The following is a 144,179-nucleotide window of genomic DNA, read 5'->3' on the forward strand; positions in this document are numbered from 1 at the left end:
AGTGGTCTGATGAATAGGTAATGAGGTGTTGCCTTAATTGTTCATACTTTCATTATTAGTAATTATATGTACATCAATAAGAAATGAATCATTCAACCCCTACATACACTATTGACTAAAATAAACACCTTGGTTGACAAAAAAATCTACCACTATATTCCCTTCCATTAGGATGTGGGTGATGCAGCACTCCTAAAAAGTTTGGAAATTAGAAAAGTAATAAAATATTATACCATAGATTGTCCAACTAGGACAACATGGTTCCCTTTATGAAAATTGATAGCATTCAACAAATCTCCCTCAATCCAAACTCTCCTACACCCCTCGAACACAAGTACTTCACAAGTTTCATACCAATGTAGGGAACTCTCACTTCAATAAAGTTATCATTTTTATTTTTCCATTAAAAATTTTTAACACATCAAACTTAGAAACTATGCAAACATATTTATCACATTTAATTTTCGTGTTTAAAATATAATTGTGCATTAATTACTATCATCTAATGTCTCATCTAGTTATCTAAATATTGTTACATATAATTTGAGTTGAGTAGAAAGATTTTCAATAGAATACACTTCTTATATCAGTGTATTTATTCATTTATTTTATAAAAATTATTTTAAAAAATCTTATTAGATTAATTTTGTCAATAAGATATTTATTATTGATAAATTATTTTAATTCAATTTTTTTTTTAAGTAATTAAATTCACACGCATTCTAAAATTCATTAAATTTATAAAATGTGTCGATATACAATGTAATTCAAACATAGCAAGTCTATAGTTTGATGTTCATATAATATTTAATCAAGAATTTATTAATATTTGATAATTTAAAGTTGTTAGAGTAATAAAGTATTTTCTCATTAATTAAATCATATTGATTTAATTACTAAGCCATTTATTATCTCTAGTTTACTTAAGCTAAACTTTGGGCATATAATAATTAATTCTTTTATTAATTATTATCATGCAACCTAGGTTAGTTACTTGTTAGGGTCTTGATCTTTTTTTATAAGGATTGATCTCTTTGTAATTTATTTTTGATAATAACAATCTCTCTTTTTGCTCATCAAGAATGTCTCGTCTATGGATCTAGGAATTCCAGCCTCCATAGCTTTTGTTTCTCTCTTTCTATGACAAGTATTTGCATGCAAGTGATTCTTAGGAGATGTGGGGTTGATCTTTTATCAACTTCAACATGGTATAAGAGCTCCAAATCTTCATGCCCCTATTCTATTTATGAGAGGTTTGGCTTGGCTTTTAGATCTGTGCTTTTTCTTTTAGAGGGTTTCATTTTTTAGAGCTATTTTATATTGAATCTGGGGGGCACTAATTTTCAGATCACTTTGAGACCAAACAGACATCACTGTTGAGCTCAAAATGCCCAAAATCCCCTATTTTCATATTAAATTTGTCCAATTTGGACACAATTGGAATTTGAGGCAAAACAATATTGCTTCCAGATCAGGCACATTTTTTGAGGTGGTGATTTTTGTTTTTTGCACGTAGATCAAGATTTTTTGACACAAAATTAAGATTTTTGGTACTAAAATTAAAATATTTTGGTGTGCAAATTAAGATTTTTAGCATGCATATCAAAAATTTTGGTATGCAAATCGAGACAGTTTTGGTATAAAACAAGCACTCTTCTTGAGGTAATTTTTGGTACTAGTGGACACATTTTCAAGATATTTGGCACAGATCCCAAGGTAATTTATTTTTTCCCTTCCAATGATTTTTTTGACCTGCCTATGTTTTTTGGCCATAACTTACTCATTCGGACTTTATTTTTTGCAAACAAAATATCGTTGAAAAGTTGGTTCTCAGCTTGTTCTAATGGTGCAATTTATTTGGAGTTTTGATCTTGTTTAGTTGTCAGTTTATGTAGTCAAAGTTAGAGAATCTATTTTACAATTTGAGAGACATATCTTAAGACATTCTATATACTATCAATAATTTATCAAATAGAAATAAACCAATTCAAACTTAGTGAATATAACTTTTTTGATAAACAAAATTTTAAAAAAATCAACATAAACTAATTTTTTTAATACCATTTCCATTGTTGGTGTCAAGGATAATGTTCATTTCAAACAAGAAACGAACATGAAGAGAAACAATAACTAGATGCAAATTGGAAATAATTGGGATAAAATGTAAGTTTTCAACATTTAGTATGAATACTAATTAGAAGATCAAATTGTTTTTTTTGGAGGATTCCAATAAACATAGTTTTTGTTGACAAGTTTTCTATTGTGGTCTAGAATTCTTAATAGTATCTAAGAGGGGTTGAAGTTGAGATGTTCTTCATGGGGTCTTTGATTTAGGATATGCTAAAGATCAAGGAAAAACTGACTAAATAGGGGTGCTTTTGGATTTGTGAAAGGACACAAAATCTTTGTTTGGGTTTGATTCTTGGGGTTGTTACTCTCCACTCCTTTTTATGTATCCACACTTATTGTCCCTTTGTGATAGGTTGGTTACAAATGGTTTATGCAAGGTGGTTTTCTATTTTTGTAATATCTCTTATTCTAAAATATACTATATACAATATCTACTTGTATCCAAGATAACTTCAAAAATCTTTGCATGTACAGTTCAATGAGATACACTCTACAGGTGTTCCCCTAAAAAGAAATGAATCAAATTTATCACTCATAATTTCAACACTATTGGGCAATTTTCCATCATTTGTATCATAAAGATGCCAATTGCAATGGTTTGGCGAACTCTTATTGATTATGTTTCTATTTCAATTTTAAAATATTTAATAATTTTTTTTGATAAATTATCATAAAGGTGTCTTAGTAAGTAATAATCACTTATCCATATCGATAAAAAAATAGATATTATATTTGAATAAGATGTTGTCAAATTTTAAAAGCTTGATAAAATATTAGGTGGTAAGTATTCACACAAGTTACTATAAGAATTTTTGGAATAACTGCACAACTAGATCAATTTTATGTTGTATTGAACTTTATTTCCAACATCAACCTTTATATTAAATATTTTTATTTGTGTCATAGCACATAGTCTATGTTCTTGAAACTTTTTTGTCAATCATTTTGTCTAATTGAGTGATTGTGATTTAGAGTCTAAGTGATTTTAAATTATTCCAACACACATTAACAAAACATAATAAAAAATAGATGTTATATAATGCATAATACAAATAAAGTTTGTCTTCAATCTTTCATATATAACTCTTATTAGCAAATAGCTCAAACAAAACCTAGGTATCTTGGGTATAGTTCCTTAAATTCTACGAAGACATACTAAGAACCTCTATAATACACAAAGAACAAGGCATCTTAAGCCAAATTTTATAAATTTGAGATAAAACATATTTTGATATATTTGTTTCATAAGGCTAGGTTGTCAATTTCATATCAGATGAATAATATGAAGAGAAAAAAGAGATAGAAAGGTGAAAAGATTGATAGCAATAAAAAATAGAGGGAAAAATTAGAAGAGAGTGTGTATATAAGGGAGATAAATATGAAGTCAAAGGCAATGAAGAAGGCAGTGGGAGGGAGAGAAATAGTAAGAGGAGAGAGGAGAGTAGAGAGCAAGGATATAAGAGATAGGATGATACAGATATATGAGGTTATAGATACTATGCATAGATTAGATCAAAGAGAAATTAAGAAAATATACTATAGATAGTGAGAGGTGAATGGTTAAGAGATGAGTAAGACAAGATAGAGATAGGGAGGGGGAAAGGAGTGTATGCATGTATAAGAAAGATATACAAGAAGGAATAGAGAGGTAGATAGAGAGAGTATGAATTATAAAGAGACATATGGATATAAAAATAGAGGTAGATAATTTTTCACAAATATATCACAATATAATCATTTGACATATGTTTTACTATTGGTATAATCACTTTGCCTATATACCTATGGAATCATTCAAAGTTGAGATTTAAAACTCAAGTATTGATCTTATTGATTCTAGGTCATTATTTGTCATGATTTTTGCTATTTCTATCAATGAAAGTATTCATCACACAAAATAGTGTGGTCTAGAGTGGGGGTTGAATTATTGATTTCAATAGATGGGCTTTCTATTTCATATAGGAAATAATAGTTAGTGGGATACATAATTATAATGAGAGATAAGGAGAGAGTGAGGGATTGCCTAGTGAGTAAAATGAATAATATAAAGAAAAAGAGAGGTAGAGAGGTGGGAATATTGATAGGAATAAAAATATATAGGAAAACATAGGGAGAGACAGTGTGTAGATTGATGGATCAAAATTCAATATCAAAGTGGAGGATGACTATAAAGGGAGAGATAAATAGGAGGGTAGTGGGAGGGATTGAATTAGGAAGAGGAGATGAGGGATGTAAAGAGAAAGAATGATAAAGATATATGAGGTGATAGATGGATATTGAATAGATAGATAGATAGAGTAGATCAAAGAGAGATAGAGGACTTAGGCTGTAGATACAAAGGAGCTAAAGCTAAATAGAGGTAAGATGGAATAGGGATGTAGAGAGAGAAAGGACTATCTATGTGCATGAATAAGAAAGCTATAAATGTGGAGGTAGAGAAGTAGACATTGAGAGTTTATGAATAACTATTCAAGAATGTCATCAAAAGTATAAAATGCTATCGGCTTAACCCTTGCACTATTCAAAGGAGAAAGTGATAGTAATAATTTTTGTCTCTCTCTCTCTCTCTCTCTCTCTCTCTCTCTCTCTCTCTCTCTCTCTCTCTCTCTCTATATATATATATATATATATATATATATATATATATATATATATATATATATATATATATATATATATATATCATTATTAGTAATCTATCATATAAAAATTCCATTTTTTAGTTTAAACAAAAAACAAAAAACTTAGAAAAGTAATAAGAATCAGCTAACCATTAAACAATAAAATTCTTCTAAAATTCACAATAACAACCCAAATTGTTTTTTAATATGAGATGACATGTAATATAATTTTTTAAACCTAAACCTCTATTTCAAAATTAGAGATTCTTTCCCACAAAAATATTATCATAGATGAAAATGAATGAATTTGTTATATTTAGTCGATAGGCTTCTCCTATGAGGTTTCTTGCAACCAGAAGTTGTCTCACATTGATAACAGCTGATGGAAAATAGCTAAAATAAAATGGTTTTTAAATCATAGATGTCCCATGTGAAACCCTAACATTTATTCTCTTATGTATTGTAATGCATAATATAAAAGTGAAATGGTGCAATTACTGCCATTCAATTTCAAACCCACTTTGGATTTGAAAGCCCCTTTCATACACCATCTATATTTAATGAGATTTGGTATTGATTTTGATGCAGGAGCATCTTGTATGGGAAAATTATTGGGATAATTTTATTTTTTTTTAAAAAAAATTGAAAAAAAAAAATTGAAAAAAATAAAAATTGAAAAAAATAAAAATTGAAAAGGAAAGAGAAAGTGACGAAAATTAGAGGAGAAATAAATTTAAAAAATAAAAAGGGGATTTCTATTTTCGAGGTGCATAGGTGGCATAATAGAAAAAAAAAATTTTTAAAAATGGTTGTCATTCCATTTATCGAGGTGTGTGGGAAGAATTCTAGAAAGTTATGAATGTTGTAGAAAGTTGTGGATATTGTAAAAGGTTGTGGAAGTTGTAGAAGGTTGTGGAGGAATTCTAGAAGCTTGTGGATAAGTCATGCATGGGGTGGTAAGTGCCTATTTAAGCAAGGAATATGAGCATTTCTAATCAAGCTCAAGGGGAAGCTTGAGGAGTAGAAGCTCAAGGAGTAGCTTGAGAAGTGGAAGCTCAAGGAGTAGCTTGAGAAGTGGAAGCTTGGAAAGCTTGGAAAGTTTTAAGGTGTGAAAGAGAAGGAGGAAGTGAAGAGTGAGTTTTCCTGAGTCTATGGACAGAGCGCCGAATGTGAGGCAGTTTATAGCAGGATTATGGTGGAGTTGTGAGTGTGTAGACAAAGCGTCGAATGTGAGGCAGTTTACACTTGGATCTTGGATAGAGTTTGTGAGAAGAGCTAGTGGTTGCAGTTTAGAAACAAAGAGGTTGCTTGGTGGCTTGTGAGCACAAGTTGAGATCTCGAAGGTTTCTACCAAAGTGTGGATCTAGACTAGCTGGGGTTTGGATTGGATCTTGAGAGATCTTGCCAAAAATGTTATTGTAATTGCTAAGGATTTTCAAGTTTAATAAAATTGCTTGGGAAGTATTTTGTTATCTCTTTGTCTTCATATTGTTGCATTTGTGAGTTGGTAAGGGTAGTGTGGCACTTTGTTAGTGGTATCAGAGCATATCTTCATCAGTGGTATCAGAGCGTACCTCTATCAAGTGGTATCAGAGCAGTACCTTCATCAACTAGTATCAGAGCAGGAGTTCCTGAGTGTACAAGTAGATCGTCGAGGAGTGAGGTAGTTTGTACCAGGACCTTGGTTGGGAAAAGTTTATCAAAGCTGGTGGATTGCAGATCCGTTGTCCTAGACTTGTGATGTGGTTCCTAATTGTTCGTGCGAGGTGGCAGGTTGCGATTTGACTGGCAAACAATTTGGTTGTCACAAGGAGCGTGGGAAGGATTTTTTGCAGAGGCTTTATGAAGATCTTGGGAGATGGCTCCAAGAGGATTGGACCCTAAGATGATTGCGAAAAACCATGATATAGTGAAGAGGAATTTTTCTAAGATGATTTCTCGATTGGATGCTAGATTGGCTAATCAAGCTAAGAAGGTTAAGGTGGAAGAGGATGGTTTTGCTGATCAGTTTGTGGAGCCTGATGCAGAACCTGCAGAGAAACTAGAGGTTGTTGCTGAAGATATTCCTAACTTTATTGATGTTGGAATGGAGATTGGTTCTCATGATCAGTTGGTTGAGTCTGACATGGAGATTGTGGAGCACTCGATCGTGGATGATCCAGTTGTTGGTGGTGACTTGTATCTTGCAAAGCATCTTGTTGTGAGCAATGAGGTTGCTGGTGTTAAGAGTTTGGAATGTGTTGATGGAGATCTACATGTGGTTGCTAATGTGGAGTTTGTTATTGCTGGTATGAATTCACTAGTTCCTGATGTGGATAAGAGTTTTCTATTGAAGCATTATGTTTAGTTTGTTCCTGGGAATGAGCATGTTGATTGGATGGTTGAGATGTTAGTGTGGAGGATTTGCATGGTGGTTTTGTTGTCCCTATTGAGGCGGAAGCCTTTGGTGAAGATGAAGATGGTGGTAGATCTTTCTTTTGGCGTCAAAGTGTGGGACACACTTTTCTATCTACCAGGGGAGTCTGATGCAGGAGCATCTTGCATGGGAAAATTATTGGGATAATTTTTTTTTTTTAAAAAAATTGAAAAAAAAAAAATTGTGGAGGAGAGAGAAAGTGACAAAAATTAGAGGAGAAATTAAAAAATAAAATAAAAAGGGGATTTCTATTTTCGAGGTGCATAGGTGGCATAATAGAAAAAAAAAAAAAAATAAATGGTTGTCATTCCATTTATCGAGGTGTGTGGGAAGAATTCTAGAAAGTTATGAATATTGTAGAAAGTTGTGGATATTGTAGAAGGTTGTGGAAGTTGTAGAAGGTTGTGGAGGAATTCTAGAAGCTTGTGGATAAGTCATGCATGGGGTGGTAAGTGCCTATTTAAGTAAGGCATATGAGCATTTCTAATCAAGAACAAGGGGAAGCTTAAGGAGTAGAAGCTCAAGGAGTAGCTTGAGACGTGGAAGCTCAAGGAGTAGCTTGAGAAGTGGAAGCTTGGAAAGCTTGGAAAGTTTCAAGGTGTGAAAGAGAAGGAGGAAGTGAAGAGTGAGTTTTCCTGAGTCTGTGGACAGAGCGCGGAATGTGAGGCAGTTTATAGCAGGATTATGGTGGAGTTGTGAGTGTGTAGACAGAGCGTCGAATGTGAGGCAGTTTACACTTGGATCTTGGATAGAGTTTGTGAGAAGAGCTAGTGGCTGTGGTTTAGAAACAAGGAGGTTGCTTGGTGGCTTGTGAGCACAAGTTGAGATCTCGAAGGTTTCTACCAAAGTGTGGATCTGGACTAGCTTGGGTTTGGATTGGATCTTGAGAGATCTTGCCAAAAATGTTATTGTAATTGCTAAGGATTTTCAAGTTTAATAAAATTGCTTGGGAAGTATTTTGTTATCTCTTTGTCTTCATATTGTTGCATTTGTGAGTTGGTAAGGGTAGTGTGGCCCTTTTTTAGTGGTATCAGAGCGTATCTTCATCAAGTGGTATCAGAGTGTACCTCTATCAGATTTGGCATGTAAGTTGGACTACAACTTGCAAAAGTTTAATTGTGCCATATCTTATTAATGACATGAAGATCAAATCCATCTATTCAAATAATATATGTCATGGTGTAGAAAATACACCTCCCCTCCTTTCATTTTCTTTTATTCAATATCATTTAGAAATCATGGATTTTGTGTTGCTAGAAAGAGTTTTTTATGCCATGGCAAGGCAATTGAAATAGAGCGTATGACAAATGAGTTTTTGGACTTCTTATTCATCAAGAATACAAACTTCCGTTATGAGAAAGGGTTGCTTTATATCATTGTTTTCCCTTCTATGGATCACGTACAGAGGGAAATCGATGGATTTGCAAAGGATCACTACATCTAAATGACTATCCTTGATGTCAGATGTCATGCCACCAACAATATTTGTTAATGATGTACATATTAGCCAAGAAAGGATCAAAGATGATGAAGAGGAAGAGGAGTAGAACAATGTTGATTTTCTTTATCTTTCTCATGGCTTGGTCCTTGTTCTAGGTCCATCTAGAGGCTCTTGCACAACCATTTCATCTCTTCCATACTCATCTGTAGGCTCTTGCATAAGAAACCCTTCCCATGAATATCATGATGTTCCTCCTCTACCCTCAACATCAATTTATGGTCAGCCAATGCATTATCCATATAGTTGCTTATGCTCCTATCTCTCCAATAAGATAAAAGTGAGAAAAATAGATGTGAATCACAACTAGTACATGAAATGGTTGGGCTTATATGTGACATTTCTCTACCTACAAATGGCTCAATATCTTTTTTTGTGCAAGACTAGTAGACATGTATGTCAAAATACATGATATAAAGTGTAGGAAATGCAATGCAAGTTTAAGTGCTATGACCACTTAAAATTCAATCACTTAATCCACTTTTATGTTATCTAATCTACTTGCATTCAAGATTCATAAATCAAGAAAGTAACAATACCATAAAACTATATTTGGTAACCCAAAAACCCTCCAAATAGAAGGTAAAACTAGTGTGGGGATGACACCCACAATGCTTCACTACTACAATAATAAAGTTGGCCTATTAAGGCTTACAATTGATCATTTGTAGTGATCTACTTAGTCAAGAGTAGTAAGGATTGCTAGGTCCACCTTGCGAAAGCATTTATACAATATAATCAAGTATATATACACCTATTAGGTTGAATTAGTGATTTGATCTCTAATATGCAACTGTGATTGTTGATGAAGATCCTTTGAATTAAAATGTTCACCTAACTATGATAGATGAGTCTTTATCTTTCCTAATGTTGCTTGTAGCCTTCTAAATATTCTACTCTTCCATATTCGCTGTAGACAATGTTCTTCAACTCATAGTGTTACTTCTATATGTTATTTGGATTAAAAAATACCTTATATCCATCATAGGTCAGCTACAACATAAATAGTTCCAAACATAATTACCAAGTCAAATTAGTGTTGTAACATGGGTCCAATGCCTTACTTGGGTGATACTAAAGACATTCAGGCAACATTGTCACCTTGGCTAACTCTAGCACTTAGTTGATACTGGATGCTTAGTTTATATTGATCACTTGGTAGACACTGATGACTTGGTTCACACTACTATGCTAGCTTGATTATCATCTTGGAACAAGAATAGTTTGCTAACTCAGTTCACGTTGGAGCTGAATAGATAATGTCAACTTAGTTTACACTACAACTTATGGGAACTATATAATCGGTTGACATAGCTTCATTCATACTAGGTTAACAATGTTAGCTTGATTTATTCATGAGCTTGATTAACATTATTGTCTAATATCTCGGTCACTACTAACATCCGATAATGACAAAGTGTTTTGGCACTAATTGACAATATATCTTGCTATTAGATTAACAATCTCCCCCTTTGGCATTAGCAACGAAAGCCCTTATCATGCTCAAAATCTAAAATCAAAATTCCTTCAATCAAACTCCCCCTTTGAGTATTCTTTGTTCTATAGCTCAATTTGCATTGAAGACTCTGCAACTCAATTTGAACTGAAAACTCTATTTTTGATTTTTTAAAATTGTTTTTGTATAACTTCTTTTTACATATCTTTCTTCTGTACAAATTTCCTTTATTCTATACATACTTTCCCTCTTTATATGCATATACTTTTCCCCTTCACAGACTTTCCCCCTTGTTTTTGTTATAAATGCCAAAAATTTACAAGGTTATGCCAAAATGAGAAAATCATGATGTACCTTCAAAATCAAAGACATAGTATTATCGCAGTTATCCTGAACCACCTTTAGAATGTGTAGATCAATCTGAAGCTCTATTGATAACTCCAACATGTGATCTGCCACTAAAAGGTTTGTGTCCTTAACTAGTCTGTTTGTATGACCTATTCTTTTTTGCATAATGTCCTTGTGGAGAAGCATCATACTCTATATATCTACTAGGGTTGTCCTTATTATGGATTATTCTCTTAGTAGCTTTGCCTAGAGATCTATCAAAAATCTAGATTTTGCAAAATGATTTGAACTAGAACTTAGGTTGAGTGTTAATTGACTGGCACTAGCCTTCATGTCCATATCAATCTTGACCAATTTATCTTTTATTTCCTTGGTAAAATTTGTTGTATCACTCAACTGTACAAACAAAGATACAAAATTATTCGCAACATTTTCTAATGCAGAAATAAAAGTAGACAATTCTACCTGATCTATGGCTATTTTCTATGCTACATTCTCTAGCACTTTATTCTCAAACTTCCTTTTAACTTTCTCAAGGAGTTTGTCCTGCCCATCTATATTCTCATTGAATCTATGTACAATATCAATCAATTGATCAATTACAGGGGATTTTTCATTTACCTCTATAGATAGAGTGTCCATAAATATTTCTTTGATGTCCTCTTTCTTTTATCTCTTTCTACCCTTAGCATCTTTTGTTTGGCCCTTTTCTTCCACAATTCTCCCAAAATATCTATTTGCTTAGCAAATAGATTGGATTGATCCCAATTTGGGATTACAATCTCTTCATCTAGATCTATGTCATCAACTATCTTCCCTTTGCCTTTGCTATTAATAGTTGATGAAGATGGGCTATTTTTGCCTTTGTCAACCGAGTCCTTCTCCTGATGTAGCTCGGTTAGGTCTAAGGAGTAACTCGATTAGGACTAAAAACTTAGTTAGGCCTAAAGAGTGACTCCATTAGAACTAAGAACTTGGTTAAGTCTAAAACTTTCCTTTGTCCAAGTGCATCTGATATGTTGATTTGGACTATCTTGTTTGGATGACTGGAATTGATGTAGAATATGAATTTGTTCACAACTCTAGTGAACTCCTTACATGTTTATGCGTAGATGATTGAGTTACCCAATTCATTGCCTTGGATGTCAATAACCTCACTGCTTTCACTTGAATTTTTTAGAGATTTCCTCACCCATTGCTACTTCATTTGAGACCTGATCTCATCATCCTTTGCTTTCTTTTCGTCTTCAACTTTAGCTATATTCATGTAGTTTTTGCTAGATGACCAAGTTCCTTGCATACATAGCATATTTTGGTAGGATTCCTCTTTCTAAAGAAAGTCTTCATGTAGTTAGCTCCAAAGTGTCCATACTCTCCACATAGATAACATTTGCACCAACTATTGTAATCCCAACCAAAGATTTCTTTAGCAAGTTGTTCAGTAGGATTCCAATTCTTGCTTCTGCACTCCAAGGATTTGTGACCTTGTTTGTTGCATGTGAAACATTTTCCTTCAAACTTAGTTTTCTATGTGCATTCATTAGCTCCATGACATTTTTTGTTATAATTGTAACATTTACCATCAAACTTTCACTTTTCATTACTCCAACATTTGTTTGATGTATGCCTTGAATTTTCACAATGATTTCATGTAGGTCTTTTATTGTTTTGAGCTCCTTGTTGAGATGATTCTCCTTGTTCATTATATCCCAATCCTTCTTTACCTTTGTGTCTATTCCGAGATAGCTCTGCTAATTGATCCATGTTATCTTGTGATCTCGTCATTCTTTCATTGCTTTCTTTTTCTTCTCTAAGATCATTTATGAGTCTTTCATTTTCTGGTCTTAGATTGATGACTTCTTGATTTGTATTATTCAACTAATTTACCATATCTACCTAATGTAGTAAAAGCTATTGGATTTTATTGTCTTTTTCTTCTAACTCTATTTTGAGTAATCTTTTGTCTTCTTCTGACATATTTTTATCATTTTCAGCTTGGTTCTTTTGTTCCATGACTTCACATATCTTGACTGAATGAATCTCTTATTCTCTTTTCAATTTTTTGATTTCTTCTTGTAGAATAAGGTTCCTTCCAAGTAGATCTTCTATAGTTGCATCTGCTTCATCTAAACTTCTCTCTCTACAAATGTCTTCAATTCTTTCTTCCATGTATAGATTTTCATTCATTTGTGCTACTAACTCTTTTTTTCTTTTTAGGGATTGAGATTCTTCAGTTTCTTGATTTGTTCCATGGCCACATGTAGATCCAACTTTTTATTTTCAATGGCTCTCTAGCTTGTTTACCTCCATTATCTCTAATCCTTACTCTCATGCTGCTAAACTTTTGATGAGAGAACATTGATGTAATATCAATTGTTGGAAATGTAATGCAAGCTAGGTGATTGGGCGGTGAGGGGGTGATTAGGAACTACTTAAACTTCAATCACTTAATCCACTTTGTTATGTTATTTAATCTACTTACATGCAATAAACATAAAGCAAGAAAGTAACAACACCATAACATTGTATTTGGTAACCCAGAAATCCTCCAAATAGAAGGTAAAACTGAGGTGGGGATGACACCCACAATGCTTCACTATTGCAGTAATAAAGTTGGTCTATTAAGGCTTGCAATTGATCACTTATAGTAATCTACTTGCTTAAGATTAATGAGGATTGCTAGATCCACCTTGTGAAAGGATTTATACAATATAATTAAGTATGTACTCTATTAGGAGTTTCTACAAAGGACTATTAGGTCCACCTTGTTAAAGGATTTAGGACTGATGCACTTGTTAGGATGAATCAGTGATTTGATCTTTGATATGCAACTATGATTATTGATGAAGATCTTTTGAAGTAAACTAATCACTTGACTGTGATATATGAGTCTCTATCTTTCATAATGTTGCTTGTAGCCTTCTAAATATTCTTCTCTTCCATATTCCCTAGTAGGCAATGCTCTCAAACTCATAGTATTACTTCTATATGTTATTTGGATAAATGAAATACCTTATATCCATTCAAATTATGTATCATCATAAGTTAGCTACAACATAAATAGCTCCAAAAATAATTACCAAGTTAGCTTAGTGCTATAACACGAGTTTGATGGCTTGCTCAGGTTAGACTGAAGACACTCGAGCAACACTATCACCTTGGCTAACTCTGACACTCGATTGATACTGGAAGCTTGGTTCATACTGATCACTCAGTAGACACCGCTGACTTGGCTTACACTGCTTTGCCAAGTTGATTATCATCTTGGAACAAGAAAACTTTGTTGACTCAGTTCACATAAGAGCTCGATAGATATTGTCAACTTGATTGACACTACAACTAAGTGGGAACTGTCAACTCAGTTGACACTACAACTTAGTTGACACAACTTCATTCATACTAGGTTAACATTGTTAGCTTGATTCATTCATGAGCTTGGTTAACATTGTTGTTTGGTATCTTAGTCACTACTGACTGCCCATAATGACTAAGCATTTTGGCACTAATTGAAAATATGTCTTACCATTAATTAACAATAAATAAAGCTTAAAATACATGACTATATTTTTTTATTATAAAATTAAAGAATCATTCAAAGTGCATTACACTTCCTATAAAACAACACAAAGAGCACTAGAGATAGAACAACCTTAGAGTGGGAGCTACAAAAAAACAACTTTATGTGAAAGAAGCTAGAGATGCATGTGACGATGGAGAATGTGCCCACCTTCCAAGCTATTATTACAATTGGTACCCATTTCCTTGTTTGTGCTAGAATTAGCTAGGAAATCTACAATATGGTTAGGGATTATGCTAAAGTGATAGGAATAATATCTTCAATCTCATGCTAGATCGACATGATTTGAGCAACAATCTAATGTAGCTTCCATCGATCAATAGAAAAGCTTCTTATACAATTAAAGGCATCAACAAGAATTTGGGAGTTAGATTCAATAATGAGTTTATGGTATCCCTGGCACAACACCCACAAAGAAATCGAGAGAATAGAAAAAACCTTAGTCTCATTGTTTGTAGCTTTGCCCAAGTCCAACAAAACTCAATATAAAATAATCCTAGCGTTGTCCCTACAAACAAGACTAAAACCATAATCCCCAAGGTTATTGGTGGTAGTACCATTAGTGCCAATTTATATTCAACCAAGAGGAGTGCACTTGTGATTTCTATGATTCTTTGAGAATTATCATGTTTATCCTTCTTTCTACCATTACCAAGAGAGGGAGGATTGGAATGAGCCAAACCAATTTATGTGATCTTGCTTTTAGATGGTGTCCGAGACAACATCGGATGAAGATCTCATGTAAGATTCTATTATTTTTCTCAAGCCAAGTTTTCCACATATGAAATTCAGGCCTAACCTCCATCCAATATACATAGCTTTGGAATTATAGCTTAATGCCCAACTCTTTCTTGGTACTACGAACCATCCATTTACAAGAGAAACATTATATATTTGTAGCATCTTTTCTCTCTTTTACACGTGTGTTCTGGGGAGAGAGGGAACATCAATTCTAATAGTTGTGGCTTGCTTCCAAAACCATAGTCTAAACATGGCATGCATATTATGCATTGACCAAAATAATTGATACCTATACATTATTTTCTTTTTGCACTTTTATTATGTGTCAATGGTTTCATCCAAGTTGCACTATAATTTTCATATGAAGTACTGGACCATCAAAAATAGTATACCTTACAACAAAATGAAAAACTAAGAACCGAATCAACAGTTGCACTTGGTCTATTGTGCCCACTATTTCAATGACATATGCTAACCTTACTTTAGCTATTCACAATTTTAGTGACTACCTATAGGAATTCATAATATATTAAATTTATATTTAGATGCTCTTTTTTTGTTTCATAGGTTACTTGAAAATGGTGCCTACGAGATATAAGATAAAGTTTTGTGTCAAGACTTTAATAGTTTAATATTTTGGATTCTCTTTAAGGTAAACAATTATTATAAGGGGAGGTCAATATTGGTTACAAATTCTTAGTTTAGAACTCTGTGCAAACACAAACATGATATTTAGTTATTCTAAATTTGACATTTAAATAGAGTAATTCATAGTTAATTATAATTGATAATTTTAAAATTAAGATTATATTAGTATAGAATATCTATAATCATTGCTATTTTACATATTTTATGCTATCATATTTTTTTCATTGTTAGTAATTTTTATTAAAAAAATTATATTATAGTTTCTTAAATAATTATAAAATCAAGGTAGATTATAAATGTTTATCCTACTTAAGAAAGAATCTTGTAAAGAATAATACTCTATTTTCATAAGCATTATGTATTATAACTTTGTGAACACATTATCCTTTTCCAAGTTATATATTATAAGGAACAACACTATAATAGTTCTAAAAAATATAAAATTAAACTAGTTAAATCTTATAGTTTTATAGAAATATAATTATAGTTCAACTTGTTAATTTTTTTTTGACAAAATGAATTAATAAAAAAATTATTTCTTTCAAATTAAAATATATTCTACTATATATATATATATATATATATATATATATATATATATATATATATATATATATATATATATATATATATATATATATATATACAATGCTATTATCATCAAGGATAATTAATAATGACTCTCTATTTACTGTACCATCTTCCCCTTTGATACACTTGTACTTTATTGGGACATATAGGCTATCTCAATATCACACAACTGATCTACATTAACATGCATATAAATCTTATCAATAATCCTTTACTCTTATCCACAAAATTCTCATGCTTTAATATTGTTCCAATCTCATGTTCTATTTGGAATGAATGCAAGTTACAAATAATAAAGAAATGAAATATAGTATCTTTATCATCATGCTCATTGTTACATGCTAAGTGTGCTTGACTTGAAGTAATACTGGATGGGTGACCTCATGGGAAATTTTGGATTCCATTCATTCTAGTGATAGATGGGTTCTCATGAGTCACTACTCATGAAACATGGGGCAACGAGTTTGACTGAAAAGCTACTTAGTTGAATATTGATAAGAATATCATAATTTGACTTGTGATGGAAAAATTGTGCTACTTATCGATTGATGAAGTTAAGTGATTTTCTAATGAATGGTTAATAAGAAACAACAAGTTTGTTAAAAGTTTTACAAATATGGTTGTAAGAAAAGTGGACTTAACCTTGGAGGAAACAAAATAGTTAACAAGAATACATTTTCTTATACATTTGAATGCTAATTTTTTTTAATGTTAATTTGCAAAAATATAAATTTTAATAAAGATTTATCTTATGCAATAATACATATTTTAAGATCTTCAATAATTAAGTCGATAGGCTTCTCCTACGGAGCTAACACTCTAGAATAGATTAACAATTTATCTCTCTCATGGCTTAATAAATGTCTTTAGAATCATAGGCGACCAGATTCGTCTCACCCAACCTTTAAAAGAATTAGAAAATATTTTGCGGCCCCCATTCTCGACGAGATAAAAAATGTGGAAAGATGAGGCGGTGACTGATGTGGGAAGGTTGTTGATTTTACCTATGCTACAAAGAGTTCAACATCGTAGAGTAGATGCTAACCATACGAGCGGCCAAAAACCATTCAGTCAAACAACGGAACAATTTAGAGTTTCGTCAGCTTTCGTCACTGAACTGTGCGAGACAATGTTCATTTAAAATTAGTGAATTACTCACATCTACTGGCATACTATCTTGCCTAATCTCTTCAAAACAAGGGCAATCTCTATAAAAACCCTCGTACAAAAACAATTTAATCTCTTGGCGCTTGTATGCAAATGTGAAGAACATAAAATACCTCCTATTGCTTGCAAAATTAGAGCCTGAGCTTTTAAATCAACAATTATGTTGGAACCGCCATGAATCCCAATGTCTTTTGCCAACAGTAAGAATGTTAAAACAGTCCAGGGGTTTCGACGTGGCTGAAGATGGATGTGGAGGGCATCGAGTTCGATCTGGTGCCAAGCCTGAACCATTGTGAAGATGTCATTGGCTAGTATAATATCATGGTATACATTTTGAAATGATATATCGATTCATCTTTTTTGTATAAAACTTGTGATACTTTTGTACCCAATCTGATTCGATGCCAAGGATTCCACAGATTCCAAGTGTGGATCCCCTTTTACCTGTATATCTATAAGAGATCAGGGAACAAATCTCAACTATCTGGTGTCCAACTTCCATTATCTGGAGGTGTTTGTTGAAGCTAAGAACAATGGGAAGGCCTTATTCAAACGTGGAGAGGCAAAATCATACGTTGAGCAGATTGTATACATATGATACAAGAGAGTAAAAATTACATTCAAATAATTGTGATATAATCTTTTGATGCATTTTACTATTTGATCTTAATAAATGTTTTAAACCATTTATATAGTAAAAAATATATAATTTATGTATAATAAGACTCTATGAAGTTAGGTTTATTATTTATCTTTGTATATGTGGACACAAACTTCTAATCTTAGCTAAAAAAGAAAAATTAAATTAAAAGAACTAAAATTTAAATTCTATCAATATTAATATGTTTTAGTTTTTATTCTTGATATATTATTTGAAGTATTAAATTAGTTTTAATTATTAAGTTTATATTTTACTAAACATCAATATTATAACTGATATATTAATCATAACTTTTGGGTGCATATTTAATTAATATTTTAGTTCTAATAATTCAGAAAAGAAAAACCCACCAACATTCTATGAAGTGAGGAAGGAGAATAATTAAAAAGCAATAGGAGGGAAAAGAGAAAAGGAGGAGAAGAAAGAGGAGGAAGAAGGGAAGGAGAAGTAAAAGTATAGGAATAAAAATAGGAAGGAGGAGAAGGAGATGGAGAGGAAGATGTAAAGGAGACATGTCATTTTTACTTATTGGTAAGTAAAAATGATGTCGCAATCTAGATTATAAAAATATGTTATAACATAACATTAATGAATATTTGATAACACAAAGAGTTTCAAATATGGAATTGAAATGTAAATATCAAAAGTATACATTTGTCAAATTCTAATAAAAATAAGAAATCCTAAAAGAAGACTAAGTTGCAAGTTGTTAGAGATAAATAAGAAATTGGGAAAGTTATAGGGAGAGGGGTAAGACAAAGAAAGAGGATGGGAGAAATATGTATTCTGTATGAGAGAGAAGGAGGATGTGTATGAATAGATAGAGAGTGAGCTAGCATGTATAACTTGTATAGGAAAGAGTATAAGTAGGGAGATATAAGAGGATGAGAGGGAAAGCCAAACAATGAGAAAATTACTTAGTTGACCTTCCATATCTCTAAAGGGTGTGATTGTTACTGAGGTTTTTCAAATCATAGGCCCTTTGTTGTTTTTTCACATTTCGTTGTTTCTATTAAACATATTATTAAACACATAATTATATTTAGATTTAAGTCAAAAGCATAATTTTCATGCTTGTGGTTTGTATATAGTGATTTACATTTTTATCTTGGGAAAGTAATATAGGTACTTAAGGAAGAAAGAGCAGAGAGAATAGAGGTCCTCTGTGCAAAGTGTTAGAAGCAAAGTGTTAATTTGCCACGTTATGATCCGTGTGGGCAAGGCTATCTAGATGACCATCCTACCATGTTGTGTGTCCATGACCAAGCCTCGATAGTTCCACTTTGAGAGTTGGTGCATGCTAATTTAGGGTCTAACAGGAATGCATGTACAAGCATATATTTATCCATCTAAATATAGTTCAATCCCAGACTACAAGAGAAGCTTTTAAGTCGAGAAATAAATGGAAATTTGTTTAGAGGGCTATATCATACGGTGCATATTTTCGTTGGTTAATCTTAGATAAATTCAGGCATAAGATCTGAGATATATCAAGTTTGAGTTATGAAATAGCTTTAAAGTTTAAATTAAAAATTGTGTCTTCATAAGAACATTCTAAGTAGGCTTTTAATTTTCTAATGAAAATGGTACTTAAATGGTTACTAGATGTTAAAAGTTCACTACAACTCAATCTTTTTAAAAACATGTGTATAGTAATGAATAACAATATATTGTTTTAGCATCTAACATAAAGCTTCCAATTGATTGGTAATGTCAACATGCTTCAAAGATTAAAATTAATTCATAAATGGTATAAATCTTCCAAGAATAATGAACTATTGTGTTTGAATACTAACTTTACTTTATGCAAAATTAGGTATTAAAGTTGAAAAAATTTTGACGATGATTAACAATTTAGATAGTAAGTGTGTAGCACAAAAATGACTCTATTAATTTTGTCATATTTAAAAAAACAATAGATTAAAATTAGGCACATGTTTCCTCTAACAAATTGTGTTTTGATATATATAATTTTCTTTTTTCTATAAAAATAATTTTGTCATTTTTAATTTATTAAATATTATGAATTAAAATATTAAAAATTTTAAATTCATTCAATTTGATTTGATTTATAATTTATCAATTTCATTTTAAACTTTTGTTAAATTTCTTAAACAAGAAACATGTCTATATTTCCTAATATACTAAAACTTAATTTTATAGTTATAATTTTAGAAACACTTTTATTTCTTCTAATAAATTTTATTCTACCAAGTGGTTTCCATATATACATTTTTCTTTTTTCTATTAGTTTGATTTCCACTATAATTTAAAAAAATAAATAAATGTGAACAATAATACTATAGAATGATAATGTAGTTTAGTTATAAACATTGTTTTATTATTTTATTATTATTCATAGTTTCACATTAAAGGTTCAAGAAGAAAAATATATAGATTTCTACAATATTTGTAAAATTAGGTATAGGTATAGATTTCCTCTATCAAAATGTATAGGTTTCTTCCATATATAGGTTTTCATTTTTCTTATGTAAACAAGGACGCATAGCGTCAAGTTCCTGCCGAAAGCTTATAAGATCAAAGTATTAAACTATTAAAAATGTATGCAATATAGCTAGGTACTGTAGTTCTTCTTCTTCTTGCTAAAGTAGCTTATCCAGATCTTGCTTCCACTGTTGCCTTTACAAAAAAAGATCCAAATTCTTATGTTTGTGCCCTTTCAATAGTAGGGGATAGACAGATTCTGACCCAATCTTACGGAGAGGAGGGCGTCCATCTTATATATTATATATTTTAAAAAACCAGTCATCTTAGTAGAATGTCAATTGATTTCTTATTACTTATGTATGTTTAGCTTTAGTCTTATATAATTCAAGTATTTAGATTCTCCTTTAAGCAAAATTAAATTGTAATTTACAATGTTCAATTTGCAACTTTTACAAAAGAATTTTATTCTAAGACTTATATGTTTATATTACTATTTTATGACTTTTATTAAACGTTATTTTTAATTTTTGTAATTAACAAATATAAAGATAGAAAAAAAAGATATAAAACTTTATTCCGTTATTTGTTAAACTAATTCACATTATAAAACTAGATTTTCCAAATATTTACATTGTAGAAAAGTCTAAAGTTAAGGAGAAATATCTTTTAATTTAATTTTTCAAGAAAACATATGTCAAAACATGAAGAAGATATTCTTACATATTGTCAAACTTATTTATTTCATTTCAGCAAGTTGTCTTATCATATTAATGGTAGCAAAGATATTCTTACATATTGTCAAACTTATTTATTTCATTTGAGTGAGTTGTCTATCATATTAATGGTAGTCATAAAGTGTCAACAAAAAAAAATTAAAAAGTGAAAAAATAAAAGCTAACTCATGACTATAGCAAGGATTCAACCAATAAGATTAGAAATAAATATTTTTTTGCAAATTAGTAAAATATCAATATATTTTAAAACTATATAAAATTAAAAGTGTTTGAAAAATAAAAGAATATGATTGGATACTTTAATTGGAAAGTAGCATTTCACCGAATGCTATAGTATCCTGCCTTCGGCAGGAACTAACAATAATAATATAGAGAGATCGTGTAGTTTACTATAAGTATTTATTATTATTATTTTCTTTGCCACTCTTATTGTACTTCCCATATTTTATTCAATTTCTCTGAAAACTATATTTGTTTCCACTAATGACAAGTAAATATTATTCAATAGTTAAAATACTTCTAAATTTTTGTTAATTAATTATTAATTATTTATGTTAATAAAATTATATGATTGGTTGAATAGCTTTTGTGTTATAGGAGCCCTTTTCTCGAGGTTCTCCATATTTCAATTTATTCCAATTTATTCGGCTAAACTTAAATATAAGACTCAATCAAAATTTTGAATGAATTAATACATTTGAGTCTACCCACATAAGAATATTTGCATACATACCAATTTTTTTTTAAAAAAAATGTAAAAATTATTTGCATATATCCCAATCAAAATTTATACAAATTATGTAGATTAAATACAATTTATTTATGGAAAATCTTTATGTTTCTATACACAAGTTTTAGTCTTTTAGATTTTTCACTTTAATTTAATGTAAAAATGAGCAAATTTAAAAAATACATTGCTTCAATTAATGTTAGTTTATAATTATATCAATAAATATTTATTTTATTGACAATAATTACATTTCATTAACTATAAGTACAATTAACTACTGGCACTACTGGCACTTGTTTCATTTTATTTAACATATATCAATTCCATTTTATACCTTTCATTTTATTTAACATATATCAATTCCATTTTATACCTTTGTTATCTTATCTTGTACTTATTAGAGTAATTGAAAGTTATCTTTTTTCTATTAGAATAGTTGTGCCATTTTTTATTTACTAATTATTAAACATTACAGTTTTGAAAATTATAATCCATAATTGAAAGATTTTTATAATCATGAGTAAGTTTAGTTTGTTCGGTTTATATACTCAATTATTTTGTACATTATTTTATTATATTTTGATTTTATTCCGTGTTATTGTAATAAAAACTTTAATTTTTCCATCATTTTGTTGCATTACATATTTCTTATGTCATACAGTGCACTTCTTTTTTTTGACACTACAAGTGAAAAATGTAAATTAAAATACTTTTATTATGTAATTATTTAAACCCAAACAAATGTAAAAACACATATGCCTTTTTTCTTCAAGATTATATTATTTTCTATCTATTCTTGTTTGAAAAAATGTTACTTTTGTACTTACTTTCTTGTAGGTTTCATTTGTCTTTACATATACAACATTTTCTAATATGTTAAAATTAATTGTAATAATACAATTGACCTTTATAATATTAAACTTGTACACTTTATATATATATATTAATGATAATTTGAAATCTTTTAATTTTACAATCTTTTGATTTTTCCTTCTCTAATAAAACCTATAAAGGATATCCCAAGTGTATTAAGCTTCATCTAAGCTTTCCGGCTTGTTTCTGGACGGAGGTTTGCACAGTTTCCTTTGTTGACGGAAACAACCTATGTTTCAGGTCACACCTTACGTATGAAAAATTTGAAACTATATTACAAAACAGGACAACACAGGAAGAACGATCTCCTTAAGGGCACTTAAGGTGATCTCAACACTTTCTTGGCGTCCAATCAAAACGTACCCATTTCATTGAATTCAGTGTGAAGCATGCGTATGTAGAATTTGACCCGTATAAATTCATTTCGAGGACTTCCAAATACCGTACTTCCTCCATCAGATCTCTGGTGTCTGCATCTTCCCAAAGTTCACTTTCATGGTTTGGGGCAGATTCCCCTCTGATGTTGAAATCAACATAATCAACTGTAACCTTTTTGGCACAATCTCTGAGTGAATGTGCATTTGTAGGACCAAGAATTGTCTTAAAGTTTCCCGAGAATCTCTTTTTTGACAAGGGAAAAGGGCTCGGATTGGTTCATCTTTCCTAGAGGTACAATAATTTCCACATTTCTACCATTTTGGTTTTTTTTTTATAGGAGATTTTTGGTTGTTATTTATTGCAGTTTGGGGAAGTCCTGAAAGTCTGCTACGAAGAGTATTTGGGTGCCTCTGATGCTGTGAAGGTCTGTCTGCAAAGATTTTCAGGTCAATTTTCTATTTCAATTACCTAATCTGTCGTTTTTCTCTTGCATCTATTTGTTGTCAGAAAACTTGTTATTCCCTCTGAATTATGTATGCATTAGCTGTGGAGGTAATTATAATTTTATTTAGGCCTACATCAGTGCGACGAATATGTGGTTGTGAGTGTTTTTATGAATGCGTCTCAGTTGCATGTCTTGGACCATATATGGTTATTATTATTTAGACCTGTATACAAGGAAGGAAAATGTGGGCGTACTATATTTTAGGAATCCAGCTCATTTATTGCTGTTGGATGACCGGGGTAGTGGTGCATCTGGCTCCGCGGTACCTTTTTTTATTAGCTTCTAATGTGGGTATGTGGGTTTTAGCAGTTTTGTAAGGTTGCTCAAGGAGCGGACATACTTGTAGAGTATGCAGCCGGGGGAATAGCATGAATTATGCTAACAATCTACACAGAAGAAGAAAAAACTTTCATCCTAAAAAACAAGAATGGAAAAAATAAATTAGAATGGATCATGGATCATGAGAGGCAGTTGCGAAGGGCTGTCGTGTAAAACGACGCTGTCTGCTATTCAATTTTTTGGTTAAACAGAATGAAGCATTGTTCTTCCCGCTGATGTGGGAGTTGAATACTTTTCGAGTAGACCGGGCTGTGCTGATCAACAATGACTTCCTTAGAGCATGCCCGCCATCTTAGCAGGGAATTCTGCCAGAAATTATTGTTTTTGGAAGGATATAGGCTCTTTGAATCTTATGACTAGCTCAGATATTATCTTTTCTAGCTTTTGTAGTGCAAAATTTTCCATGTAACCTTGTTGTTCACGGTATGTAGCGTTCACGCTATTTTGTCCAGCATTATAGGCATTTGTTCTTAAAAAATGAACAGGAGAATTTTGAAACTTTATTATAATAGACATTCTTTTATATCTTTTGGAATTTTTCTAGTTATATGTCATTTAGAATAGCAGGTCGACTCTCCAAATAATTGAAGTAATGAATTACTGTTAGCCCGCATGTTTCCTAGGAAAGTCTCCTTTTAGGTCTATAGACGGACTTTGCCAGCTGGAGAAGTTTCTAGCAAGGTTATAGGACATAAGAAAGTTTTGCAGATTGCCCTGCGTTAGAGGGCTCCAAGGTTAGATAAAGGGAAAAGACAACTGATACGACTTACACAGCCATATTGGCTGATATTTCAAAGATCACATGGGAGTTGCTTGTGTGCATGACCCTAGATGCGCTGAAGGGAATGATAGGCAGCAGCAAAGCTAATCCATGTCATTGTATAAGCAATGCATCCATTTATGCTCTAAAACATCAAGAAGCAACTTATGCTGGGTGACATATATGAGTCCAATCTGATGGTAGTTGACTCAAAGAGCTGTGGCTTGGATAAAACTTCCTGACTGTCTACTTTTTTTGCTTTCTGTTGTTCCATAGATAAGATAGTTATGCTGGTCATGAAAAAAAAAAAATAGCTTATTGAGTTTTTGCTTATTATTAATCTCTTTACTTCGTGTTGAGTTGTTTGGCTGGGATAGGAACTTACACACGAGCTCAATTTGAATATGCCGCAAGTAGTTTGAGATATTCTATTTTACATTTCACTTTTAATAAAATATGAATCTTTTATTTAGCCAATTAAGTCTAATAAAGTGTAGTTAAGGTTTTCGAATATCAGATTTTCGGCTAAATAGTATATAAAGACAGGCTCAAGATAGAAGAAACATATACAGTGATAAAATACTGTGCAGCTGAGTTACGAACAGTTTGTAGTAGTTTCCTTCTTAGTCTTTCTAAGAGAATGAAAAGCCAATTTGAATTATGTAATTATCTATGTATTTTTAGGCTTTTGTTGTTTTAAAGTTCAACTTCTGTGTGATTGATGCAATGTTAAAGTATTATTTTTGTTATATAACATTAGTTTTGTATCTGCACTTTCATTGTATGAGAATTGGCTGTTGAAAAGATTTCTGAGTAGTTTTTTAGGGGAATGAATGAATGAAAGATTTTTAATGACGTCCACGAGGCCATAAGCCTAAGGGACCGCATAGAACTCCTAGTCAATTTGGTGTGATTTCTCCAACCTGTCTCTTTTGTTGTGAATCTGCATAAGTAAAATGACCCCCTTGAGGAGTCTTGGTCCTTCGAAAAGGTCTTTTATGCTGTTTACTTTTAACGTTTCTTTGTGTTGGCTGCGAATGTCTTCGTATGTCATACAATCCTTCAAATAATGCCACTCTGTTTCCACAACACCCTCGTTGCAAAATCTACAAATTCTGTCCTCCCATTCTTTCTTAGGGACCTTCCATCTACCAGTTTCAAATCTCAAACGATGTGAACCAGATCTCAATTGAGCGATTAGGATTCTTGCCTTTCCTTTGATCTCTGCTCCTAAATATTCTTTGTTGTCATGTTCACATGTGGGGTTAAATTCTTTGACATAATAGGCTTTTTTTCTACCTAACTGATTTGCCCACATGGCAGATCTGAATTTTCCTGCCACCCACTTTTTTATTTTAGAATTGTTTTTCGGGCATTCTTGGTAGTCAATGTTCCATTTATTGAACCATTTATCGTTTTGTTTCTTCCATGTCTTCTTTCAACGAGTCAGTTCTTTGTCAACCACCCTACTAGGCCAGTGATGTGCATCCATTTTATTCACCTTCTTTAGATAGCTCAGCAATCTAACAATTGCCGAGTCCTCCATCGGGAACATGCCCGCCTCCGCTAAAATAATCTCATATGGGACTGTGGATTTGATTATGAGATTAGTTGTAATGAAGTATTTCTGAATCCTTTCAATTTGTCACCACTTATGATTTGATACACTGCTCCTCCATACCTCGCTGCCATATAAAATAACTGGTATCACAAGCGACCCATAGGGGGTTTTCTTAGTCTTCTAGTCCCATAACTTTTCTGTCCTATGCCTGTTTTGAAGAAGATAAGATGCCTTCCATCCCCCTCGTATCCTTTTTGATCTGCATGTTTCCCAACTGAGCCGGTAATGAAAATCTATCCCCAAGTATTTGTATTCTTCTACAATTTCTAGTGTTTTGTCATTAAATATGAAAGTGCATTGTTGTTTTCTCTTCCTCAAGGAGAAGACCATGATCTTGGTCTTTGAATTGTTGACCTCCATCCCAACCTTAGTGCAAATGGTTTCTAAGTTCTTCAAATGTTCTCTCAGCCCTTGTGCTGTTTTAGCAATGAGAATGAGGTCATCAGCATATAAAAGCAATCTGATCACATAATCAGCCAGTTGAATTCCCTCTCCATTGGTTTATTTTAGCCACTCTTCTAACTTGTCAATATAGAGGCCAAACAATGTAGGTGACAACGGGCATCCTTGTTTGACCCCTATGTCACTGCCAAAGCATTCTGACATGCCCTCTTTGGTTCTGATTTTTGCTTTAACCTGTTCATAAAGCTTATAAACAACAGCTCTATATTCTGTTGGAACCTCTAATTCTTCCATCCTATTCCATAACTTATCCCTAGGGACAGTGTCGAAAGCCTTCTTAAAGTCAACAAAGCAGCAAAAAGCCTCGTTCCCTTGCTTATCCCACTTTTTTTCTATGAGGAATCTTAGGGTAATGCAGTGATCAATGGTGGAGTGTTTTGGTTTGAAACCTACCTGTCCCATAGCTCTTTTCCCTTCTTTTTTTGCCCATCCACTGATTCTCTGTTCTACCATACTCCCGTAGAGTTTGCTTAGTAGTGGGTTTATCATGATGGTGCGGTAGTTGGAGGGGTTGTTGACATTCCCGCTCTTATGGAGAGGAATAACAATACTGGTGGTCCAGTCCGTGGGCAAGCAGCCTTGCATGACCATGTTAAAAATGTTCTTGATGTGTGGAGTCAATAGATCTGTCCCCCACTTTAGAAATTCAGCTTGCAGCCCATCAATATCTTGAGCTTTTCCACTTGCTAATCTCTTTATCCCTAGAGTAATGTCTTCATCTGAAAAAAGTTCATCCGAAGGGATGCATGTGATTTTCTAAAGGAAAGTCATGATTGGTTTTGGAGGAAACTTGTGGGGATGCATGTGATTTTCAAGATGTAAGAACTCACTTATAGCAAGAACCCAAGATTAGGCCAATGAATAACATAAGAGCAAGAGAGAAACAAGTTGTATGTTTCCTATTGGCATTCTTGCAATCTGATTTTTTGCTATTATAAGAAATTATATAATTTTAAATTAAGAAAAAAGCTAATAAATGCAAGCATAAAATTGTGAAATTAATATACGAAAAATGACAACAAAGAGTTATTGTTTCTTTCCTAAAAAAAATCTAGAAAAAAAACTAAAAAAAAATTCATCAAAATCTTAATAGAAAAAATTCATTAGAATCTTTAAAAAAATCATTAAAAGACTAAAGAATAGGGTTAAATGCTTACCTTAGATGCTTGAATCTCTTTTGTGGAAGCTATTTGACACTCACAAATGATCCCCTTTGAAAAAAAACCACCCGCCTTTTGAAATGCCAATAAAGGGCCTTTTGGGGTCACTCTTCTTAATGTGAAGTCACTTTTGTGACTTTTTTGTGTGGATGTACTGGGTTGCACCTAAATGCAAATAGGATGTGCACCATTTATTGTGGATGCACAACTTGCGCACCCAAAATACATCCACAGTGTGTGGTACATCCTATGCACATTTGAGTGCACTGATGCATGCACATCCGCGCGGAATGTTCAATTGAAGGTTCAACATGGATTTTTTAGGCTAAGGTAGACCATTTTTATCTCTCTCTGTCGCATTAGAAAGTACAAAATTTACTCTCCAAATTCTTTTGTGCGTTCCCAAGTCCCCCCACCACCACCTTTGCGCTAGCATCTCACCACCAGGGGTTTCTACAAGCAAAAGTTGCAGCTGCAGCAATTGTGATAAAAAGAGGGTTTACTGGCCACTATAAAGGTCATTGTCACACACACACACACACACACACACACACACACACACACACACACACACACACCATATGCTTATTTATGAATGTATGTACATGATTTTGTACTTGTTTAGTATCATGCTACTTACTTTAATTGTCTTTATGATATTTTTGATATTCGTGTTGCAATTTTGCTATGTTCAAGTATTTGGTATTATAATTTATTAGTTCTTATACTATTATACGTCATTTCATAACTATCATTTCAAGTACTATATGTATTGTTGTGATGTGGAGCGTAATCAGACTCAGCGGCTTATTCGGCATGGTTTCCCTCCAAATTATTTCTACAAGACAGGGTCAAGGGGCAGCGCCCCTGCAGGGTCCTGGAGCAGCGCCCCAGGTGCGCTCCCTGTCTCAATACAGGGTGGGGTCGAGGGGCGGAGTACATTGCTGCTACAGAGGCAGCCGAGGAGATGATATGGCTTCAATTCTTCCTAGAAGAATTGGGACACCCTCAGAAGGATAATTATTTGTTTACAGATAGTTAGAGTGCCATTCATCTTGTAAAGAATTCAGCTCTGCATTTAAAGACAAAACACATATAGTTGCGGCACCATTTTATTCGGTCAGTTTTGGATGATGGATAGTTAAAGTTGGAGAAGATATATTTAAATGACAATCCAACAGATATGTTTACGAAGGTAGTGACAAGGGAGAAGCTGAACTCCTCTTCAACTTCGGTTGGTCTTCTCAACTAAACAGAATAAAAAAACAACAAAGTCCAGGGTGGTTTGATATTCTAGTGGGAGCTACCAGTTAAGTAGTGCTATGACCAGTCTCCAAGTGGGAGGTTATTGTTGTGGAGCCTGATTAGTCTCCAAGTGGGAGATTGTTGTGATGTGGAGCCTAATTAGACTCAGAGGTTTATTTGGTGCGGTTTCCCTCTAGATTATTTCTATGGGGGTTTGGGGGCAGCGCCCCCAAGATGGGGTCAAGGGGCAATGCCCTTGCATGGTCTTGCCCCAGGTGCGCTCCCTGTCGCAGTATAGGATGGGGTCGAGGGGCAAGGCCCTCGCGGGGGTTTTCGAAGGCAGTGCTCCCCAAGCCAAAAATGCCCGTATATTGTAAAAGGCGCCCGCTACTATTTTTCTATTATTCTAGCCCTAAATTTGTAAGCGGCAAAAAACTTGTATAAAAAAAGCTTAGGGTTAGGGATTTTCATAATGTGTGATGCGAAAATTGGTTCTTGCGATGGTATTGAGCTGTAAGGGATTATAGATTGTAATCATTGGACAATAATAATATTGGACTTGCTGTTGGTGGACATAGCCGAGGGATTGAGTGAACCACATTAAATCTTGGTATCTTGTGTTCTCTTATGTGCGATCTATTATTTTCTGATATTGGTTATATTTGCATGTAACTGTTATTTTTGTCTGAGGTTAATCCTAACATGTATAGTGTATTACAACACCCCCAACTCGTTGCCCTCCCCCCACTGGCCCTCCATCGTCCCCTAATTTGAAGCCTTTTTTCTTGAAAACCTATCACAAAGTCCTGACGTCCCAACTTTCCCCAATGCCCCTGTTACACTATTTATTTGTAGGTTTACAATAATGTTCATTTCATAATTGTTAAGGAAGTTAGCAGTTGAGTGTAGAATCGTTTGACTTCAACTTATATATACATATGTATGTATGTATTCTAACATTTATAGTGCAGTATTGAAATTTGTTTTATCAGTTAATACTACGTGGCACTATCTATTAATACTATGTGGCACTATTAATTCAGGTGACCAACACTAGATAATATTATGGTCACTACCGATTATATATGTATCGGCAGACCATTAAATAAGTTGAAGCACCATCTTTGATTCTATATCGGGTGGTGTCTTATGCATATCGGGGTTAATAAGTTAGTTGTATATGACACTAGTTATCATTAACTTAATGAACCGGTATGAATGTTGAGACATGAATGTATAGAGTCATGACTCTACTACGTTATATATATATATATATATATATATATATAATCTCCGTTCTGCAGAGCATATCAGTTACAACTGGCAATACTGATCTGAGAGAAGGTTATTACAGTCTACAACAAGTATATTAAGTTTGTCAACAGGAAAACACCAATCCAATATATTTTAGAATACATATCAAATACTTAGATAAGTCTACACCAAACACGATCCACTAAACTATACATAGTATTAGAGCCTAATTGGTAGAGAGACTATCAAAGGTACTGCAAATATGTCAAATAATGTGAGAGTAGAGGACAGACTCGAAGGTGTTGTAAATTTCTTTTCATGGAAAATTCGGATTACCACAATTCTTGAAGAACTAGAATTAGAATCATTCATTGAATTTGATAATCCAATTCTTGAAGATGAAACTGAAAAAGTCACTTGGAGAAGGCGAAACAATAAAGCCAAGAAAATCATAATAGTTTCCGTAAAGGATCACGTTCTTCCTTCCATTTCAAATCTAAAGAAAGCCTTTTAAGTATTCACTACAATAAAAAATGAATTTGAAATGAACAACTCAAGTAGATTGATCACTCTGAAGAATCAATTGATGAATACTAAAATGAATAAGGGAGAATCAATCTCATCTTATTTTGGAATGATCTCTGAAATTAAGAATCACTTAAATTCCATCTGAAACAAAGTAGAAGATCAAGAACTCTCTATATTAGCACTCAGAGGACTACCACTATCATGGGAAGCATTTATTCAAGTTGTCAGTAGACCTTCAATCCCTTCTTTTGACCAACTAAAAACTAACTGTACATCAGAAGAGTCAAGATTAATCTTTAGAGGTATTGTATCAAATCAAGAGGGTGAAAATCAAGCTCTTTTCTCAGCTCCCTATCATCAAGGAAAGAGAAGAAAATTTAAAGGAAAGAAACATGACTATAAGAAAAAGCATAATAAGGTCAACAATACTAATCACTCTAAAGTTAAATGCTTGAAATGTGAGAAATTCGAACATATCTTCAGCAAATGTCTTGAAAGGGAAAGAATTTTAGCCTCATTAGCCGAAAGTAAGAAAGATGAAAGTCTAGTTTTCTACTTTGCTTTGTCAAGTGAGATAAATTCTAATGAAAGTGTGTGGATAATAGATAGTGGCGCTTCTTGACATATAACAAGATTTAGAGACAAATTTGAAACTCTTGAAAATTACAGAGATGAAGGAGTTACTATTGGAGACGACAACACTCATCCAGTCAGAGGCATTGGGACCTGTTCTATTCAATTAAGGACTGGAGTTACACTAAAGTTGAAAGATGTTCTATTTGTACTTGGAATAAAAAGAAACCTAGTTTCAATCTTTGGATTAACGGATGAAGGTTTTCAAGTTACTTTCAACAAAAACAAAGTCTTGTACTAGCCTAAAAACACAAGTCTTAAAAATGCTATCACTATCGAGACTAGAGATGGGACCTTATATAAACTATGTAATATTCAAAACCAAGCTCTTAATCATGAAATAACAAATTCTAATGAAATATGGCATAGGAGACTTGGACATATTGGTTTCAGTTCACTACCTAAGATAGGCAAAATCACCTCTAGAATTCCTAACTTAAATTCTACCCATACAAGTATATGTAAAGGTTGTGCTCTAGGAAAGAACATTAAAAAACCTTTCCCTACTAGTGAACAAAAGTCTAAAATAATTTTGGAACTAATTCATTCTGATCTATGTGGGCCCATGCCAACTCTCTCCTTAGGAGGTTACTCTTACTACATAATCTTCATCGATGATTACTCTAGGAAGACTTGGATTTTCTTTCTAAAAGTTAAGGAATCAAATGAAGTGTTATCAAAATTCAAAGAATTCAAAGAATTGGTAGAAAATCAAGTGTCAAAGAAAACTAAGACTCTAAGATCTGACAATGGGGGACAATATACTTCTGAAAATTTCAAAGCTTTTTGTACATTTGTTGGGATTAAGAGGGAGTATACAGTACCTTATAATCCTCAACAAAATGGTGTAGCAGAAAGAAAAAATAGAACTATTGTTGAGGCAACTAAAGCTATGCTTCATGATTAAAACTTATATTTTTCATTCTGGGCAGAAGCTGGTAATGCTGTTGTATACATTCAAAACAGATGTCCACACTCTATCCTAGAAAATATAACACTTGAAGAAGTCTTCACTGGGAATAAACCTAACTTAAGTCATCTCAGGATCTTTGGTTGTCCTGTATATATACATATACCTAAAGAAGGAAGAACTAAGTTAGAACCTTCAGGAAAGAAAGGAATTTTTGTTGGGTACAGTAAAAACTCAAAAAGGATACAGAGTCTATGTTCTTGGACAAAGATCAATAGAAATAAGTAGAGATTTCATATTTGAGGAAAACACTGCTCTAAAACTATCCATAAGCACAAATGATGAGCCTTCAACAGACTTAGATAAAAGTCCACAATCTGAAATTCAGAGGGAGAATATATCAGAAGAAATGAGTTTAGTACTAGATACAAAAAATAGAAACATCTTTAATACCAAAAAGAGACCATTGTGGGCAAGGAAAATGGTTGAAGAAAATAATATTGAACCAAATGAAATTACTAAGGAAGTCAAGAAAACCATAAACAAATCATGTTATACTGCACTAGTAACTGAGCTCACTAAATCTGAACCTACATCTATTGAAGAAGCTCTAACTTGTCAAACATGGAAAGATGCTATGGTTGAAGAATATCAATCAATACTTCAAAATGATGTCTGGGACATTGTACCTAGACCTCAAGCCAAATCTGTTGTTTCTTCTAAATGGTTATATAAAATCAAATATGTAGCGGATGAGAGCATTGAGAAACATATAGTGAGGTTTGTTGCCCGAGGTTTTTCATACAAAGTAAGTATTGATTATGAAGAAACTTTTGCCCTTGTTGCTCGTTTTACTTCAATCAGAACAATTCTTGCCTTAGTAGCAGCAAAAGGATGGAAGGTGCATCAAATGAATGTGAAAACTACATTCTTAAATGGAGTCATAAATGAAGAAGTTTATATTGAACAACCTGAAGGTTTCGTGATAAAAAATGAAAATCTTTATGTATGTAAACTAAAGAAAGCATTGTATGGCCTGAAACAAGCCCCTCGAGCTTGGTATGAAAGAATTGACAATTATCTCATCAAATTAGGATACTCTAAAAATGAAGCTGATCCTAACATCTATTTCAAGTTATCTAATGGAGACATGATTAGATTGGTTCTTTATGTTGATGATCTCTTAATAATAGGTGAAGATCATTTGATTGCTAAATGCAAACAAGACCTTGCTGCTGAATTTGACATGAAATACTTTGGTTTACTACATTATTTTTTGGGCCTAGAAGTATGTCAAAAGGAGGATTACATATTCTTAAACCAAGGAAAATATACTTAGGATATTTTGAAGAGATTTGGGATGATGGACAGCAAGCCACTTTCAATTCCAATGGAAACTAATATACACAAGCTAAAAGAGGAAGCATCACATTCAAAATCTATTGATCCTACCCTCTACAGACAAATTATTGGATCTCCCATGTTTTTGGTTAACACTAGACCTGACATCTGCTACACTACGAATGTTCTGAGTCACTTTATGTGTGAACCTAAGAAAATACATATGATGGCAGCTAAACATGTTTTGAGATATCTACGTGGCACTATTGGTCTTGGACTAAAGTACAGAAATGTTGAAATCAAACTTGAAGGCTACACAGATTCTGATTGGGCTGGTTGTTCCTTAAATCAAAAGAGTACCACCAAATGTAGCTCCAGTCTTGGATCAGCAATGGTGTCATAGTTTAGTAGAAAACAACCTACAGTTGCCTTGAGTTCTACTAAAGCAGAATATATGGCAGCTTCCATGGGAGCACGTGAAGTAGTTTGGTTAAGGAAGCTATTATTTAGATTATTTGGGAAGAAATTAGATTCCACTGTGATCCATTGTGACAATCGGAGTTGCATCAAACTTTCAGCAAATCCAGTGTTCCACAATTGGTCAAAGCACATTGAGACTCCTTACCACTACATTAAAGACATGGTTGACAGGAATGTGATTGAGCTGATTTATGTAAACACAAATGATTAAAATGCTGACATTTTCACTAAAACTCTTGCAAGAGTGAAAATAGAGTATTTTAGATCTAAACTTGGTATGACAAATATGTAATTACATTTTTTGTAAATTTTATTCATGAATATTATATTAAATTATTGTTTGCAAACTTGTTAAATGAAAGATGATGATCTTTCATATTCTTTATTAAAGGTCTCTATTATAATAAGGTGACGATCTTACCAATAGATGATCAATCTTAAATACCAAAAGTATTGAAAGTTAGTGGTGTCATTGTTATATGTCGGATTCTGCTGGATACATTGATATCCATCATGATCATAGGTCGGGTTTTGTCTAGACATCATGAAAATTATTGGTGTCATTGTTATAAGCCGGATTCTGCCGGACACATTGATATCCATCATGATTATAGGCTGGATTTTGGCTGGACATCATGAAAATTATTGGTGTCATTGTTATATGTCGGATTCTGCCGAACACATTGATATCCATCATGATTATAGGCCGGATTTTGTTCGGACATCATGAAAATTATTGCTGTCATTGTTATATGCCGGATTTTGCCGGACACATTGATAGCCATCATGATTATAGGCCGAATTTTGTCCGGACATCATGAAAATTATTGGTGTCATTGTTATATGCTAGATTCTGCCGGACACATTGATATCCATCATGTTTATAGGCTGGATTTTGTCCGGACATCATGAAAATAATTTATTATGGTTATTCAGACCAGTTTTTTACTGGATATCATATTTCATCTGATATAATCAAGTCTACTCAATTGCATACAGAAGTTTCAATCCCTTATTGCTAAAGAGGGAGGGTTAAGGAAGTTAGTAGTTGAGTGTTGACTCGTCTGACTTAAACATTTATAGTGCAGTATTGAAATCTGTTTTATCTGTTAATACTACGTGGCACTATCTGTTAATACTACATGGCAGTATTAATTCAGGCAACCAACACTAGATAATATTATGGTCACTACCGATTATATAAGTATCAGCAGACCATTAAATAAGTTGAAGCACCATCTTTGATTCTATATCGGGTGGTTTCTTATGCATATTGGGATTAATATGTTAGTTGTATATGACACCGTTTATCATTAACTTAATGAACCAGTATGAATGTTGAGAGATGAACGTATAGAGTCATGACTCTATTATGTCATGTATCAATATCTATATATATATATATATATATATTAGTATAATTTCCATTCTGCAGATCGTATCAATTACAACTGGCAATACTGATCTGAGAGAAGGTTATTACAGTCTACAGCAAGTATATTAAGGTTGTCAACAGGAAGACCAGTCCAATATATTTCAGAATACATATCAAATACTTTGATAAGTCTACACCAAACATGATCCACTAAACTCTACAATAATATGATGACTGCAATTTGCATTTCTCAGTGTAAAGGCATGTTAGAGTTTAGTTCAACATCAATGTTTTAGCTATGCAGCAACTGTACAAGTTTTGTGGCAACATTTGGCTATATTTCCAAGCTCACTGGTTATAGGGATGTTAATGATATGAACCACAACAAAGTCCACTGCATATTTCTCACTGCTTTTTTTTTGCGATGTTCCCTTGCACATGCTACTAGGATACACATTTCATCTAGCATTGAGTTTTGCACTGCAGCGTGACCAAGACAAACCACTCCAAAGGCTGCAACTCACTATTTAAACAGTGGTCAATACAATATGAAGGAAGTTAGCATTAATCTTGGCTCTGAGTTATTTATTGTTCCAGTTTGCATATAAATTAGTGAGTTCAGAAGCAGAATAGGAGATTTGTATTTTATTATCATGCAAGAATTCTGTACCTTGCCCATAGTTGTGTCCATGCAATTTTGAAGGCCAAGGCCTCATGTTGTAAGTTGTAATTTATGGCTGTGAATCAATATATTCTATTTTTGTTCTTCAATATATCAGACATGTTTTGTTGATGGTGTTTCTATATTTGGCTGTATGTTTGAACTTTGAACAACTCATAATTGGACTCTTTGCCTATTCTTGCATTAGTTGGCTCAGATCGGAATATTCAATGTGGTTGCATTGGTGACACTGTCATTGGGAATAATTTTTCATATAGGAATAGATAGGTTGCTGATGATGATGGGCTTTTAAGATCTTAAGCCCATTCTCCTCTTCTCTACAAGCAATCTAACTTGGGTTCTATAACAAACACTAACCCTAGCCTTTTGATTTAAATTTAATAGTTTATATTTCTGGTGTGAGTAGTTCTTTTCTTATCCTTATTTGATTTGGTCACATGAGAAACTTACATGGTTGAATAAATCCTTTTCTGGGCTCCTTAATTGCTCTGTTGGGTATTGGTGCAACAAAATTATAGATGCCCTATAAGTGCTTAAATGGTTTTGTAAGGTTTGACAGACTTTAGTGCATTCATATTGTTAAAAGAAAGATGCCTTTCGTTTTGGTCGATTGGTTAAACATGTTTGTTTGGCTTAAATGGTGAAATACTAAAACCACTTTTTTCTGTATTCTAGTTTCTCCAGTTTGGCTCTGTTTGGGTTATTGGCATTCTTTTGAGGGTCTGGGGAGTATTGTCAATAATTTAACCACTGACCTGTACATACTAATATGTATAGCCTGATTACATATATTGCAGTGTAATATCTTGTGACTAGAACCTTCTGCACGAATATGGCCGTGCGAGCAATTAAGTTTAAGCATAGAAACGAATGATTTTTTCTCTAATAATATTGTTAATCATTATTCTGACTTTGAAAATGATTATGCTGTCTTTGCTTTCTAATCATTCTTTAATACGCCTGATAGTTTCCTCATTTTCATTGAATTGTAGGAACTGAAAGGAAACAATCTTCTGTCAAAAATGAGACAGCAGCATGGTCCTAACTACTCGCGAAGGTCACATGGAGTTAAGCTACTGCGATATCATATGCATGACTGGATTATGATCATGGGTCTCTTGGTTTTTGAAATCATTCTGAATGTTATACATCCATTTTACCGCTTTGTTGGGAAAGATATGATGACAGATCTTAGGTATCCTTTGAAAAGCAATACTGTTCCTCTTTGGTCTGTCCCGGTATGCATTCAGATACCGAATCTTGAGTCAATTTTTTTTTAAGATTCCCTTTCCAAATGATCCAATTCCTTTTTATAATTTCAAATGCATATGGACTTACAAGCTGAGTGAAATGTTTACAACTTTACATAGAAAATGATGTTTTAATTAATATGCATTTAATGCTCTTTTCTATCTTTAAATAATATGTATGAGGTTGTCTAATGATTTCCTGACCAAAGGAGAATTCTCTAATACAATGAACAGGTATATGCAGTGTTACTACCAATTCTCATCTTTTTCATATACTATATTCGCAAGCAAAATCTTAATGATTTTCACCACGCAGTATTGGGTAATGTTTCTATTACGTATATGTTCCTTTTCTTTGTAAACTTGACAGGTATTAATTGCTATTAATTTTAAAGCTTCTTTAGTTATCTTTTGCTATGGTTTAAGATGTAGGAGTTGTCAGAGGCTCTTTATGAATAAATTAAATGTTTAAATTTGTTCAGGTCTGCTCTTTTCTATATTCATAACTGGAGTCCTTACTGACTCCATAAAAGACGCAGTTGGTCGACCTCGACCTGATTTCTTCTGGCGTTGCTTTCCTGATGGAATTGAAGTAAGAAGCCTTATAAATCTGTCTCCCTCAATTTATTATACAATTTGCAAAGATGATTAGCACCATGCTGCATCAGATCCTTTGATTGTTTTCTTGAATTGATTATGCAAACTTACCTTTGATTGGGGCTTATGTCAGAAATATGACAACGTTACAACTAATGTGATTTGCCATGGCGATCCAGCAGTCATAAAGGAAGGACATAAGAGCTTTCCTAGTGGACATACATCATGTAAGTAGGGAGTGCTATACTTCTCACACTTTGCCTACCCCAGATCTCATTCACAGGAATGAGTACAAATCCACATTCTTTGAGTTTATAAACACTCAAGTGTACCTTAAATTCTTAAACATCAAATCAATTGATTATTGCTGAGATGGCTCATTTGCTATTTTTGAGAATTTTTTAAAAATGGTTTTTATAAAGATATTGCATTTTTTTTTGGAGAATTCAATTCATTTTAGAATTTAGAAATTAATATTCTAGCTATTATTTGTTCTGTGTGCTTGCCTATAAATGTACATTGTAAGGCATTCGCTTGCTGTCTTGTTTTGAATGTATATGACTTAATTCTCATGATGGTTCATGTACAGTCAGGAAATGTTTGTGAAATGATACTAGTTCAATTTTATAACCAAATGATTTGAACAAGGCTTTTGGATTTGCCTGCTTCCTTCCATTAAAAGACTCGTTGTTTGAGACTTACAAATTTTAAGCTTGTTTATTTTTGTACCATTCACCTGTTATAATGGTTACACATTTAGGTACAAGGTTTTGATTCTATTTCAGAAATATGGCATTTTGTTTTATTATTATTTGCTCACTATATTTACACTCCTCTAGCTCCTGTTCTTTACACTGCAAAAAATTATGCTTGTCACTAATTGAGGTTTTAACTTTTGACTAATGTTCTGTTTCAGCCAGTAAGGAAACTGATAAATGCAATGCCTTTATTACTAACTGCTGTTAAAGAAGTTTTCCAATTACAAATATGCTCAATCCATGAATTAGAAAAATATTTTCCAAAACCTAGATGTATAATCTTATTATTTTTATTCAACCATTAAGCTCATAGGCTGTGATCCAAGTTTCAGGTCTGATTCAATTTATAGCAGCAAATACATAGGCTGTCTAATGCCCAGAAATACAGGAACAGAAAGTATATGAAATCGACACATCAAATCAAGCCTGTGGATGGCATATTATAACAACTAACAATTTTCTCACATACCCGGAAACTGATTTTGGCTACAAGTGTGAAACAATATCTGGACCAGAAAACTAGGGTTTCAATAATGACTCCAATTCTCTAAAATCTTCACTACTTACTACAACAATTAATATCCTAGGTTGCATGGGTACGTGTACCCACACCCCTGGAATGCATACCCATGCACCCAAGTGGGAAAAGATGTACCCCAAGTACTGGGTACTCAGTGGAGAGTGTCATAGCTAGGAACCTTGATTAAGATTTCTCATTTTTGTTTCGGTTTTTTTATGTATCAACTTGTTTATCAAGCTTAATTCAATATGTAATCAGTTTGAAACTTTGATACAATTCTGATTAACAGTTAATTTTTATCATTGTTCGTGCAAAAGTTTATCATTTGCAATAAGTCATTGTCATATGATTTATGATCTTCTTGTTCTTAATTAAATTCTGCCTTCTCTGTTATGTATCTAAACGTTTATCATTTATTATAATTTATTATTACAAACATATTACAAATCTGAAACTGGAAACAACACATTACATCCGCAAACTTTATTGTTGTTCTTGTTTTGAAAAACTGTTGTCATGACTCATATTCTCAGATTTTTTATAAATATTAAATTATAGTAAAAAAAAGTTTGATGCAGCCAAGTAACCCCCATCCCCTATTTTGAAAAATACCCATACCCGTACCAGTACCAATACCAGTACCCTAAGTAACCAGGTACCCCCGTCCCCATGCAATCTTGCTGAGTGGATATATCTGTCTTTGTTGAACTTAGACATTGCCAATCATGTCAAGAAGCTGTCCAAACTCTAGGTGCTTAGCTCTCAAATTCACATGCCCCTCCTCAGGGTGGTACGACCAGCCAAGGAGAATATACAACCAGCATTGTTGGTGGAAATCCTTCGTCCTTGTAGTATTCATAATAAATCCTTCTTCAATATTAACTGAAAATGAAAAAATACAAATTGAAATCTATACAAAAAAAACCCCAGCATAGGTCTTGAGTGAAACCACCTGCAAATCCATCAGGAAAGATCTTTAACTTTTGCAGTGGATGTCCTTTGTGAAGGTTATTGTCGTCACAAAGCCCTTGGGAGAAGTCCACCCAACCAACAATTTCTGTTCATCAATCCCTTAAAACATCAAATCTCAAAATTAGCGCCAAAATCTTCTCTCCAATTCCTATGTCTAGCTTGGGAACTAAATGTTCCTTCCTGATGTGTCCCACATTGGACACCCCATTTTCAAGAAAACATTACATTACCTCTAAAATAGCTTCTTATTTCTCTTTAGTGTTCATTTAAGTCATGTTTCAATATTTTAATAATGCTAAGTTAAATATTTTTTTGAACTTGATAACAATAGCATTAATAAAATAAAATAATAAACTCTGATTGAAATTATCATCGAATCAACGTTAAATGCAAATACTGACTATACCAAAGTGAAACCGGCGCAAACTGACCAAGTGGGTGCCATGGCACTTACTAACATAGCAAAACATGTCAAATGCCCCAAAATGCTCCAAAAGTGTCAATAGGAATCTCCTGACGTTTTGAGCTCAAAAAAACCCCTAGAAATGTCAAGGAGATTGGACTGTAGAGTCTCCAAGATCTGAGGAGTTGCCTTACTAGACTATATTTGTGTATGGGAACTCAAGGAATAGGCTAACAATCACTAATCACCAACTGCTTAGCTAGGGGACATAAGAGCCATATGGATCATGGATTATGTAATTCACCACCTTCTGTCTCAATCTTTATTACTTCTGAAATTGCCTTGTTTTGTGAAATATGTAGGGGGAAATCCAAGATTCACCTCCCAATGTAGGCCCGATTAAACACAAAAGGAAGGGTGAATTAGTTGGACTTACTTCTCCCTTGCCTCCACCTTAAGAGAGTTTTAGGCAAGTAGATATGCAAATATAAATCTTAATTCAAGAAAATGAAATGTGTATTGAAATGGAGAAGGAAGGAAAACTCACCTTGCGAAATACAAATCTGTAAATGGGCTGTCAAACGATCTCTTAAATTGCTGATCCGTGGAATTTGGATTGAAAATGACGAGATCTACAAAACCCAGAAATCGTGTGACTGTTTGGCACAATCAACTTTTGTTAGTAGGGACAACTTTAGGCAGCAGGGAAGAAATATAACCTTGATCAGTAGTGTCTGATCTCGAAACAAATTTCAGATCTCTGAAGATTGACGAAAAGGGTATCCATTTCTGCAACCTGTTCTTCCTTCCAATATTTGCAAGCTGCAAAATAAAGGGTTCTTGTTTGTTGTTGTTGAGGGAGGGGGTTGCCTCAGTCAAACCCCAATTTAAGAATTATCCTTGAAATGAGATAGAAAATAGAGAATGGTAGCATGTAGTGGAAGTAGATCCAACATGAAGTAATGTAAATCCATGAAATCCATGAATATGCTCTTGAGCATAGTTGGCATAATCGCCGAATAATCGGCGTATTTCTACTAATCGTCGAGTTTTTTCCAAATTTAATCGCAAGAAAAAATTGCCAAGTTTTTGTGAAAAAATCGCCGACTAATCGCTGAGTTTTTGCAAAAAATCGGCGAGTTTTTCAGAAAAACTCTTTTTAAATTTTTTTTTTTGTTTTTTCTTAAATTTAAATTTTAAAATTTTTTTTTTGTTAAAAACAAAAGGCAAAAAGCCTATATATATTATGTAAGATAGAGAGTTACAGTGTGCTAGTAGAGCTAGGAAGAGGAAAACGTGATTGTAATGATGTTTTTACTTCTAGTTTGATACAAATTATTTACTATTATGCTTCCCGCCATCAGCGTTCAGCATGAGAATGTGATTTTGTAACCACTATGCATTTATATATATCTAAACTCCTGCTTCTTTCTTTTTTGTTCTCTATAATGAACTCATTAGATGCATCTTCTCATTGAAATTTGCAAAAAAATGTATTTTGAATTAAATTTTAGCGGTTTTTTTAGGTTCCCGAGTTTTTTTTTTAAATGGCCGAGTTTTTCCTGATTAAACTTTTGGGGGGCTCGGCGAGTTTTCCAACTATGCTCTTGAGTATAAAAATGTGCTTGAAATTTGTCGTAGGAATGAATGTAGATGTTGGAGAGACATATAAATAAGATGCAATGAAGGATCTTGAATGTATGAAGGGAGATTTTGAATGTTGAAAATTCTATATCTTGTATAAACTCCTTCAATTGCTTGAATGCTTGAATCCTTGATCTTCAATGGAGAACTTGCTTGAATGCCTTGAATTCTCGAAGAGTGCTTGAGGGCTTGAGAATTTGAGAGCTTGAGCATGCAAATAATGGGATGCTTGGATGCTTGTGGATACAAAATAAGGCAAATGGATGGGTTTATAAAGAGTTCAAAATAAACTTTCTCCCACAAATTGACTGTAGTTAGAAGTTTGCATCCTGGATAACCCCAGTCTTGGGACTTGAGAAGGGGGACCCAAAATAGGTCCCAAAAAGGGATGCACTGTGTCCCTGATTGGACCAACAGGGATGCACTGCTTCCTTGATTGTGCTGGGACACACTGTCTAACCCTCAAGATTCCCTCCAGGTCCCAAAATAGGTCTTGATCTTGGGAAATTAGATACAGTTTTTTTATAAAAGTCTGTTACGGTGCGAAAAATAGATTCCAAGTGATTAGATGTAGGCAAGGGAGGACCCAAGTGGATAGATCCTACCTCGAGTTTTATGCCATGAGATGGGAATACCAAGGAGGATCATTAAATCCTACCTTGATTCTATCTAGGAGGGATGAGAAGAGATCGAATCACATTAAATGGGTGCTAAACCATCATTAAATTGAGGTGTTTCCAATTTAAGACGGTACATGAAGCAGTTCCACTTTCTATGCCATTGAAAGAAACATCTAAGTGCTTGCTTCTTGTTTGGTTAAAAACTATCATCATTATGTCTTGTTCCCTATCTATAAAAAACCTTAATTTTGTGAAGAGTATATTTAGTGGAGAGTATAGGATCTTATTTGGAAGCTATCTATGCTGATTTTATGCTTTCTTAGAAGAGCATGAAAGGGATTAAGTGCATAATTGAATAACCTCCGTGTTATTGGGGTGTCAAAAATGTGATACATCTTAGTCAATACATGTGATGCAATGTCTCTTCTTGGAATATTCTTGATTTCTGCCCTAAAGCAACAATTCTAATGTAAGACGAGAATTACAATATATTGATAAGTATTATTTTTTCAAAACTGAAGATATTTCATTATAATATTCAACATATAATTCAAAGAGTAATTCAGAAGATGAAACTTATCTTTATTTTCTGCATTAACTCTTTTTCAGTCTTGGCAAAGCTCAATAAAACTCAGATCCATTAATCTTAGCATCATTAATTTTAGGATCAATGAATCATGGTATATTTATCATATTAAATCATATATTGAATCATAGAAATACTTCTAAATGGCCATATTAAAGTGGGTCCTTGTCAGTATTGCCGAGAGTATGTAAGGGGGGTCATCCTCCTTGATCAAGCCCATGAGCATGGAAGGTGGGCCACATCCATTCCACCTCTTGGCCCACAAACATGGAAGGCTGGCTGTTCATTTCATCCAAGGTGGTGTATTTGATAACAGCATGAGAAAGTGGCAAGAGATCATCATTGCTCCTCTCATGGATTCGGAAGTGGGGCCGGTCTTCCTATTTAAAAGACACGAATCCAAAACTGATTGCTCAAGGAGTTTTCTAGAGCATTGCTGATTACTTGATTTTTCTTTATCTTCGTTTCTTGAAGGATTGATAAGTGGATGCTTAAATGATACCTAATGAATTGCTTCTTTAATGATTAATATTCAAACAATTTAATGAATAACTGATGCTTGGATAGTTGGGGTTTGAATGATTGATATTAGTAATTAGACTGATTGAATATATGGAAGAATTGATTGTTGATTTGTTTGCTTGATTCTTTGTTCTGAAAATATAATTGAATGATTTGATATTTGATTTAATAAACGCTGAATTTGTATAGTGATGATTGATTGCTGTTTTGATGTATCAATGAGTGAATTCTGAATTCTCAGAATGATATCTTCTTTATACTGCAACGGTGAAAGGGTCACCACCTTTTGTCAGAGCATTGCTGCCTTTTGAGAATAGTAAATTATTTTCTAAGTTGATCTCTCTTGCATTTCTTTATCAATTAAACTTTTTATATCTTCCAATGTGAGGGAGAAGTCAATACCTCTTTATCACACCCTTTGCAAGAGTCACAACCTTCCACAATTACCTCCTTTTGAAAGGGTACAACCTTCATAATTTCTGCTGTTGCAATAGTTGCTTCCTTGTTTTCTTCCCATTCCTTTCTATTAATCCTTCCTTGATTTATATGCTCCATTCTTTCCTTCCTCCATATCCCGTTTCAAGAGAACTTTCTGCCTACTATATCTCATGTTTGAGGGAGTCAAAAATCTTTATTTCATGCCTTTTGATAATGTTAAAGTTGTAGCTTCAGTTGGATAAATTCGATCTGAGATACATTATTGTTATTGGTAAATCATCATTTTCTATATATGCGTATTCATGTAATAATAATTTAAAAAAAAAAAAAAAAATATATATATATATATATATATACACACACACACACACACACACACATATATATTATACTAATTTATTATTATGAAATATATGTATTAAATGATGATTAAACCTTGGAGATATGTCTCTTCATGTCTCCTCTCATATTTATATGAGATCCAAATCTGCATTTGGAACATATCAATCACAATGGTCATATTATTACATTTACAAAAAAGATCCATGTTACTTAACATGGTATCAGAGCAGACTGCAAATGTAAGAAAAATTAGGAAGATATTCGAAACATTTCGACAAAAAGCCTCCACCATAATTAACAATTTCGAGAGATGATTGCAGCACAATTAAAAATTGTTGATTTTTGAATCGCTACAGCAGGCATCTATGTTTTTGTAAACCTGCAAAAAATGAAAAACTCATCTAAATATTGCCAGTCATCACGTGCATAACAGATTGGATACTATAAACATAAAATTTGATCACCAAACGATGATATTCAACAATGTTTTTTGTAAATAGAGGTAAATCCTTGATAAATGGCAACGAAGGCATGAGAATCAAGTCTTTGCATGACTATTGAAGGGCAAAGTTTGCAGCATACAAGAGGCGGTGGAATATCACGAATTGATGAGTCAACGAAATGATTTAGTTTTGAGAAGCATTCATTCTACACCCTGTTCAAAGACTGGATAGAGAGCGAGTTGTGTGTTTGGGGTTGGAAAAGCGATCAATGTTGTTGGTTCTACAATACTTTTGTGTTCGAAAACCTGGCTTACTTATCGTTAATAATGACAACCTCTCAAGTTTCGACCGGGTGTTTTGAGAAGAATGAGTTGTTTTATTTAAAAAACAGAGGTATATTGATGCTGTGATAAACATAAACATCATTACGCGGGCATTGATATGGAAAGAAAAACAACCGAACCAAATGATAGTATTGTTCATGTGGATTACTTATATGGAGCCTCCACACGCGTTACCGAAGGAGATAAGATGTGAATTAATAGAAAAAGAATCTGAAATAACAACCAGTTACGTGTTCAATCTACACGATATTGCTGGCCGATAGTTAGTGGGAGATTGGGGGTAACAGAGTAAGACTTTTACGGGCAAACACAATAGATACAGTCCAGAAGGACGGTTAATAGACAGAGAATAGTTCTCGATCAAAAGTAATTGAACCCCACCATAGTGGCAATATATATATATATATATATATATATATATATATATACATATATATATATATATGTATATATATATATATATATATATATATATATATATATATATATGTATATATATATATATATATATATATATATATGTATATATATATATATATATATATATATATATATATACATATACATATATAAGTACTCTAGATTGTAGTGGTTTGATCAGCCTAAGAGAAGATAACTGGTGAACGATAGATAACTAGACGCATGTAGAGAATACAAGTATATACAAAAGAATACTCCAATTCATAAATTTGACTTAGAAATATTGAGGAAAATGAGGGTATATTTGTGTTATCATTAAAGGTGGCATTATAAATTTGGTATTGGGAGGTCCATGTGAATACCATCAACTAGGCGGTACAATCTGACTCTGTTTGCTAAAGTGTTGCGACCCCCAATGACATTGAATTTATAAAGGTAATCATATAGTGATGTCAGTTTCGAAAGGTAAGCGAGTTTTTCCATTATAATTACCTACATTTTAAAATGAAAAAGGAGCTAAGTCCTCATAAAATCAATATTTAATATTGATTAAAGAGTACTTTTCAATATTATTACAAATAATTCTTACAATAGAGTTAACCCTAAGATATTGATACAATTGAATGATTATTAGGAATAGAGGAATTTTTCATATGATAAAGAATAAGTCTTGTTTGTTTTATATTATTATAAATGAAAAATTATGTTTTGCATCTAAAAGAGATGCTATCTTTGAAGGATATTAAGTAGAATTTAGTATGAGAAGATAATGGTAAGTTATACTGAAAGATATAGATATACAAATAATGAGATAAGTATTTTGCTATATCTAGAGTATTGTCCTTATTACTTTTGTTGTCAATCTCTTATTTGAAATTCTTTATATATATTGTAAGAGTTATTTGCCTTGATCTTTTCCTTCGAGAATGTTCGTGTAGAAAAAAGAGGGAGTGACATTTCATTAGAGGCAACCTTGAAAGAGAGGGAGCAAATAGAGGATATGATTCAGTCAACCTTCTGTGATCTAGGTCATATTGATTCAAAGGGAGTAAACTATGTTGAGATAAACTATGTTGAGATGGAGTCTTCAGTGATCAATAAATTGTAGCAATCAAGACGATTGTGATTCATGAATATACCTCGTGACTGTGTGATTTTAATGAGTCTGCCCCCTGATATATGATGATGTTCTTATGTGATGCATAATATAGGATTAATCAAAAGATCTAACAAATACCTTTGCATGAACAAAGGAAATTTGAGTTGTGAGACATTAATGAAGCAAATAAGAATTCATTTGAACCATCTACGAGTGTCTCTTTGATGAATGAAACTCGACGTATGAGTTGTAGATTCATTCATGTGGCACAATCATACTCAATCAAGATATTGGCGTATTGTGGATGAGTTTGAGAAAATGGAAGGAAATGTTTGCTTCTACTGTTTAGCTAAATGAATGTTTAGACCTTCAATGGATAAAAGGAGCAAGTTGGAACTTAGAAAGGAGTTGTCATTTGATACAAAATTGTTCAATAATATAAGAATGAGTGGAAATTTTACATTGTGGGGGGAATAATAGTCAATGTTCCATTCCGACTTGAACCTTATTTAGAGGGGAGATGTTCCATTCTCAAATAATCTAAAAAGACAGTTTTTGAATCTTCATGTGCAGGTAATTATTCTTATCTTTTACATTTATCTACTCTTTGTAGTCTCTCTCTTATTTGTAATTCTATGCATACTATAAGGGTTATTTGTCTTGATCTTTTCCTTTATGTTTGGGGATATTCTTACATGAAAAGAAGGTTGGTACTTTACATATGCTACCTTGCAGACTCAATCCAATGATAGTAGCTCAAAACAACCTGATGATCAAGATAGATAAAATGAGGCTCTTGAAGCAAACATCCTTGATGATTGAGATTATGAGATTCTTCTACATTAAGAGGGAGTATGACACTTTTTCCAAAGCAATACTCCAATTTTTGTAATAATTAGGTAGTATTCAAGTTTGTGAAGAGTTGAGTGTATCATGCTTGAACCAAACACACCAAGATTCACCATCACTATATTCAACAATTGGTGGACTGTGAAAGCTTTTCTCTTCATTTCTACACTCTCCAAACCAATTTGTTAATTCAATGAAAAAACATTTTGGTCTTATTTTTTCAAAATTTAGGACAAGCTTGGTGTTCTTAGTGGTTTAGTTTAACATAATAATAAATTGTATAGGCAAACTTGATTGTAATAAGCATTTTTAGCTAGTTTGTTGTAACTTTTATCAATTTTTAGTATGTAACTACTTTCAACATTAGCATACGATCACTAATATGATGTGATGCCTTTAACTTGAGAGAGGACACTATTTCCTCTTGATCTCATTCTTTAGATTTTGGAAGGATGCTTTTTGTGTGCTTCAATTGCAAACAATGAGGTTCATTGTAATGAACTGTGTTTAAAAGCAAAGGACTTGTTAGATGTCAAGTTGAAGTAAACAACAAATTGGTTACTATAGAGACTAGTGGTGAAGAATGTGGTTTCATAACATACATGATTGTAGCATTGTAAATTGCATTCCTATGCTCTTGCTTACCTAGGCCCTATTTTAGCTTGTCCACCCTTTTGCATTAATTTCTGGCAACCCAACTCAATTTTGTATTTTATTGTTAGTTTCTTTCTAGACAAGACCTATGGTCCCAAATTGGGACCATAATGGATGGAATAGGGGGACCAAGTTACCCCATTGCCCAATATTTGAACCCAAATTGAAGTCACTTAATGGTAATTTGATTTTAGTGGGGATTTCAAGCTCGTGTTGTCTTTTTTCAAGTATTGCGTCCCAAAATGGCTAGGAGAGATGTATAAGCAAGGTTAACCCCCTCATTTTTGTTAATGATCTATATCTTTGGTTGAATTAGTCCAATCAATGAAATCAAATGCATGTGATATATTGGTCTAAAATGAAAAATTGATATCTATCATTCTTTTGTATTTTGATCAAAATAAATGTTAAACATATTACATGATTAATAATGATTAAGTTAAACACGCGTGTATATATGTAAATATAATAATGTTCACACACACACACACACACACACATATATATAAATATGTATATATGTATGTATATTGGTCAACTTAATAACTATTAATCATGTGATGTGTCGATATTGAGTATTTACTAATCAAAATTGAGTATATACATTGCTGTGTGTATCAATTATATGTAATTGATAGTGATTATCGATCTTTACATCTTCATCAAGGGTCCGTTTGGTTCCTCGAAGATGATAGGAATTGGCTTTTTCAAAATCTGGATTTGAAAATTTTTGCGTTTGTTTCAAAATTGGCAAAATGGAATTAGCATACTGGACTTCCAATTTTGCCTCAAAACTAGGTTTTACAACTTCCTACTAGCAAGTAGGAATTGAAAATCAAAACCTAGTTATGATTTTTAAGGAGTGTAAAAACAATAGATTCGACTACTTTTTGAAATTTTCTTTCAACTCCAAGCTTACGCATAAAAATGTGTCTTCACACGCATCTTCTGAGTGAAACAAATGGTTCAAGTAAAACCCCAAAAATCGGAATGAAGATTTACAAAACCTTGATTTGGTTAAACCAAGGTTTGTAGAGATCTCGATTTTTACAATTCCATGAACCAAATGGACCCTAAAAGTATTGACTTGCATTATGGTCATCGACCTGGCATTCATCGTCGATAATAATTGTTGACTATTCATTAAACATTACAGAAACAATAAGATCATGTTATGAATCAATATCAATGTTAAAGCATAGATTGTATGTGGGACACACGTTATGTAGAGACATTTCGCATCTTCAATAAAAGTATCGACTTGCATCATGGTCATCGATTTGGCATTCACCATCGATAATAATTGTTGACCCTTCATTAAACATTACAACAACAATAAGATTGTGTTATGAATCGGTATCAATATTAATGCACACACTGTATATGGGTCATGTCTTATGTAGAGACATGTCCCTAATTCATGTAGGGACATGCCTCTATAGGAGCCATGTCTCCTCATATATATATATATTGATCAGCGGTGTATCTTGGAACATACATAAAACAAATAGTGTAATTACAAGATACAACAACAAGATAAATCATACCTCCTCAAGTTGGCACAAAATTATCATGCTTACTTAGAGAAATCTGTTCTCTCATCATAGTTCTGCAATATTGTATTGATACCAGTATTGCAATCTTTGTTAACAAAAAATAAATCATGTTGAGCCATCATTCTAGTTACACTCAATATACAATTGAAATAAGTTTCCTACAATCTAAATCTGATTAAAACTTAACATGGTATTAGAGCCAACCTACGAAAGATATATAACATATTCATAAGAGGTCATCTAAATTGGCTTTATAGTTCATTAAATATACAATTTAGTGAACGGTGTCAGAATTGAAGATTGACTTGAAGGAGCAACAAGCTTCGTGTCTTGGAAATTTAGAATAATGCTTGCCCTAAAAGAACACAATTAAGAATAATTTCTGGAAAAATAAACTTCTATACGCAGTGAAGATAGTAAGAAACATCAATGGATGAAAAACAGTAACAAAGCCATGAAGATATTAGTTGATGCTGTAAATGATCATATAGTTCCAATAATATAAAAATTAGATATTGTACACTACATTTTTACAACCTTAGAAAATATGTATAAGATAAACAATACAAGTAGAGTTCTTACCTTGAAATAACTCAATCATGTCAAGGTGAACAAGGGAGAAACTACTACCTTATACTTCATGAGAATAACAGAGTTAAGAGATCAATTATCCACTATCAGCCACACAATTGACGATAAGGAATAAACAATGCTGGCTCTCACCAAACTTCCTACAGCTTGGGAATCATTTATACAAGGAATAAATGCTTGATTTGAACTTCCTAAGTTCAATCTAATGAAAATCAATTGCATTCAAGAAGAGTCGAGGCTTATTACTAGAGGAATTGGGTTAAACTCTCAAAATGGAGATATTGAAGTTCTAAACTCCCATGCTCATAAGAAAGAGAAGAAAGGCAACTTCAAGAGGAAGAAAGGAAAGGATTCAAGTGGAAAGCACTCATTCAAGAGAAAGAGGGACTCATTTAAAGTACAATGCTTTAGATGTGACAAATTTGGTCATCTTGCAATGAAGTGTCCACATAGGTCTAAACCTCAAGCTTCCATAGCTGAAGTTAATAGAGTTAGCTCGGATAAGGACTCTGAAAGACGTGTTTTATTTAGCCCTTTCAACTCAAGTAACTACCAGCCTAAATACTTGGGTCATACACAGTGGAACATCTTGTCACATAACATGATTCAGAGAACACTTGGATAGTTTTGTGGAAGATTCAAATGAGAAGTCACCATTGGGGATGATTCTAACTATCTTGCAAAAGGAATCAGAATTTGCACTACACAATTAGAATCAGGCATCTCTCTCCGACTGACAAACGTATTATTTCTACCAAGTATCAAATGTAATCTGGTATCCATTTCAGACCTTGAAGACAAAGGATATTGGATTACCTTCATGGATGGTGAAGTTCTAGCTTGGCCCGAGAATTCAAACATTAAGAAAGCTCACACTATAGGGGGTTCAACACAAATGTTTATACAAACATTGCAATTCTCCTTTTGAAGCATTAATTCAGGAATTCTCCAGTACATGTGAGAATTGACATAGAAGATTAGGGCATCTTCACTTTTGTGTTCTACCTTCGATGGAGAAAATGGTAACAAGTTTACCTAAACTTAAACAAGAACATGAAGGAACTCACAAAGGGTGTGCTTTGGGAAAGAACACCAAAGGCTTCTTTCATAGTAGTGAAAATAGATCTAAAGATGTAGTAGAACTTGTTCATTCAGATTTATGTGGACCAATGATAGTAACCTCGTTAGGAGGTTTTGGGTAATATGTTATTGTAGATGACTTTTTTAGGAAAATGTAGATACATGTTTTTGAAATGTAAAGAGTTTGATGAAGTCATTATGAGGTTTAAGGAATTCAAGGCTCTAGTAGAAATTTGTTAGGTGAAAGAATCAAAATTCTAAGATTAGATAATGGGGGAAATACATCTCTGATAACTTCAAAGCCTTCTATAATAATGTGGGATTAAGAGGGAGCTTACTCTTCCTTACAACCCTTAACAAAATGGGGTAGCAAAAAGGAACAATAGGACAATCATAGAAGCAGCTAAAGCCACGTTGTGTGACCAAAATCTTAATACCTCTCTTTGGGTTGAAGCTGTGTGTGTAAGATGCAGTGACTTGCAAAACAACACTTCAATAGAACATTACATCATTAGGGTTAGTACAGCAAAATCAATCAAGAAATAACATAAAATCTCTAATTGCCCTATTGCTTTTTATCTAAGGAAGAGTAAATATGATCTTAATTGCCCTCAAGATTAAGATCCTAATCAGGGAAAATGCACTTCTAGAATGAGAGATTCATAATAAATGAGCTAATTCAATGCTATGATTCATTGATTCCATTATTGAAATTGAAATGTTATCTAATTATGAAGCAATTAAGCAAATGCGCAAAATTGAGCTAACAATTCAACAATATAACAATGCATCTAAGAATGAAGGGCCATTTGAGCTTCAAATCCATTCCATTCGTAGAAATGCGGATCAAATGAGTGGTTAAGATTCAAAGTTAATGAGTGATTGAGATTCAATGTGGAGTGATTCATGTGATGTATGCTCATTGGTCCAGTTAACTTCTTGTCTCCTTGCCCCCTTTGTGATATGTATCTTAGAGGAATTTATTAATTCTCTTTATTTAATTAACTTAGCCAAGTGTATTTAATCTTTTGGTGTAATTTAATTGGCTAAGTAATTAATGTTTGCTTTTGGATTAATTGATGAGAATTGATTATTTGATTAATGAATAAGTGATGATTTTTGATGAATTATGTCAGTAATTGAATCAACATAATTGAAGTTGATTCTGATGAATTATGCCAGTAATAAGGTCAACATAACATCAATTGATTTGAATGAATTATGTCAGTATTAGGGTCGACATAATTGAAAGGATATCTTGATTTTATAGCAAATAAGGTTCCTAGTTGATCAATCCATTTTAGGGTGATTACAAAAGCTGCTAGTACTGCTGTCTATAATCAAAATATATGTCTTCACTTACATTTGGATAACAGAACCCCTGAAGAAGCATTCACAAAAGTAAAACTTGATATGAGCCACTTGAGAATCTTTGGTTGGTAACGTTTACTTTCGTGTACCCAAAGAAAAAAGATCCAAATTAGAACTCTCAGGGAAAAGGGAATATTTGTTGGCTATATTGAAACATCTAAAGCCTATAGGATTTACATCCCTGGATGAAAATTAAATGAACTAAGCAAATTTGTAACCTTTGAAGAAAATGGTGCATTCAAAAGATCCAAAGACACTCATGAAATGAACATCAAAGATCAAGAATATCCTCAAAATATGGAAGAAGATCACACTTATGAGATTCAAAGGGAGACACTTGAATAGATGGAAGACAATAATCAAAATGAACTTGTGGACTCTATTGATAAAAGCCTAGAAACACTACGGTAAATTGCAAAAGATCTCTATGGGCAAGAAAGATGATTCAAGAGGCTGAAAGTTATGTAGCTCCAAAAGAAACCTTTAGGGAAAGCAAAAAACTCATAGATACTCCATCTATGTCGCCCTTATGAGTGAAATTATCAATTCATAACCTTCTAATGTCAAGAAAGATCTTAAACATCAAGTTTGGAAAGATGCTATAATAAAAGAATCTAAATCTATTCTTAAGAACTATGTTTGGGACATTGTACCTAGACCAAAATATAAATCAATGGTTATATCTAAATGGCTCCTCAAAATCAAACATGATGCAGACTAAAGTTTTGAAAAATATAAAGCAAGATTTATTGCCATAGTTTTTTCTCAAAAAGAAGGAATTGATAATGAAGAATCTTTTGCTCTAGTTGCTCGATATAACTTCGTCAAGGTTGTGATTGCTATTGCTACATCAAAGGGATGGAAGATTCATCAAATGGATGTGAAGACTACTTTTCTTAATGGTATAATAGAAGAGGAAGTCTACTTGGTGCAACCTGAAGGACTTATGATCCATGATAATGGTTGCCATCTTGCAAATTAACGAAGGCTCTATATGGTCTTAAACATGCTCCTCAAGCTTGGTATGAAAGGATAGACAACCATCTTTCAAGATTAGGGTTCTCCAAAAATAGTGTAGATTTGAACCTTCAAGGTAATAATGGTGACATGTTGATTCTCATGCTTTATGTTGATGAATTACTAATTACGAGAGGAGACCACTTCATCACCAAGTGTAAACAAGATCTAGCATTTGAATTTGACATGAAGGACTTGGGTCTTCTACACTGTTTTCTTGGTTTAGAAGCATGGCATCAAGATGATGGTATTAACCTAAATCAAGGAAAATACACTATTGATATTTTGAAAAGGTTCAGAATGATGGATTGCAAACCAATGTCTACATCCATGGAGACAAATTTATAGAAGTTAAAAGTAGTATTAGTTAACTCAAAACTAACAAATTTCACTCTCTACCAATAGATGATCGGGGCCTTGATGTACTTTGTTAACTCCAGACTAGACATTTATTATGCAACACCTAGTTAGTTCATATGTAAATAAAGACAATTACACCTAGTTGCAGTAAAACACATTCTGAGATATCTGTGTGGCATTATTGGATATGGCTTAAGATATGATAATAATGACTTAAATCTACATGGATATGACTAAGATTGGCCAGGAAGCATAGTTGATCGTAAAAGCACCTCAAGATGTTGCTTTAGTTTAGGGTTAGCCATGATCTCTTGGTTTAGTAGGAAACAATCTTTAGTAACACAAAGTTCCACAGAAGTCAAATATATTGCAGTATCTATGGGAGCCCTAGAAGTCGTATGGTTAAGAAAACTTCTTGTAGTATTGTTTGGACAATCCTTGCCCCCCACTCTGATTCACTGTGATAACCAAAGTTGTATAAAGTTTTCATTAAATCCAGTATTCCATGACAGATGAAAGCATATTGAAATTCCTTGCCATTATGTTAGAGACACAGAGAGAAATGCTATCTAGTTGAGTTACATTACCACAGATGAACAAAAAACAAACTTTCTCACCAAGCTTCTCTTAGAACAAAGGTGGCCTTAGAGGTAAGCTTGGTATGATAAAAATGTAATATTATTTAAAATTGAGTTACAACAATATTAATATACTCTAAAGCTAGTTAATTTGTAAGGTCTTTTGTCATGTGTGTAATTCATGACTCAGTGGGCCTCTTAGTGAACATCAGTGAAAGTTGACAACGGTTCAATAATGAACACTTGTATTTTGATTGTTATTTTAAGGTAACAAAGTTACAATAACCAAATCTTACTATCATGATGGATATCACATGAATTGATATTCATGGATATATCATGATAATTGATATCTCTTATGTTAATTGAGTGGTGAATATAGTGAGAATTGATATTTATGGATAACCACAATGAGCTATTTTACTGAGATATTTTGTGGTGGATATTATGTAATGTAATATTCGTGGATATGCCATGAGTAGATATCCTTATGGTAGGCATCATAAGGCATGATGTTGGTGAACATACCATAATGGATATTGTGAGTATGGTGAATATCACATGACATGATATTCGTGGACATGTCATTACTTCCGACACTGTAAAGTAACATTATTTATGGTGGATATAATGAGACCTGATATCTATGGATAAGTCATAACTCTTGATATCATATTCAAATGATATTTCTGAAACTCTTGAGTGAATCCATTATATTTACATTTGGATAGTAATCATCTTTTCTAGCTAAGATGGAGTGATAATGATTGTAGCTTCGCTCAGATTAGTCCAGTCGATAAAATCAAATGCGTAGGTGAGCTATTGGTCTTGATAAATTGATATCTATCATTCTTCTATATTCTGATCAATATAAGTGTTAAAAATATTACATGATTAAAAATTATAAAGTTAAACACTCGTGTATGTATGTATTTATATATATATATATTTATTTATAATAAAGTTCACATGTATATATATATATATATATATATATGTCTATTGCTCAACTTAATAACTATTAGTCACTTGATGTGTTGATATTAAGTATTGATATATCAAAATTGAGTATATACATTGTTATGTGTATTAATTATATGTAATCGATAGTGATTATCGATCTGTGCATCTTCATTAAAATTATCGACCTGCATTATGGCCATTGACTTGGTATTCACTGTAGATAATAATTGTTGACTGTTCATTAAACATAACAACAATAAGATTGTGTTATGAATTAGTGTCAATGTTAAAGCACAAATTGTATATGGGACATGTCTCACGTAGAGACGTGTCCCTACGTGAACTATCTTCATGTAGGGACATGCCTCTATGAGAGGCGTGTTTCCTTATAACAATTTATATATTGATTAGTGACATCACGAAACGTACAAGAAAACAAATAGTGCAATTACAAGGTACAACGACAAGATAAATTATACCTCCCCAAGTTAGCAGAAAATTATCATACTTACGCAGACAAATTGTTGCTCTCATCATAGCTTTGCAATATTGTATTGATATGAAGATTAGAATCTTTGTAAATCAAGAATAAATCATATTGAGCCATTATTCTAGTTACACTATCATTGGATTGAGATCACTACACAATTTGAAATACAATTAAAATTTTCCTACAATCTAAATCTGATTGAAACTCAACAATTTCGGCAAGCATTCATGATCTCAAGTCTTCAAAGAGCAAGAAGAATCATTCAATTTTTCAAGCATTCAAGGCATTCCAGCCCACCATATCCTTTATCGTAGCTAGCTTCAACAACCTTCATGCAAGCATATTTCCTTTTAGATTTTAAGGGATTCATGCTATTGCATCAACACTTGTGATCACATTTAAGGAGCATTTCATCATCAAAGAATAAGACACTTCTATTTTCAGATCTAGCCTCTCATGTACATTAGTACATTTTCCTTTCAAGCATATTTCATTTCTATTTTAAGGTTGATTACTAAACTGGGGTTTGATTGAGGAAAACCCCTTTCCATACAACATTTTCTCTCTTTTCTGTGTGTAGTAATAAGTGGTTGTAACATACCATTTTTCATATACTAGAAAAAGAAAGTAATTCTAGAGATAAATCTATCATTCATAACTAAATGACATAAGGCAGTTATATCCGTTACAACTGATTTCAATGTACAAGGAAAGTAAATAGCAGTTAAGAAACAATCCTTTTCTAGCTATATGAAAAGAAAACTTCCATAATTACTTCTAGCATAATCATTTGATATTGCAATGATGATAACTAAATACACTTCAAGGGATACCATGGAAGTAAGATAAGAAAACATACACAAGTGTTGGTAGCTGATAATGTGTTGTGCAAGCCTCGACATTTGGTGAAGAGGAGAAGTATTAGCATAGGCTACTTCTAGCATAATCATTTGATACTGCAATGATGATAACTAAATACACTTCAAGGGATACCATGGAAGTAAGATAAGAAAACATACACAAGTGTTGGTAGCTGATAATGTGTTGTGCAAGCCTCGACAGTTGGTGAAGAGGAGAAGTATTAGCATAGGCTTAACCTTCCAACCACAGACCTTAACTTATCCCCACACAATCTTATATGAGAAAGGCCCTCCCTACCCTGGGGTTATGCTTGGAGCATTTTGGTGTTAGAGTGTCGGCTAAGCAACAGACAAGGCTGGGGATTTAGATGGGCAAATGATCACTTGCAGAAAGCATGCCTCTAATCTACCTTGGCCAAGGATTTAGGTGGGCAAATGAATAGCCTAATCACCATCGCTTGACTTGACAACTGAATATACTTTGGACAACTATGAGTTGACTTGGTCTAGGCAGTTTTAAATGTTCATACACTTTCGTTACCGATATTTAATTTGTTCTTGCAGGGATACCTCTCCTCTTCACCCATTTATGCTTGACTTTGCCGGTCTTGGGTGCATCTTGGGAGATTTTCTGGTATCTATGTACTTAGTTTATCAATCATAATTTATTTACACCAATCTAATTCTTATCTCAACTGGGATACGGATAATACCACTGTATAAGTTAGATATATGCCTTGTGAATTATAAATGAACCATCTCTATGTATAACATACATGATTATGCATTTTACAAGTATTCGCTCAACAATTACAATGGAGTCATTTCAAACCTAACTGTATGGGTCTATACTAGCACCCGATATGCATGAATAAAAGAACTATAATACGATGGAAACAGTTTTGATGTTTTCCAGGATTCAATTTACTCCTGAGCCATAGTTATGACTAGTATGCTTATCAATGATCGTGGATACATATTACCATAGCATTCATTCAAATGATGGTTAAGACCAATTTTTGTAGACTGACCACACAACTTCAACATGTGAATGAGCCTCTTATACTGCTGACAATGACGCGACTGATATTGCAATTGTGGTATCGTGATATGCAAATGGAATGATATTAAGTCTCCAAAAGGAGTTGTAAAAATAAATATGGAAGAACTCTTGCTTAGAGCAATCATATGCGAAGAAAATGGATTCATCGAGAGCTTTTCCTTTGCAACTGGGAGTGTAATAATACCTCCCGCACGCTCCATCGGTTACAAGGAAGAAGTGTCGAGCAAGGCTAAATCATCGGTTACAAGAAACTCCTAAAATCATTTTAAAATTTAAAAAGAGTAAGGCTGATATAAAGGTGGCATTTGCTCAAAGACATGGAGCCAAGATAAAGACTTAAAGATTATATTTCTCAAGGTTAAATAACAAAATTATATATATATATATATATATATATTGGCATCATGCTATTTGATTTCACCTATAATTGTACACACACACACACACACACACACACACACACACACATATATGTATACACACACACACACACACATATGTAGGTGCAAATTATAGATGTTAGCAAAATAACACGATGTCATTATATATATATATATATATATATATATATATATATATATATATATATATATATATATATATATATATATATATATATATATATATATATATATATATATATATATATATATATATATATATATATATATATATATATATATATATATATATATATAGTTACATTTGGCGACCACTACATGGTCTCAAAATAAAAAGAAGGTAATAGCTTCTCTTGTTTTAAGAATTGACCGGGCAGCTCATGACTGTCCAAGGTATATTCTGTTGCCTAGCCGTTAAATCCTTCTCGAAGATAGTTAGAATCCATACTTGATGGTTTGATAATGGACTTAATTGGTGCCCCATTCCTTAAATCCCGTTTAGCAATGCTTCCCCCCTTTGGTTGCTCTTGCATCCAAACAATATTTCCACGATAATAACATATTTCTCAAATATAACCAAAAGTGTTTCATAATTATCATAATGGCTAACTACCAATACCATTGACAACTTATTTTTGTAACTTCAAAATAAAATAATAATTATTCTGAATTATCTTGTAACTAACAATTAACAAGTCAATCTTTATGAGAATCAAACAATCAACCAAAACTATCCATTTTCCATGATCGTATCATTCAACTGATTTTAATTGACTAACTACCAGTCACATGAAATGTATTCGGTTACATGATTATTTTAAGAGACAAAAATTTGGGATGTAACAGTGGTGCCTATATGGAGAGAGATTTGGGTTGATTAGGAGGTTGGGTATAGTTTGCAACTAAATTTGTTGGAAAGTGCAAGAAATATGGTGAGTGAATCGCCACATTCTTGGGACTATGGTGACCAAGATGCCATTGTCCTCCATCTCAGCTTCAAATTTGGTCTATAGGTGTGTACATTCTCTCTTTTCTGTTGTTGATTTTTGAATTAGCCTATTGATTCCCAATTATTCCTGCGCATATAGAGAAACTCATCTTTTATCCTCATTCACCCATAGATCTTGCATTTCTAAATCACATTGTACACATTCAACCATCCATTTATATTGAAGGAATGTTGCATTCACTCAATGTTTGAGCCTTTTTGAGCCTTGTGGATCATCTTCTTTCTATTATAAGGAAATAGGTAGGCATAAGTTTCCTAATTTGTTTAAAGATCCTAGTGAACATCTGTTTTCTTTTATTACAATGATAAAGTCCCTCCCTTGAGGATACTAAATAGATATACACTTACAACATTGAATAAAAGATTGTCCTTTTGAATAGACATGTATTTATCATTTCATAAGGAGTTGTTTAGTGTGATCAAGGTTTCTATTGAGACAACACTGAGGCCATTGCTTATGGGATCATGCCTAACAAGCTCACCACACTCAACTTGAACAAAAATTACAGTGTAACCTTGACAAGTTTTTGTTGGGCATGGAGGGAATCCAGTTTCTAGGTTAGATTATTGATAGGGATGGAGTGTGCTAGGATTGTCAAAGAGATTTGCGTCTTCCTTGGTTGAGTGCTTTTCTATCACAAGCTAGGAATCTCCCACAATGCATGATTCTTGAAGCAAGTGTCAAGGGAGGTGTTTAGGCAAAATTCATTTAGATTGGGGCATAATAACATGCTTTACTGAGTAAGGGAACCGGTTTTGCTTATTGCAATTGTCATATACTTCAAAGTTTAAAGCCGTTTGAGATTGAGTAGATGCTTTTGTTTACATACATGGTGATATCCTCATTAATAGGCATATAGTTGTCTGTAATAGTTAAAATTCATCCAACACAGTTCTTGGATATCCAATGCATTTTCTATAGCTCCTTGCCAAGTCAATCATCAACAAAGGATTATATTCCATTGTTAATGCCAAATAAAATCCCCATGAATTACTTTGAATGCACTTAATATCAAAACCATAGTTTAAAAGCTCTCCAAGAACTTTACAAAACTTTGCAAAATCTTGACTCTTTGAGTTAGCTGAGTCAAGTCAGTCAAACTCCCTTGCTGAGCTTGGCCAAGTCTTAGAGAGTACTCATCTGATTCCTATTCCAAGACTCTTTTAGGCTCGAACTCTCGAGTCTTGAGCTGAGACTCTTCTATCTGACACTTCGACATAATAGGGACTCTTTTAAGAGTGAAATTTTGAATTATTTAGGTCCTTTATTGCTGTTATTCACCCATTCCAACCAATTAAGCATCAATATAGGAAGAGTATGATTTGAGAAAATAATTTGTATGAATTCAAAGTTGATCAGTTTATCAAACAAAAGCAACAAAGTTGGATGCAATGGAGTAAAACAAAGACACTTTTGAAGAAACAATTTATCATCATTTTGAAGTTGAATTACCTTCTAGTTCAAGGCCTGGAAATTTAAGTTACGTCGGAAGGGGAAAGACGAAGATGTAGGTTGTATTTTTTTTTCCATTTTGACATACTATCATATATAAAGTTAAACAGTTATAATGCTGTAATACATATATTATTTATAATTTTGTTATGTTACAATGTATTTTGACTTTGAAAATATATACTTTCAAATTTTGAGAATTTATGGATCATATGACATGCAATTTTTGAATATAACAATTTGGTAGTCAAAATAGACTTCTATGTTTGCTAAATGAATTAGTGTTTTAATTTTTTTGTGTATTTTTGAAGTTCATTTTGCTGAGTTTTTCATTGAGCCCGTGCCAAGTCCGAAGTCTTGAGTCAAAATTTTGGGCTGTCGAGTTGAATCTGAGTCTAAGCTTGAAATCTGTAATCAAGACAATCCACATCCGGGTTTTTCAAGCTATAATCAAAACAATTCACACCAAAGTGTGGGCATGACTCTGTTTATGATGTGGCTGATAAGTTCTCCAAGATGGTAATTTAGATCATACATGCAATTTTTTTTGACTTATCAAAAATATTTTAACTTATCTCAATGAGTTTTGCACGGTGATAAAACACAACACTTAATTGCTGAAACTTATTGCCTATGAATTGACGACAAGTGCAGTAAAAATCACACACGACAACATAATAAGATCAAATGTCAAACAAAAGCCCATTTTGTATTTTTTGAATTATATATTGTTGTTTGAGCCAACAAAAAACACACCTTCAAAGGTTTTGAAAGGGGATTTGCAAGGATTTAGATCAATTTTTAGTGGATTTGAAGCAAATTTAAAGTGGCTATTGAAGCAAAATCATTTGTAGGTAAGTTTTCAAATTTCTTTTTCTATTTAAAAAAAATCATTTTATCTTCTCTTTGTTACGTCTAGATTTACAAAAATTCTATAATAACATTTTATAAGCACTTCAAATTCTTGAGTGTAATGAACAAGATTTAACACCAATTTTTATCATTTTTTTCCTAAGTTGCTGGTTTGGATCCTGGTTCGAATGCAGGGTTGACATTCGGGTTCAGAATTCGCGCAAATTTGTTTTGGGTTGGGTTCGGATTTGTTTTGGGCTCGTTCGTACAAAATTTTATTTTTAACATATATATATATATATATATATATATATGTAAAAATATGCTGTAACAAATAAGTTCATACACCACTATGCTAATATAAAACAATTTAGCAAAATACACCACCATATGAATGTTTCAGTTCAAAAACTTTAAAACAACAATGTCAACATTACTAATCAGTAATCAGCAATCAGCCATAGACTCATATGTGATCAAATATCAATGTATTATAAAAAATCATCAAATAATTCTTCATTAGTAGGCAGTTGCTGATTAGAAGCACAATTAGTGCCACTAGCATCAGCAGTGCCAGCCGTAGCCTTAGGATCAGCTCCATCATGACTATGTATCTCAGGATCACCATCTTCAATCGGAAGTGCATCAAAGTGAACTTCCAACTTTGGAGCCTCTTGTTCGACATCCCATTGTTTTGCTTCCCCCTTTTTGAAGGTATTCTCTTTGTGAGTTGTGAGCCTCAAGTTTGGATTCACAAACACCAAGTTATCTGCTTTCTTGGAGTTTAGTCGGTTGCGTTTTATTGAGTGAGGAGTATGTGCTCTAGTTCCTCTTAGGTGATGATGAACTAGCAACCTATCAAAATTTGCAAATTTACCAACAACAAACTAGAAATTAGAGTTTTGATTATTTACCAACAAGAAACTAGAAATTAGAATCTTAAGATTAAAGAACTTACCTATGATAGAATTTTGATGGCAATGGGATGCAAGTGTTGGTATCTTTGTCCATAGAAGTACCACCATTTATGAGCATCAACATTGTTTTTGTCTTCAAGAGCTTCAAAAACGACAATCATCGGTGCTCACGAAACTCATAAATTCAGACCTCACTGGAGGTCGTAGGTGCTTAAGAAAGAGTTTTCGAAGGGCTGCCTTGTACCCTTGAGCAACTTCAGGATATTTGTATGGGGCAACCCTAGTGGTACTCCCCTTGAGGACTGATTGGCTATAGAACTTGGGGCTCATTGCAAAGGCAAGTAGATGCAAAGGGGCAGTCATTTTGTTCCATCTCTCTACCATGATTAATATAGCTCCTTAAAGAACATTTCATTAGGATTTTGCTCTTTCTCATTTATAATATTTCTAATGTCCTCAACCATTGAGTCAATGCCATCATATACCTCACCAAAGCAGAGCCTATCCATGTCAATGTATCGGATCGTGCTCAATATAGGTTCAATGATCTTCGAAAGGTACTTAGCACGATCCCACCAAGACTCATCTGGTATCAATCCCCTTATGGCAGCTACCTTGGCACTATTAGATGGCCTCCATATGCTCCAATTAGCATTGGTTACCATTCTAGTCAATGCAGCTTTAACCTTGACAAGGTGTCTCGAAACAATAGTGTTGAAGGCAAAGCGGGTCTCAACAACCTATTTTAAAATCAAAATAATAATAGATTAAAAATTTGAAAAAATAGAAAGTTTACTAAAGTGACTAGATTTCTAAAACATCTTTAGATTTCAAACAATTAAACTTACCTTCAAGAGCTCCAATTACGAGAAGTGTCTGAATATGGCTTGCATCATATGGTGGTTCACGACAAACATTTGGATCTCTTGTGCCTGTTCATACATTTTTTTATCTGCTCAATCTTAGTGCCAACTTTTTGCAGCATAAGGTTGAGTGAGTGCACAACACAGGATGTCCAAAAAATGTGTTCATACCACTCCTCAACCAATAAGCCGGCAGCCCTACAATTCTTCACACTGTTGGTCATTACTTGAACAACATTCTGAGGGCCAACTTGCTTGATAGCTTGGATGAGAATGTTTGCAATGAAAGGACCATCCTTTGCTTCTCCTTCACAATCAACAACTTTCAGAAACATTGCACCTCTTGTAGACATTGCAATAACAATCACCAAAGGACGGTTCCTTGCATCTTTCCATCCATCCGATACTATTGTCACACCTGTTTTGACCTATGATTCCTTGATGGGCAGTATGACATTCTCTACACGGGCCACCTCATCATCCAATAAAGTGGTGCACATCTTCTCATAAGCAGGGCCCTTGAACCCGTTTGGAGCCTCATTATACTGCCCTCACCATGTATAGACGCATCTGGCTATGGCTTGATCAACAGTGTCTCTAGTTTCATTTTGGAATGATGATTCAAAGGGTCTCACTACTCTCTTGCTCATTGGGAGTGGTAGTTGAAGACATAGATGAGGTTTTTCCTTTCATTAGAGGCTTACCACTTTCCAACGGATGTGAAGAGTTTGCCCTCCCAACAACTTCCTTTGCTTGCTTTTGTTCTTGAATGTATTTGTTTACAATGTGATTTGGAAGGAAGGTTGTAGGTAGCACTCTGTTTACTGTTGGCTTTCCAGTGCAAAATTTGATGCCTTTTTGAGGAATAAAGCACGAATGAGCTTTTACTCTACTATAAGAGCTACTAAATTTCTCTTTGCAGTGGCTACAAATTCACACATAGCCTCCTCCACCTAGCATTGGTCAAATCATTTGCACATGTTTCCAAAGTGGGGAACATCTGTTGATTTTGAAGTGGAGATTATTGGCAACAAAAACACTTATAACCATGATAGAATCTACAAACAAACAAAACAAGTTACAACAATGAAAAAAGATTTGAGAAAATAAACCAAAACAAATCATCATATGATTTTGTAAAAATGCAAAACAAACAACTTTCAGTAATACACAAGCTATAGCAGATCAAAATGCATCCACAATCACAAATTAAATTTTTAATTTTTAATATATATGCTTCATTTGTAGTTGTTTAGATTTTGAAATATTAAATACTAATATTAATATTCATATTGCCATCTCATATAATAATAAATGTGATAATATTATAATAAATTTAAAAAAATTCAAAAAACTAATAGAAATACATAAAAAATCCTTAAAAACTATTAAATTAACAAAAATACCTCAAATATACTGGCATTCGAACGCTAGCAAAGAGGAATGGTGTTTGAACGTTGGTGGTCGAATGGTGTTGGTGCTTGAATGGTGCTGGTGTTTGAACAACCTCCCTCGAAATGAGGGACACAATCAAAGCCACCTACAAGAAGAAAGACTCAATCGCTCAAAGCCAAAACAAAGTTGCAAGAAATCGCTTCAAGCCTAACAATCCAAACCGAAATGATTTTGTTTTGTAGTTGCACGCCAAAACAAAGTTGTAGTTGCACAAGCCCAACGTAAATGATACAACATAAAAATGGCGTAAATTGATATAAATATTAAAATGAAGCCTTTTAGGTTGAAACCAAGCCATAAAAACACTATATTAAACTGTTGACAAGTCAACATTTATATGGCATTTTCCAATTTTTTTTTGAAGTTGAACACATTCCTCCTGGGCCCAGTTTTTGGTTTCCAAATTCGGTTAAAATTCATTTAAAGTTGACTAGGGTTCAAATATGTGAATCCATAGGGAATTTTCCAGTCAAATGACGAATTTGAAATGATTTCGAACTACATCTGAATGTGGATGAATCAAATGTTGAATTTCAAGAATTTCGAGTGAATACAGTAACCTAGTATTTTTCTCAAGAATCTTGTCTTTTCATAAAAAAATTGAGACCCTAACACATTTTTCTTATTTTTAAGTTGTTTTTCAACTATGTTTAAAATTATTTAAAATAATTAAGTTAGTTCTCTTTTTTTTCAATTAAAATATAATGTATTAATTTGTGATTTCAATTTTTATGTGTAGGTTGAAATTTGATTGAAATGACAAACAGAGATTCTTCCACAATTGCGTTAGCTTCTGGGCTTGTGAGTGCCTTAATGTAATGTCCCCTTTTTTGGGACATTAGAAATGTTAAAGGCGTATTATATATAATATTAAAATTGACTTGGAGAGCGTGGACTCGAAATATAAAAGGTCAATTTAATGTTATAGAGTGGGCAAAAAGGACAAGGGGAGATAAGACGAAAAGCCAGGAGGGAAGTCGAAGAGTCACAACTGTGGGAATAAAAGGAGAAGAGACTCTTTCATTTGGATATGCTTGGTTTATTATTCAGATTTTAGTTTCTCTCTTGCAAGAGTATTTGGAAAGCTTTAGCGTTCAGCTAGTATGAGCCGACAGACAGTGGACGCAAACCCATTGTCCTTGGAGACACCACATCAGGTGTCTCGCATGTGTTAACAAGTTTTTTTCTTAAGTTTTCCAATTTGACTGTAAAGCTGCTGTATTTAGGATTGGATTTTTCAACGTTGGTTATTGTATTGCTGTTGTATAATGCAATAACATGTTTGAAAGAATTTAATGAGAGTTTACTGGTTTGATTCTGTTTGTATGTAATGTACTTTCATATGCTGGTATTCTGAATATTATTTTGGAAAGAACGGGTTATTATGTTGTGGAGAATCTTCTGGTTTTTTTGTTCTATCGTATTACACCTACATATTTTTAAGTTTTGAATGTATTTTGGGTAAGAACGAGTAAATCTCCGATTTGGGATATTTCAGTGGTATTAGAGCCTCGAACCTGCCATCCTGTTGCATACAGTTAGAGGCTTGATCAAAGTTTAGTTGTGGAGTTACAAATGGAGTAATGGTGCTCAAGTTGGTTATGAGCTTGGAGTAAATTCTAAAATAGGGACTAATCAAATTATCAATATTATCAGTTAATCTTGGGAGACAACATTTTTTTATAATGCAAGTTTTATCAGGATTACAAAGGATTTGATGGAATAGCGTTGAAATTTTAATCATTTGGAGAAACTTCACATGCGGTGTCGATTTCGAGAAAGAAGAGATTTCTTTTCAGAGAGGGGTACCATTGGAGTTACTAAGCGGGAAGAAGGAAGTTGGTTATTGAAGAGAGTAGTTGTACAAGTCATAGCAGTAGTAGACGTGAGTTTTTGGTGGACAAGAGAATGATCAGTTCATAGATGAAACAAGGTAAACTTGGCGTGAACTTAGCTTTCCATTCTCACGGGTTATTTCAGCACAGATGGGTTTTCCCTAGCATTATTCATAGCAGAGATTGACGTGGAGACTAGAAGCTGCAGTGGCATCAAACCCACATCCCATAATAGTCACACAGTTCAAATTTCCCTCAGAGCAGAGGTAACGGGCAGTAGAGAATAACATGAACGTTTTATATGAACTGGCGTGGCAGTAGGGAAGTTCAAAAGGATAGCAGTGGTCTTTCACGGTAACTTCCAGATCAACTCCTCTCCAACTGTTGGCAGTCTTTGGTGAGAAATCAGTCTAAATGTAACCACGTCATCCACCAGCAGACATAGTTTATTGGACAATTTCCTATTCTTGCTAGTCTTTCTACTCTAAATGAAGATCGACTCGTTCTCATGAAACCCAAGAAAAAATCGTGCTTTGAAACTGAACTAAGTTTCCCTCTTCACTCATAACTATTGTAGGAAGACAATTAGGAGAAATTTTGGGCAGTTTATAGGTAGCATCAAGGGTATGACAGTTGAATATATCAAAACACACAAAACATCGGGAGTAATTGCTCTGGCCGTTAGGAGTATTGGAACGAACAGGTGACTTCGTGCTCCACGCGGAATCATAATTTTAGGGAGGAGTTAGGCCATTCACGATAACTAGGATAAGTTTATATTTTTAATTGTCGGAAGCTCCTCTATGCTATTCGAATCTCATAGATTTGGATTAATGAAAAGATGGGAGTGCCTTGAAATAATGCACAGGGATGTAACCGATGGGAGCTTGAAGGACGGGGGAAATATTGACAAGACATGGCGGCTTGAATTCGATAAATTATCGTTAGTTTGGCCGCTGGTATGATAGTCGAATAGCATTTGAACTATTGGGTACATCTGGCAGGCACTCGATCATGAAGTGTTGTATTGAAGTATGCACGACCAAGAGAGGAAGGAGAGAAACACTTGTTTAGGTGTCAAACGATAGAAATTGCTGTTATCCCCAGCCTTAGAAAATAACGTGTATTAACCCTCTGAATTATAACGACAAGCTTCATGAGTGTGCATCGAGTAGTTTCTCTAATAGACAAGATGAAGATGATGTATTTGTCAAATGAATAAAGGAATAATATGATAATCAACATCTTATATTCTAAGAGTAGCAGGAGCATTGAAAACTACACCAAAAGAAATTTATATGAGAACAGTTAAACATCTGAAAGTAACGACACCTACACAGAAGCCGTATAAAGCATGCATGAGGGGAGCACATAGAAAGGAAAATATGCCCAATCAGTAGTATAACAGATACGTTGTAGTCAGGATGAGACAAGTGGTTTGCAGTCCAGTATAGACAAGGAGTGAAGATGTGTGTAGCAGAAGTAGTAAGCTACATACTTGCAAAGCCATATCGGGACATTCCTAAACAACACAATGGAGTTTACGATAGAAGTCTGAGGAGAAGAACACCAAATTTGGAGCATTTACAAGACCAAGTTACGGCTGTCTTAATTACTGAGTATTGGTGATGTAGAGATGCATCTTTGAGTAGAAACAATATTTAATATACTCCAAAGTTCAGTATTGATGACATTGAGAAGATAATTCCTTATAATGTTTCATCAACTCGAGCTACTGTTAACTGTGACTCAATTATTGATTTAATTTACAAATATTGTGCTAAGTTACCTAGTGACCAACAGGTACTATTCACCACGACTAGAATTTACTTCTAAGGCTCTTGAGCGGATGAATAATTTGCATTTTTGTATTTTGAGATTGCGACCAAGTGCTCCATTTCATGAGGTCGTGAGTCAACCTAGTGTCAAATAGAAAACAAAGCAATTCGTATGCTTAGAGGCATGCAAAAGGTTACGCGAAGTTGGTGCCCTTGATGAGCATCTTATTCCTGTTATTGAAATTGGACCCGAGGAGGAAATAGTAAGCTTAAAGAACAAATGTTCTAGAGGTACATGCCACCTCCAAAAGGAGCATAAGTGGTTATTGACTAGGCAAAGGGACTCTTAGATTATGTGGAAAATATTGCCCAGTTTCCAGTTATGCATCACAGTTGAAAGTTGTGTGTATTGTAGGGAGGTATATTAAAGGAGAACATATCTTCAAAAACCAAAGTATCAAACTTTCTAGTAGCTCAATGGACACTGTTGCAGGTGTTGATGGTAATCTTATAGTAAAACCTAATGAAGGGACTATTGAAGCAATTGATAATGACATGGATAAAAGCTCCTTAAATTAGTTTAATTCTTCAAGATTGCATGCATTAATTATTGGTCAATTTTACAAGTAGGTGTGTGGTAAAGGTAACTTGTGGAGAGATGGAGTGGTTCCTAATGTCTTAGCTCATCTAGAAGGAACCAAAAATATAACTTTAGAAGGTTTCTATCACTCTCTTGTGGGAGCTAATGACATTGCTAGACCTTGGTATGGTTCAAATTCAATTCTTGACAAGTGGGTACCCCAATCAGCAGATATAAGAACTGAAATACTCAACATTTACAAAGAGTATCAAAGACTTCCTACTCAGATTCAGAATGATTTATCATGTAGTGATTACATGGAGCTTCATCTAGAGCAGCAAAATAAGACGGATATGGCAAAAAGAAAGTACTTTGAATTGGTTCAAGATCTCCTTGAAAAAGACCAGTGCAAAAATTTGTATGAAGAATTTCCAGCATGACAAAATCATTTAATAGAGGGTCTTGGAAAAGAAGAACAATCAACTACTATTGATTTGCAGCCTCCTTGTGATCACGTGGAAGATGTTACACAGGGAGCAAGTTTCTATGTTGGCAATTTGGAGGTTAGCTTTGACAAGCAAGTTGATGAGATCGGTTGCCCACAAGGTAATTGTAGATTGGAATCCCTGAATGATGAACCATATATTTCCTATACCCATGACATGAACTTAGAGGAACAATCTAAGATGACACTACAAGACGATAAACCGCTTCAAAAGGACAATAATGAAATGCATACCTTAAAGAATCATTTGAAGGTTAGTAATGACATGGTTGTGGCATTGTTGGTACGTTATCACAACACTCACAAGATGGTGGAAGATCTCTATAGAAAGGTTCAAAAGGGAGTGGAAGCAGATTGGCTTGTTTCTGATTTGTAAGTGATCAAAACAACTCTTGAAACTATGAAATCAGATTATTTATATTTGATTTTCGACAGGGATAACATTATTAAGGTTGCTGAAATACATGTTGATCAGTTGAAAAAGGAAAGGAATGGGATTATGGAGCTCAATAGGGAGCTTAAGTATACTCAGGAGGCATTGGATGAAACTCGATTTTCTCTTCAAGAAGCAGAAAATCAGATCAGGGTCACGAATCACTCTCAGGAACATGAGGGTAAGGTGAGGCAAGAGTTTTTCAAAGAAGTCATTGTTAAGCTTGATAGTGTTCAACAAACTTATGACTTGGACAGTTGTACCAAAAGACCAAGCACTAAAGTTTTAGATCACATTCAACTTATCGACAACCTCGTGTTTGAAGTAGATGCTGATTGGATTTCCGATAATCCCTTTTTTGAGATAAACGAGGACTCTCCTTTTGATTATCATGAAGAAGATGATTTTGATTTTAGGATATGGAATCCTGGTACGATTCCTAGCAATGAATATGGGTCACAAGATGGAAGTGGTGAATTGACTGCGGTTGTTCGTTATTGGATCATTTCTAGTAGGATTCCCGATTTCACACCATACAGGAGTTGGTTGGATTACATTCATCAGCCTTTGGATAGATTTTGGTGGAGTATTGATGCGAGTTATGTTTTAATCTCAAGGAACGGGTTTTCAGCTTCATTCTTATTCATAGTACCTATGTACCTAGAGGTTCTCTAGTTTGATGATGGTAGTACGATATTTGATGCGCCCAGGGTGTTACTTTCAGTTTTTGAGAAGCTTGTTTATTACATCATCTATTTATGGGTTATGCATAGTTCATCAATACATTTCTACCTTATCATATTGGCTGGTTATGACAACAGGGTTTGGGATCTGGGCGTTGACAATATACATCTATGGCTTATTGAGGGGTTGGTTATAATTCTACTTAGTTTGAGACCAAATGCGAGGATAGTCAAAGTTGTACAGTCTACAGGTACAGTGGAATCTTATAGATTTATATGGGATCTAGGAATCCGGTTGATGGATGGGTTGCAAAGTGATACCTTGCTTCGTAGTGTGGCCGGAATTGTTTTTAGATTGGGCTTCAGGGCTGCCTGCAGATTTGTATGGGATCTTGGTACTGATTGCTTGAGGACAAGCAATTTTAAGGAGGGGAGATTTGTAATGTCCCCCTTTCTGGGACATTAGAAATGTTAAAGGCGTATTATATATACTATTAAAATTGACTTGGAGAGCGTGGACTCAAAATATAAAAGGTCAATTTAATGTTATAAAGTGGGCAAAAAGGACAAGGGGAGATAAGACGAACAGCCAAGAGGGAAGTCCAAGAGTCACAGTTATGGGGATAAAAGGAGAAGAGACTTTTTCATTTGGATATGCTTGATTTATTATTCAGATTTCCATTTCTCTCTTGCAAGAGTATTTGGAAAGCTTCAACTTTCAGCTAGTATGATGACGTAGCCCCTCGTGTCGGCAGATAATAGACGCAAACCCATTGTCCTTGGAGACGTCACATCAGGTGTCTCACATGTGCTTACAAGGTCTTTTCTTAAGTTTTCCAATTTGACTGTAAAGCTGCTGTATTTAGGATTGGATTTTTGAACTCTGGTTATTGTATTGCTGTTGTATAATGCAATAACATGTTTGAAGGAATTTAATGAGAGTTTACTGGTTTGATTTTGTTCGTATGTAATTATTTTCATACGTTGGTATTCTGAATATTATTTTGGAAAGAATGGGTTATTATCTTGTGGAGAATCTTTTGGTTTTTTTGTTGTATCGTATTACATTTGCATATTTTTAAGTTCTGAATGTATGCTGGGTAAGAACGAGTAAATATCCGGTTTGGGATATTTCACTCAATAGATGCATGCCCCTCTAGATATGCAGGGACACATCCTAAAGGGGCTAGAGATATAGCTTGGAAGTATGCCTTTGAAGGACGGAAACCTAATTTGGTAATTTGTATTGAGTATAAGAAACTAATTAATAGAGGCATTTACCGCTTGAACTACCACCTTGTCGGCAGCACAAAGCATGCAACGAGGTTTTGTGAGAAGATCACAAAATAAATGAAAAGAGAAATGAATGCCTTGTTTACTGGCCAAGAAGAGAAAATATTGCGAATTGAAAAGGTAAAACTAGTCATGAGGGTGGGCATTATTGAATCACAAAGTATTTCACTCAACTTTGATGAAGAAGAAACAACACTTGAGGGCATAGCGGGTTCTCTTTGGGTACACTTATCTACAAATCTAACATCCCTTGGGCCACCACTTTTGCTTCTTCTAATACAACACCACCATCAACACAACAGTTGTCTTCTATAGATAGATTTTTTGTGCACAAAAATACACCTGGAGTACAACCATCATTGGAATGAATTAGGTGGAAGAGGGATGTGCATTGGCAAGTGGACATTGCTTGTGCCGACTTTTTGTACTTAAACAACATTCCTTTCAATGTTAGAGAAAGTCCATATTGGCTAAAGTTGGTTAGCAAAATGACTAGCATGGAACGGCTACAAGACACCTCGTGCAAACTTCGATGGGAGGTTAGTTCACTTGTTTTAGTTTAAAAATGTTTTAAGTTAGTTTTGAATCTCGATAGCTTATGTTAAATGCTGATTTTTAGAGTGTAGACTAAATTTACGTTCCTTTATATCTATGACAGTGACTTATTTTTTGTTTAATATAAGATATTTTTTAAATCAAAATTGTGTGCTTAAAACAATGTTAATTTTGTTTCATACTTGTAGGTTGCTCACACATGCAATTTCTAGGGCAAAAGAAGTGGTGGATGGATGTACGAATACCAAAAATCAGACCATTAATTTTTTGGTTTCTCACAAGGAAATCCGTGGAGCCTCTAACAAGGTGCAAACTATTGAAACTTTGGCTCTAAATTTAGAGCAAGTTATAATGGAGGTGGGAATGTGATGCAAATCATAACTGATAATGCAGTCACATAAGGCAATGGATAGGATCCTCGAAGACAAAGATAGTACACTTTTTTAGACTCCTTGTGCAACGTATGTCCTTGGCCTTCTTTTGTAGGACAAAAAAAAACTATATTGGGTGAGACCGGTTGTAGAAGATGCAAGAAAAATAAAAAAATACATCTACAATCACCCTTGGGTTCTTCGCTCGATGAGAGAATGCACCCAAGGGATGGAGTTGGTAAGAGTAGGAGTCACAAGGTTTGCACTAATTTTCTTAATGTTGCAAAGGTATTCTTACTTCTTTAATCTTTGGGAGTTAAGCATGGTTACACTCAAGTTATTCGAAGAAGCTTGATGGTGAAAGTATTGCATATGATGGTGAAAGTATTGAATATTTGATTTTTGTGTATTCAAGTCTTTCATTTATAATTTGTAACTTTAATGATCAATTTTTTTGTACTTCTCAATTGTAGGTGATAGAGCCCTTGTTTAGAGTTCTCCACTTGATTGATGGGCATTAAACCCCAGTGGGATATCTCTATGAGGCTATGGATAGGGCCAAGGAGGCTATTGAAATATTTTACAAGGTGGACAACCTCAAATTCGACCCCATATGACAAATTATTAATAGGAGGTGGAAATATTATTCTTCCAACTCATTCATGTTGCAGGTACTTCCTCAACTGTTGTTTTGTATTTGCATTACCCTACTCGGATTCTGAACGAGAGGTCAAGAAGGGCTTCAGTAGATGTATACAAAGGATGATACTTGAGGTTGAGGTGAGAGACCTCATTTATTCTGAGATGTACGAGAATGCAAGAGGCAAACTAATTTCTTTAGGCATGGCAAAAGGAGGAAGAAACACTATTAACTCTTGGCATAATATTTGGAGTTTTGGAGTCTTTCAGATGCATGATAAGTAGATGAAAATTAAAATATTTTTCACATTGCTTTCTAATTCTTTGATATTTTATTTCGTAGATGCTTGGCAACAAAATGGGGGGTGGAAATGTCCCAAATTTGCAAAGACTTGGCCTTTGACTTTTATGCTAGCCTTGTAGTTCATTTGGTTGTGAGTACAATTGGAGCTTGTTCAAGGCCATCTACATGAAGAAGAGAACTAATTTGTGCGGAAACACCTCAATGACTTTCTATTTGTGCAATATAACCTTTAGCTGCACACAATGAAGGTAGAGAAAACACCAATTGGTCCACTTGGTTTGGATGACATTGATTCTTATTGTGATTGGACATCATAGAAGCAACTTGCATTATTTATAGAGGATGAGATCTACAATTTGAAGAGGCAGCTACAAAGGAGGGTGGATTCTCAATGAGATTGGATGACATTGAGGAGGATGAGGAGGTGGAGGACAATGAGGAGTCAATGCCAGAGCCAACACTAGCTACATTTAGGATGGAGATCGAGTCACAACCAGCTGTGCAGAGGGAGGAGGCACAACAACATCAGAGTTCTAGGACCAGATCTCCTACCCCTCATGTAGTTTTTACTAGAGCTGCAGGGAAGGTGAAGAGGAAGATGTAGACTATTTTGATGTTGTATTTACTTATAGTTTTAGAAAGATAATTTGCTATTTTAATTATGCTTTAGACTATCAGGTTGCTAGCCATCAACATTCCACATGGGGGTGCCATTCTGAATCCCAACTGTATTTAAATATATGAAGACTTAGCTTTCTTCTTTTGTTTACTCATTTACCGACTAATTAGATTCATCTCCTTGTTGAATTTTGCAAAAGATGTATTTCTTGTTAAATTTAAGCATTTTTTTAAGTTGCTAATTTTTTTGCCAATAAGTTGTCGAGTAGTATCTGGTTTTTTGCCCTTTTTTTGGACCTTGGCGATAAGTTGTTTAGTTTTTCAACTATGTATTAGACACCCTTAGGAAGAGCTTCTCCTTAGAGAGCATCGATGATATCTTTTAGAATGTGATTGAAATTTGTATTTCAACAAGGGCAATAGCTTTTTGAATATCTTTTGGTCCATTCTTTGGTCCACGATGTTCAAATTGATTGTCATTGATATTAAACAAAATACTTTGAGGGAAATTGTAGTCAATCCTTATTGGAGAATACTTTTGGATAACTTGTATGGTAATGCTAGAAATCAAAAGCACAAGTATATTTGCATCCAATGTGCATGATAGACATAGCCATAAAATATTCAAGTCATTTGGCAATATTATTAATCCTTCGGAAGTTATATATCGTTGAACAATGTGGTTGTAGCTATAGCTGACTTTCTGTTAGTGATGGCAGTTTGAAGTAAATAATAGAGAGGGATACAAAACGGGGATGTTAGTGATATCGGCAAAGTCAAAAAATGATAAGAATACTTATTACAAAATGAAAGATATGATGAACTTGGGACTATATAAGATAGAAGGTTGAACAATGTTTAATGATTTTGATGCTTATTCCATTTCTGGGTGGACCACGTTTTGTTTGGCACACAATTGGCCAAGTTAATATAGATATTATTGCCCGAGTTCTTTCAGTGATATAGAGGAGCAATCTTATTAATGGAGTGACCTTTTAACTTTAAAGGCAGCATTAGTTAACAAAGGATGTCTCCCTTGAATAAGACACCTCTCTTCGTAAGACCATGCAATGGTATTTATAGAAGATGAATCGAAAATAAAACGAGTCTAGCAATGAAGATTATTTGAATTTAAGAAGATATATAATCAGACTGATTTGACAAAAAATAGAAGCATTTTTTAAAAAGGGCAATCAATATAAATAATTTGTTAAAAAAAGTGATGCCTTATGATAAGGTCACATCTGTACTCAAAGAGATGTCTCTATTCATGAAGAGGCATGAAGATAGGTAGATATAGAGGGTGTTAATAAAATGGGAGAAGATTATATTATATCATATGGAAGAGAGAGAGAGAGAGAGAGAGAGAGAGAGAGAGAGAGAGAGAGAGAGAGAGAGAGGAATTACTCAAAGAGAGACAACACTTGAGGGTAGAAAGAGACAGAGAGAGAGTTAGGAATTACTCAAAGAGAGACAACACTTGAGGGTACAGAGAGAGAGAGAGAGAGAGAGAATTTAACAGACGTGCCATGTATAAATCAGATTTATTCATTAGCAGATGTCAGTAGCATGTGGAATGAACCATACAATGATTAATTGATTCATAGTGAACATAACATTCTCGATATGAGAAATGAAATATGTTCAGAAAAAAGTGAGGATGGTGTGATTTGATGAGCTAATGATAGATCCCACTTGAACAACACACAAGCTTGAATGATATATCCCAATGAAGATATTTGATTAGATTGGGTTGGTTAGAAGTTTACAACAAGGTTGTCTATTTTTAAATGTGGAAAAATATGTTGCTAAATGAAACTGTATATTTTTCGAAGATATAAAAAGAGCATTGCTTGAGAGATAAACTGCATGCTTTGAACAAGAGTTATATCATTAATACACCGGCAGATACAAGTATATGAAGAACAGATCTTAAGGAGTATATTTGCAGATTTTGTGAAGGATTGTGAGAAGTGTTTGATTGAATTTAAAGGAAAACATTATAGCAGATTTATGGGTGATATTGTAGTAGATTTGTAAATAGACTTCTTGCAGAATTTTGAGTGGCTGGTACCTATTATTTCTAGTAGAGATTGGTATCTCTTGGTAAGTTGGTGCGTAGCTGTGGGTGTTGGTGCCAACATACTGAGGTAATTGGTGTCTCGTATGGATTGGTGCCCACTAAGTTGTAAGAAGATTTTATATATAGGCATTATTTTGTCATGTTTTTTCCCGCAAGGGTTTCCATGTAAATATTGTGTTCCTTCTGTGTCGCATAATTGTTACATTTTATGTTGTTGAGTTTGCGCTTTCTTAATCTTTCCCAGAAAATTCAATACATTAGCATGCATCCAGTATCTTAGGATTCGCTCTGAGTCCATTGTAACAAAATCTATCAAGGATTGGACAAAGCAAAATGACCCCCAGAGGACCACCCCAAAATCATGAACACAGAAACGAAAAGTGTATTAAGTTCTGATATTGTTATTTAGTTTGTTTCGCTTGTGTTTACAAGGGGCTTGCTATACTGTTTAATCTAATTTTACTGGTAGACTGTGAAAACACATTGAAGCTACTGGACGAATAATATTCGCATTTAAATTCTGTGAGAACTATTCTGTTATTCAATATCTTGATGTTGAAACAGTTTCCTCAATTTAAACACATAAATTGAATTGTTCTAATTAGAAGAATATAAATATAACACATTCCATTTTTTCTGTATGAATTATTGTAGTTTGAAACTGCTACTTCAAATTATGTCTTGCTTTTGGAATCATTATTTGAAATTTTATCATGCTTCGGCTACTGATTTTGTAATTAATTAATTTGTTTTTTTTACATTTGCTGTTTTCTCATGGTGTTTAGTTTGAAAGTACTACTTAAAGTGCGTTCTTGCTTAATAGATTCATTGTGAAAACATGGGATACTTTCCTGGAGTTAACTGGGTGATTTCTTTTTAAAATTTGGTTCTGCTTTTGGATTTCTTGTTAAATACACCAATTTAATATTTCTTGGCATTTTATTTCATATTGCAGGGTCATTTGCAGGTTTAGGATTTTTATCATGGTACCTTGCTGGAAAAATTAATTTGTTTGACAGAAAAGGTCATGCCTCCAAACTCTGCATCATTTTCCTTCCACTATTAGCAGCTGCCCTGGTTGGTGTGTCAAGAGTAGATGATTACTGGCATCACTGGCAAGATGTGTTTGCAGGAGGTCTTTTAGGTTGGCATTCTTTGTCTTGGCCATCATATAATTTATTTGTCATGTATTCTTAGACATTTTTTTTCCAAACCTTGCATTATATAATATATATTCTTTGAAATCACTTGCTTCTCAGGCATGGTTGTTGCAACACTATGTTATCGGCAGTTCTTTCCAGCACCATATGAATCAAATGGTGAGGTTCCTTTCTGTCTATTTTTATTTGGGTACACATTCTCATTATCTATTTTTTCGTTTTATCAATTGATTGTCGTTAGCATGTCAAAGCACATGCTTACTTTAAGGGAATTAAAAATGTAATCCAGGATTTTCTTTACTGTTATTGCTTGTAAGAAAAATGTTCATTATGATATTAATGCACATCAGTATGTAAGACTTGCTCAACTGCTTATGAGATGATTAGTACAACGTAGGACGGAGCAGCAAATGCTTAAAAACTACAGTCGATAAATAGAATAAATATACAAGCCTTCTGAAACAGAATGTGATAGCTTGATAGTAGATACACTTGCAATTTTTTAATCTTTTTCAATGAATATTACCATAAGTCCAGGCCCCAACTCTGTCAAAGTTTAATAGTTTATGGGGCTTAGAAATTTGACGGACAGTCACTGGCATATCCAGAAACCATTGTCATTATGGACCTTTAAAATTTTCTTATGTGCTGATGACAGTCAATCAAATGTGATGTCATGGATGTTGTAAGTGGATTTACTTTGGGGGGGGGGGGGGGGGTGTGTGTGTTGGGGGGTTTGGGGGTGAATCAGAGCGAGTAAATTAATTTCAAACATAAGACTTTACAACTTTAGAAACTGCTGTGTTCCACAAACAAGGAATGATGAATTGTTTACGCATATATACTACTTGACTAAAAATGAAGGTAATCATCCAATCAATCATGACCAAACTTAGAACAACTTACGCTAAGCAATTTTGAATAGTGAATGTACTTGAAATACAATATAGGAAGATGATGATGCAAAACATGTGCTGATACAACATGACAATCTGTTTGAACGTGTAATTTTAGAACTATCTGAAAGTATTAGAGGCACATAAATAAGTAGAACATCATGATATGATGGCACATGAGTCAAAAGGAAGAATCACATAACACATAAATCTTGTGCTGAGTGGGAAACCCTCAAAACCATATGGTTTTCTCATAGGGAAAAAACCACTCTGTTGAAACCTGTCATCTTTATTGAGCAACAACTTTTCACTTTACAATAGCAGCTTCAACTGCTTAGGGCTTCAACCCTTTACATCATTCTGCAGCTACAACCGCAAAGGAGCTACAACTCCTCTTCCTTTTTACAATGTATCTTTCACAGATTACATATACATAAATGCATGCTTAAGAATTCATACACCTACAAATAGATAACCTTGTTATTTTCCTTTCAAATCAGAACACATACTCTGTATACCAGAAAGTACAAATGTGCCTTTCACTATTTCATCTCTTCTCTATTTGACACACACTCATGCTCCCTCATATAGTGATGTATTTTAGGTTATTACAATCACTGCTCATGTACAGTTACATCAACTTGTAACTGTTATAGGTTTGAATAATTGATCAGTTCAACTGTAAGTCCAGAAAAATGTCAAGTACGGTTGTTATAAAAAAACTGAACCGTAGAAACAAACCTCTGTTCAGGTAATGAACAAAACATAAGCCATTATCAATTCTGCAATGATTTTGCATATTTCAGATTGAGAAACTGAATGTCAAGAACCTGTCAACTGCAACTGTTCATTTTGTCCATACAGTTTTAGGTAAACCAAGCACCTGTTTTTCATATAAATTGACACAAGATTTCGCAATGTATCTTTGCATAATTTCAGCTCTTAAAAAACAAACTTTTATGCCTTCAACTTTTTCATCAATTTCCTTTCTTCATAAGTATTGACAGTTATAAAAGAAAACTTTCTTTTACTAGTTATAAAACGATCTTTTTAAACTGTCAAATTTGTTTCATGTTTTTATCACATTTTAAAACAAACTTTATGCTCTGTTTCAATAAGAATGACTGTGTCATAAATCCAAAACTGAAAACTCTTTCAAATCTTTCAATAGAGACGATGAAGACATCTTCACATTTTGGTTGAGAACAAAAAGGAATTTTCTTTCTAATTCATTTTAAAGATTGTAAAGAACTTTTCACTTTTCTCAAACCTTCTTTCAAACTCACAGGTGAAATTCCTTTTTGTCCAAAAATACGAAAAGACATATTTTTCCTGCAGCTTGTATTAGAAAAGAAACCTTGTGCATACCTGATATGTATGAAGAAACACAAATACCTCTGTTAATGTTGTCATTTAGTAGATTAAAAGAAGAACCCTCTCTTTGATGAAGCTTTTCACTTTCTTCAGAAGTTTTACTCAAGCCAACACAAATTTCACAAACACAAGAAAATTTATCTTGCATTAGGACTGTGATATGAAGCAGCCGTAGAATATGAGAAACAAACAAAACTTCTGTGAAAATTTGTCACAAGAAAAACTTAACCAAACTGCTGCAAAAATGGCATCATTAGAATCAGACCGTCTTATTGATATACATACGAAAAACCCATAATATGTTCTGCATCAGAAAACTTCAAAGATTTACAAGCTCATATTCATGGTGGCATCAGTATGGATTTGAAGAAACAGAATAAAAACATCAAAAACATCTTTTACGCATTCTTTTCAAGAATGCCCTTAACCAATTTTAATGATATTTGACATCCACCATACATCTTTGCCAGGTGGCTTTGTGATGGTCATGTTTCAAAAGCATTGTTCTATCCCAAGTTTAAACTTCTAACCCAAGTTCAAACTCACAGTTATTATGAGGTAGAAGTATTAAATGAAACAAATAACCACAACATTATTTCAGTTGTCAAAGATCACAATATTATGTCTGGTGTAAAAGATGTCAATAAAATAAAACAAGTCAGTTGACTTTTTCAAACTTCCACTGCATGTTGCCACCTTGACATTAATAAACTGATTGTGTATTATTTTAACACAAATTTGCATCAAGGACAAACATTTAACAAACTCCCCCATTGTCCTTGACGGCAAAATCATTTGCTTTAATTCATACATCACAAAATGAGCAAATATAAATGGATGTTTCAGAACTGATAATCACACATCCAAGTAAGTATATAAAAATAATTTGAACATATATGTATTTGCATACATGATAAACATAAACATTCATTTACATTGAAAATAGTGATTATGATGTATAAATGAATTGCCAACCATTTATAACGGAAATACTATGAAATGCCAAGTACACCTGTGCATTACTACCTGTACCTGTACATTTTGATATAACATGTAACCATATAGCACTGTTAAAAACCATCAATGCACTGTCAAAACCTGTAACCAAGAATAGCATTGTCAATCCACTGATCACTAAACACACTGATATCCACTGAAACAACTAAGACCACTGAACACACAACTGAAACTGAAACTGAAACTGAATCACTGATCTGATTTGGAAACTGATTCAAATAGCAAAGCAATGCAAATTCTTTTCTCCCCTATTTTGCATCAAGGAAAATCAACAAGAATGATTAGTGAGAAACGATTTAACAGCAGCAGATTGTGAACCGTCATTGACAAATAGCACCATAGAATAAAAAACTGAGATGAACAGGGGCAATATCATCATAATGCACACTGTTATAACCAACATGTAACCAAGTTCACTACATAACCACTTTAAGAGAATCTAAATCTAGGATTAAGAACCTAGATAGGACAATGAAATCTAGCTTCCCCATTTTGAATACTGAAATTTCAAATCAGGCAAGAAAGATGACTCCCAACTAATTATACAAAAAATGTTGACTGAATATCAAAGTCTGAAGTCAAGGTGATTACCGCAACCATAATCTGTGAACAACCAAAGTAATCACTGTGTCCCAATGATATCCAAGATAATCACTCTTTTGGAACCAATGTTGTAGGATAGAGAAAATAGCCAGTAGGACTCTCTCATAAAGAATGTGAGTTGAGTGCTTGAAGAGCATTATGAACATCAACCACAAGTAAGTGATAATTGATACATGGATCAATGTGATCACATGCAAAAATGTAAGCACCATATGAGTATCAAAACCACAAAATAGTGAATCAACCAGAAGAATATCTGTCAATCCTATCACCAAAACATCTAGTGCCAATCAAAAGTAAAGTACATAAGCACATGGAACCATATAATTGTCAGCATAAACCTGTCTGCCCATCAAATATCATGTACTAAGAGTCAAATCCATCAACAATATATGTGATAGCAGGAATCAGTGTACCAACACCTAAAGCAACAATAATCGATGCACATATGCCTTTGGATCAATATGATAATATATGTCAACAATAACATCATAAAGTTTTGGAAAAAAATGTTATATACATCTGCCACAGAGTTGTCCTAATGGTGAAAATCAATGTTGAATACATACCATAATCAGAACTGGAGCTAAACTGAATTTTCTTCTGATTATCTTCTAATCACATTATACTCCTTTTTCTAAGAAGAACTTCTGGCATAATTTGTGCCAGCTACACATGCTTGAGCTTTTTAATACTTTCACACATTAGTTTGTGTTATTCTACGGACATTGTTTTACACATAGTTCAAGATCAGACTCGCAATGCAATATTTCATATAAAGTCTTAGACCTTATGTATGGATGATCTGAAATGCCAATCATTTTCAATTATATGATCTATCTCCATTAAATATGCTCTTTATCCTTTGTCTCAAAGTTGACACTATCTTCACATAATTAAGTTTCATTTTGCCACTACTGTTCATAGTCATATATTAATGAGACAAAGATTGAACCATATAATAGTATGAGCTATTTTTATCCATAGTGACTTTTCAGGCAAAATGGTGAGACAAGACTACTTGCTAATGATAAGCAATGATTATCAAATCTTTAACAGATCAATGAACCTGTGTAACCATTAATGAATCAGTCAACATAACATCGGAAGACTTCCATATCTTGTATAACCACCATTTGGATATGTCAATGTGATAATACTGTAACTTGTAGCTTGCTCATATAAAATATTGCCTTTCATATTGTACCAAGTGTTAAAGTATAGCTTCAGTCGAATTGAAGCAAATTGGTAATATATATATATATATACACACAATCAAATGTTTATATATATCTATTACCTATTATCATCATTATATATATATATATATATATATATATATATTCATAATAATAATCAAATCATATTTCCTTAAAGTTATCGGGCAGCATGTTATCTGCGATCAAGTAGCAGTATGTAGTCTGCAACCACTAACTAAGCATTACCTACGTGTGTTTAGTTATAAGAAATATGGATTACATCCACATAGGGACATGACCCTACGTGGTCATAGCGTGGCCATAGGCCACGTAGAGTTATGTCTTTACGAGAACTTAACTTATTCTCTCATATAAAAAGGCTGACGCTTCTGGGAGAAAGTGATATAACAAAAACACAATCTCAAGTATCCGCAGCAGCAATCAGACCTTAATTTGGAAGATTTCTAAGTTTGTTGTTATCAGTCTATATACAGATTTAAGTCTGATATTAAATCAGACATTTCTTATTCTGATCATATCTGACATACTACTAAGTATTGATAGTAAATCTGATATACATATTTTATTCTATCAGAGGTCCTAATTACTTTCACATGGTATCAGAGCCTAACTGATAGACTAAAACATTCAGTTCAATTACATCTCAGATTCATTAAATTATCTCAAATTGGCAACTATGGTGAATCTTGTAAGACTAGAAGATAGACTTAAGGTGCCTCCAACTTTGCATCATGGAAAACACGAATAATGATTATCCTTCGAGAAATGGAATTAGAAGGATACATAGAAGAAAATAAGTCAACACCTGAAAGTGATCCTGACAAAACGACTTGGAGAAGACATAATAATAAAGCTATGAAGATTATTATAGATTGCATCAAAGATCATATACTCCCATCATTATCAAGTCTCAAAACAGCATATGAGATGTTCACCACTATTAAAAATACATTCGAAATTAATAATACCAATAGACTGCTAACATTGAAGCAACAACTTCTATACATCAAAATGAACAATGGAGAGTCTATTACATCATATTTTTTAAGAATTGCAGAATTAAAAGATCAACTTGCCATCATTGGAAATCAAGTAGATAATAAAGAACTGTACTTAATTGCTCTAAAAGGTTTACCTTTATCGGTGGATTGAGCTCTCAACCTGAACTACCAAATTTTGAGCAAGTAAAAAATGAATGCACTCGAGGAGTTGAGACTAATCTCAAGAGGAATCAGTACATATCAAGAGGGAGAAATTCAAGCTCTGCAAACTAATTCGAACAACAAGGGAAAGAAGGGTCAATTCAAGTGGAAAAGAGGAAAATGAAACCAATCATACAAGAAAAGAGATTGGTCCAAAGTACATTGTTACAAATGTGATAAATTTGGTCACACTTACAAAGTCTGCGCAGAACGAAAGAAAATTCAAGCTGCACTAGCAGAAGTCAAGGATGAAAATTTAGCATTCTATTTAGCCCTCTCAAGTGAACTAAACTCCAACAAAAATACATGGATAATAGACAGTGGGGCATCTCGTCATATAACAGGATTTTTAGACAAATTCAAAATATTTGAAGATTACTCCTCTAAAAAAGTAACTATTGTGGATAATTCTACATATCCAGTAAAAGGAATTGGATCTCGCTCTATAGAACTAAAAATAAGAATCACTATTCAGCTAAAGAATGTATTATTTGTACCTGACATAAAAATTATTTGTACTTGACATAAAAAGAAACTTAGTTTCAATATCTGGCTTTGTAAATCAAGGGTATCACATTGCATTTCAAGAAGATAAAGTTTTATCCTAGCCCAAGAACTGCAACATCAAGAATGCTATCACCATTGGACTTAGAGATGGAAGCTTGTGTAATCTTTGTAACCATCAAAATCTAGTCTTGAATCATGAAATTACAAAATCTAATGAAATCAGGGATAGAAGGCTAGGCCATCTTCATTTTCATGCCTTGCCATCTATAGAAAAAATTGTAATAGGCTTACCTAGCCTCAAAGCTGATCATGCTGGAATAAGTAAAGGATGCGCCTTAGGAGGAAACACCAAAGGATCTTTTCTCAAAAGTGAACATAAATCCAAAACAATACTTGAACTTATTCATACTAACATGTGTGGTCCTATGTCAGTCCCTTCTCTAAATGGGTGTCTTTACTATGCAATTTTATAGATGATTTCTCTAGAAAACTTGGATTTACTTTTTAAAAATTAAGGAGTCAAGTGAAGTATTATCTAAATTCAAAGAATTCAAGGCTCTAGTTGAAAATCAATTTGGGAAGAAAATCAGAACCCTAAGATCTGATAATGGGGGTGAATTCATTTATGAAACTTCAAAGAATTTTGCACCTCTGTTGGGATTAATAGGGAGTTTTCTATGTCATATAATCCTCAACAAATTGAAGTTGTAGAAAGGAACAATAGATCTATAATAGAATCAGCCAAAACCATGATGCATGACCAAAATATTTACATATCATTTTGGGCTGAAGCTTCCAACATCGCAGTTTACATTCAAAATAGATGTCCTCACTCAATCTTAGAGAACATAACTCTTGAAGAAGTTTACTGTAAATAAACTAGACTTAAGTCATTTAAGAACATTTGGATGTCCTGTATGTATTCACATTCCCAAAGAAAAGAGAACTAAACTAGAAGCATCTGGAAAGAAAGGTATATTTGTAGATACAATGAATCTTCCAAAGGCTATAGAGTTTATGTCCTTGGGTAGAGAACCATTGAAATTAGTAGAGATGTAAAATTTGAAAAGACATTGTCTTTAACCTCTCTAAAAACATTGACGAATCAAACACAGAATCAACTAGCGAATTAGATGAGTATCCCATAGATGAGAATCAAAGGGAGAATAGTTCTGAAGGAAATGGACCACCTTGCCCTATTAGAGGAAACATTGAAAATCCTAACAATAAAAAGAGTCCACTTTGGGCAAGAAAGATGATCGAGGAAAATCAAGTAGAACTTGATGAAGTCTTTAGAGAAAACAAAAGAATAAGAAGCCACACATGCTATGTTGCACTAGTATTTGAACTCATAAAAACATAACCTTGAAGTGTTGAAGAAGCATTATCATGTCAACCTTGGTAAGATGCAATGATTGAAGAATATCAATCCATATAAATAAATGATGTATGGGATGTTGTACCCAGACCTAAAGATAAATTGGTGGTCTCCTCCAAGTGGTTATTCAAAATCAAACATGCACCAGATGGTAGTATTGAAAAATTCCAACCCAGATTTATAGCTTGTGGATTTTCACAAAAGGAAGGACTAGATTATGAAGAAACCTTTGCTCCAGTTGCTCGTTACACATCTGTTAGAACTATCATAGCCATTGCAGCATCCAAAGGGTGGAAGATACACCAAATGGACAGTAAAACTACATTTCTAAACGGTGTAATTGAAGAAGTATAGATACAATAACCAGAAGGATTTGTCATCCATGACAAAAATTCCTATTTATGTAAATTGAAGAAAGCACCATATGGTCTAAAACAAGCCCTCAGGGCATTGTACAAAAGAATAGACAGTTATCTTTCAAAATTAGGATACTCCAAAAATGTGCATTCTTTTCAAGAATGCCCTTAACCAATTTTAATGATATTTGACATCCACCATACATCTTTGCCAAGTGGCTTTATGATAGCCATGTTTCAAAAGCATCGTTCTAACCCAAGTTCAAACTCACAGTTATTGTGAGGTAGAAGTATTAAATGAAACAAATAACCACAACATTATCTCAGTTGTCAAAGATCACAATATTATGTCTGGTGTCAAAGATGTCAATAAAATTAAACAAGTCCATTGACTCTTTCAAACTGCCACTGCATATTGCCACCTTGACATTAATAAACTGACTCTAATATTTTAACACAAATTTGCATCAAGGACAAACATTTAACAATGGATGCCTTTGTCATTATGTGAAGGTTCATAAATGAAACTTAAAGATGAAAATGCCGAGTTATAATTGCATGCTGCAATCAATTTGGTAAATTTTGAACTTTGTGATTGCTATATAACTAAGTTGCTAGTTTGGGTTCAGGTTGAAGTTCAGGTTCGAAGACTGGTTTGCTAGCATGGCAAAATTCTGGAATGGGGTTTGGGTTCGATATTACAAAAGTATGTAAAAATTATATATACGTATGCATGTATATAGATACATATGTATGTAGCCTAGAATTATGAATTAAGATTAGAATGCCACATAGTATGACAGAATCAACAAAAGACACTATAAACTTCTAAAATTAGCATGATATCAACATCAACATATTAAAATAATAATATTGAGTTCAAGTATCATTGTTTTGACTTTCAAGAATTGAAACTTTATCATAAGCTCCAATCATCTAATGAATTATCTAAATCTTCATGATGATCTTCTTCTTCTTCATAAAAGGCATTAGTTGATTCATACAGTGCCAATGCCAATGGGATCAGCTGCACCAGCAACATTCTTGCTTTTTAAGTCCTCTAATGCTTATTACTTTTTACTGGACAAGAAGTTTGTAATTGACATCCTACTTGAAAGTTTTTATAGAAGTAGCTTGCAACTCCCTTCACCTATTGAAGACATTGTTTTATTGTGATATTGCTATCCGGATTTAACTGTGTGATTTTGAGTCAAACTCATTGACTCATGTTTCATGAGTAGATTCAACATGAATCCATCTTCATAATAATAAATATGAATCCATGAATCCATCTCCTACTTATCGACATTGTTTTATGTTTAAAATATGATTTATCACTATATAGAGAGTAATTAATCGATCAGGGGTCGTTATCAGCAATTGGATATAAAAGTATCTTGAGTGGAAGAAATCTTGAGGGCTAATTTAATTTGATGTGATTAATATCAGAACTTCAGCAAATTTTGTTTACTAATGTTAAAGATCTTATTCAAATTTTGTAATAATTGTTTTCCGCATTAAATATAGAATGTTTTCTGTGGAACTGTATGAGCCAAATTGTGTGTCAAAGAAAAGAAGAACCCTATATAGGATGGATCAAGAGATAGGGATTGCTTCTTTTGTCAATTTTATTGTTGTTGCTTCTCATCTTTGAACCTCAATTGGTTTCTTTACTCTCTAGCTAATTGTTTTCAGATGCTTGATAGTTTTGTGATTGTTGATTATATCTTTACAATTGGTCCTTCTAAATTATTTGTTTCAAAATGCTTTTAATGATGGTGATTCGTGTTTATGTCTTTGAAACTGTTTCTTTTTAATTTAAAAAAAAAAAAACTTTAGATGGATGAAATGTAGAAAAATAGGGTCAAGCCAAAAAATGTAAACTAGGAATCCTTTCCAAACTCTTTCATTGGGTAACAATCAATTAGGCCCAACCTCAACCCGTTAGTAGAGCTGGGTTCTATGGTTGATTATTTCCTTTTGAATGTTGACTAGCTAATGATTTAATGTGAAAGAACAAGGTAAAAGGGATGTAAAATAAACAATAAGTGGCATAAACAATGAGATACAAAACAAAAGTTGACTTAGAAGTACATATCTAGAAATGAGGTGCAAAGAGGAATTTGTGTTTGAAATTTGGGCCCAAAATAAGACTGTGAAGTTAGGTGCCATAGTCTAGACTAGTGTTAGAAGCCTCAGACTTGACAAATAAAAAAACCTAAGAAATTCAAAGATTTTTAAGGATTTAAAGCTTTTTTCATGCATAATTTAGTCAATTAACATCAACGGTACAATAATTGAGATAAACAAAAGCTACTTTGTACACTTGCACAAGTTTACATCGATCACAAAAGTATCAATGGGAATTTCTGGAGGAAATAAGTTAAACTAAAATTGTAGATGGTATAGTTTATTTATTATCATCATGTTGAGCATTGTGTTCATGTTCAAGATTGTTCGTGTTACCTCCCTTGAAGTGGACTATAGGGTTGCTCCCTCGAAGGCATAATGTTATCAAGTGTTTACAAAAAAATTCATATTATATTCTTCTACTATGCAAGTTATTTCAGAAATATTGTCCTTAATGCATTGCTTTCAAATTTCATAGTGCTGTTTAAAAATTTAAATACCCGGTTCTAGGACATTGTGATTACAGTCTATGATATGACATTGTTTTTTTTGCATTTTTTTTGGTGAAATCCTTTTTTTAATCTGCTTTATAGGAAAATTGTTGTGTTTTATACCTGCTACATGGAAGACACCTTTTACTACTCCATATTGATTGCCTTATTGGGAATCACTGTTACAAATTTCTGGAACTCGATATTGCACTGCAATTATAAATGCCAAAAAAAACATTAAAAAATTAAGTAATGTTAATTTTTAACTTTATGGCTTGGCCATGGAAGAGTCCTGGCTACAAGATTCTCTAAGCAGGAGAGTTGATGGACTCTGAGAGTTTTGTTCTACATGACTTTGATAGGACTTTTAGAGTCCTGTAATACTGGTCTAGACAAGTGTATTGGTGCAAATAGGTGTTTGATCTAGTTTTAGAAGCCTTCAAGTTGTCTTCCATCCAAATTTTAGGTCAAAATAAGCCTATGTAGCTAGATGCCACAATCTAGGATTTTCCTGCTAAATGTTTTTTGGTAATCTATTTCTCATTCTACTCTATTCTTCTATGCCTTCAAACTTGGTCTTGAAGTTGTATTTGAATCTGGAAATGCACAAAAGAGGAAAATGGTTTTGATGTATTGGGGCTTGCCTATACCAAACCTCAGATAAGTGTTAACCTCCACTATATCTATGATTGATTAGAAAAGAGAGCTTACTCCTGGTCGGGTAGAGGCCAAATCTGAAATAAAAATCTGAATTGAAAGATTATACCAAACTAACAAGAATCAGAATGGGATCGGAATTGGCAAGGCTGAATGGAATCGTGAATCAACCATGAATCGGAATCGAATTGGCCATGAATCGGCAAATTAAAAAAACCCTTGAAATTTAGTGTGTTACTTATTTCATAAACCCTTTATTGCTGTTTCGATTCACCGATTCACAAAAAATCATTTGGCTTGAATCGAATCGCTGAATCGTGTGAATTGCGTGAATCACCGCGATTCTCAGAATAATGGATTATACAGTTGGATTGGCAAAGATGTTTACGCAATGCTCTTCAATTAAGCAATACAAGTGTTGGTGCAATAACATGATAAATCATGAAAATATACTTGAAGACAACTTGTAGCTTAATGCTCCTTTTACTCAAATGTGCTCTTGAATGAAGGAATTGAGTGCTTGAATGAAACTTGTGGATTTCAGAAGATAAAAGATGATCAAATGAATTGGAGATGATACCTTTGTATAGGGTTCTTAGGTTTTTTGACCTTTAGGTCGACTTGCAATGGTCAAGTGCAAAAGTTGAGACCGAATTCCACAATGTCAAGGCTGCCAAGTTGATCCCCTCAAAATTGTGATGGAACAATGTTGATCATTGGAGTCGTGCTCTACAAACATAATAAAATAGGCCCTTCTTTTGTAGGAATCGAGATATTAGAGTCTTGGTGTCAAATCTGGTCCTAATTTTAGATTGACAATGATTAAATGTAGAATATGATGTCTTGAAATGTAAAATAGAATAGGATCCAAATAAGCTTGAACTCATAGGAGAGGGTACACTAAAGCAAGAGTCCAAAAGGAGTTTGAGATTATTCGGGGCTATAATTACAATACAACAATGGCTATATTTTTAACAGTGTTACACGAGGACTCACACCCCCTCACAAACCTCAGAATACTCGTCCCCAAGACATCCCCACACCGGGTACTCACGTACCCAAGTACCCTCACCTTCGGGCATTTTGCAATCATGTTGTCGCTAGAATGGGAACTTGGATTTCTATTTGACTTTTGATTTTTGAATGTTACTATGTTGAATGTTCATTGGTTCTAGTTCATGCTATAATTTTGCTATGTTCAAGTATTTTAATTTGGTATGTTCTACTGAAACATCATTTTATAACAAGTATTTCAAGTTCTATATGTATGCTATACAACACTCTCCCTGCCTCGTCCCTTGGCCATCCACTGGCCATCCTGAAAGTGAGGGCCCCTTTTGCCCCATCTTTCACCCCATCCCACAAACTCACCCCAATGTCCCCCTGTCCCAATGTACCCTAGTATTGGTGTTAGATTGATTTTTAATAATTTTTGATTGCCATGCATTATAAATAGGCATTTCTTATCATCATTTGGAGCATATATTTTTGGTCAAAGCTGCCTCAAGTCTTCCTAACTAGTTATATGATAATGCCTCCTCACTCCTACACTAGATGGAAGAATAATTTGTCATTCCTTACTTGCCCTTTTGAGAAAGTAGAGGTTTTTTATTCCTTTGACATGCTTCACATGCCTCAAAGAACAAAATTATACACTTTGTACATAGGAAGATGGCTAGTGTTCGTTTTCTTGCCAGTAACTTATTGGGATATGGCAAGAAAATTATTTGGTAAAATAAAAATCATTTTTTAGTAAAATTAGTAAAATGTAAGTCCTAATATATTTTTCAATTTTCTTAATTTTAGTCAACCAATTATTAGAATACGAGGAAAATAAACTATATTAATTAATTTTTATATTATTTTTCTAGGAAAATTCCATAAGAAATTTTCAGTTTCAATGGAAATTTCTAGGAGATGTAAAGACACTTTATTTTGAGTCACTTGACATTGGTCGACACTCCAATCTGTGGTGTCTCCAAGGAGGCAAGTATCTTGGAGATGACAACCAAGGATCAAGGTATGAGTCTCTTGTATAATGTCCTCTTCTACTCAGTGATCATTCAGGTGTTGATTAGTCTATTCTCTTGTGATCTTGGTAGGCTACTTCGTAGATATAAGGAATGAGAGAGGCTAACACTATCAATAATTAATTGATGGGGAAATAAATAATATTTTTTTAAGCCCATAAAGTAATATTATAAGGGAAAAGTCACTTTGGGTTATAAAATTAGCCTATAAAAAATGAAGTTTCTTAAGTCATGAAATAAAGTAATAAAGTGACTTAATTAAAAAGGTATTAAAATATTAAGCGACTTCACTAGGAAGGCAAAATTAAAAATGACTGTATTTCTAAGTTACCATGGTACCTTCCCTCCACACTAGGAAAAGTTCGAACCGGTTTGTGGTTCTAGTCTGGTTCGGACTTGGTTTGGGTAGGGTACGATTTTTTCCCTGTGGGTTCAATCGGATTTGAACCCGGGCGAACCAACACCAAAAAGTTCGGACAGTTCAAACCTGCAGCAAACTGGGCTGGCCTCGTGGACAGTAAAAAAGTGCTTTTTTGGGCAGCAACGAAATTTTTTTTGGCGTCGACAACCCTAAAAGTTGTTATGAATTGCTTTTGGTGGCCTCTCATTGTCATTTAATGTTTCCAAACAAGTTATTTCGTCTCAAGGAAGAGCACATAAGTTTTTGAGTAAGCATCCGGTTGTGCTAGGAAAGTTTGAATATTAATAGTTTTTCTGATTTTCATTCCATTAGTTGAACAATGAATGTGAAACAATGGTACTTGCACTTGATATTTATAATGTTTTGAATCTTTGATGTTGAAGTTGATTGAAGTATATGATGGTATGATCACTATGATTACAAGTTTAACTGTTTATGCCTATGGTGTTTTTTGTTGTTAAAATGTGTTTATGCTACTATGCTACATTCTAATTTTAACTTATGCTTCATAAATATGTGTATATATATAATTTTTATATATTTTTGCACGAACGAACCCAAACGAACCCAAACCCCTTCCGAAATTTTGACGAACTTGCAAATCAGTCCTCGAATTTTGAACTTGGAACTGAACCCGAACTGGCAACTTAGCTGTATTTTATCTATTAAGCCTTCTAGTACTAGGATGAACTTTTTGGAGGAAGAAATTGTTTATTAAGAATCACATATTGTGATTTGAGGTCGAAAGGTGGTTTAGAAATATTTTTAAGGGGTTTCCTTCTTGAAGTATTATGATAGGTTGATTTGCTACTTGATAATTTTTTCACTGTTTGACAGTAGCAGCCATATTTGAGGGCGAAAACCCTTGGATATTCGTAGGTTGGACAGAAACCCAACAAATCATTACAACAGTATATTTGATGTAACAACCATGCATGTATTGTATCAAATCATTATCAATAGATTTGTGTTTGTAATCACTTATTTCCTTTGCATGTTTAGTCTGCATGTTATTTTGCAATGAAATGAAGCAATACGCAGCAAAAATTGAAAATCCAAATCAGATTTGAAACAATATCATAGTTCAAGATATTTCAGTGGTATCAGAGCACAATGACCCTGCTAGCTTGTAAGGATTTTTAGTTGCATGTCAAGATATTCAGTTGCTTGCCAGGTTTTTCAGTTGCATGTCAGATTTTGTACTTGCATGTGTGTCAGATGTAATTGCATGGCAGTTTGGTGAATACCCAGATGATTGCATGTTAGTTTAGGAGAAGTTTGTAAAGAGGGTTACCATTGCATGTTTTTTTCAAGAAGGTCTGGTTAGTGGATTTGTGTTGCATGATAGTTTGGTGGATACCCAGATGGTTGAATGTTACTTAAATCACAGTTTAATGAAGCGGCTTTGTTTTATATGCCATTTTCAATTATGCAAATTTTTGAATTTGATTACATGATAGTTCTAATCAGATCTGAAAGGCAAGTGTTCTTTGCATGTTAGTATTTTATTCATGTGTGTTAGTGAATGAACTCAGAGGTATATTGCTAGGAATAGAGGAAACAGATTCAGTATTTATTTTGAACATCTACAACAAGGGTATAAATGGTTACATAAATGACTAAAATTACAAATGGGAAATTGTTACCTAAATTGCTTCTTGCCTCACCAGCTAAAGAAAGGGATAGAAAAATGGTGAAAGTCCACAAAGAAGTGATCAACATATGGAGAAAACCCATTTGTTACCTAAATTGCTTCTTGCCTCACTAGCTAAAGAAAGAGAGAAAAATAGTGAAAGTCCACAAAGAAGTGATCAACATATGAAAAAAAGTTGTGAATGGTATTAATGACTTCTTTTAAGCAGCTCAAAAATATCAATTGCATATGTCATTTTATTGTTAGAGAAATTGCTTTTGGAAGTGTTAAATTTCGCAAATTTGCTGCAAATGTATTAAGCATTGCCTTATTAGGTACGTGTGTTCCAAATGCAACATCCTTTTAGATTTATATATAGAGAGAATAGGCCATGAATAGACATGTCCCTTCATGGGACATGTCTATTCATTAATCAGATAATTAATAATAATAACAAATTTAATCGCGCACACACACACACACATGTATGTATGTATGTATATTATATTAAATTTTTCTCATTTAAGTTTTTAACAATGACCTTATATCTCAATATAAAGAACACACACATGCGCGCACACACACACATAAATTATATCTCATATATAATTATATATAGGTTTATTCGACTGAAGCTATCAAACATCAACACTTCATCTTAGCTTAGAAGGATAAACAAATAAGGATAAATATTACTTCAACGTAATATTACAAATAACAATTTTAAAGATATCTCATTTGATATCTTAGACTGTTTTCACCATTTGATACTGCATTCGATATCATGAGTATTGGTCTCCCAGATTATCAACATATGATTTTCACCAAGTACCCAAATAAGTTTTGATATCATATCTGATATCAAGAGTATTGGCCTCTTAGAATATCAATGATATTCACCAAGTACTCAAAAGGTTTTGAATCTTGATATCACATCTGATATCAAGAGTATTGGCCTCCCAGAAGTTGAGATGCAAGACATTCACCATATACTCAATTTGTTTGATTTCATAAAACTGTTTTTCAAATCATGAAGGATCGGTCAGAAATCAGAATCTGCGGCCAACTCTTCCAGCTGTTAGGAGCTTCCTGTAGCCATCGATTACTTAGCTGGCTTTATTATTTCAAACACACAAACACTTAGAAAAGAAAACTGACTCAACTGAAAATGAAATTAACTCTATCCTAAGTGGCTATAATTGGAGAGCTTATACAAACACTGCTCCATTTATGCCACCACACCGTAGGACTTCATTAGAAACACAGAAATTTTAATCCTACTAACAAACAATGCTAAAACATTACATCAACCTCCCTCATAGTTTTTGCAATTTCCTGTAGTGTCATCTTTGTTATATCTTCCTATCGCACAATTCTGAAGTATTGTTTCATCTTTGTTTGTTCCTGTAGTATATTTCACCATGTTAGTTCCTGTAGCATAATCTGTTTGGTCTGCAGGACATATTTCACCATGTTAGTTCCTGTAGCATAATCTGTTTGGTCCGCTCCTGCAGCAATAATGACAAACACGTTGAAGTCACTGGTGATGAGTTTATAGATCATCCCAATGCTGAGAATTCATTTGAAGTAGAAGCCAAATGTTCACTTCAGCCATATGAGGGTTTAAGCAAAGAGGATTGTAGAAGAGAGATAAACATGACTTATCTTGATGTTAAGCATCAGATTGATATGGATTCTTTAGATGAACACAATGCATTTTCTAGTTTGTTAGTTGCTTCCAATGATGACACAATTCTTACACATGAAAGAAATCAGAACATGGCATCCAAAGTGCAAGTGTTAAGAATGAAGTTTCCAATAAAGAGGTGCTTCTAAAACTTAACGACATGACACAGATGCACAACAACTGTGCTGATTGTTATAAAAAAATGATATATCTCTTCATTCTCAAGTTGTACTAGCCCATGATCATGGAGAAAACAATGTGATTGAGTCAAGTAATGCTGGCATTTAAGTTTTGAAAGATGATCATGAGTTGTTGGTTGATGATGCATCCTCCAAGAGGATAGAATTTGTTCACCTTGGAACAATAAAACTAAATCAGTCCCAAATTATGTTCGACAGTTGGATTGAGAAGGCAAAGGAAGCTGATTTGATAGGCCAACAGGTCAATTTTCCCCTGCAACAAACTACTCTTATTGGTGGACATAATGATTCTATGGGAGTTATTTTTAGGGGATCAGCCACTCATGAATTGACTTTGGGTGTTGGTGATGGAATCTACATTCCAAATTTGATATTGGCACCTAGTTCTTGTGATGGTACAACTGCATATTGGTTGAAGTTTGAGTCAAATGACATGGGTTGTTTAGTGACAAGTGACTGTCCTACACAGCTGTTCACTACATTTTCAGAATTGTTCGAGTCTACATCAGATTTATGCATTGGAATGAGCAGGGACACGATTACGTGACGGGAAATCCTCATGAGATGAGTCTTCTACTTTTGCCTTGGTATGATGACATCATTACCATCCTATTTGTTGCTGTTTTCAGATATATCAACAATATGTGGTGGTCTCATTTGTTCATTTTTGAATATGTTGAGAGTTGCTTATCACATCCTTTGGTTGGTCTACATGTATGGTTGGATGATTGGTCATGATTCCTTTGTATTAGACTACTACATCTCATATAGTAGGTTCTATGTTTGGGATTTAGGTATTGACCAGCTGGGTCAGTAAGAACAGAGTGCTCGTTTCCTAGATAAAGCATTGGCAACTACATTTTTTCTTGCCCTTTACATACTCAACATCAAAGTTGTAAACTTGGAGCTTGCTTACCCACTTCTGATGCCGGTCGTTTAGGTCCTTTCATTCCAGAAAGTACTTGAGACTGTTGTGATTGGTTTGGACCACAAATTTGGATCCCACTAGATATTGACTAAACCTGACTAGTGGATGCATAATCACTAGCATCTCCTTATTATATGTGGAAGACAATATCTGTGGATCTCTGAGTTTCTTGCTTTCAAATGCAATAGGGTGCTTGTTTCGCATCATAACTGCACCAATACCCTGTCCCAATGCATCACACTTGACAACAAATGGCTATGTGAAGTTGGGTAGTGCCAATATTGGATATGTGCATCATTAGTCCACCAGAGTACAGCTCCTTCTTAGTAAGATTAGTGAAGGGCGATGCCAACTGTGAGAACCCTTGCACACACCTCTTGTAGTAACAACACAAATCCAAGGACCCTCTCAATTCAGATATTTTCTTTGGAGGGGGCTAATCTAGAATTGCTTGAATTTTCTTTTGGTGTATTTTATCATCATCAACTCCAGTCACATGCCCAAGGTAGAGAATCTCTGTCATCCCGAATTCAGATTTGGAGGCAAGACTGTCTCCATGATACCCAAGACTACATCAAAACGCTGTATACAAGATATCATTAAAAAACCAGAACAAACTTATGCAATTGCTCATGAAAAATGTGATTCATGCAAGACTGAAATGTTGCTGGTGCAATTGTGAGTCCAAATGGCATGACAAGGAACTCAAAGTGCCTTGTAGTGACAATTGAAAGCACTCTTCTGCATATCTTTTTCCGAGACATTTATCTGATGATAGCATGAGCGAAGATCGACTTTAGAAAAATATACAGCCCCGTGTAGCTCATCCAAAGCTCATTGATCCTAGGAATGGGTACCCATTTTTAATGGGCTTTTCATTCAAGGCCCTGTAGTCTATGCACATGCACAATGTCCCATCCTTCTTCACCAATACAACTGAAAAAGAAAAATGGCTGGAGCTATGATGTATGTGTCCCATTTTCAGTAACTCCTTAGATTGTCTTTTCAATTTCCTCCATGGTAATAACTGGCTTCGCACCCTCCTCAAGCTTACTAACATGCTAAAATCCATGATCAGGTGGACGACCAGGAGGAATATCTCCAAACTGCACTATGCTTATCCAATACTATCTGGATATCTATGTGATACTCTTGGCTCATTTCTAACCGAAGAATTTGTAAATTTCAAACGTTCAAATAGCTCACACATTGATGACAATTAGTCAGTGGAATCTTTATCATAATCTGAATATGCAAGCTTTTGTCTCCAGTTTAAAACATACCAGAATATCGAACCCTTTTCTATCAACAATAGTATTGTATGTTTTTGATGGATTTCCAGAACTCACTACCTGTTGAATGGATTGACCTTGGCTCAAGCTGTATGATATTTCTCCTAGCTGTAGTGTATTGAATAGCTTTCCCAGAATACTGGAAAGACGAAAATGCTGGTATTGAACCACACAGGTACAATACAAGAAGTCAATTTGGACAGCAAGTGGAAGGAATTGGAAACAACCTAGTTGAAGCAGAGATGGGAGAAAGAATGTGAAGCCTGCCTAGGGACATGAACGACCAACATAATGATTTCCCACCAATTTTTGCCCAACAACAGCAGCAAATGTTGCAACAATTCTAGGACAAAATAATCACAGCTACGGGACAACTGAGACTTCATGGTACACAATCAAGAAGGTGTAGTAGTCAACACAATAGAAGTGAAGCTGGACATAGGAACCAAGACAGAGCAATTCCCATTGTAGTGAGGACAGTCTATATGAGGTCTAAGCAACCATTAAGTCCCACCTCTTTACCCCTTTAGATTGAAAGCGAACCATTTCTAGAGGTTTAGGAAGAAGAGACAAATTATAGATGATATTATGATGGCTCAAGATGAATGCATTCAATTTCTAATTGATGAAAGACAACTAATGAACTAAAATCAGTTCATGAACCAGCATAAGGACAACGCTAGAAACTGTCTGGAAAGGTTGGACATGAGACCTCAAGGTCAAGTTAGACAAGGCATTTAGCCTGTGGAGTACAAGAAAAACACATTTGAGAAGAATGGGGGAGTGTGGATTATGATATGCAATAAATGTAAACATGCATGCGAGCATGAATATATTATGGCTCAAATGAGGTCACATTATTCATCCCAACATCACGGCAATAGTCTTACGGCACACAAACCCTGTAAGCAGCAGTCTGGACGTAGCTCCATGTCTACAGTAATCTGTTGACTCATTTCAGAAGGTAGCGTAGTTATCATCTGGGATTCACGATTTGAGACTGGCAAGGAAATATCTTGCAGCAAGTGTTTACTACATATTCAGATCAAGCATCAGCTCCAGGAGCAGATTATACCGCAGAAGTATTTTTGGGTCTGATCTATAACAGAAGTTATCAAATCTGTAGGCCCGGGCTCATGCAGTAAAATGGTTATGCTTTGCATCCATCATTTGAAATAAAAACATTAATTGGAATCTCTGGTTGAGAATCATATACTAGTTTGATTATTTTGGTGCTCTTATTGTATGAAATAAATTTGCATTCAGTCTCATGGAAAACTCATGAAAAAATTGCCTTTTTGGTTTTAACTGTGATTTTTGCCTGCTATTGACAAAAATCTCAAGAATATTTCACTTTGCAACACACGTTTGTACATTTTGCATTATAAAATGCCATTTTTGCCAACTATTGACTTAACTTGGATTTAACAGTTGGAGGGCTGTAGCATGCCAACTTCACCTATGGTGGTCCCTTTATGATAAACAAGCCGTTCAATTTGTGAAACAAGATGATCCTTGATTGTGGCTTTGACTGGTAAGATGCAGAGATTTGCAACTCGGGTTATTTTGAATTTTCTAATGATCAGATTTATCCTTGACCTATTACTTGCTTAGACTTATAGTTTGACGTGGGTTTGGGGGAACATCAAAATGGTGCTGAGGGGTAGCACCCCGTGTGGGGGTTGTAGGGTCAAGGGATAGCACTCCTTGCAGGGATCTAGATGAAGCACACAGACCTTTCATGATGGATAACAGTTTTATGTATTTTTTTAAAATCCTAGATGGGCGTGTCATAAACCAAACAAGCATTGAAATTGTTACATTATAAACAATTAACGAAAAAGGCAATGTCTCTGGGTTGAGACTCGCCTAGACTCTGTGGCTGGGGGAATCCACCAGATGTGGCAGCTGAGTCTCAGACATCCTTGCTCCAGAGGTACTTTCATTAACTGGAAGTATCCTAGCCAACACAACATATTTATGCAATTTTGCTAGACACCATGCTCATCATGCATGGCCACTAGAGAACACTCGTCACTAAATGCAAATAATTCTATGCTGCGATGTCTAGAGAGCCATTGTCTCTCAATCTTACATGTTTTATTTGGATCAATGTCCAAGTTGTTAGGACTACATGGGTATGTTATGTCAGTAAGGTGAATTTTTTTTTGAGGGCTGGGTATGTTTTGGTATATCCATATTAAAAGCATTTAAATATCATAAAATATGTTGTAGTCTAAAAAAGAATATTTGAGTTCAAAATGCCACATATTATGTGTATGCTAAAGAAAATAACCACAAATATTTTGTTTTGATGGGGGTGGTCCATGAAACTGTTTTAGCTACCCGAACGGGAGCTGGAACCTTCGGCTGAACCTCTTCAGGTAAGGGCCAAGGATTGAGGGGTATCCACTCCACTAAATTTTCCCAGGGCACGATCTCTGCCTCATCCCTTATTTTGATGTTTGAGTCTTATACTCAGCAAGACTTGATCCATGGTTGGCTCATTAAGAACGTTTTAACCTCACCAGTGGACCAAGGGTCCATTGACACATCATTACAACAAATATTAGCAATACAGTTTCCTAATTCAATATCAAACTTGAATTTCAGGAATTGTTTATATCCTTTGTTTAATATTAAAAAAATACAATTACTATTCAGTACCATATTGGCCTTTACCTTTGCCACCTTTTAATAAGTTTCTACGGTAAATGACTTGCCTTGTGCATGACCAAGTAAAACCAAAACTATTTTTTCTTTTAAAAAAACAATGGTAAGCCATGTGTTCTGTTGTCACAGAACAGGAAACATTGTAAATTCAAACAATGAAAATTGAAAAAAAAAAAAGAAAAAAAAAGATAGGTAAGTACAATTAATGAGAAAATTAAACGTGGATTATCTTCCTTGACATGCTTATGCTACCAGCAAAGAAGACATGTGGACTTCTTTACAATACAAGAAGGAAAACTAAAAACATAATCTCATCTTCAATTTGCCCATTCTTTCTGGTTTATGTTGAATTTCTAAAAATCAGGGTTTCTCTTGTTTGGAATTTCCTTGGAGTCACCTTGACACAGGAATGCTTCCAATTGAATCGTTTTGATATGCACAGGAATGATTCCATTTGAATTGGAATGAAAAATAGTCCACGCAATCTGAAATTATAGATGAATGGGTTCCCATTTCAATTCTGAAACAAATTGTGCCTGATATCATTTAGATTTTCAGTTAATTCTGTAGCTTAGACATGTTAATCAAGAATTTTCTCTATAACAATTGGTGATACAAAACAAAGTACGTGCTAAAAGTGATCTTGTAGCTAAAACTATGTTAAACAATTTTTGTTGGATAAAACAAATTGCATTATAATATAAATTAATTTATTGCAGGCTCTGAAGTTTCTAATAGGGACCTTCCATTATTTGCTTGCATGTTATATTGATTTGTAGCAAACTGCTGAAACTAGAAATTTTGAATTAACTTCATGCTTTAGCCTAATATTTTTTTTCCCTTTGGCTTTCTTGCTGAAGATTCATTAATGCACATAAACACCTAAAATATTGCTAGAATATATTGTCAGTTGGACACTTAGGTAATTAATAGCTGAGTTTGAACTAAATGCGATATATTCCTTGAGATTAAATTCTTCTATAGCAAATATGTTACAGTGTAGGTTCCTACAAAATAATACAAATTTCTTTCAGGTAAGAAACTTTAAGAAGTCGTAGATTTTCAGACATTTGTCAATGCATGTGCTAGTGATGATCATGGTATTGAAAATGTGACACGCTTTACAATAGTCAGCCACAGGTCTTAAAGTGTTTTGATATAATAGTTCAATTCTAGCTGGATATTGATCTGACTAATTATGAATATGGTCTAGCTCATTTCTAAAATCTAAAACACTGTTTGCAGGCATTGACCCCTATGATTACATTCAGTTCCAAATTGTCACTGATACACCTGCACAGGACGTGGAATGTAGTGGTAGGCATCTTAATGCACAACAGGGCATCCAGAATCCATATTTTACAATGAATGGAGAACAGAGAGAAGGAAGTATAAACATGTCAACCAGGGAAAATGAACAATTTTTTGATATTGAAAATGGGAGGAGTCTGAGTTCTAATGTTGAATACAAAGGAGATGTACTGAATGTTGAGAGAGAGGCGGCCGTGGGTAGATCTTCTACAGGGAGAGGATTGTACACAGAGAGGCGGCCTAGTATGTAGCAAATGAAGATTGATCTCACTACATAAATCCTCTTCAGGTAACTGCAAATCATGCATGACTTTTGACAGATTGAGGTTGACTTGCAATATCCCAGGGCTCGGAGGATCCCAGTGTAAATTATCTTTTACAGTGCTTAATCTATGTATGAGTTTTCCAAGAAGTTACTGGATCACACTGCCTAATGTTTATTGAAATATAGGTAATGTAGAATGTATTCACCAGTTAAAGTTGGTAAATCATTTTATCAACCCAAATGCAATTTAGTTGGAAACACAGGGCAGCTTATCTATATTACTACTTGCGGTTGAAGAGTTAACCCTGTAATACTGTTGCTAAACATGGTTTGCAATATGCATGCATGTAAAAGAGTTCTAGTTGTGTTCATGATCGAAATGACTGATTGCAGATTTCTAATGATGTTTGATTTGACTTTTTCAGTTTCTGGGAATCCACCTCAAAAACAGATTGTTCTTTCGTTTATTCTATAAAAAACAAAGTGATGCCTGTGTGCTAGTTAATTTCTTTAACTGGGGTTCTTCATCACCATCTCAAATACAACACTCGCAGTCTTGAACAACTTGAAGACGATTTCCAATTGCATAAATCTTAGCATTAGGGGTTCTTTACGTTTATACTCTGAGATGGTTCAATATACTCTTCACCACCACATGTAGACTTGATTTATCTGTATCAAATTTAGAATTACACTTCGCTACAAACAAGAAGGCGTAAACATCTGTGCAGACAACCTCATCTGCATGAATGCATACATCTATTTGTGAATTTTGTATTACCACATCTGAGGATAGTACTATATGCAAATAGTTTACTTATCAAATAAGAGTAGTGATAATGTCAATTTATTTTAGGGTACAATTTCGTAAGAGACCACTAGTCCTATTTCAAACGCGACGACTGGTACAAAGCAAACAAGGGTGGTTACCGGTAAACTACTCCATGATAAGATATTAAGTGAGGTCTATTAGTCTTTTTAGATAAAGCGATTTATTGGCTATTGTCTGTGATTGACGTAGTGTATATAAGATAAAGCAACTGTTTTAAGTTGTTTTCTTACAAATGTTGGCTTTTTTCCATTAATGTTTATTTGTGATCCCATCTCAGGTTGCTTACAAGCTTATGTATCATAAGTGAGAATTTACATTAGAAGGAATTTCAAGAGTTGAATGTTTGAATTTGTATTTATAGTTCTTGTTCAATTACTTTCTTCCCATCAATATATTACTCTATATACATCCTTATGTTAGCCATGCAGAAAAGACAGCATATATATATGAACTTTGCTTCATAGCTATTAATTATTTAACTAATTTATTTTTGACAAAACAAAGCAGTTATTTGAAAAAGACATTGCATGGAAATAGAGTAAGCTAAGGTGGTGTTTGATATAAGTATAATATTATTATGTGTGTCATTGTTTTTAGTTATAATTATGATGCATGCCATATTTTTTATTAGTTTATTTCTAAAATGGATGATAAATATGAAGAAGAAATTTTGGAGAAGTTAAGGAAGAAATTGGATGATAAATATGAAATTAAATATCTAATGAATAAGACTTCTTTTTAGGAAATATTCTTTGAGAATGGTTGGAGAAATCTTTGAACATATAGAAATGTTCAATATGTTGGTGATTTACTTCACAATAGTTCGGGGTGAAGACGAATGAAGAAGGAAGGTGTGTAATACCCCTCCTTTGCTATCATTGTAGACTTACCCTAGTTGTTAGAAGGAAGGTGTGTAATACTCATCCTTTGCTATCATTGTAGACTTACCCTAGTTAAAGTTCTATATGACTCTTCTATAAATGTGTTAACTCTTATTTGATATGTGAAATGTAATACTTTGGTATGTTTAGTAATTGATTATGTCAAGTTGTAACAATTTAATACTTACGGTGATGATGGTTTAATTGCTCATAGTTAGTTAATGAAATTACTTTTAGGATGATGTCATATGATGTGTCTCAGAAAGATGTTTATTATATCCTCATTTTGATGAGATGTTCACATTAGAATATGATGTTATTTATATTTAAGATTTAGTATTATACTTATCCGATACTTGCATTAGTATGGTGTGTGTGTGTGTGTGTGTGTGTGTGTCCGTTTTATATTTATGTTTAACATGTCTGATAGGGAGGGAGTTGTAGTCACTTGCTAGCTAGGATCTACACGATATACCACTCCTCGTCATTGTCTATTTAGCTTAGATATATATGCACATGTACATGCTCGTCTTTTATACTAGTTTATAGGTACCGAACATCAACTTCTTGAATTGCCAAGATGAGTGCACCCTAATGCAATAACTCAGTGGTAAGCATTGAGAGATAATGTTCAGGTTCAATCTCAACCATAGCCTAATTACTTGTTCTAAGGTGGACTTGTATCTGATTGTCTACCCTTTTCAAATCCATGAGTTTATCTTTGCTTGTGTTGTTTGATTTTTGAGTTTTGGTCAATGTTTTGTAATGTTGCTTTTATGTGGATCTGACTATGTGATTTATTTGGTAAATGATTTAATTATAATATATGGGTTAATCATATAATATTGAGAATTATTAAATATTATTCGATTAAAAAAATTAAATATGAGAATATTAATTGAAAACTAATTAAATGTGTTTTAATTTTAAAGACTTAATTTGGGAGTGTAATTTGGAAAATTGGTTAAAGAGAAATTAGAAATACGATGATCTACTTGGCTAAGAGTAATAAGAATTACTAGATCCACCTTGTGAAAGGATTTATACAATACAATTAAGTGTGTACTTTGTTAGGAGTTTCTACAAAGGACTGTTAGGTCCACTTTATTGAAGGATTTATGATTGATGCATCTGTTATGGTGAATCAGTGAATTGATCTTTGATATTCAACTCTAATTGTTGATGAAGATCCTTTGAAGTAAGCTAATCACTTGATTGTGATAGATACGTCTTTGCTTTTCCTTATGCTGCTTCTAGCCTTCTAAATATTCTACTCTTCCGTATTCGCTTGTAGACAATGTTCTTCAAGTCATAGTATTTCTTCTATATATCATTTGGATAAACAAATGCCTTATATCCATCCTAATAATTCCATTATAGGTTGGCTACAACATAAATAGATTCAAAACAATAATCAAGTCGGCTCAATGCTGTAACTTGGGTCCAATGGCTTACTTGGGCGATATTGCAGAATCTCGGGCAACACTATCACCTTGGCTAACTCTGGCACCCAGTTGATACTGGATGCTCGGTTCATATTGATCACTTGGAAAGCACTGTTGGCTCAGTTCACACAACTCTGTCTGCTTGGTTATCATCTTGAAACAAGAATACTCTGCTGACTTGGTTTACACTAGAGCTCGGTAGATATTGTCAACTCGGTTGACACTACAACTCGGTGGGAATTGTCAACTTGTTTGACTCAACTTCATTCATACTACGTTAACAATGTTAGCTTGATTCATTCACGAGCTTGGTTAACACCGTTGTCTGATAGCTCGATCACTATTGACTTCACATAATGACTAAGTGTTTTGACACTAATTGACAATATGTTTTGCCATTAGATTAACAATCTCTGCCTTTGGCATTAGTGAAAAAACACTTATCATTCTCAAAATCTAAAATCTAAATTCTTTAGTCAAATTCCCCCTTTGAGTATGCCCTGTTTTGTAGCAGTGAAGACTTTGCAACTCGGTTTGAACTGAAAATTTTATTTTTGATTTTTCAAAATTGTTTTTGTATGTCTACTTTTACATATCATGTTGCTGTACATATTTCATTTATTCTATACATACTTTACCCCTTTATATGCATATTATTTTTCCCTTACACACTTTACCCCTTGTTTTTGTTACAAATGCCAAAAAAAATTCAAGGTTATGCCAAAATGAGAAAGAAAATCATGATGTACTTTCTAAATCAAAGACAGTGTCTTATCCTAGTTATCTTGAAGCACCTTTAGTATGTGTAGATCAATTTGAAGCTCTGTTGATAACTCCAACGTGTGATCTGCCACTGAAAGGTTTGTGTCCTGAACTAATGTCTTTGTATGATCTATTCTTTTCTACATAATATCCATGTGGGAAAGCATCATACTTTGTATATCTACTAATGTTTCCCTTATTCTGGCTTCTTCTCTTAGTAGATTTGCTTGAATATCTGTCAAAAATCTGGTTTTTGCAAAATGATTTGAACTAGAGCTTGGGTTTACTGCCAACTGATTTGTACTATCCTACAAGTCCATATCAATCTTGACCAGTTTATCTTTTATTTGCTTGGTGAAATTGGTGGTCTCACTCAACTTTACAAATAGAGACAACATTATTCACAATATTTTCTAAAGCATAAATCAAAGTAAACAATTCTACTTGATCTATGGCTATTTTCTGTGCTATATTCTTCAACACTTCATTCTCAAACTTCCTTATATCAGATTCTTAATTTTAGGGCCCCATTAATGCTCCATACTTGGGTAGGTGAAAGAGGCTCAATTTGGTCTTCAAACCTTGAATGCATCTTGAAGCTTGACTAATACTAATTGACCATACTTGATTGAGTCAATGACTCGGTTGAGTCTGTCCTTGCTCGGTTAGATCTAAGGAGTAACGTGGTTAGGATTAACAGTTGGTTAGGCCTAAGGAGTGACTTGATTAGAACTAACAATTCGATCAAGTTTGAGACTTTCCTCTGTCCAAGTGCATCTGATATGTTGATTTGGACTATCTTGCTTGGATGACTGGAACTGATGTAGAATATGAATTTGTTTACAGCTCCAGTCGTCTCCTTGCATGCTTATGCAGAGATGATTGAGTCACCCAATTCAATGCCTTGGGTATTAATAACCTCATTGTTTTCACTTGAATTCTCTGGAGATTTCCTCACCCATTGCTGCTTCATTTGAGCCCTGATGTTATTAGCCTTTGATTTATTTTCATCTTCAACTATAGCTCTATTCACATAGTTCTTTTCCAGATGACCAAGTTCCTTGCATATATAACATCTTTTGGTAGGATTCTTTTTTCTAAACTGAGTCCTCATGCAGTTAGCTCCAATGTGTCCATATTCTTCACATAGATAACATTTGCACCAAGTGTTGTAATCCTAACCAAAGATTGCTTTAGCAAGTTGTTTAGTAAGATTCTAATTCTTGGTTATACACTTTGAGGATTTGTGACCTTGTTTGATGCATGTGAAACATTTCCCTTCAAACTTAGTTTTCTACATGCATTTACTAGCCTATGTCCATGTTTGTTACAACTGTACCATTTACCATTAAACTTTGAAATTCCATTGCTCCAACATTTTTTTGATGTATGCCCTGTCTTTCCACAATGATTACATGTAGGTCTTTTACTGTTTTGAGCTCTTTGCTATGATGATTCTCCTTGTTCAGTGTAGCCTAATACTGTCTTTCCCTTTTGTCTATTTTGAGATAGCTCAACTAACTGATCCATGCTATCGTGTGATCTCATCATTCTTTCATTGATTTCTTTTTTTGTTCTAAGATCATTTATGAGTCTTTCTTTTTTTGTCCTTAGATTGATGACTTCTTGATTTGTACTATTCAACTGATTTACCATATCTGCCTGTTGTAGTGAGAGATGGTGGATTTCATTGTCCTTTTCTTCTAACCTAGTGTGAGTAATTTTCTGCCTTCTTCTACCATATTTTTATCATTTTCAGCTTGATTCTTCTATTCCATGACTTCACATATCCTGATTGAATGAATCTCATGTTCTTTTTTCAATTTTCTAACTTCTTGTAGAATAAGGTTCCTTCCAAGTGGATTTTTTATAGCTGCATTTGCTTCATCTGAGCTTCTCTCTCCACAAATATCTTCAATTCTTTCTTCCATGTATAGATTGTCATTCATTTGTGTTGCTAATTCTTTTCTTCTTTTCAGGGATTGAGAGAGTTGATTCTTCATTTTCTTGATTTGTTCTATGGCCACATGTAGATCCAACTTTTCATTTTCAATGGCTTTCTCTAGCTTCTATGCTAAAACTTCTAATAAGAGAACCTTGTTTCGATACTAATTGTTAGAAATGTAATGCAAGCTAGGTGACTGAGAAGGGGGAGGGGGTGAATTAGGAACCACTTAAAAATTCATTCACTTAATCCACTTTTTAAAGTTAATTAATCTACTTGCACGCATGAAACATAAAACAAGAAAGTAGCAACACCATAACACAATATTTGGTAACCTAGAACCCTCCAATTAGAAGCTAAAACTAGGGTGAGGATGACACTCACAATGCTTTACTACTGTAGTAATAAAGTTGGCCTGTTAAGGCTTACAATTGATCACTTCTGGTGATCTACTCAGTTAAGAGTAATAAGGACTGCTAGGTCCACCTTGTGAAAGGATTTATACAATATAATTAAGTATGTACTCTATTAGGAGTTTCTGCAAAGGACACCCTATTAAAGGATTTAGGATTGATGCACCTGTTAGGATGAATTAGTGAATTGATCTCTGATATGCAACTATGATTGTTGTTGAAGGTCCTTCAAAGTAAACTGATCACCTGATTGTGATAGACGAGTCTCTACCTTATGTTGCTTGTAGCCTTTTAAATATTTTGCTTTTCCATATTCGCTTGTAAACAATGTTCTTCAACTCATAGTATTTCTTCTATATATCATTTAGATAAACAAAATATCTTATATCCATCCAAATAATTTCATTATAGGTTGGCTATAACATAAATAGTTCCAAAATAAGAATCAAGTCGGCTTAGTGCTATAACTCGGGCCTAATGGCTCACTCAAGTGATACTGTAGATACTCAGGAAACATTGTCACCTTGGCTAACTCTGACACTCGGTTGATACCGAATGCTTGGTTCATATTGATCACTTGACAAACACTGTTGGCTTGGTTCACATTGCTTTGTCTGCTTGGTTATCATCTTGAAATAAGAATACTCTATTGACTTGGTTTACACTGGAGCTCAATGGATACTATCAACTTGGTTGACACTACAACTCAGTGGGAACTGTCAACTCAGTTGACATTGCAACTCGATTGACTCAGTTTCATTCATACTTGGTTAACATTGTTAGCTTGATTCATTCATGAACTCAGTTAACATTGTTATCTAGTAGCTCAGTCACTACTAACTTCCCATAATGACTAAGTATTTTGACACTAGTTGACAATATGTCTTGCCGTTAGATTAACAATTTAATTAATTAGAAATTAATTAAATGTGTTTTAGTTTAAAAGATTTAATATAAAAGTCTAAATTAAGATATTGGATAAAAAGGGATTTAATTATTAGAGTTCATATAGTGTTATTGTAATTCTTTAGTTAATAATTAAATTAGAGTTACATTTAAATAATCAACTTTAATTATTATTATTAATTCAAATAATAAAATTATGCTTTTTATTACACTTGAACAATTTAATAAATTAGAAAAAAAGAATTAAAATAATATTTTAATTAAATAATTCTTTGAGTGTGCATGAAAAGGATTAAACAATTAATGTTTTTAATAAAGTTAGTGGCTTTTAAAATATTGGAGAACATAAACCCTAGTTAGGGTTATGGTTCTTTATTAGAGGGTTTGTAATTCATTTGGGGGAGACAGGTTTTGGGGAGCAAATTTTGGAATGGAAGCAAAAGAATTATTGGAAGGTTTGAGGGTTTTGGATTTTCACCAAATCTTTCGGATTAGTAGCAACATATTAAGGCAGGGTTTGAAAACCATGGTAGTAAATTTGTTTAAAAAAATCTATATTCTTCATGTCCTTTTATGATGGTTATTTGATTGGATGTCATGACGTATTTTATAATTCAAATTGAGATTTATTTTATGATATTTCTTATGATGAGCATTGATGAGAACTTGGATTTTGATAACTAATGTTATTTTCGAGTTTTCTTTTAAGAAACAAAATTCAATCAATATTACTTTTGTAGTATGGGACATAATTGTGGTTTGTGGTTTGTGGTTTGTGGTATTTTAGGTGCATGTCTATGAGAGTGGCTTGTGATGGGGGCCGAGACCCAAAGTGGCTGTTAGGGTAACTCATTGTAATTTGTGTAATAAGTGATAACATAATAATTACAAATCTTACCTCACCATGCCTTGAGATAAATTAAAAAGATAAGTTAGAGATTTTACCTCATCCATGCCTTGAATTCTTGTATAGGCTAAGGATGAGATTGTGATGATACTCTGAGAGATATGACTAGTTTCCTCGTCTTCATGAGAGGGTATTTTGGTTTTGCATAGAGTCACTAATGGGCTAGGGTCTTGAGAGATTGCCAAAATAACCTCAAATTTGGCTCATGTGATGACACTCCATAGTATGTAGCTTGAGTCTCCTTCATGTTTTCTTTATATTTACCTCTTGTGGTGTACTTGTTGGATGTTTTTTTTGATGGTCTATTTATTGTGAGTTGTTACTTATTGATTATATGTCATTTACTATTGACAATTGAATTTTATTGATGAGTATCACTTATTCATTGGTGGTGTTCTATTTTTGGATGTTATATATTTATGGTGATTTACTTTCAATAGTGACAAGTGATTATCTATTGTTGAATAGAAAGAAAAAGGGAATGGATTGAAAGGATGATATGAGGGGGAATATAGGACCCATCCTTAACCCAAATTTCCAAAAGGAAAGATCCAAATTGATCAATCACAAGGATGTGATCAATATACAAATGAATCAATCAATGGAGAATATGAAGAAAGGAGGAAATCCCATAATCCACAATAGAAAGTGTGTGCTTGAAATCTAGAATGAATAGAAGACAAATACTAACCTTAAAATAGGGCGAATATGGAAAATGTTGATTTCTGATGTCTGTGCACAGTTTCAGAGAATTTCGCAACCTATTTTGGACTGAAAATGTTGAGACGATGAAAACCCATAAATATTGTCCTTTTGAAGATAGGTCAACCTAGATCCAGAGAGTGGGCACAATATTACCTTGGGGCAAAATTGTACCCCAAAAAGTCGACCTTGACTTGCACTGCTCTGATGAAATTTCTATTTGTAGAGCCCACAATTTCGGCAAAAGCGGTATCCAAATCTGCACTTCAATTCGCTATTCCACACCTGTACCTACAAGAAAAATATTTTTTTGTTTGGATGAGGGGTTTGGCTTGGTCAAACCCTGGTTTGGAATCAACCTTAATAATGGAATTGAAATAGAGAATGGTAGCAAGGAGTAGAAGTAAATCTAACAATGAAGCTATGGTATTCAATAGATATGCAATTGTATTTGAAATGTAAACAAGTATGTTGATATGAAAGCTTGGACTCAAAAATGTAAATCAAAACCTCCATGATTGTATGCTTGGAATCCACCTCGAGAAAAGAATGAATAGATCTTGAAGATGGACAAAGGATCTTGAAGGAAGATTACACCATCATGATGGCTAGATCTAGGGTTTGATTGATAAATCTTGAATGCAACTTGAACCAATTCTCTACAAAGGATTGAATGCTTCAATCTTTGATCTTCAATGGAAAACTTGAATATAGACAATAGCTTGGATGCTTCCTTGAAAATTCTTGCTTGATCTTGCTTGAAATAATGGATAGTCTGATATATTGTCTTCTTATGCATTATAGAAAATGAGAGGAGGCTTCCTTATAGAGAGATCTAGGGAACAAACTTCTAGAGAAGGCCGACATGGGAGCATTAAATCTCAATTAGCTGTAACCCCTAGAAATGGACCTAGATTAAATGTAATTTAAGAGTACCATTCCAAAACCCGAAATAACTGACTTGGAAGCGTGAAAATGAAACTTTTCGAAGCCCGATATCTTGAAACTCCAAAAACTTGAAAATTAGACCTGGGTCAGGGTCACGGTCAAGGTCATCCTTGACTTAGGTCAAGGTTGAGGTTGACCTTGACCCTTTAGGTTGTCCTTGACCTAGAAAGTCAAAGTCCTCAGTTTCATAGTGGTTGGAAATAAAGGGAGAAGCAGAACAAGGGAAAAATAGCTAGATCCATGCAAAGACCTATTCAAGGTGCTTGACATGACCCCTTACCACTTACTCGGAGGGCTAAATGCTCTTAACATGGAAGTGCTTCCATTTTAAGATAATACAATTGGTTAATGTGCTTTTTCCTTTTGACACTTGGTTTGGTAACAAATATTCTTTCAGTGCAATATCTCTTTATTTTGAGACTTGATTTATATTTGGTGTTTGGTGTTGATCTCAATATGTGGTGTACAATTGGTTGAACATCTTGTTTGACTTTGGTTATCTCTCTTTATCAGTAGTTTGTGTACCTTTGAGGTAGATTTTTCTACCAAGATTCCTCGCCTGGGATTATTTTATGATTTGATTATCTATGTGTGGATCATACATCATCTCTCATGCATGGTGAGAGTGGAAGCCTGATTAGGTGACCACATGATCGGGAGGTAGTGACTTCTTACCATTGGGTTCCCCCACAGATTGACAATTATCGGATGTTTGTGGATACAATTATACTTTTATCATTTTTGTTCTTGTCTTGGGGGACTTCTATTCATTTGATGTATCTACATATTATGTATCTTGTATTTTGAGATACTACAAGATATCGTATTGTATATTGATGTACTTATAATTATTATTGCATAACCTGCGACATGTACAATGGATGATGTTATCTGAATGTACTTTATCATATTAATTTTTTTTAATGTATGTGTATACGAGATTATGTATGTGTTTATTCATTTTATGATTATGGACATTGTAATTGAGACTTAAACTTATTAATAAAACTATCTTAAGCATGACACAACATGAAAGAACCCTTCAGGAATGAAATCTATATTGTAATTGCATTTGTGTATATTGCTTCCACATTGTTACTTTGATGGTGTTTAAATTTTAAAGAATAATAGTTCAATAAACTTTGTAACATATTAGATTTATTTATTTTGGGTTCCTAAGCAGGACATTACAAGATGTCAAAATTTGTTGGGCTAAAGATGAATGAAAAAGGAAGGTGTCAAAATTTATTATACTCCTTACTAGAATCATAAGATAGTTTGGGCATAATCATGGGAAATATTTTAAACACCTTAAATATGGAGGATGTTATTGATTCTCTACTTTTTGAAGAAATGAAAGGAATGCCTTTTTTAAATGCCAAAAAAGAAACTTTGAATGTTTGAAGAACAAGAGAATGAGAAGCGACATGGCCATTCTAGACCAAGAGCAAGGAAAAATAATATATATGTCATCTTAGTTATCAATCAACATATTGCATTAATCTATATTATTTGACAATAGATGGTGATAAGAATGAACAAAATAGCAACTTTAGTATGCAACTATCTTCATGATTAAGATTTATATATTTTGTGGAAGCAATACTCATTTCCTAATGATTGGCTTATGTATTATTATGCAGTGATATTAGTTTATAGAAAAAAAATTCATCTATTGGAACAATAAAGAACAAGCCTGATATGATAAGGAATACAACGGTTAAAGAACTGTGATTTGTTTTAAAATCACGTAAAGGAAAGTTAACAAATGAAAGAGTTATAAATTAATAGGCTTCAAAAATCTACTATTCTATGGACTTTTCCAACAATCATTATGTTTTGGAGGAATGCAATTCATCATTTAAATTGTAAATATGTTTAAAAGAACATCTATTAAACAATCATACTCTTTGAAATAAATATGAAGATATATTTTAAGGTTGGAAACGGAGAAGAGAAAAGTGTGCAAATGAAAAGAAGATAAATCAACTTTGATAGAGGGTTAAATGAAGATCATTTCAAATTTGAGGTGAAGTACATGAAAATATTGTGGCAATTTTTTAGAGGAGATTATGGACTTTGTTGTGACGATTTTTAAATTAGATTATAGTAAGGATATTTTGGCAGTCTAAAGAAGAACATTGCATTATAATTGGATTCTTTTTGACAATTTTAAAATCAATACGTTCTTATTTTGGTTTATTACTATTGTTCAAACGATCTGATGCAAGATCATTTAGGGTGTAAGAACAATTACACATCATCCAAAAAAAGAAAGAAAAGAAAAAAGGAATATTTTTCTTTTTAAAGAGAAAAAAGGAAATAAAAAAAGGTAAACAAAGTAGAAAGAAGAAAAAAAGAAAGAAAAATTGAGGAGACACAATTAGGAAAATACAAAAAAATGGTACATAAATATCTTGATTGGATAGAGAAAGACTAGAAGAAGCTAGGCATATAGATGGTACATAAATATATCACCCACACGCTTTGACTAGTACTCATTTACATAAATTTGAGAATTGACATGCTCATGGCAACTACAACAACCTATTTATGAATAACCCATCTTGTGGCAACGATGTGAATAACATGCCACCAATATCTCCAAGGATGGACATTGTGGGATGTTCCTTACCACCTAGACCCTCACAATCGCATCATGAGAGCGAGGTAGATAATGAGGTTACTAGCGAGGATCTCATGATATTTCAACAAGATGAACTCTTCTAAAAAATTACATAACAAAATGGAGACCAATACTTTCAATACATGACTTCTTGGGGGTGGAAACTCCCTCATGACTATGATCTTCAAAGGATCGTACAAAAAAGAGAACCAATTGAAGCTAAGATCCTAAGAAAAGAAATGAAAGAGTTAAGAAGTCAACTTGCTCATATACAAATGGAAAAAGAGAAACCCAAAACATCTTTTGTGGAATCTATATGTGCTCTACCATTTGGTAGAAGTCTCTACATGGTGCCATTTCCTTAGGATATAAAGGTTCTTAAGTATGAAAAATATGAAGGAAATGGGGACCCATATGACCATGTATGTCATTTCTATTCTCTTTGCATGGAATTCATGCATGAGGACAAATACCTCATGAGATTATTTCCTAGAAGCTTAAGGGGACAAGCCATGGAATGGTTCACCAAATTGTTGCCTCCCCTTAAAACATTTGATGAACTTGCACAAAGATTTATCCCATAATACCATACAACATACAACATCCTATTACTATGTTGAATTTGTGCAACATAAAACAAAAACAAGGGGAACCATTTTCTACATACTAACAATGTCGGAGATCATTACATTCTAGGTATCCCCAAAAAATTCCTGAGATTGATAAAATTGACACCTTCATACATCAACACACTTGTGCCCAAGTTATATTATGATTTTAGGAAGAAATTGTTTGCCTCATTCAATGACATGGTTGAAAGTGCCTATCATATTGAGGATGTGTCTGTCAAAAAGGTTGACATCATTCTCAACAAGGATAAAAATGATAATGGAAATGGGAAGGATAAGGGTAAACTTTGGAACAAGAACAAGTATGTAGTCAACGATGGAGTTGTAGACTCTCCTAAGAATAAGGAATCAACCTTTAACTTATCCAATGCCATATATATGATACCAAACAACAAGAGACTGCAAAGCCACAATCTTTTGACAAGACTAAGAGATCCTCTAAACTAAGACATACTTACACACTAATAGTTGATTCATATGAAGTGGTCTTGAAAACTTTTCTTGCCAATAAGCTCGTCACACTACCCAAAAATTTATTGATGAAGAGAGATTGTTTGAAGTGTAGAACCTATCATGGAATAATCATTATTTTATTAATGGTGTCAAACTTGCTACTTGTTAGTGAGACAATTGCTTTTTGGTCTAGATGCTATCATTTGTTTGATTGATGAAGAGGATTTGAAAAGAGAAAATAACAAGAGAACCTAGAGAAAGGTTGAGTTATTTGGTGTATAAGAGGAGCACTAAGACCAAGTTAGTAAGATGTTGATGATATTATGTATTGTTGATCTACTTAAGGTTAAAGTGAATAGTTACTTTAGCTAAGCCAAGAAGAAGTGTTTTCATAAAATGTGTCTGCCAACCTTGGCTGATAAAACAATGTAAGCTAAGAAAATTTTAGTTTGGGCCAAGCATAAAGTTAGTATATGCTAAGCATTAGTTAAATTTAGTAAGTGCCGAGTATCAGGGAAATAACAGTAGTGACTGAGCTGAGAAGACATAGTTGGTGCTGAGTAACCTAGTTTTGAACGAGCATTAGAAGACTGTTATTGCCGAGTGAACAATGTAGATGCCGAGTGCCAGTAAAAGGTGTTAAATCAAAGATTTGACAGATATGAGATGACTATTTTGATTTCTTAAATTATATGAAAAGTATGGAAGATAAGTATGATGAGTTGGTGGCACAAAATTCAAGATGAACCATTTTTAAGGAAAATTTAAGGAATATTTTAGAAGTTTCTAGAGAAACTAAAATGGAAATGTGGGTAGATTCATTGAATCTTACCTAACTCTAAAATGGATGGTTGTGGTTAAGTGGAAAAATACCTAAATTCTTTATTTATAGGGATAGAAGGATAGAAACAAAGGGTGTCATGTGTGAGAACCTAAGGAAGATAAGAAGCTAGGGTGTTGCTTCATTTGGTGGCCAAATAGAAGAGACTGTAATTAGCATAAAAAGCAAGAAGACTTAAGCGGTTGAATGCTTAAAGGGTGAACAAGATGTTAGAGATTAAGAGTATGAATGCCAAGAAGAATAGAGGACTGAAACAAAGATCTATAATCTACAAGTCAGTTGTCTTTTATTATCAGAACAAGTCCTGCTGTTACTTTCTAACAACTGTATCAGTGTGGATAAATTCTTTGGACTAAGGTTGACCTAATAGTCAGTTGTAAATCCTTTAACATGAAATGGTTTAAAGTACTCTAACAAGGCTCACTCATAACAGGGTGATTGAAATCCTTTATTTGGGTCACATTTAATAGTGTGTATTGTAACCTTTAACAGGGTTGGCCTTTAACATGACATTACTTCATAAGAGTGAAATTGGGTAGCATGTTACTGGTGGTTTCTCCCAAAATGGGTTTCCACATAAAGTCCTTGTGTCAAATTGTGTGAAAGATTTTGTAGTATTTCATATTTACATTTCTGCAAAGTTATTTTGACCTAAGACAGTGACCTACTAAGTTAAGATATTGTATGATCTAATGGATGCATGCATGTCATGGTTTTATGGATATGAATATGTTAAGCAAAGAAAAATTTTATTTGTACATTTGGACTTTGGATAACTAATTCAACCCCCCTCTTAGTTATTCTAAAGAATTCCAACAATTGGTATCAGAGCATTAGTGCTTGTGAGGAAATAGTTTGAAGGTACCAAAAGCTAAAAATCAAGATGTATAGAAAGGAGGTGCCCAAAGTGAACAAGGGTAAATTTCTTGCATGGAAAAGTTTGATGAAGCTACATCTAGGAGATCTTGGAGACTATGCACAATCTACTATCACCACTGAGCATGTTGATCCTACTGGAGCCCTTACTACTAATGATCTGAAAAAGAAAAAAGAACACAATTAGGAAATGTTAGAGCTTGCCTCTGCCCTAAGCTACTCAAAGTTCAATGACACCAAAGGATGTAATTCTCTTAAGAATATGTGGGATGCTATAGAGACAATCTATGAAGGAGATAAGAAAGTTCTAAGAGCCAAAGCTGAAAGTCTAAGAGGAAATTTCAATGACATGAGAATGCAAGAAGGTGAGACTATAGCCCAATTATGTAGAAGAATCAAAGATGTTGTGAATGCCATTAGAGGAGAAAATGGTGTTATTGAAGATGAGACTATGATAAAAAATGTATTGTGAACCCTACTTCCTATCTATGGTATTAGAGTCTCTACCATATAAGAACAAAGGTGTGTTCATGATAGTAATCTAATCCTTGAAGGACTAATGGGTAGACTTATTGCTTTTGAATTCTCTAATTTTGATAATTTCAAAACTGAAAATGTTTAATTTTCTTTCAAAGCTAAACTAACATTGAAAGAACCTAAAGAGAAAAATAAAAGGTCAAGCATGTTTCTAGTGACAATGATACAGATGAAGATGATGTAGAAGAGCTTGAAGCAATGCTAGCAAGGATATTTCATAGAGGCAAAGGGAAATAAAAAGGTAAGCTACCTATCATATGTTTTAATTATAATGAGGTTGGTCATGTTACTGCTAGGTGTCAAGAGAAGCAGAACAATAGAAGTGGAGATAAATTCAGAGCTAAAAGAGACATGAACAACAAAGATAATAAAGACAAAGGAAAGAAGTATTGATACATTGCTGAAGAGGAACCAAAATATGGATTTGATGACCATGTGATGAAGTTGTGTTTGTTTCTATGAAAGATGATTATAATGAAGACGGAGAAATTGCATTGATATCTTATGGGAAAAAAAATGATAGATGAATCATTGATAGTGGATGTTCACATCACATGACTGGAGATAAAAGTAAGTTCATTACACTCAATTACTATAATGGAAATAGTGTTAGATTTGGTAATGATGCACCCTATTTGATAAAAGGTAAAGGATCAATCAAATTGATAGAAAAGATCATGTGTGAAAATGTAGGAGGACTTAACTATAACTTGTTGAGTGTGTCACAACTGAATATTTCAGGTTGGAAAGTTGAATTTGATAACAAGAAAGAAAAGATCTATGACACCGATGGAAAACTAATTGGAGATGGAGATTAGACTAGCCATAATCTATTTTATCTTAACATGAATGATGCTATTTTTCTTGTAGATTTTAATGATGTGTGGGTATGGAACACAAGGTTATGTCATGTTAACTTTGATAACTTAGTTAGTATCAATAATATGAAAAGATTCAAAGGTTTGCCAAAACTAAAGAAACTTGATAGCGTGATTTGCAAACAATGTCAATTAGGCAAGATGACAAAATCTAGTTTTAAAAGTAAGACTCACTGCTCAAAATAAATTTTGGAATTAGTTCATACTGATTTTAGTTGACCAATTGATGTGCAAAGCTACAAAGATGACATGTACATTATCCTATTTGTTGAGGATTATTCTAGGATGATGACAGTTATGCTTTTGAAACAAATTTTTGATGCATTTCAAATGTTTAAGTGGTATTTGGCAAGAGTTGAAAAGGAGATTGGAAAAATCTTGAAATGTCTGAGATCTAACAAAGGTGGAAAATTTACATCAAATGAGTTTAAGATATTCTGTAATAATAGAGGAATCAAAAGACAAAATTTTGCATCTAGGATCCCTCCACAAAATGAGATTGCTGAAAGGAGGAACATATCTGTAATGGACAGTGCTAGAACAGTGATGATGGAGAAGAATATTTCTTTGAAATACTGGAGAGAAGTTGTAAGTACAATTGTTTATACCTTGAACCGAGTACAAGTCAAGAAAGGTACACATTCCACACCTTTTGAACTATGGTATGGATACTTGCCCAATGTAAAATATTTTAAGGTCTTTGGAAGCAAGTTTTACATTCTTAAGGACAACAAGAATGATAAAATTGATGCTAAAAGTGAAGAGGGTATATTCCTAGGCTATTACACAAGAAGTAAAGCTTATAAGTGTTTAAATACTAATGCTAACAAAGTTGTGGAAAGTGCAAATGTGAAGTTTGATGAATATACAGATGTACATAAAGTTGAACTTAAGAAGGAACCTAAAGAGTACAAAACCTTCATATACTACTATGAAGACATGAATGCTAATAGAGCTGTGAACCAAGGTGTAAATCAACAACAACAAGTATCAGTGATTGTCGAGTCATATGCAATCAATGCCGAGTTGCATCATGAGATGATTTGTAGATAAAAGCTAAGGTACATTCTGATTTTGACATCAATGTACATGAAAGAAATGTTGATTTACCTAATAGAAGAGTACATAGTTATTTTTAAGTTGATAGACCCATTAAAGAAAGAAGAGTAGAATCGAGATTCTCAAAGTATGTCAGGAGACATCACCCTGCTGAACAAACTATTGGAGATAAAGAAGTTAGACCAATGACAAGGAATAAGTATAAAAGTGATACATGTTTTTTGAGCATGCATGAACCTAATGCAGTGAAGGATGCATTAGAGAATGAAGACTGGAGTAGAGTCATGAAAGAAGAGATTTATTAGCTTGAGAAGAACAAAACATGGACTCTAGTACCTAGACTAGAAAACAAGAATGTAATTGGAACCAAGTGGGTGTACAAAAAAGAAATTGGATGAAAATGGTGAAGTCACAAGGAATAAGGAAAGATTAGTTTGCAAGGGATATGCATAAGAAGAGGGAGTTGACTATGGAGGGACATTTTCCCTAGTTGCAAGATTGAAAGGAGTAAGAACTTTGCTTGCTTACTTTGCATACAAAGGTTTCAAAGTTTATCAAATGGATGTGAAGTCAACATTTTTGAATGGTATACTAGAAGATGAGGTTTACATTGAACAACTAGAAGGATTTGTTGATCCAAAAATTAAGAACATGGTATGTAGATTACAAAAATATTTATATGGTTAAAGCAGGACCCAAGAGCATGGTATGAAACGCTTCATAATTATCTTGTGAATATTGGTTTTGAGAAGACTAGTGATAATGAAAATATGTATTTGAAGATAGTAAGTAAAGGGATTTTACTAGCTGAAATTTTTGTTGGTGATATCATATTTGGAGGACAAAATGAATTGTGTAAGACATTTACAAATAAAATGAAGAAAGAATTTGAGATGTCTATGTTTGGAGAGATAAAGTTCTTTTTTGATTTACAAGTATATCAGATGAAATATGGTATTTACATCACTTAGTCAATGTATGTAAAGGAAATATTGAAAACTTTTGGTATGGAGGATTCAAAACATATTAGCACTCCTATGGTGACAAGATGCAAACTATCAAAAACTAATGATTTTGCTGAAGTAAATCAAACATTGTAAAGGTCTATGATTGACAAGTTGCAATATGTAGTACATAGAAGACCTGTCATTGCATTAGATGTTGGGACTGTTGCATAGTTTTTTGAAAATTCTAAGGAGAATCATTTGATGGTTGTTAAAAGGATCGTGAGATATTGGAAAGGAATAGAAGATTATGGTCTATACTACAAGAAAAATGATAAGTTTGAATTAAGAGCCTATACAAATCTTGATTGGGCTGGAAACATTGATGACATAAAGAGTACAAGTGGTGGAGCATTTTTCTTATGAAAGAGATTGGTCACCTAGACCAGTAAGAAACAAAATTATATATGTCAATCTATTGCTGAAGCTAAATATGTCGCTGCTATAGTGAATTGTATAAATGTGGTATGGATCAAAAAACTACTCAAAGGAATGGAGGAAAATATTACTGAATTGGTGGTACTTGATTGTGATAACACAACTGCTATAAACATATCAAAGAACCCTATGATGCACACAAAGACAAAGCACATTGCAGTCAAGTATCATTACTTGAGAGAGTTGGTTCAAGACAAAGAAGTGAGAATATAATATGTGAATACAAAAGAACAAATAACTAATATTTTCATAAAAACTTTACCTAAGGATGCCCATGAATATCTTAGAAGTAAACTAGGGGTGATACTCCTATCTAAAGCTACTTAAGAAGCAAGAGTAGTGCCATACATCAATTGAGTTGAATGTCATATTTTAAAAATTTGGTGTAATAGATCTTACTTTAGGAGCTTCCTAAAAAAATGTTTTCATAAAAAGTATCTGCCAAGCCTAGCCAAGAAAATAGTGTAAGTCGAGAAAATTCTAGTTCAGGCTGAGAAGAAAGTTAGTATATGTCGAGCATCAGTAAAATTTAGTAAGTGCCAAGCATCAGGGAAATAATACCAGTGACTGAGTTGAGAAGACATAGTTGGTTCTGAGTAACCTAGTGTTGGTTGAGCATCAGAAGACTGTTATTGCCAAGTGAATAGTGTAGATGTCGAGTGATAGTAAAAAATGTTAAATCAAATATTTGACAAATCTAAGCTGACTAATTTAATTTATTGAATTATGTGAAGCATGTGGAAGATAAGTATAATGAGGTGGTGGCACAAGATTCAAGATGAACTAGTTTGAAGCAAATTCAAGGAAGATTGTAGAAGTTTCTAAAGGAACTAAAATAAAAAAGTGGGTAGATTCATTAAATCTTATCTAACCCTAAAATGGACGATTGTGGTTAAGCGATAAAAGATCTAAATTTGATATTTATAGAGATAGCAGGCTAGAAGAAAAGGTTTTCATGTGCAAGAATATAAGGAAGACATTAAGTCTAGAGTGTTGCTTCATTTGGTGGCTAGATAGAAGAGATTACAATTGGCATACAAAGCAAGAAGGATTAAGAAGTTGAATGCTTGAAGGGTGAATCAGTTGTTAGAGATGAAGAGTATGAATGCCAAGCAAAATGGAGGACTGAACTAGAGATCTATAATCTATAAGTGAGTTGTATTTTATTATTAGATCTCTAAAGTTTCTACACATTATGAACTTCCAAATATACAATGCCTTTTTGCTTTTGTTGAAGATGATCTTCTATAATTGAAATTGTATGAAGTGCTACCAATAATATAAATATTATTATGGAAAATATTTTATCTCTGCAAGTATTCTAATAGGGGATTATTGGTAAAGAAACATACCGTGTGTTATTTGTGTGTTCATTATCTACAAATATACCCTATATAAATAAGGAAAGCAAAGGGAATTTCCCTTGAAGGGACATGACCCTATCTAGGTCGACCCTAAATTATTTTCTCATAATCAACATCAAAGGAGGAAGAGCTTTTGTAATCAAACTAACTAAGATTAGTTAAGTTCATACTCAAATACCCTTATCCCAAAGGAGACATTGATCATGCCTAAACAAGGAACAATTATATATAGGCCTTCATTAGTAAGGCATTTCATGCATGATTAGATCTGTATGATCAGTACAATTAGATCAGTATGAAATAGAAGTTACAGATTTAACAAGATCAAGTCCTGTTGTTACTTTCTAACAACTATATTAGTGTTGATAAATCCTTTAGATTAAGGTTGACCTAATAGTCATTTGCAAATCCTTTAACTAGGTGACTTTTTAATGGAATGTTCTAAAGTCCTTTAATAAGGCTCATTCCTAATAGGGTGATTGAAATCCTTTAACTAGGTCACATTTAATAGTGTGTATTGTAACCTTTAATAGGGTTGGTCCTTAACAGGGTATCACTTCAGAAGAGGGAAATTGGGAAGCATGTTACTAGTGATTTTTCCCAAATTGGGTTTTCGCATAAAATCCTTGTGTCAAATTGTGTGAATGAGTTTGTAGTATTTCATGTTTACATTTTTGCAAACTTATTTTGACCTAGGACATTGACCTACTAAGTTAAGATATTATATTGATGTAGGAGCAACATGGGTGTAAGAGCAATCTTACATCACCCAAAAATATTGTCTTTTCAGTCTTTTCTATTTTAATAAGGACTAGTAGATAGGGTGGTTAGTGTTTATAGGAACTTGCTATTTTTAGTAAGTTTCTCATACAAGCTCAAAATGTTCTCATTTTCTATATGAAGGTTCATTATAGATTTATAAGCCTACTATAAAAATTTCATTGCTCCAGCTTAAGTATCAAAGAAGTTATTATGGATGTTCGATGGAATAATTTGTGGAAAAATCTTCAAGCTCACCATTAAAGGCCTTAGAGTGCCTAAATGAGGTTTGAAAACTCAATGGAAGGGCACTTGTGTAGTTTCGAGCCTATAGGTCAGGAGCTAGCATTTTTGAAAAGTGGTTATAATAGCCAATCAAAGAAACAATTCGGGAGTTATGGTGTTACAAAGTTGGGTTACCCAAAATATCTAAAATAATTGTCAAAGATGTATTTGGCCAACTGTATGTGTATTGTTAGGTTTTTTTGGCCCTAGGTATTAAGTTTCATTGTCTAGAACCTTCCTAGGTGGTAGACAATTGCCTATTTAATAAAGACCTAAACATTGTCTTAGGTAGCTTTGGGTGATAGTTTGCAGCTTGTTTTGCAGATGATTGTAATGAAGACACCCATGTGGGTTAACATATTGTACTTGTGAGTTTTGTAATTTTGTATTTGTGGTGCAAATAAGAAGTCCTTATTTTGTTCTCAAATTTGTTGTTGTTTCTTTATTTTCTATTATGGTTTGTGGTATTAAGGGGACCACCCTTCATCAAGTGGTATTAGAGCTAGAGTTCTTTAGTGTGTGGATAGATCACCAACTATGAGGCATTTCGTACTAGGATCGTGGTTTGGGCTAAGTGTGTAGACAGATCATTGACTGTGAGACAGCTTGAACTAGGGTTTCAGTGGAAGTGCAAAAAATGCCTCAATGAAGAGAGCCTGGTGGAAGAGCTATAGGTGTTACACCTGAGGGTTTCTGAGCCCTCCAAAAACAAATACAAGAATTGGAAAAAAAACTACATAGAGGAATAAATCTTCCCATAAGAAATGAAAGCAAGGATGAGGAAAAAAGTAGAAGAAAATGTCAAAGTAGAGGAAGTTCTTAACCTAGAGGAAGCGAAGCTTTTTAGGGTCATTTCTAGTATTGGAAAAACACCTAAGTTTGATGTTCCCACATTTTCAAGAAATCTCAACCTAGAGCAATTGATTGATTGGATCAATGAATTGAAAGAGAACTTTGAATATGAAGATATTGAGGATTTGGATATGGTCAAGTTTGCGAAGGCCAAACTGAAGGGTCATGCAAAGATTTGGTAGCAAGACATCTAGTTGGATCAAAATAAAAGAGGAAATGACATAATCACTAGATGGGATCAGATGGTAGCTAAAATGAAGTGATAGATCATTTTTGTGGATTATGAGCTTGATCTATTGAAGAAAATGCAAGGGATGAAGCAAGAAAAAAAATTTGTTCAAGAGTATATTGAAGAGTTCTACTGAGTTCTCATTAGAATTGGCCATGTAGAAGCTGATAAGGGAAAAGTGGTGCATCATCTTAATGGGTTAAGGCCAAGTATTTAGGACAAGATAATTTTTGTTCAAATTAATAATATTAAGGAGGCATAACAATTTCCCCTAAAAGTTGAGGAACAATCGAGCAATAATTTTGACAACAAGAATAGTGAAAGAGGTCACAGTAGAAGATCTAGCAGACTATCTTATGGAGGTTGTAATGATGATTAGAAGAACAATTATGAGGATGGGTGTAGTATTTAGAACCATAGGGGAAACAATTCCAATCATTTTCATGATCAGAATAATAGAGATCAGAGAGGAAGAGGCAGAGGACAAAGATTTGGAAGAGGATGCTTCTATGGGAAATTTTTTCACTGCAGAGAAGAAGGGCATAGAACATTTGATTGTACCCAACACCAAGGAAGGATAGATCGGAGAACAGAAGGACAGGCTAGAGTTGCACATGTTGATGAAGATGCCAGATCATCATATCCTGAAAATGCTAAAAGAGGAGAAGTCCTAGTTAACAAAAGAGTGTTGTTGAGTGGTGAGAATGAACTTGATCAAAGAAGGAGCTTGTTTTGCACAAGGTGTAGATGTGAAGATAAGTGTTGTGATGTAATAATTGATGGTGAGAGTACTGAAAATATAGTGTTAGAAATTATGGTCACCAAGTTGAAGCTAAAGAGATAGAAACACCCGCATCCATACCATATTGCTTGGGTGCAAGATGACCACATGGTCATGGTCAATGAGCAGTGCTCAATGAAGTTCAAGATTGGAAGCTACTAGGATGAGGTACTATGTGATATTATACCTATGGACATAGGCCATATGTTTTTGGGTAGGCCATGATAGTTTGGCAAGCATGTTGTACACGATGGGTGAGAAAATACCTACACTTTGACGAAGGATGGAGTGAAACGTAAGTTGAAACTGTTGAAGGATAAATAAGAAAAGGTATGTAGTGCTGCCAAAATATGTTTTGTTGATGGAAAAGAGTTTCTCAAAGGTATGAAGCATGAGAATATGTTTTTTTCTATAATTCCAAAAGATAGTAAAGAAGTAGAGGAGGTACTTGCAAAATTTGCAGACGTGTTGGGAGATATTTTTTATATTGTATCAGATAATGTACCTAATGGACCGCCCCCAATGAGGAAGATCAATCACCATATGGATTTGGTTTCAGAAGCCAATTTTCTAAACAAGGAAGTACATAGAGTGACACAAATAGAAAGTGAAGAGTTTTACAAAAAGTTCATAAGAGGTTTTAGCAATATTTGTGCACCCTTGACTAAAACAATGAGAGGGGATAGGAAAGGATTTAACTGGACTATAGGAGTAGATAAGAGTTTTCATTTTTTGAAACAAAAAGTTAATGAGCAACCTGTTTTAGCACTTCCTTATTTTAACAAGGTGTTTCAAGGAGATTGTGATGCTAGTGGTACTACAATAGAAGCTGTTATGAGCCAAGAAGGAAGGTCTATTTCTTATTTTAGTGAGAAATTGAATGATGCACCCTTCATCATGTATGATCTAATGGATGCATGCATGCCATGGTTTTATGGATATGAATTTGTTAAGAACTAAAAAGTTTTATTTTTATATTTGGACCTTAGATAACTGATTCATCCCCCCTCTCATTTATTCTAAAGAATTCCAACATTTATGACCCTATGATCCACCTGTAAAACTTGATTGGTGGAGAGATGACCAATATTGCAATTACCATAGGAATAAAGGTCATAAAACTAATATTTACTACAAGATCAGGGATGCCATTCAAGATCTTATCAATGAGAGAAAAATTTTCATGGATGACTTAGTAAAAAAAATTGACCATAAGGTTTTTAAATAACCGTTGCTTGAATATGAAAAAGAAGAGACATCAAAAGATAACAAAAGGGACAATTACACCAAGATTAGCTATGCGTATGCCAACATGGATAATGTGACCAACATGATTGAGCCCATAAGTGAAATCATGTACATGATGGGCCCAAAATTAGATAAGGAACCCAATTATGAAATTGACTATGAGAAACCTAAGGTGGTCTTGAGAACACACAATTCTAATCAACACTTCAAAGACACTAGGTGCATGGTGTCACTTAGGATGGAAAATTCCTCATTTTCAAATGGTGAGACCTTAAACACTATCACTAGGGGGAAATCTAAGGTTTTTCTCAAAGTGGATGATGATACTAAGCATGCGTCATCTTCCAAATACGTGTTTCCACTAGCTATATTTAGTTATGACCTTGTGAGTCAATTATAGTGGACTCCCACACAAATCTTTGTTAGAGGGGGGTTGTCATCGCACTGAAAGACCAATCTGTGAATACCTGATACAATAACTTAACTTATAGTACATAGGAGGTGCTTAAGCCCTTGTCACAAATATAAAGGGGAGTTTTGAACATGTTTCCAAAAATCTCCTCCTTAGTGTTACTCGATGGTCTAAGGATTCAAACTTGTGACCAAGCTCTAATACCACTTGTTAGAGTGGGGTTGATGTTGCACCAAAAGACTGATCTGTCAATGCTTGATACAACCACTAAAATTATAGTACATAGGAGGTAGTTAAAAGCTTGTCACAAATCCTGAGGGGAGCATTGAACATGTTTCTAACAATCTTCATTTTCAAATTGCTAGAGTTGTTTCCTTTATACAAGGAGATCCTAGAGAACGCTTTATGCACAACCAACCTACTTACATATATTGATGTTGAATAGTTCCAAGCTATGGTAAACCACATTTCCTTGCTTCATTATCTTACATTTTTGAAGAAGATGAAAAATCTCTTAGTCATCCCCACAATCTTGCCCTCCATATCGAAGGTCAGATCTACTGCACCTGAGTGTGATAAGTATTGATAAACAATGGTGTTGGGTTAAATACTGTTTCCTTCAGTATAATTCAACAATTGGGAATATCATAATTTTCAACTGACCCTAGAAACAAGATAATTATCAACTATGATGAGGTTGAATGGTCTTCCAAAGGCCTAATTCTGCTTCCTATTTGTGTGGGTTCCATGGAGAAACACATAGTCTTCCAAGTGTTAGACTTCCCACTTGCTTAAAATATTTTATTAGGTTGACCATGAATCAATCAAATGCAACTTGTACCATCAACATATCACCAATGTATCAATTTTTTGTTCAATGGTGCAGAAATAATGATCATAGGAGACAATTCTATATATATCAACATGCTTACTACTGCAGAGTCACTAGTGCCACATAATTAACCCTCTAGCAACACTAGACTATCTCTTACAGAACATAAAAAGAAGCTAAAATTGATGAGTATTGGGATGGGGGAGCATATATTGGATTCCATTGCATCGTTACCTATTTCTCCATGCTCCTACAAAAAACCTTCTAAGAAAATGAAGCCTTCAACTTCTACTATGTTCGTCTTTGGTACTTTTGTTCAATCTTATTTTCCTTTAGAAGATGAAAAGGAAGACCAAGCTATTAGAGATTAGATCTATAGAGAGGAAGAGGATAATAATGAAGTCATCCTAACTACCCCTATCTCTCTTAAAAGATAAGGGAAAGGATACCAATTTTTGACAAAAATGGGTTACCCTAGTCAAGGACCTTTGAATCACAATAAGAATGCTCTTTTAGAACCCCTAAGTCATACCAAGGGATGAAAAGTAAAATATACTACAAGCTTAGGGTACAATGTTGAAGATAACTTACCATGATTTGATAGAGAGGTCCCTACAACTAGTGAATCTAAAGATGATATGCAATCTACTATTATTGCTTTGACTCATGAAGAGGACTTGACCCCTTCTACCTCCCTTCTTTGGGGATAAGATATATTATTTTACTAAAAAACACCACTGAAGCATGCACATCTAGGAAACCCAAATTTGATGAATTAGATGTTGAAAATCCTAATGCAGAGATAATCAAGATAAACATTGCTAGACTTGTAGCCCATAATCAAAGCACTTAACCTTAGGATTATGAGTGGGAATCCCTTTGTGATGGCTCTTTTGAATTGTGTGTGGATGTGATACATGCCTATGTTACCCAACCAAATGTAGTTGATGAGTCTAATGTAGAGTTAGATGAATTGGATTCATAACCTGCCTTAGTGGACCACACTGATTCATATAGGATGTATCTTGATTTGGATTCCTTTGGATCCTTCCCTATAGGCTTGACCTCTATCATCAACAAAGACAATTCCTCTCACATCAACAACCTTGAAGCTTCCACCTCACTTTCGCTCATGTAAACTGATCTCATAGATTGGTCTATTCAAAATCAAAGACCTAAGCTACCCTCATTCCAAAATGATCATGAGATCATGTATTACCTAAATGCAATTGAACCCATGGTATCATCCACTAGTGAACCAAAAATCAATATGACCAAAATAGACATCCAATATCTCAGTCACAAATTAATGAGAAAAATGAAAATTAGAGTTTTGATGTTGAAAACCACCTTGTGGCAGTATATAAACCAAATAAAAGTAAAAGTAAAGACATATTTGAAGGTGATAAACTCTTTGATGCACGTAAGGATGAGGTACTGGGTAGTCTCCCAAGCTATTTTTAGGATAGATCATCAGTTTTATATTTAATTGACACAACCTATCAACTTGGGTATTGAAGAATTTCACATGATCATACATGTGGCTTAATATTTATCAGAAAAGGAAAAAGACTAATTCACATAGTTCATCAAGGAGAAAAAGATTAACTTCGCATGGATCTATGCTGATATTCCTAGCTTAGATAAAGAGCTTATTATGCATCACCTCTCTATAGCTCCTAATGTTAAACCTGTTAAACACAAGTTGAAAAAGATACATCCTCATATTGCCTTGTTAGTCAAAGATGAACTAGAGAAGCTACTAAGTGCCAAGTTTATTAGAGCTATTGACTATGAAAAAATGATATCTAATATAGTACCTGTCTTCAAACATGAAAAATTCATTTGTGTTTGCATTGATTTTAGGGACTTGAATAAGGCATGCCCAAAAGATGATTTTCTACTACTAAACATAGATATGATAGTAGACATGACTACAAGATATGAGATATATTTTCTAATGGATGGCTTCTCAGGGTACAATTAGATCAAGATAGCTCCCAAAGATCAGAAGAAAACAACTTTCACTTACACATAGGGTACTTTCTATTGGAACATCATGCTCTTTGGGCTAAAAAAAGAAAGTTCCACATACTAGAGATCTATGACCACAATATTTCATGATATTATGTATAAAAACATGGAGGATAACATTAATGATACTCCCACAAAATCAAAACAATGAAGCACTCACTTGTCTACCCTGAGTTTGATACTAGAATACATGGAACAATTTCAACTCAGGATTAACCCCAAAAAGTGTGCTTTTGGTGTCACATTGGAAAACTATTAGGATACATAATCTTAATGAAGGGTATAGAGGTTGATCTAAAAAAGGTACAAGTCATTATGGAGATGCTGCTTTCCAAGAACATTAGTCAACTATGAAGTTTGAAAGGATTCCTTCAATCTATTAGGAGGTTCATCTCTCAATTAGCTAATATACCACAACTATTTAACAAAAATCTACATAAAGAGACAACATGTATATGGAATGAGGAGTGTGAGAAGAGCCTTTCTCAAATCAAAGAGTATCTATCATGACCACCTATCCCAATGCCTCCAATTCAGGGGAAGTCATTATTCTCCACATCTCAACTATTAAAAATTCCCTAGGATCTTTGTTAATACAACATGATGAGAATGGTAAAGAAAGAGTTATATACTACATCAGCCATACATTAGTCATTATGATATCAATTATAATTTTTTTAAAAAAGTCTTGTTTTGTTGTAGTTTTTGCATCACAAAAACTTTTCCACTACATGCTCTAACATACCACAAAACTAGTTACAAAAATTGATCCTTTGAAATATCTCTTGATTAAGGCTATGCTTATGGGTAGAATAGAAAAATGGATGATGATTCTATTTGAATTTGAGATTCAATATGTCAACTATAAGACCATTAAAGGACAAACTATTTTTGATTTTCCAATCACAGATAACACTCTTATGTAGATTGACTTCCTAGATAAATCTATCATGTATGTTATAGAATGAACTTGGAAGATGTTCTTTGTTGGGTCTTATACTCAAAAGGGAATTGGTGTTGGAATTATGTTTTTCACATCTCATGGATACACCATTCCAAAATCTTACAAGCTATTATTCCCATGCATAAATAATATAGATGAATATAAGGCTCTGACTAATAGAAGTAAGCTATCCCTTGAATGGATAATAACAACGCTACATATCTATGGAGATTCCCAACTTGTCATCAATCAAGTGAACAATGAGTAACAAAATAAGGATGACAAGATAACACCTTACAAGAAATTGGTTGATTCCTTAAGGAATAACTTCACATTTGTTACCTTCCAACAAATTCCTAGGGAAGAAAATAAGGTTATCGATGCCTTGGAAACTTTGGCATCTATCTCACAACTACAAGAGCATGAATCTCACTTCAAGTTCCTGGTGGAAGAATTGCATCATCCCTCTTATGACTTCTTAGATGACCAAGTAATTTACACTATTTATAGTCATGATTCCTCTTGCTATTCCACCATTTTCTCTGATTTTCAAGATCAAATCATTCTTGAAAACCTTACACACAATGAAAAATGTCAGCTTATCAGTAATGCTTCCCACTACACTCTCATCTCTGGTGACCTATATAGAAAGAGATTAGACAGAACACTCCTTATGGTCTTGAGATAGATGATATGAAAAGGCATTAGCCAAAGTTCACAATGATATTAATGGGTCATATTCTAATTACATTACACTTTCTTAGAATTTTCTTAGGGTGGGATATTAGTGGCCAACTATGCAAGATGATTCCTTCTAATATGCTAAATCCTATAAGATGTGTCAACTACATGGTAACTTGATTCATACTTTAGGGAATGAACTCATCCCTTCTATAATACACTAGCTTGTCTAGAAATGGGCCTTTGACCTGGTTGGCAAGATTCACCCAAGTTCATCTAGCAGACACAAGTTCATTATCACAACTACTAAGTATTTCACTAAATGGGTTGAAGTCGTTCCACTTTCTACTACTACAGGAAAACATGTTGCCTTGTTTATACTAGACATCATTTTCCAATATGGTATTCCTTCTTCCATAGTCACTGAAAATAGAGGATAGTTTAACAATAAGGACCTAAGACAAATTTGCAAGAAGTTTAAAATCAAGCAACATTGGTTCTTCATACACTATCCCTAAGGGAATGGCCAAGTTGGGATATCAAACTAGACACTAATAAAAATTTTGCATAGAATATTTCACATGTGAGGATAGGACTTAGATTGATTTGACATTATGGGCCTATAGAACCACTATATGCACTCCCAATGGGGCTACGCCCTTTGGATTGGTCTATGGTTCCAAGGCTACCCTTCCATTAGAAGTTGGGATTCCCTCTTTATGAGTCTCTTTGCACAAATTAATCACTGATGAGGAGTATAGAGCTATGAGGATTCATGAGTTTGAGACTCTAGATGAGTGTTGGAAGGTTACTTTTAATCACATGCAAGCTTACCAAAAGAGGATGTCTACCAATTATAACAAGAAAGTCAATCCTTGTAAATGCCAATTAGGTAAGCTTGTTTTTAGAGAGAACCCAAAGAATAAAAAAAATAGAGAGTAGAAAGGCAAGTTCGAGCCTAATTGGTTTGGTCCCTATATTGTCACAGCTACATTTGGATCATGTGCCTATTAGCTTTCTACACCTAAGGTGAAACAACTCCCTAAGACTATCAACATTCTCCATTTGAAGAAGTTCAATGCATAACACTCTTATTGTTAAGCTACTTGTACATATTCCATGATCCTAAAAATCATATATGATGTTGAAAAAATCCTTAAAAATATAAAATGTCCTGAAAGAATGATCATCTTAGCAAAAGCATAGCAATAGGCACTTTGATGTATCACAAAAAAAAATCAAAAAATTTAAAAATACAATAAATCATAAAAAGTCCTGAAAGAAAAATGTCAAGTGGTAAAAACTTGGAAACAAGTGTTACTTGAGACCCTCGCACCTATGTCTATAAGTCTTACTTTGTGCTCATTCAATTCATTCGTAATTTGCCTTGCCTAGCTTGAAATCGACTCTCATCTTGGTCTAGGGGGCACAAACAATTTATCTTATTAGGGTCTCTTTCTTTACTAAGTTTTCCCTCCCTAATCGTCTCTCGAGGATGTCATGGTCTAAAAGACTAGGGGCATGGGGCATATTTTACGTGTTTCCTATTTATGGGTATACTTTGTTGATCTAAAGTGTCATGAGCATTTATGCTTGTCCTACTTGACATTTTGGATCTACAACATATCATCCTTGTCTATTTTCACAAGACCACTCTTGGGGGTTATCCTAACACTTATGCCTTGATACAAGCACAATCTTGCTATATTAGACTGAGGGAACTTTATTGCATTAGTCATGTTGACCTATATGTCTTTGATGCTTAGGTCAGGTTCCCACATACCTATCTGATATAGATCATATACATATCTTTATAGTTATACTAGTGATAATTGTATGATCTTTTGATGTCCCTAATAGAGATCGATGATGAAAAATTAGATTCTTAATATGTGTCCCTTGCAATCACAAATTTGCATACTAGTTTGCATTTTAGGGTTCATTTTTGTTTTTCTTTTCAACATGCATGTTGAGATAATTCTCTCTTTATCCTTTGCAAACAAGTGAACTAACTGCATTCACCTTCTCTCACTTCCTCTTGATCACATCTTTCACTTCTTATTAGTCATATTAACTTAATGCTTCTATTCCTATCATCACACGAGGTTAATATCATCATCACATCTATCCAAGTGCTAAATTTTAAAATCATGAGTCTACATGATAAACATGAAAGCTACAACATATATGAGAGAGATACATCCATGCGCATAAGAAAGTAGACATGAGTATATATAAACATAGGCATACATAACAACATCACATGGAAACATACATAAAGATAAGTGCTGAAATACACATAAAAAATCCATAAAATAAGCAAGAAAAGGGACAAGTACACAATGGCATAAACCAAATCCAATATCTCATATATATATATATATATATATATATATATATATATATATATATATATATATATATATATATATATATATATATATATATAATGATCAATCAAGTACAATATGGGATCCAAAATATGGATAGTTGTCTCAAATATACATCAAGTGCCACAAGGGTATTAAAAATCTAGGCCTAATCCTGGACCTATGATTGACTGCCTCTCTCATGTATAGGAGGAGGCTATGGTGGTGATTCATGTGTCTTGTCTGGTGGCTGAGCCACCCACTCTAATCTCTCGACTCTCTTAGAGTAGTCTAGTAATCCCTGTCCTAGAGGCATTACGCCTCTATAGACTACATAATTTTAGGAAACCCTCACACTATGTCACTCAAACTCTTATCTGCCTATATCTCACTCTCACCTTAACTCCTCACTTTGTACCCACTCATCTATGAGATGCTGATCTCAGACCACTATTGTGATCTGTCCTATTGTAGCTCTCCTTGTAAGGAAACTTGCAACCAAAATATTACCATTTCTATATAACCCATAACAGCTCTAAAATATATATGTAATTAAAATCCACATGCAAGAGAATAAACAACATAACCACAAAAATTTGACACAAAATATACCCTAGGAAACCCTCATTGAGAGCAAAAACCCGGCCTCCAAAAGCATCCATCACCATGTATTATTCAACAAAAAACACCATTGAAATACAACCATGGAAGCCTTCAATGCCATAGACACAACCAAGCAATCCATGTGAGCAAGCATGAATCCACACATCCCATGCCATGCTTCCAACCTTCACAAATGCTCCCTTTGGCTAACCCGTCAACTCTTGTCTTTCTCAACTTTTTTTTTTCTCCCTTTTTCCCCTTTTGTCTTATCTCTACAACTACCAACTACCCTTGTGGCTTCTAATATAGTAGAAAGTCTTACAAAACCACCAAGTGGTATTACATAAATAATGTGCTAAAACTATGTAGTACCTAACCAATTGACCCCACATTTAATATTGGACATTCAATTATTTTCATCAATATTAAATAATTACAACAAATATTATCACAATGTTACAACACAACTCATCAAGTATATCCTATGGGCATATTTACATGTTGCACATCCATCTAGATGCAACATTACATAATAATATAAAATAATACAATATAACAATATTATGCAATGTGTGCAACACCCATAATCTCAACAATCTCCCATTTATTGTATACATTGCATAGAATCTGTAGCCACATAAATGAATAAGGAAACAATCCCTCCTAGCACATCCACCATCATGGATCAAAGTACACCAAGTGATCCATCCCAGTACCCACAACAAAATCAAAGTATCTAGCTTCTCAAACATGAATGAGCCTACCTCCTATTATGCCACTAGCACCAAATACACATAGAAGCCATCCAAAGAGAAATCCACCCAACTTATCACTTAATAATCATAAAATCTTGCACTAATTGAAATGTCAAGTACAAAACCTGATCCAAAGGTAATCATATGTATTTATAGTTGGTAAAATATCCATAGATGAAATAACACCCACAACAAGTGTCGATCATTCAACTATCCATACCTCCAAAGGTATACCAAGTGAATCACATCATCAACATATCTAATCTGTAACCTACAATCACAGACATCAAGAGAAACACCTAACAGATATATACCAAGAAGATCCCACTGTAAAAAGATAATGTCAAATCGGTAACCAATCCACTCAAAACATCTCAAAGAAGTGAATCCATGGAGTATGGACATCCACAATACATAAAACAATAATCTGTAAGAATAACTCACATAACACGTTTCCAACACTTTTCCAAGTTCTCCATAACCAACAAAGGAGAGAGATAAAGAAATAACCATGCCATCTTTCACATGACGTACATGAACATGAACCAATGATCACAATCTCCAACCAATCTCAATTCCAATTTAAGTGAAACCAACATCTAGGAAGATAACCAAGACCAAAGAGAAACCATTCAAATAATAACATATATCATGTGCTTCTATATAGACTTGTAGATATAAATTGTGCCAAGTAGGATCTCCTCCATAAGACCTCAACCAATAAGACACAAAAATATGAAAACAATACTATATAACTAATCATGGATGTAAGCCTCTCACAAGAAGATCAAACACATAAACCATCCTAAACCAAGTAATAACCATTCCTAATCCAAGTAATGTGCCTAATATAAAACCATCTCCCACATTCAATCAACATAAAAAAAAATGCACAAGGAGATAACCAATGCTAAACCATCTCTCAAATGAACCCTCTAGAACTAACTCACATGTACCATTGCCCAAGATCAATATCCATGAAAGACAAGCATAAACATAATGCACCTAAGAGAAACATTGGGCTATGCCTCTCAAGTAGTAAAATGCTAAGTAGAAAAAGAGTGGGGAATGAAAATGTTCATCAAGATATCCAAGTGTCCAACCAAGAATCATATAAGAAAAATATCCTTACAAGTCCATATCAAGTGAATGCCCCTTATAATTCTTTCTGAAACCATTAACTATCCCAATAAATACTTCTCCATTCATAAGAGAAATCAACATCACCACTATCTCTAAGTATCTAAGAGTGCCTATAACCAATCAATCCATGCCAACTCTAAATACAACATACCAATATCATGAAGTATCTAAAGTATCTATAAAATGATAAATGTACTCAATACCAAGAAAATAAACCAAGATCAATGTCAAAGTTCCAACCATGGCCTCAAGAACATAAACATGACAACATTATCTAATTATCTCAACCAAAGAGATAAAGTTATCCATATAAACTTACCATAACATATCACAACTCTAAACATGTCTCAAGAGGATACCATGACATAATAATGAAGCTATCCTAACTCCAAAAATAACATGTCAAATGAAAGCATAATACACACCTTTACCAAGAACCCCATGAGTCCTCAAGATAAAACTATCTCCACACACCATGAAGATAACAAGTGCACTATGTGAATGTCAAAGACACTTCTGTAGTAAGAAGATCTAGGATAAACCTCCAACATCTACAAACACTTAATAATTATATCAATTCTAAAAAATCCCACTCAACCATGGTACCGAGTCACCCATAAAATCATAAAATCCATCTCCTACATGAAGGTCCTCTAGGTCTACACTCACACAACTTAAGTGTTAGTACCAAGTGAAACCATGATTTGCAAACCAAGAAGATACAAACCAAAGTAGGATCTAATCTTGCTCTGCTACCTCATCACTATTACAAAATCCCACTAAACAATGTATCCAAGATAACCATAAAATTATTATGAAAAACCATCCTCTAACCATGAGAATCAACCAAGGAATCAAGTTATTAAAGAACTCAGAGTGTACATCATGAGCTCCTCAAAAGAAACCAAATAAACATGATCCTCAACCAAGAAGATATATATCACCATAACCAAATTAGGAATCCAAACCAATGAACATCAAGAATGCACCTATATATATATATATATATACATATATAAAATTTCATTCCAAAATACATGGCAACATGATTAAATCCATTAACTGAGAAACTAACTTCGAATGTGTCCAACTTGCCAGAATAAAACAGTCAACTAAAATCCTCCACCATGATTGTACCTAGTAACAACATCTCATCACTTCTTAATGAAGAAAAAATAAGAAAATCATATGACTTAGAACATAGAAAACCCAAATTTTGAGCCACTAATATGAATATGCATCAATAATGATTTATCAATGGACAAAGACAACCCATAACCAAGCCATAAATGCAACATGTAATTATAGACCTCTTGCGACACTACACAACTTATGGACCCAACAAGTCATCATACATATCCAAACCAAACATTGATAATCATATTATCATGAGACCAATATGAACTGAGAATACAATGACATCATATCCAAATCTCTAAAATATACAATGTCATAAACTCACAATATTACCACAATCAATATATATCATAAACTATTCAAATCAATATATCACCAAATTAACCATGCCAAAACTGCACCAAATCTAAACCAATGTATAGATCTCTCCAAGAGCTTTCTATTGACTACTCCAAGTCCAAAATCTGACTCTGTATGCCCAAGTTACACTCAAATCTATGTTATAAATAAAAAAATCCAACTTTTAGGCTCTTAAGACCTAGAAAAATGTCAAAATCATAGAATAAAACCTTCACCAAGTTGTAGTTCAGTAAATTATCTTTCCAACAACTATAGGAAGTCTAAAATTTGATATTATGAGTGAAAGTTATGACTGTTTTACTAAGATGATCTTTTTTTAACATTTTCATGGTGATTTTTTTCACTTTTTTGGTGACAAAAATTTTGACAGGATTAAATTTGATAGTTGTTACAAGCTAAAACTAAAAACCTTTGTATTTTTCTCTCAACATGGCCAAACTAGGTCATATTATATATCAAAATTTATGAAAACATTGACCCGGATCCAATGGTGAGGTATGTTCCAAGAGATCATTTTTGCAAGCTCCCCCCTAAAACCCTCATTTAAATGAAACATCCAAAAAATACTTTTGACTAAAAATTTCACATGCCCAAAATATGCTAGCATCTCATCATAACAAACAATACAAAACCCTAGTAGAAGTCTAAACAAGTAGAAGAACAATAATGGTGTGCGGCAAGGGAGCGAGTGTCAGAGTGGGAATTGGAGAGATAGGAAATTTAAATTCAGCCTTGAGTCACTTTGTCCATGATGGAGTAGAGAATGGATCAGGGGATTGCTAGGAGGAGGAAGACTAGGGGAATATTGTTCCCTCAAGGAATCAGAGTCCATGGGAATCAAGAAAGGCCCTAGGGAAGGAAGCTTTGAAATCTGGTCGGACAGTGTTGGGCCTATAAACTACTCAAAAGGTCCCTAACTTGAGTTTGAAAGGTCGATGGTCATCTCTCTTTGGGATAAAGACCATAAGTAAGTCCTCCTTCCCAGAGATAAAAGACATCTCAAAAAAAGAAAAAGGTATGTTTGCTATTGAAATCCCTAATGAGCTTGTCAATCATAACATTGCATCTATTGCCTCCTCTCTGGCTGGGAAATTCATTGGCCCTAGGATGAATATAGATATTGTGAGGACCCATATGAGAAAAAAATGGGACTTGAGAGGGCATGCAGAGATAGCGGCTATAGCAAAGGGCTTCCTCTCCTTTGAGTTCTCTTATATGGATGATCTCACGAGGGTTCTGTGTGCTAGATCCTAGTCCTTTGGTCATTCAACACTAGCCTTGCAAAAATGGTCTTCAAAGCTAGATCTCAATGATTATTTCTTTATTCAAGTACCTATATGGTTCCATCTACTTAAACATCCAATGGAGTTTTGGTATGAGGATATTTTTGATGGCATAGCTAAATCATTTGGGGAGCTCTTATCGATAGACCCTGTCACAATCTCAAGGATCTGATTAACTTATGATAGAATATGCATTAGAGTTAGTAAGGGAAGAGATATGTTAGAGTTGGTGTACCTCCACTCTAAGCTAGGTACCCATATACAAAAGATGGATTTTGAAAGTGTCTCCTTTGCATGTTTTCATTGCAAGAAGATGGATCATGTGGCTAAGATTTTCCCTATCATCTTGGAGGAGAAAGCCAAGAAATACAATCAAAATAAAAGTAAGGCCAAGAGAATAACAAAGGACAAAATCAATAGCTCCAAAGAGTGAGAGAAATTTTGGAAACTAAAGAAAATAACTAAAAAGGAACCAACTCTGGAGTAGTAATAGCAGAAAATGAAGGTTGCTCCTCCTTTGGTAGTTAAGGGAGTCCTAGGAGTAGAACCTATAGAAACTAAAATTTATTGTGAGGAATAAAAAAGGCTTGTGATTGAGGAGGAAAGGATAGTGTCTGAGCTAGATGCTCTAAAAAACTTGAACCAATCATGCCCTACAAGGGAATTAATCCAAGAGGATCTTCCTGGGAAAGCAAGACTTGACCCAAAAATAGGCAAGGATATATCTTATGTCCCTAGTACCCACGTTCGAGGTGAGAGTGAGGAGACAACTCTCTTAGGTGGGTCAATCCTCAAGGGAGGTGGTAATCTTAGTATGGGGATTGCCTCTACCAGGAAGATCTCAAGAATGATGGATATGGTAAGATCCTTTTCACTAAGGCAACTTACTTGTATTGAGGCTCTATTTGTAACCTGTATTGATGAATGCTAGGGGAAATGTACATCTTTAACAAAGAAAAAGAAGAGCTAGGACCTTTTCCTAGTCTCCATAGTTATAATGAGAAGCAAAGTGAAGGCTGATGTTGGAGGAAAACCTAAGACTCTTGGAACAAATAGCCATAGTCAGAATTGGAAAGAGGAGGTTAGAAGGAATCTAGCAGATAGGAGCCAAACAACCATCCAAGAGGCCTACCTATCAAAGAAGAAATGAAGGTCATATCCTAGAATATTTGTGGGCTAAATGGAGCCCAAAAATAAGAGGTAATAAGAAATATGATTAGGGATCATAGGCTAGACTTGATCCTTATACAAGACACAAAAATGAGAAGGAGATGGTGGAAACAATCTCTTTTAGTACAAGTTTGGAGGACTTTTTTACCAATTTGGATGGGGTTTTGGGAGGTTTTATTACTCTCTGTAGGTCAAATATTTTCAAGTCGCAAGTTTTATTTGGTGAAGGTAATATTCTCCTCATTCAAGTTGATAATATTAAAATAAATAATCCTAGTTTCATTTGAATGTGTATGCTCCCAACACTAAGAATGGTAGGAGGAACTACTAGGTAAAGATTAAGAATGTTTTGTCTCAACTCCAAGCGGGAATGTGTATTATCATGGGGGACTTCAATACCCCTTAAAGGGATGATGAAAAATAGGAAGGTCTACCTCTTGATCTAGACAATAGGCTAGACCTTTCGGACTTTATCAACGATTTGGCTTTTCTAAATGTTGACCTTTAGGGAGGTCTCTTCACTTGGTCTAATAGAAGAGTGGGTAGAGACTGTATTCAGGTTCATTTGGGCAGGGCTCTCATCTCTTTAGACTAGATAAATTCATACAATTGTAATCTTTCTTTGATGGCCAAGATTGGATCAGATCATTCACCCATTTCTCTCACTTTAGACCCCATTGATATCAAACAAAACTTCCCCTTTAGATTTGAGAAAATATGGACCTCCCACCTAGATATTTCTCTCCATATCTTGGATTGGTGGAATATGCACATAGAGGGCTTTGTTATGTTTAGGGTCGCTACGAAATTGAAAGATATTAGGTTGAATATTAGAATGTGGAACAAGTCTAATTTTTGTAATATCTTTCACTCCAAAGCTTAGATCTCAGAGGACCTTGACATCATTTAGGATGTTATTCAGAAGGAGGGGTATAATGAAGAGAGGCTAGAGGTGGAAAAATCTCTCCTTTTTGAGCTTCACAATGTTATTAGTCAAGAAATGCCTATTGGAAATAGAGACAGAGGGCTATCTAGTTGAAAGAGGGGGACTAGATTACTATGTTCTTCCATACCTCTACTTTGAAACATAGAGTTCATAATAGAATTAGTAATATCAAGAAGGGGGAATTTATTCTGGAAGATGAAAATGAAATAGGTGTTGAGGATATTTCTTTCTTGACTAATTTTCTTTCAAAAGATCCAAATTTGGTGGATCAAGATCAGTTGGAAATCTTATCAAATATTCTGGCTTTGATCCAACTTGAGGAGAATGTGATGATTAGAGTTATTCCCTCCCCTCAGGAAGTTGAGAAGGTTGTCTTTTCTCTTGCAACTGACAAGTCCTTGGGTCTAGATGGTTTCTCATCTATTTTTCTTTCAAATGTTTTTGAATGTGGTTCAATAGGATGTCACCAAAGTGGTGCAAGAGTTCTTTGGTGCTAGAAGTCTTCTCAAGGAGGTTAATGTTAGTTTTGTAGCGTTTATCTTGAAAGTGGTTGGGGTGGATTCTATGGACCAATTCATACCTATCAGCTTGTGTAACTCTTTTTATAAGATTATCTCTAAAGTGCTAGCTTCAACCATCATCAAGGTTCTCCCTTCTATTATAGTGCCTTAGAAATTTGGATTTATCCTAAGGTGATAAATCCTAAATTCTATTTTGACTGTCAACAAAGTTATCTACTCTTTGGAAGAAGGTAAGAGAGAAGGTTTCCTTCTCAAGCTTGACATGTCAAAGGCTTATGATCATTTTGATTGAGTCTCCCTATTCAAAGTTCTTAGGGCCTTTGGGTTTAATTCTAGGGTCATCAAACTTATTATCTAGTTGGTGACTACTACCTCCCTCACTGGGTTGGTCAATGTGTAGTGCTTGCCCTCATTCACATTTTTCTAGACACATTGTTGCTATTATTATTAGACTATGTTAGACTAGTTTTATGTTGATGGATTAGTGGTATTGTTTTGAGACTTTCAGACATTATGTTATGGATTCAGTTGATATATGATGAGATCATTTAGACTTTACATTTCATGTATGCATGATGATCATTACATTTCTTTTAGTTATTGATGATGATTAGTTAGATGGTTTATTATCTCATGTGTTTATTATGGATACTTACCCCATACTTGCATGTGTATGGTGTGCGTGTTTGCTCTTATTGTATGGCATTTCTGATATGGTTAAGGAAGGGAGTCGTAGTCACCTGCTAGTCGAGATCTACATGATGCACCACTTCCTGCCATTGCCTGTTTAGCTTAGCATTATATATATTGTATGTACATGTATGGTTTTTATGCAGGTTGCAGGTACTGGGTATCAACTTCCCTGAATTGCCAGGATGAGCATACCCTATTACACTATCTCAATTATAAGAGAAGGGAGATAAATTCTCAAGTCCAAATCCCAAACCCTTAAACCATTGTCCTAGAAAGATAGGACAATTATCTGGATATTTCACCCACTGAATGTGTCGGATGACATAATTCATGATTTTTAACCCTTTAGACTGATTTTGTATGAATTGTTCTATAATGGGTTTTCATATTTTATCTTGGAGATCTATGGTGAATTTTCTATTAATTAAGTCTTAATAAATAGATTTAATTAATAAATTAATTATTTGGAGAAAATTAATATAATATCATGATCTTTGATATTTTGACTATAATTAATTAAATGAGAATTAATTGAGAAAAAGAATTAAATCAAAGAAAATTAGAAATTAAAATTAATAATAATTATAAAATAATAATAAAGTAATAAATAAATAATAATAAAATTTATAAAAATTAAAATGAAAGTTATAAAAAAATTAAATAAAAGTTATCAGCTTGCCTAGGAGTAAATGCACCTTTTTATTTCTCATATGTCAACAACACGGGGGTTAGTGCACCAATTAAGCACATGGTGTCTACAACCTTATGACTCATCTAGAAGGTTGGAATAGACTCATGCTTAGTTGTCAACACCTTCTAGTTGTTTCTAGAGACATTCTAGGTGCTTCTTGAGAGTCCTTTATATTCAAGCACTTCTAGAGGCTTAGGGAGAGCATTTTGGGAGAGTGTTTTTGGAAGCATTGGAATACTCAGAAAC

The 144,179-nt window shown here is 33.8% G+C and overlaps 1 protein-coding gene and 1 long non-coding RNA gene across 4 annotated transcripts; both read left to right on the forward strand.

Annotated features, from left to right (window-relative positions):
* The first annotated feature begins 22,803 nt into the window (after positions 1–22,803).
* LOC149579535 (lipid phosphate phosphatase 2-like) lies at positions 22,804–103,161 on the forward strand. Of its 3 annotated transcripts, none has more exons than XM_089833697.1 (9): positions 22,804–23,308; positions 23,382–23,463; positions 37,305–37,550; positions 37,797–37,884; positions 38,045–38,154; positions 38,293–38,386; positions 78,285–78,473; positions 78,589–78,648; positions 102,430–103,161. In XM_089833697.1, exons 3-9 carry the CDS (start codon positions 37,335–37,337, stop codon positions 102,744–102,746), a joined length of 1,074 nt encoding a protein of 357 aa, XP_089689823.1. In that variant the 5' UTR covers positions 22,804–23,308; positions 23,382–23,463; positions 37,305–37,334; the 3' UTR covers positions 102,747–103,161. The 3 variants fall into 3 exon arrangements, with proteins under 3 accessions (XP_089689823.1, XP_089689829.1, XP_089689833.1); XM_089833703.1 differs by having other exon boundaries at positions 22,808–23,183; XM_089833707.1 differs by lacking the exons at positions 22,804–23,308; positions 23,382–23,463 and adding an exon at positions 23,614–24,284.
* A 1,165-nt stretch (positions 103,162–104,326) lies between these two features.
* LOC149579536 (uncharacterized) lies at positions 104,327–111,184 on the forward strand. Its single transcript, XR_016358747.1, has 2 exons — positions 104,327–104,443; positions 110,732–111,184. It is a non-coding gene; the product is annotated as an uncharacterized LOC149579536 (long non-coding RNA).
* The last annotated feature ends 32,995 nt before the right edge of the window (positions 111,185–144,179 follow it).

Source organism: Cupressus sempervirens, chromosome 1 (genome assembly GCF_028749045.1).
Source record: "Cupressus sempervirens isolate cs-2001-9-10 chromosome 1, ASM2874904v1, whole genome shotgun sequence".
NCBI lineage: Eukaryota > Viridiplantae > Streptophyta > Pinopsida > Cupressales > Cupressaceae > Cupressus > Cupressus sempervirens.

Coding starts and splice junctions, on each gene's coding strand:
- LOC149579535 (XM_089833697.1), top strand. CDS start 37,335: ATGAGACAGCAGCATGGTCCTAACTACTCGCGAAGGTCACATGGAGTT. Junction 37,885..38,044: donor TTTTCACCACGCAGTATTGG/GTAATGTTTCTA, acceptor AAATTTGTTCAG/GTCTGCTCTTTTCTATATTC. Junction 38,387..78,284: donor TCCTAGTGGACATACATCAT/GTAAGTAGGGAG, acceptor TTCATATTGCAG/GGTCATTTGCAGGTTTAGGA.